This window comes from Lichenostomus cassidix, chromosome 2 (genome assembly GCF_008360975.1).
Source record: "Lichenostomus cassidix isolate B80296 chromosome 2, HeHo_3.0, whole genome shotgun sequence".
In the NCBI taxonomy this organism is placed as follows: domain Eukaryota; kingdom Metazoa; phylum Chordata; class Aves; order Passeriformes; family Meliphagidae; genus Lichenostomus; species Lichenostomus cassidix.
This window is the reverse complement of record NC_139482.1, coordinates 41,426,475-41,561,194: the sequence shown is the minus strand read 5'-3', so window position 1 is coordinate 41,561,194 and position 134,720 is coordinate 41,426,475. Positions and strand designations below refer to the sequence as shown.

Sequence of the window (134,720 nt, the reverse complement as noted above, 5' to 3'; positions counted from 1 at the left end):
TTTTTTTTTGGTTGAATGTTTGTGAGACACTGCTGCATGGGTGATGTGACACAAGCCAGGCCTTGAGTGGGCAGGAAAACCTTTGCTTTAAAACAAAAAGAGAGAGAGATTCTCCCGTATCAGCAAGACCAAGCAGCACTTTCTGAGTGCTTCCCCATGGAAGGCTTCCTTTAGGGCATGATCTCCCATCCTCCTGAAAAGCTGAATGCTGATGATCACAGGAACCGATTCCTGGGGAGCAAAGTCCCCCTCTCTCCCAGCCACTGTTACCAAAGTGACCTTCAGCGTTATTTTTTTCCTAACACCAATGGATAAAACAGCACAAAGCATTGGAGAGCCCCCAGTCCTTATTGTCACAAATGCTGGTCCCAGCCTGCTTTTGGCCCCCACTGTGGAAAAGGCAGGACACAAAACTCATACTGGGTGAAGTAACAGCAGTTAGGGAGAGAAGGGAAAGCCCAGCCCCACCTGGGAACACCCACTATGCTGCAGGCTTTCCAGCTTCTGGCTTTCACCCTTTGTGCTCCTGGCAGTCAGGCAGCAGAAGCAGGAGAAAAAGTGCCTGGCAAAATAGTCTACCAGGTTATGGGGTTTTTTTGTTATATTCTTATTGCTCAGATAAGCTAAAATGGTAAAATAAAATAGACATTATACTTGGTGAAGGGAATGTTGTCTTGGGAAGCAGCTTTGCTCTCACCACCCATGACTATTTCACCCCATTTTCCTTGTTGTTTCAAGTGTGATTTGGCCTGTCTTAAAGATAAAAGTCCAAAGCCTATGTTGGTTTGCAATAATCAGTCTCAAAGTCGGCAGTTTCTGTGTTCTGCCTCTGACATCCCCAAGTCCCTTCTCCACTCCAGCACCTTCCCAGCATCCCCTCACTCACCAGCAGCCCCAGGGTTATCTCAATTCAGAGCAGGCAGGTCTGCAGCAACCTCTCTCCTTTGCACCAAACCTTGTCTTCCCCTACCACCCAGAATGAATCCCCTTGCATGCTGCTCACTAGGGAGCATCAGTCCCTGTCCAAACCAGCTGTAGCACATGCTCCTCTTCCTCAGTCTGCAGGGGTTTTGGGGTGGTGAAAGCGCCCTGATAGCATGCCTGGCTCACTCAGTGACTCGGGGTGTGCGTGGACACGTGGGGCTGCAATGTGCAAGCAGGGGTCGGCACAAGGAGGGAGCACAGCGGAGCTGCGCCATCGGGCAGGGTCAGCCCACCCCTGCTCCCCCTCCTTCCCCGAGCACGGGCCTAAAAATAGACGTAATCAGGTTTCAAAAAGGAAAAGAAATGAAAAGGTCAAGTGTCATGACCTTAGACATGCTCTGAGGCTGCTTTTCTCCTCGTGCAGTTCGCCCTCGCTGGGCCCCCCGACGGCGTTTCCGGACCAGAAGCAGCCGGAGCGCTTGCCCTGGGCACGGCCATCAGCTGTGGCCTCTGCTCGGGGGTTCTTCCTTTTTATCCCTCCCCACCCGCCTTCCTGCCGCCTGCAACCGGCTCCTTCCTTGCCTGAGGAGAAGCACCAGTGGGCTCCCAGGGCTCCATCGCTGCCTCCTCGCTGCAGCTGCCTCCAGGGCCAAGCCCCTCCTCTGGGGCTCCTGCCATGGCCACACTGATTTTGGGGTGTTTGAGCCTCACTCTGTACCAGGTGGGTGCAGGGGAGCACCCAGAGTTTTCCTTCCTTGAGGCCACAAGCGTTGGCTTTCCATGGCTGGCCTGCATGGCTGCGCTGCTCTGTGTGCCATCTTGTTCCCATCATAACAGAAAAAAGCGGCACAATTCATGCTGGGAACTCGAGACCTGAAGCAGGGAAGGTGGAGGATATTGTGTCTTTGCAATTATGTTCTCATTTTTCCTAACTGGTGAGAAATCCTTCCATCCTCCTTTTCTTTTTCCCTGCTCAATTAACATCTGAAAATCTTTGGCAATTTTTTAGTGTGTGTGTTCTCAGTGCAGGTATGAGTCAGGACTCACACTTTGCCTTCTATTTCCTTTTGGTGCAGTGAGGAGCACACAGTCCACCCTCTGGGTCCAACAGAAGATCCACAAAGACCATCCTCTGCCTCTGCCAGCCCAAATTCTGCCCTGGCAGTCTGCATTTATGAATATTGCAGCAGTCACTATATTTCATCGTTCATCGGTGCGTATGGAGCTGGCATGGCAACAAAACCCTTCCCTGTGTTTTCCATTTGCAGATTTTCGTGTTTCTTATTTGGGGCATTTTACTCAATGGTATTATTTTTACTGCAGCAGGAAAATGTAACAGTGCAGTAAAACAAATCCTTGGATGCTTTCAGCTCAGAGCATCCCAGAGGCAGACAAAATCTGCACCATGTCCTGGCCTGCAGATACCGGAGCTGGGGAAGCACAAATGCTGCAAGCAAAGCTCCCAATACACATTTATTCTGCAGAGGGCAGAAGGGGCAGGATTTGGCTTTCTGAGGTTGCCATGCAGCTGCTCCTTCCTCTCCAGGGTTGGGAGCAAGAGGGCAAACAAATGACATGTTAAATAAACCTTGGCATTTCTGAGGTGTGAATGGTTATTCTAACTGCCTGAAATATTCAGCAATACAGCACTCTGTCTTTAGCATTTTGCTATCCACTCAGTTTGTCCTTGTCCCCTGCTTTCATCCTATAAAGCTCCCACCTCCATGTTCCCAGAGCTTCCTTCTGGCTTGCCTGTGCCTCAGCCCTCCTCCCGCACCCCGCATCCCTGAGATCCTTCCTTGTAAAGCACAGCGGAGGATTTCAAAGCCAGTTGTCTCTGTACCAGTCTACCCAGCCTTGCCCAAAATACCTGTGGCACACAGAGAAGTGGTGGCTGGCACACAAAAAACAAGTGTTTTCCAGGACCCACAAGTAGCTGTGTGCACACACTTTGCACAAGCTGTCCTGCCATCAGCTAATATCCTGGATGGATGTGTGGGGGTCTATAGCAGATACTTTTAAAAAAGCCCAAATATTAATACAAAAAAATCACTGTGAAAGGGTATATTCAGAATAATATTCCCTTTTCTTTAATTAGAATAAATATCTATTTAACAGGCATATTCTCTGCTTTAAAATGTTCATTACTTCTGCATTTTTCTGCTTCTGTAAGTCATAAATCTATCCTGGGCACGTGGCTTCCTCCATAATGATGTGTGGACAACCTGATGCATGTCATGGTATTTACTACTGGTTATTGGCTTCATTTGCAATACCAGGATCTGTCACCTGAGGTGGGATTTGCCTCATGATACTTAAAAACTTTAACACAGCAAATAAATCAGGGCGCTGCTTTAAAAAAAAAAATTAAAACAGAGCCGCTACAGGAGGAAGTTTCCTTGTCCCAGATGGGATCTCATGCCAACTGATGAAAATGTTTTCATAGGAGATTGGCTCAGCCTGGCCAGTGGTGCCAGATGGTACTTGAAGACATCAGGTGTTGAATGAGCCCTTGGCACTCCTGGATGAGCACAGGGAAGTTCACGGTCATTGGTGTCTTCAAATCCGTAAGGTGTTGCCGGCAGCAGGGACCCCTGCTCATAGTCCAAAAGGATGTGTGTGGGCCACCATCTCCAAAACATCCTACATGGCCCAGTGGAAGAAAGGTGAGGCAGTGTTGTGAGACTGCAGATTTCATGCACTCACACCCCTCTGACCTGCCTTTTGTAAAATGGGGTCCATTGATGATTTCTTCTATTCTTCATACTGGTCAATTCTTGCTACAACTGTAGATGCCAATGCACTTCTCCCTCACTCCCCCAGATCGACCTCTGGGACGTCAGAATTAAAAGCACTCAGTGCCAGACCACATGCAGCCCCAGAGAAGGATGTGGGAGCTCAGGGGCACCATTCCCACGAGGTTCACACAGGCTGTGCCTCAGCTGATGGGGACATCAGCCAAGACCCCTGTGGGCTCCTGGAACGCTCCAGGGACAGCCACGTCCCAAAGGATTTGACAACTGACTTTATGTACTTGGACACTGCATGTCCTGGCTTTGAACATCCTGGCACAACATCCCCATGCTGCTGGTGAACAGGGAATGCTATTTTGGGGATGGAAACCTTGCTCTTACCAAGCTGTGGGGGCTGTCACAGGCTCACTCTTCCCACTGGAGTTGTGAGGGGTTGTCCACCAAATTGCGTCCTGCCAGCCACATGACTGCTGAAACGTTTGGGGCTGTGTTAGTGCTGGAAATCACAGGATTACCTCGTGTTAGGTTAAAAAAAAAAAATCTGTGTATTTTTATTAGCACAGTTTGCAACTTCTCCTGAAAGTTGAAAAGTTTTCCCAGAAAATGACTTGCTTGTGCAAGTAAAACTTGCTCCTATATCCACCTAAGCTGAGCATCTTCAGCAGCTTGAACAGGGTCAATTACACACAGACAGGGTCTGTGGCCTGAGCTATGAACTGTCTTGGTGTACCCCGTAGCTCAGCCCAGAGTCTGTACCATGAGATTGTTCCACCTCCCCTTACTTATCCTATGAACAGAAATGTGTGCTGGAAGTGAAACCTTCCTGAGAAAAGCCTGGTTTAGAAAAGACTGAAAATACTGAGGGATAATCACACTGGCTAAAGGAGAATTGTGCTTACTCCAACACATTTCTTGTGAAAAACACTGATTCCTCATGACATTTTTGCATGAACTCCTAAAGCTCCACCAGCTTCCCAACGTGTGAGTTTTGTTTCAGCTGTCCTCGAGAAACTTCGTATGCCAGCAGCCAAGTGGTGATGCACAGAGAGTGGCTCTTGCAATGGCAGACAGAATTCAATTACTTAATGTGGCACAATCATGATTTTCAGGCTCCTGCTGCCTCACATCTCGAGTAGGAGGTGGGTCAGGACCCATCAGCCTGGGTGCAGCTTCTCTACTCTGTTTGCCCTTCTAGAGCAGAAAATGAAAAGCAAACCCCCAGGGCCAGAGGTTTATCCAAGGCTGTGTCTCCACAAAGAGCATTTGAATTCCTCCTGGCTTGTCAATCCTGCTGCTAATCCTATGACAGTACAGCCCTGGTTACCTGAAACCACAAGACAATGGAGGAACCTGTTCTTTTGAGATACAATTCCTCAAGACTTGGCACCTTTGCTAGAACTGGGAGCCAAAATAGGGTTATCATGCTTGTCGAAAAGACAAGGACACATTTGTGACAAATGATTGTCTCCAAGGTGTGTTCAATCCAGTAGGCAGACCTGACATATGTTAACAAAAGCTTTTTAATTACCCTTTGCGAAATACTGATGAATTATCAGGAGGAAACTCAGATGGGCAATTCTCAGCAGGTGAAGAGCAGCTCTGGAGGAGGGTGGCAGATAAGCCTTGCTGAGCCGTTAAAAGTCAACTGGGGTTAAAAAGTGAATACCACATAGCAGAGAGTAAAAGAATTATGACAGTGGGTCAGATCTGGTGTGTCTCCTCATCCCAAACCACCCTCTAGCAACAATGAGTAGCAGATGTTCAAGGAAAGATGAGAAACGGGGTAAAAGTGACATCCTTATATGTTCTCCTGGTTTTCAGCACACAGTGGTTTTGGCAAATCTCTAAGTCCCAGGGATAAATCATATATGAAATCTTTTATAATTCTTATTTCTGTGATGCATGACTCTGGGATTTTTGTCCTGAATCCACATGAGCTCATTCAGCCACTGAACTGGCTTTTCAGAAAGACAGCATTATCGCAATATCCTGATCTTCTCTGCGGCTTTCCACATGACTGCTGTGGAAGGGCAGCCTGCCGGGCTCTCTAAATCCAGCCAAGAAGCCTACCAGTTACAAGTCATCAACTCCAGTTTCCCAGTAGTTGAATTAATGGTTGCAGCTCTGACCATGGGGGAATGGTGTGTCTCCCTCTGAGGTGCAAGAACAAGGCTACAACAGCTTTGGGTTGTTCAGTCCTCTGGGGCTTCAGAGCCATTAAAGTCTGCCAGAACAGTTGCAGATTTCTGTGCAGCTTGGTGGAATATCCCAAAGGTTTTTTGTAGGAAGGAAATGTGTAAAAACACAGGGGAGAACATTTTGTCTGTGCAGGGGGCCCTACCCATGTTCGGGTGGGTGGGCTTTGAAAAAGACAGAGTGAAAAGGTAAAAGCATTATTTCTTTGCAAAATGCTCCATTTCAGCTCCAGACTTTGCACAGCAGAGGACAGGGTGGGGCTGTCAGTTGTAGCCTCAAGCAGCTCCCATCCCTGTGCCCATGGGGTCCTCTGGGGCACACCCCCAGGCATCAGCCACCTCAAGATGTTTGGAGAGGCAGAGGGGCTGTGGATCAGAAAGAGGACGTGGCCACTCCGAGGGGCAGTCCCAGGCTGTAACCCACACCGGAGACCGCCTGCTTCCATGGGCTGAGCTGGTGGTAGGAGAAAAAGGGAAAACTTTGGGCAGCCTAATCCAGCTTTAAAGTCCTCATTAATTCTCTCCTTCCTGAGGACACCTGAGCCGCAGGGCTGGTGTGTGGGGGCTGGCGGCTGCTGTCCCAGTTGGCTTGAGCAGCTGCAGCCATCTGCAGTACTTGTCTCCAGCTAGGTACAGTTTCTGCGGGGTGGATGCCCCTGGGTTGGATTTCTGCTCCTCAGGAGTCACCCCAGTTGTGGAGAGAGAGGGATGCAGCTTTCTGGACAAAAGGAGAGGGAATATGTTGCATAAATAACCCTGGTGCCAGGTGGGAAGTACTAAACCTCTCTGTCTCACCAGTAGCACTGCTTGTGAGGAGGGAAAAGTGGTTGCATGGAGCAGAGCTCTGCACTTACCCCAGTAGTCTGACCTGCTGGGAGCCAGGAAAGCCATGGATGCTATTGGAAACTCTGCAAAGGGCTGTCAGAGAGAAGGCAGGGAAGTCCTGTCCCGTGGGATGAAGAGGGCAGGTCCTGTTGTAAGCAGTACACAAGGAGATTTTATCCCCAGTTGCTGCCAACGATAAGGAAAATTGTCGTGTCTGTGGAAAGGTGAGATAAAGCAGTAACTTTCTACGAATTGTAGCTTTGCAGCTTTGCATCTTTACAGTGCCGTGATGGACACACTCAGATCCAACAGTAATATAAACTGACCTGAAAAAAATCAGACTGATGCAAAACCTAAAAAGGAGAAAAGATACAAGGACAACGCACTTCTCATCTTCCTGTCCTCTTGGGTTGTTAGACCCACTGAGGTTGAAGCACTTTCAAAATGCATAAACAAATCAAAGAACTAAAAATAACACCAAATTATTAACTCACTCAGATGTATATTCACAAGTGGTGCTTACTTTTAAAATAAAAGGATTGGATTTTTAAAATCCTTGCTATGTTATTTAAGTACACCATAGGCTGTGGTGAACATATCTATATGTTTCTTCAACCTTTCTTTCTATCCTGCACACTGATTTTTTTTTCTCCTTATCTTTGTTTTCTGCTCCTTGGAGAATGAAATCAGTCCAAGGGCCAGAGGAGCTTCCTGGTTCTTCTGCCCTCACTCAAAGCAGCTGGGCTGGTCTTCACCAGTGCATGACCATCCATCTAGGGGCTGCCATCAGCCCAAGGGGCAGAGGGTGAGATCCAGCCTGGAGGATGCTGGTGTAGGGCAAGGAAGGTGAGAAGGGCATGGGAGTGATTCTCACAAGCTACAGCTCAGATGCAGGATTGCTGAGTGCTCTCAGGGGAAACCCCAGGCCGAGTCTTCGGACACAGTCCCAGTAATGTTGGGATAATGTTTTCAAAGCTTACTTGGCATTCAGGAAGGTTGTGACTATGAATGGTCATGAAAAGCTCCACCATGCAGAGTTGTGGTCCTTATAAGGGCTGCTCTCTCTCACTTGAGAGAAAAGGCTTAATTCAAATCAGCTGTCCCCACTGGTATTAAAATTGTTATCACCATGCCTCTTTTGGTGCAATCATTGTCCTTTTAGAACTAAAACTGTGTTTTAAAGATTTAAACTGCAATTTGACCTCCATGGCTCAGCCAGATTCCTTGAAAATAAGGTTGGAACTTGCTTTTGATTTTCTTCTCACAGTCCTGGCCACAACTGGGCTTGAAAATATAAATACCAGTTAGCATTCAGACAAAAATGACTCTGAGGAAAAATGGTACCATTATTTGGAAGCCATAGTACAAACTGCTGGCTACCCTCCTTCAGAGCAATAAAACACAGATAGTTTCAGTGAAGAAGTAAAATTAGTGCCTGAGTTTCCCACCCCTGACTGCTATTCCAGACTGCAGTTTAATTCAGCTGTTTATGTGAAGATGCCCTATTGGGATAAGGCAGTGAATCTATCCAATGTTGCAGAGATGAATGCCTTTATTCTTCCTGAAATAAAAATGGTGTCACGGGATCTCTCATGCCTCCCCACAGACAGAAGCTTGATTTAAAATGCTGTCTGAGGGATCACATCACTAGAAGCACATATTACTTCCTAGCTCAGTGCTGGGGTGTTGACAGAAAGCAATAAAGTGTCCTCAGCCATGACATGCAGTGAGATGTTGTGTTCCCAAGTGCGGCTCAGCACCCAGGCACCTGCGCTGTGGCAAGGGACAATCAGGCTCTTCAGTCCCTGGACCATGATGGCAGATTTGCACCCCTTCACCTGGAGATATTTTCTTATCCGAATCGGTATAAGCATGGCTTTGTAAAGAGCTAATGAACTTGAAATATCCCCGCTGCAGCATTTACTCAGCTCAGCTCTTGACAGTGTAATTTATATTTCCCTGTCCACACTATTTTCAGACGTGGTTAGCACAAGTATTTCAAGTGTAAAGATCCTTGCTAAGCAGAAACTTCACCATAATTTATCTATTATTTGAACCATCCCTTGGAATGTGTTTGCTTAATGGTGCCAGCAACCTCCAGCTGACATCACTGGACATCCCGGACACCACCACACCCCTGAGGAGGGCAGGAACCTGGGCCACTGGAAAACAGCTGGCTGCTCCTGCTGTCAGCTGGGAAAGATACAACAGCAGGCACCACCACACCTTCACCCACCTGTGGACCATCAATCCAAGCCTTCTGACCCAGCAAGGAGCTACAAAATCCCCAGGGATTGTTTTTGCCATGGTCCCCACAGAGTTTCTCAATGTGTGGAGAGGAGAGAAGCGTTTTGTGGTTAGGGAGAACATAATAGTGGGAGTGTTCAGAGGAGCAAGGCTTCACTGGCTGGAGTGGGATTGCTCTGAAGACAACAGGTCTGTGCCCAGAGGTGGAGAACAGCCCACATGTGACACACTTGGAGAAGCACTGTGAGATGGAAAGCACTGCTGTTAGCAGTTTGTGACAGCCCAGCCTTTGGAAAACAGCCAGCCTGGGGGAATGGATTGTATTGCATTACCAGGTACCCTTGCAGGAGTGACATTTTTGCTGAAGTTGTTAAAACATTATTTTTGAGCCTGGCTTGATGGCCTGCCCCTCCCACTGCCCATTGTGTTTAGGAGAGGCAGGCAACAGGCAACTGGCAGGCAGGGCATCGTTTTAGCACACACTTGGCCATGAAGAAAAAAGTTGCTTTAGCCACAACATGGAAATCTTGACTATACTGAAGTCGCTATCAGGATTAGGGCTGTCTCACCACCACCAGCACACAACATGCTTGGCTTTCTTCCCTGAGGGCCCATGTCCTTTGGAATAAACCTCTTCTCTGCCCCTGTATTGATGCCCAAACACCTCGTGGGAATTTGCTGTGTTGAACACTGTCTTGGGGCTAATTTTTTGGCGTGGCACATCAGGGTCAGTTCTGATCTGTCATGGCTTGCTCAGGTCTCCTCCAGAGATGTTTTCAAGACAGTAAGTGAGCTGAATAGATAAATGGTCCTGGGGAAGAAAAGTGTTATTCAGTGATTTGCTGTCTTTACAACAAAGGCAAAAAGTAAATAAAATAAATAAATAGGAATAACTGTGAAACCATTGATATGAGAGGGAAGAAGCTGAGCTGATGGCTGATGGGGAGTGATGACTCCACGAGGATTTATCATGCAAAAGGGTTTAATGGCATGGCACCGGTTCCTCAGCAAAATCTGGAACTGCAGTTCAATTGCTACACAAATCCCTGTGCTGGTGGGCACAGGACTGCATCCCTGCTGATCATTCCTGCAAGCAGGGAAAACTGCTGGGCAACAACGTCCCAGGTTTGTCTGCAGCCAGGCTAAGGGACACCTTTTGTACCCCTGTGCAGCATTGCTTGGGCCACCAGAAGGAAAGGGCAAATTTTCCTCCAAGTCTGGTCTCAAGGACAGCTTCTGAGCCCAATTCCAGAAACAGCTCTGTGTGAAGCATGCTGGCAGAGGCTGAGGTGGCAGACTCCCCTCTTGCACTCCTACAACTGCTGCTGCTGCTGAAATACAACCCTAGTTTTAAATCAGCTGCAGTGAAACGGAAGGCTTTGAGAAAACAAACTCCTTCCAAACATATCCTTAACTTCATTTCCTCTGGTGGCCCTCCTTCTTTCTGGGGTAGGTTTCATGGGTCACTTTGTATTTTATGATCTTTTTCTTCTTCTTCTAATTTTAATTCTTGTCCCACCAGGGGTTGTTCTTTCAGAGGATCCCTGAATTCTCAGATAGCAATGAGAGCTAAGACAGGGACTTGCCTGTGTTCTCTCTGCTTTTTTTCTTTCCTCTTTTTTTGCTAGGTTTTAAGCTGAGCTCTTAACATATCCCATATTTTATTAATTTAGGAGGATTTTTTTACACCACATGAAAAGTAGATTGTCTGCCCAGTCTGTAATCATGCTAAAAAGATTAAAACCAATAATAAATGCAGTTTTTTCCTAAAATATTTTCCACCAAACACTACTTCTATTCAAATGCAGCCATTTGAGCACTATTTATTTATCTATCATGTTTCCAAACCCACAGTTGGATCATCCTTATCAACAGTCACTTCTTACAGAGACAGCAATGTTCAACACCCTAAACAGGGGTAGGGTTAAGATTCACTTGCCTTAGGAGTTCAGCTGGAGCAAAACTTGGCAGAACTGGCACAGTTTCTGGATCAGACCCAGAGGAGGAAGGTAAGGGATGGGCGGTGGGCTTTGTGTCTGGTTAACACAGGCATGCAGACCATTCCAGACATGATTAATGTGGTGTTTGTTACTCCAAGGCAGTGGATTAAATTATTTTTGCCAAAAAATCTGTTCTTAAATGCAGTACTCCCAGCCCACAGCAGCTCCACTGAAATGTCACTGGCTGGGATTGCAGTTGAGGCTGACAGATTTTCATCTCCTCTTCCATTTCTCTAGTTGGCAGAGAAAGGTTAGGTTTGCCTCATGAAAGCTAGCCCTGCAGCCCCTCTGGCTCCATCTTGGTAGGATTCCCTCAGGACAAAGCTGGTGGGTGGAGAAACCATGCTCCCTGATATTTGTAACAGGGACAGAAAAGTCCCAAAGCCTGTAGCCCCCTTTCCCCTCCTGCCCCCAGCACAGCCGCAGCAAGTCCAGACCTTCTCTCTGGCTTCCTCAGGCCTCTGCTGCTCCTCCATGTGTGTGTGATTTTTATTTTAAAAAAAAATCAAATTAACAAACAAACAAACCCCAAGAGTTTTCAAAGCCTTCCCAGGACTAGGAGTCATAGAACAATAGACTTACAGGAACACAGACTCATAGCACCATAGAATCACAGTATCATGGAACCACAGAATCATAGAATGGTTTGAGTTGGAAGGGACCTTTAAAGGTCATCTAGTTCCAAACCCCCTGCAATGGCCAGGGACCTCTTCAATTAGACCAGGTTGTTCAAAGCCCCATCCAACCCCGACCATGAATATTTCCAAGGATGGCGCTTCCATCGCCTCTCTGCGCCGCCTGTGCCAGCGTCTCACCACCCTCACTGTAAAAAACTTCCTTCTCACGCCCAATCCAAACCCACGCTCCTTCGGTTTAAACCCATCACCCGCTGCGTTACCGCGGCAGGAGCTGCTCAGAACTTGGCGCCGCTGTCCCCCGCCGTGCCCGGTGTCCCGCAGTCCCTGTCCCGGTGTCGCTGGGTGCCGCTGGGTGCCGCTGGGTGTCGCTGGGTGCCGCGGGGTGCCGCTGGGTGCCGCTCTCGCCCCGCCGAACCCGCCGTGCCCCGGTCGGGCGCTGCCGCCGCCGCTGCCGGGATCCCGGTGCCTCGGCCGCCCCTCCGCCGGCAGCCCCTCCGCCGCCGGACCCGCTGGGCCCCGCTGCCCCGGCACCGAGCGCCCAGGGCGCCGGCAGGGCGAGAGCGAGGGCCCGGCGGGAGCGGCGCTGCCCGGGAGCATCGGCGGGACCGCGCCGTGTGCTCGCTGTTCGCTCCTGCCTCCGGAACGAGCCCGAGCTCTCCGCCGCCGCCTTCCCGCTCCGTGGGGTCGCGATCTGCCGCCGCATGCCGGGGAAAGGGGCGCAGGGCTCTGCCCCAAGACCTGTGGCTGGGTCCCCTTTATCCCAGCGCTTCCCCATGGGAAATGCGGGCTGCGGCACGTGCCGGAGCTCCGGCAGGGCTGCGCACAATGCGAGGCTGGAGAGCCTCAGAGCAAGGCTTTACCGTAGCGCCCAGGCGCTTTAGCCCCGCTCTGCTCAGAGAGTCCGGCGCTCAAACAGCTCCGTGGATCTGGGCTTTAGAAGGCAAAAGATCAAGGGAAGTAGGCTAGCGCACGTTTTGGAGCTTTCCGTTTGACAGCTATGTTTTATGGCCTATTTTCGTAAAGTGAGTTCGGTTTGTCCCTCTGGTAACATAAGCTACCGTGTTTTTTCATGTTTTTATATTGCACAGAATGAACTTTTAGATGGAATACACTGAATTGTGAAGCATGAGGATAGTAGTCTAAATGAACATCTTTTGATTTTATTAGTGGGTGTTTATTTTTAAGCTGGCAAAGAGCAGATGGGCAACTATCAACAAGCACAGGATAGTGGCAAGAGCAGCTGGACAATGCATTAGCTCATCTCTATTTAAAAGTACCTAATTAGGACTTCAATATCAGAAGTCACTTAAAAATGGAAAACAGGTTCTGACAACAAACATAAAATGAATTTCCCTGTGTTCATCACTGGTGAAGTTCAGCAACCAGCTTTACTCATCGACTTTTCTGTCTATTTAGGGTATTTTTACTGACAGTTACCAAAGAAAAGAAGAAATGGGACATGGGAACAACTCAGTAAACACAGATTTCAGATGTAACATCTACTGAAAAATTCATTAAGTACCTACCTATCTGTTTGACCCCAGGTCCATTTATCCCAGAGCGAAAGGTCTGACAACCCAAGAGGGTGTGGGCTTTCAGAAAGGTCTTTCTTCTTGGTCCCCATGGTTTCCTCACAAAGGAAGTCCCCATCCTGCACATGCACTGTAGCAATGTCCCTGTGTGACTTTTATATCCATTGCAGATTGATGGACCTAGATATCCACTGACTTGTGGCCATTAAGCTCTGAGATACCTTTCTGTGTGGCTGCCAGCTATGCTCAGTCAGAGGAATTCCTCCTGGAAATGTGTACATTGAGAGAGTGTGGATTGTATGGGATTTTAGATGCTATAGGATTAACCTTTACTCAGTCTGTAGGCTGGGGAGGAGGATTTAAGTGATGTGCTGGAAAATGTCCCCTAGAGATACTAATCTTTCCCCTTCTTTCTTATTTCACTTTAAGCCTTCTTCAGGAAATTGCTTGTGGTTTAAAACTGAGATCTCTGATGTACCAGCAAATACATCTCCCAGGGACCTGAATCTGCATTTCACACACAAAAACCACTTTAGCCAGCTCAGGTGTCTGTCAAAGCACCAGTGTACAAACCAAGGCAAAGAAGAGATTCAGAGAAGGGAGAAACATGCTCCTGGAACCATGGCACATGAAAGAGCCCATCTTCGGGACTCAGCACGAGCTCTAAAACCAGGATAATGTATGACAGAAACAATTTGAACAGCCAAGGGAAAACAGTGATTTGCCTGAATAAAAAATTGTTGAAAGTTAGGTATGTCTTTTCTTGAGCAAGGTCTGCAAAGGTTGGGTATGATTTGTTATTGTTTGGGTGGCTTGAATTTCTAAAGGCTGGGTTTCCCATATAGTCCGAATAAAGCCTGAGTAGGAGTTCGGCCATTTATCGCCCTGGGAATATAAATCAGACCATGGACTATGCCCAAACTGCACCTTCTTGTAGGGTAATCATGAATGTGAACAAGGCTTACGTGCTTCAAAACTAAGCAGCCAGCACTTAGCATGGCAGGCCAAAGAGCATTTATTATCCCAAATCCTGCAGTGAGCTGTAACAGTTTCAGTTGTCTCCAAAACATATCATTAGGCCCTCTCATGATTTTTGGTAATCAGAGTCTTCCCAAATATCTCTGAGCATTTTCATTGCTTCGTAAATTTTCCCCAAATAGTTTAGACAAATTATTTTCAGCAGATGGCTTGTTATGAATAGCTTGTGAATTTTTCACTTTGACATCTGTACTGTGTTTGCTGGGTGGTTTAATCAGTTCCCGGGCTGAATGACTGAAATGTTTGCAAGGGAGAAAAAATGAGCACAGGATACTAAATAAGAAACAGTGCATTTCAAGGACAAACATGTTCAGCTGACTGTTTTCACAAACACTTTCAGAGATTTCCAGCAATTGCTGGCTACCCTGTGGATACTGGATGCTGCGATATATCTGTTCCTGCAAACCAAACTCATCTCGCACAGCCCAAAGGGTAATTGTGAACCTCTTCTCAATTTTGAGCAGCCATGTTATGTGGTCAGAACCCACCAGCAGAATTTTTGCTCCAAGTAGTTGTATTTTAACCACTGCCCAATCCTGAGTGTCTCAACCCTGATGTGGAGGCATTGTTAGGCAGAGCTGCATGTCCAAACTACGCTTATCTCCTTGCTTTGTCTTCTTCAAAATAACACTGGAAGATAAGGCACACTCCTTCTTTGATCACTAACCTCCAACTCTGAACATTGACCACAAAGGAGAAGTATCCATTGAACAGAAGTCCTAATGATCAGCACATGGTTACAGTTTCAAGGAATGGGAAAATTAAAACAAAAAGAAAACAAAACCAAAAACAAACAAAAAAAGCCAAACCAAAAACACCCCCAGAAAACCAAACAAAACCCCAAGCATGAGGGAGGCTGAAAAGGAGGGTGAAAAGAGGCCCGTACAAAAATATCAAGTATCTTCAAATGAGCAAGACCGTAAACATACATTTGCTGATGAGAATTAGCACACTCTAGCTTTGTAGTGTCCTCTCCAACCTAAAGATAGTTTAATCTATAAGCAAATTGCAGTAATGGGGAGAAAACCAGCAGGACAAAGGATCGTCTCTGTTGTAGGTTATATGGCATGTGGCATAAAGGGGTCCTAGCGCGGCCATCATGCAAATATTAAATAAAAATAGCTCTGGGAGGAGTGGCAGGAGGTTGTGAGACTGCAGCACCAGTGGCAAAGCCATCTGCAGCAGCGCAGGCTGCATCACGCTCCAGGCTCCAGCCGTGCCTTTTCTCACACCAGATGCTGCTGCGCCCACCACCTCGGCTCACCCCCGAGTCCCCGGCATGTCTGGCACGCTATGGCTGGCCTCAGGTTTCTTGAAAGGCTTGTGATTTTCTGCCCCGAGTTGCCATCCAAATGGTAAGTAATAAACACTTTAATAATTCATAACCAGTCAGTAATATCTTAAATAATTTAACAAACGATTTGTCATCTTTCCTTGTGATAGAAGATGCTGGCTGGAGAAAGGCTGAGCAAGGTTTCGTGTCCACCTCAGCCCTCCCCAGGAGTGAGCTTTGCCCCTGTCTGAGCTTAGCCAGGTGGGTGCAGCCTGCAGGAGAGCAACGGGAGCCTATCCCGACCTTGGGGAGGGTGAGCCCTGACCCGCTGGTCAGAGAAACAGGGGGAGCCACACACACAGCCTTCTCCTGTATTGGTTGGCTGTACTCAGAGCTGTATTTCTGGAGCTGCCTTCCTACCCGCTGCCCTTGCTTCTGAGACACTCAATTCCCATCTCATGTATCCCTGCTTTCTTCCAGTTAAGCATCCAGCTTCTCTGCACAACAGCACAGAAATCCCAGCTCCTGCTTTGTTGCCCAAGCTGTTAAAGGATCTCAGCAGGCCTAAGGCAGGCTGGAGAGTCAAACGGCCCTTCATTCCCACGCAGTTTAATCAGCAAGTCCCAACAAGGTGGATGTTATCTTCCAAAAGCATGGAGAAGACCTTGGAGCTATGCTTAGTTCAGAGAAGCACTTTGGAAGATAAAACCCCAAGAGAAAGAAGAGACAAAACACGCTTAAGTCAAAACCAGTAGTTTTACCTGTTTAGACTGTAGCACACACTGCAGCATAACCCTGGCATCAGGCTAAACAGAAGCAGCATCCAGTGAAGCCAGCCAAGCTCTCCAGGTGCTTGAAATTATACAAGTGCTTAAGATTGTAATTGAGGAAAGCACATAAGGAACACAAGTGTTGTCAGCCTGAGCATAATGAATATATAATAATTCATACAGAAGCACTCTTTTTATTATGTTTTCAAAGAAGTCTGTGCACTTATTTGCAGGCAGTTCCAATCCTATTGATGGATGGGATCCCCTGCACACAGGCTTTGTTGGAAAAGGTGTTGCATTGACTCCAGTGAAGTTACACTGGCAGAAGATGTGGTTCCCTGAAAATTAGCTGTTCCCCAAAAGCTAAAGCATTTGCTGTGTCTAAGGATGTATTTTCATTCAAGAATAGCATACCACTCCACTATCAAAAGCATTTAAGACAACCCCAACTTTGCAGCAAGCATCTAGCTAGAGCAAACAAGCAGCCAGCCCAGTGGAGCACTGGAGAGCACTGAGACAGAAGGCAAAAGGGGAGCAGGACAGAGCATCAAACGGCAGCACTGCCCAAAAACCACACCAGAAGGAAGTGTGGCCCTTTCCTGCCATCCATGAGGGTGTGAGCTCAGATATTTTGCAGGCCTTGCTCCCAGGAAATGGTTTAGCTGAAAAAAGTAGGGGAATCTCCAGTAGGACCCTTCTTACCCTGCAAACACGTCTGCAGCCAATTGGCAGGGCACAGTTTTAAAAGCAACAAAGCAGGGCTTAGAAGCTTTACCCATCCCTGAACAAGTGTAAACTTCTAAGCATTAAATCACTTTAAAAATTCCCTCTGGGAATTAGAAGTCACTTTTGTGACTCATGATGTGAAGCTGCTGTTTCTGAACTTTTTTTATGGTGACCCCAGGATAAGGGAGAGCAGAGAGAGACAAGCCTTTCCTTGCATGGGAGGATTCTTGTCTACTGTAGGGAGTTCCCTCACTTGGAAGATGATTTTGCCATGACCCAGCTGATCTGGGGATCCAAAGGCTCCTGGATAAAGACCCAGCCCAGCAGGAAACAGCTGTAGATGGCAGGCAGCAAGTCTGAACAGTCCTGGGGATTTCTTTGAACCAAAGGACATGGATTTTTTCATGTAATGCCTTTTCCATAATGAGTGACATGTAAATTATCTCTCATAGTGGGTAGTATGTGTGTCAGCACTGTCTTGGTGCTGTCATTTGCCAACAAAAAGAGCTTCTTTGGGAATTTCTAAATTATCTCACAAATATATGTCCTTACTGTGTCTGCTCACCCACAAACACTAATGCAGAGCTAATTAACTCCTTGGAAGTTCTCTCCTAGCTCTCAGTTCCTGCTGTCTTCTTCCAGCCCTGCTATTTCTTCTTTGGAGAATCCCAACATTGTGTGTCCCAAAAGTCACTCCCATTTGATGGTTGCAACAGTTTTTGACTTCTTTTTGAAGCAATCTTTCCTTGTACCTTACAGGTTTTCCCCCTCAATAACCCCAGAACCCTTTCTGAAAATATACAAGCCAACACAGTTGGTGGATGTCAGGAAAACTGTCAGTTACTCTATGGGCAGAAATCAGTCTCCTGGGAGATGCGATACATTATTCATCATCTCCCGAAGATCATCTAGAGGTCAGGTTATTTTGGCCTCAAGGTGGCTAAGACATGCACTCAGCTTTGTGAGCTGGCCACACTCCCTGTACCTGGAAGCCCGGGGCATTACGCAAGGCGCTTGCATCAGAAACCTGAAAAGCAGAGAGGGCTTCATAGCTTTGCAGATCACTGCTGGCAGGATCAGATAGCTCTTTACTGGCTTTTGGAGACACCCTCAGGTCTGCTGTGTCCTGAGAGAGTCAGCACTTCAGGCTTTGCAGAACAGTAAAAGCTTTTCTGTGTCGTTGGTGAGGAACTACAGCTTTAGCAGTTTTTCTCATAATTTTGGGATCTGCACAATCAGAGAATAAAAGTTCAAAACTTTACCCTAAAAGACAAAGATGCTTTGGGTTCAGAGCAGCTACCTGCCAGGGCCAGTGTGGCAGGATGCCCAAGGGCAATCAAGGCAGGTAGATGTTGCCTCAACCCTCAGCTCCTGCTGTCAGGCATCCTGAGAGGCTCAGATTCCTTGGGGTGCTCTGTGCTCTGGGAAATTTGTTTTGACAATCATGCAATCAATCATCCCCATGTCATGCCTTTGGTCAATATTCAAAGTATTTTTGGGAGATGTTTAATATTATGGGAAGTTTAAAACATTTCTGTCTTGAAAACAAAATATAATTACACAGTTAGGTGAAAGCTTTTAGGGTGATGTACATAGCTATATCAAGAAAAGATGTAAAATAAATTTTAAAAAATAGAGTCTTTCCATGACTGGGATTTTAAAAACAAACAAACGAAACAAAATCAAAAAAAAAAGTGAAAAGTGATAAATTCCAGCATTAGCAAGTAGAAATATTGTTTGCACCCCAGAATATACAAAGAATTCCCTCATGCCTCCAGAAAAAAAAACCAGTATTCCCTACCTGCTCTGATACTGCCTTTGTTTTCATTGTTGAAATAGCCACATCAGAAGGGCTTGAACTGGACTAGATTCTCATATCCAGGTTTGTGCCTCTCATTCAACTCTGCAATATACATGCAATTGAAGGACTAACAAGTACAAGCAGAAATGGAAACACATCAGGGAATTAACTGTAGTTCTTAAACACAAGGAACCCAGTATAGTGATTTTTTCAATTGTTTGAAAATGGAATGTACCACCATGGATTAATTATCAGCCAAACTGCAAAAGTTCTGCAATTTTAGTTGCAGTCATTAACTGTGACTGTCCTGTGTTGTTCCCCATAAGGATTATTTGGGGCTTTTCTGGGCTGCATTTTCCAGGCTGTGCAATGCTCACTGAGGTGCTGAGCATGGTGGCTTCTGCAGCAGCTCTCACTCTGCACATAGATCTTCACTTGTGGCTTTTATCATACTTGAAGGCTGCTTTGTACATCCACCAGCTTCAGCCAGGTCTGTGTTTGATCTGCTGATCGATGTTACACGTGAGATCTGCCTTTAAAAAAAAAAGAAAAAACAAGGCAGAAAGGAGAATCCGGGGAAGGACCAGATGGTCAGACTCAATTCAGTGCCTGGGAAAATTATGAAGCAAGTCCTGAGGGACTCTATGTCCACCTCATGAAGGGCAGGAGAGTGACTATGAATAGACAGCACAGGTTCTCCAAGGATAAAACATGCATGCCTGCCCTCCTGATGGAATATGTGCCCTGCTCTGCAGGGGTGAGGAGGGCAGTGGATGTCTCTTTCCTTGGCTTTAGCAAGGCTTTCACCATGGTCTCCCATAGCATCCTTGTAGCCAAAATAGCGTGGTATGGGCTGCATGGATGGACTAGAAACCAGGGTCTGGATAGTTAGGTTCTGGAGGGAGTGGTCACGGATTCAGAGTCCATCAGGCAGTCTATAAGTGAGTTTTGGGGCCAATACGGAGGCCAGAATTGGTTTACACCAATGTCACCCACAACCTGCACAATGGGACACCTCCTCAACAAGCTGAGAGACAATGTCCAAGCAGGAGGAGGTCAATACCCTGGAGAGCAGGGCTGCTGTTCAGGACCAGGACAAGACAGAGAAAAGGGGCAACAGGGACCTCATGAAGTTCAGGTGCAAAGTCCTGCACCTCATCTAGAATAACTCCCTGCATCAGTGGGGACCTACTGGGCACCTGAGCAGCAGCTCTGCAGAAAAGTACCTGAGAGTCCCTGTGAGCAATGGGCTGAATATGAGACAGCAGCTTGAAGGCTAATTCCAGACTGGGTTGGATCAGCAAGTGCATAACCAGCAGGTGAAGCGATCTTTTCCTTGTTTTCAGCAGCAGTGAAACTGTACCTGTGCTACTGTATCCAGTTTGGGCTTCCCAGTGCAAGAAAGTTATGAATATAATGAAGGAAGTTCAGCAGAGGGGCACTGATATGGTTAGAAGAATTGAGTGTGATGTGCAGAGAAATGCTAAGAGAATTGGGTAATTTAGCCTGAGAAGACTGGGAGGTCAAGAGGCAGCAGTCAGGAATTGCAGCAAGGATAATCGCACCTGGATGAAAGGAAAAACCTTGGTTGTCATGGGTGGATGGGACACGGGAGCAGGGACACAGAGAGGCTGGGGAACCTCTACCCCTGGAGATTTTCAAAACCACCTGGTAGCATTTTCTGTGCATGTGACCAATGCAACAGCCACTCTCACAGGGGCTACAAGAAATAAACATTTTTACCTGACTTATTTTTAAATGCCTAGCAGAAGAGTGACAAAAAGTACCACTTACTGAGTGAAAACTAGAACATCTTTTAGGAGCAGAGACACTGTGACTAGCCCATGAGCAGTGGGCTAGTGCCCTTACGGGCAGGAAGGTGAGTGCCTGGGGCTGTGGCAACACAGTCTCATCACCTTGGTATGGGACTCTATGAAATGATTGAGAAAGCTGCTGTGGCCACAGTTTAGTTGGAATTTGGCCTGGAGTGAAGTCAACAAGAAAGAAAAAAGCCTCTAACATCAAAGCTTTCCTTTCAGGGTCAATTTACACCCTCAAATTGTGTGTTGTCTGAGTCAATCTAACAGCTCACTGCCGAACAGGGAAGGTTTACTTACCTCCAAGGACCCCGACCTTCTCGTGCTCCAGTGCCCCATCCCACCACCTCCTCTGCTCCAGCACTCATCAGCCCCTGCTGTCAGCTGCCTGGGGTGTCCAAAGATGAGCAGCAAACAGTAGGAGCTGGAAGGAAGGAGCAGGACTTGCCCCTTTCTGATGTGTTGAGCTGTTAGATTGGCTCAGCCACCTCCTGTCACCTCCTGCCAAAGGGCTGGGTGGGAGGGAGAAGGAGCTGATGAAGCTGTCTTGCTGCAAAAGAAAATGCATCCGCTGGAAATACACAAGAACAAATTTCCCTAACCTAGTGCTGGCAAGGTCACTTGAACAGGCTTGGTGTGGAAGAGATTCCTTGGGATGTAGAGGCAGCAGACAGAGCAGTGGTTCTCTCCGAGTGCTCACCCTCTCATGCCACTGGCAATGGCAGGACAGGCACTCGCTGCCCTGCTCAGTCTCTGCACAGGGGATTGCAGGGTGCATTTACCACTCACAGAGGGCAGGTCACTGACTCCTATCCCCTCAAGTTCCCACGAGGCCAAAACAATTCCCAGGTGGATGTTTTTCCTTCATCTACCCAAGGCCAAGGAAGCAGGCTATCTAATGTTGCCTGGCATAGGGTCTGGTGAGGGGAGTTTACTGACTAACCACTTATTTTTACATAAAATAAGCTATCAACATGAATGGGTCAAATTATCTTTCTGCTTCATGCATCGCAGCCTAGAAGACTGTTCCCTACCACTGCTGTAAATCAATCAGTCAAAAGTTTCCTGGCTTGGTCTCCAAATCAGTTACCTTTGATTATTTCTAATTCCGCTGTATAGTCCATCGTGTCTTGAGGCCACGGGACAAAAGCCAGGAGTCCTACAGTGCAACTGCTCTCTTAATTCCTTGGGTGTCTTCCCTGCTGATACATAGCAGAGATTGGCAACTAATCTATATATAGTACAGCACTGCAGCCGAGACACAATGCCTGCATTCAGCGTGCATACATGATGATGTCAGCAATGGCTGTTTCATTGCATCATGGGAAGTGAAGGGAGAAAAGAATTGGAAGAAAAAAAAAATAAGAAAGGGGGCCCCTGGCCCCTCCACTTTACATAATTTCCTTCACCGCCAGATGGGAATGCATGGGAATGCTGGCCCTGCATCTCAGGAGCTCCCTCCCCAAAGCCTGGCATCGCCACATCTGTTTCCCTGATTTCCTACGCTTCTGATCTTCTTCACCTGCCCTGCACCCCACCACCTTGGGCGAGCTTCCTGAGATGCTGCTACCGCCATTTGATTTGGCTTCCTGAGGCCTGCTCCCTCCTTCCTTATTTTTACTTCTCCAGCTTGCAGTAGCATCCAAAGGCCTGTAGTTGTGAAACACCCTGGAAGGGTAGGATCTGCCTGCAGAGACCACACAAGCCCCTTGGCTGCTTTTATTTAAATAAAGGATCATCAGTACTGCCGGGCAGTGATTCACAAAAAGGGCTGTCAGGCTCAGCACAACTCCACTGCTCTGCAGCTAGCAAAGAGAAGATATACAAACTTCTCTTCCCAGCAGACATCCATCATCGTAAATGTACGTGGGTTTTATTTGAAAGGAGAGACAACACCCTCCCTGCTTTACTACAGCGAAAAAGGGGTAAGATCCTCAGAGCGACAGCATTCCCCTCTCTAAGACCTACAGCATCAGCCAAATCGACAGCTTTAAAACTTCCCTGAATGCCTGCCTACCCTGTAAAGTTCCCGCTCCCGCAACCAGGACCTGTGGTATCCTCCATTTTAAGAAAGCTTTCCTTTGTCTTATCCTCCAGCCTATTTTTAGCTGCTGTGGTGGAGGTATACTGGGAAGCCTTTACACCGGCAGGCGCAGGGCCCTTCTCTGCACAGCGAGGAGGCACGTGGAAAGGGACATTTAATAGCCTCCAAGGGACATGTGGCTCCTTAAGGCTCATTTTCTGGGAGGAGGCTCCCACGCAAAGCGTTTTAGCTGCCTTTTTTCCCAGCGGCATGCGACAGGGGCTTTGGGCTGCAACGTGAGTCATCGTCTGTTTTTGTAGGTTTACTTTTCCGAAGGACTGTAGGGATGCCATTGGGGTCTCATGTAGGAGAGGAGGCAGCTGCCTGCTCTCATTGCCAGGGAGAGCTGCTCAGGCCAAGAGCTTCTCCCTTCTTGGCTCCCTGGCGGAGCAGTGAGGAGGGGAAAAGCCTCTCCACAGGTCACTTCTTGTTCCCAGAGTCTTTGCAGAGAAGCCAAGAGGGGAGACTCCAGCCAAGATAGGAGACTCCAACCTCTTGCATGTCCCGTGAGTACACAACAGCCTCAACCTGTAACCTGAGCCTGGAGGAATGGCATGCTGCAAGGTAGCAGAAGCTTCCTCTGAGTCCACCTTACAGCTTTCCCTACAGGAAACACAATTATAACCACAATAAATACTTGCATGAACTAGAAAGTTTGATTAGCACCCTGCCTGGCTGCTTCTTGCTCGTTCACTCTTTTAAAGGAGCATGTTACCTTTGTACTGTCCCTGACCAGTGTTGGTTTCAACACATAAACCCCCTAAACATTTCAGGTCCAAATTTGCTCCAAGCATGGTTCCTGCTAAGGACAATGCAGAAATGGCACCACTTTTCTCTCTCAGCATTCAATTTATACCTTTGGAACTGACCTTTCTTGATCAGAGCAGCTGCAGGAGAGAGCAGCACCTGAATGTGGGTCAGCATTAATGCTGCATGTCACATGAAATCATCTGAGGGAACATGCCACTGGCTGAGGGCCATGGTTTGCCAGCGCTCAGGGAATTACACTGCATGACCCTTAGGGAGAAACGATCTGTCCAGACTCTCCAGGGAGTAATGATGAGGAGGCAGAAGGGGAGAGGCAGCACTTGGATGAAAACAGCCTGAAGATGTAGAAAATGTAAGTGAGCTCTGCTACCTTCCTAAGCGATGGGAGACACTATTGTCTCTCTGAGCACACTGCACAAGAACTTCCCGGCACAAGGTCAGCCACAGAAGTGCTGCAGCGTGTTAGGGGACACTCACACCTCCCAGTTTGGGGGCTGGTAATGAATAGCTGAGGGTGCCAGGCTTCCCAGCTCCCGCCGCCAGATCTGGAGGGGAACAGCTGCCTGCGCCCAGAGTTTACACAGCTGTGGGGAAGCATTAGCAGCTGACAAGCCGCTCTCCCTTAAGCGTCAGCATACACCACCTCTTGCTGTTTGAAGCACTCCCCCAGGCGAGTGAAAGGATCTTGAGGATGTGAAGAAGAGGGAAGGTGAGCAGAACTTTTGAGTTACAGCTCAGTTAACTGTGCAGAGGGGATGAATGCAGAGAGAAGTATTGGAGGAGAAACGGTGTCAGGAAATAGGGGGCTAATAACAAAGCTTTTGCAATTATTAGCCCATAATGTTGGCACCTGCTTTCTAGCTCCAGCTGCTCAGAGCTTGCATTTCTTGACCTGCAGAGCATGTTTAAAAGGTATGTCTATTTTGCCTAGCTTTTCCTGAAAGGGAAAAGTGATCTGATGGGACATTTTGTTGAAGGTGAGTTTGAGAACTTTTAAGACTAGTCCAGCGTCAATTTTCACACCCAGTGAGTGAAGTCACTTCTTGTGATTGAGACATGGATTTAGACGATTTTTAATGGTAGGCATCGCATTTGAAAGCTGTTTAGAACAGAATCAGGGTGAGAAGAACAGACATTTGCATCTTCTGGCCTTGAGCCCATCCTTGGGGGGCAATAGTTGAGCTGTCATCATCAAAGATTAAAGCCAACACAGGTACTTCGTCTAACAAGAAATCTGATTGAACAGATGGTGAATAGAGAGAGATTTGAGAAGTCTGGAAGAGGAAACTGGTTTTAGAGATGCAGTCATTGGGAGGTAAAGGTGCTAAAAGTCCTTGTGATGCTAAATGCCACTAAAGGGTTAGAAATGGATGATTTTCAGACAGAATTTCCGAAAAGAAGAAGGAATTAATCAGAATGCAAAGGGAAGAAAAGAAAAAAGAAAAAAGAAAAGAAAAGAAGTCATTTAGTTTCATCTCAGATGCATACTGTGCAGTAGGAAAGCTAGAGTAAGGCCTAAGCATAAAGGTGCTCTTGGAGACTGTATAATAGAAGTGGAAAACCCCAAAACTTTCTTTAGCACATTGAAAAATGACATCTTTGCATCACTTGCCTGCAGAGCTTAGTGCTGTATGGCAAGACAGTAGGTGTTTGCTTCTTTCTGAGAATAGACTAAACCTGGTAGTGTCTCTGGGGTTAAAAGTAATGCGACCTGATTGAGTGCAAGGTCTCTCCTTCCCAAAGCCAGCCCTTGAAGACTGTAGAGCTGCAAAGATGCCCACCAACAAGATCTATAGATTCCACTTGCACATGTGTATAGAGGAGGCTCTCTCTGTTCCTCTCTGGATCCCATCACACCCTAACAAGCACATCTTTAAACTCAAGGTGACCCTGATGCAGGAGAGATGGATGGGTGGAGGAGGGGGTGTCAAGAGCTTGAATTAATATGCTGAACAAGCCAGTTTCCAGTGATTTATACCATGAGGACAACACTTACTGCTTCTTTGCTCCCCAACCCTCCACCCTGCTCAAGATCCAGCATACCATACAGGAAGCTCAGCAACACATGCAGAAAGTTGAGCTTACTACTGTACTTACTAATGGATTCAATGACAGATATATGGTTGAGCGAGAGTCAGTGTGCAGGAGCAGGCATGGCAAATTTGGAATCTGAGGCAAATTTAGAAGTTTGTGCTTGCAAGAGGAAAAATGAGGGAAGGAGAAAAAAAACCAGCACAAATCAGAGCTAAAGTGGCTGAACTTAAGTGGCACAGTTGTCCATGGAGCACAGTTGTGGTGAAAACCAAAAAAAAAAAAAGATGGATATTCCTCTGAGTGTAATGAATAAGTCACTAACAGTGAGCTAAAAACCACCAACAAAACCCTCCTCTTTCATTTGTCTGGCACTATTTGACAAATGTGAAATCTCCAAAGGCTACTCCAGCATCAAGACCTTGCTAAAGACTTTCCTTGTGTGTAGACCTGTTGGGAGTGCTTCTTTTGTACATTGATTTACTTGAGCAGTGGAGGCAAAGATCCAATGTAATGGATGTAATGCTGTGTCTCTTGTCTCTTTGTTAACACATAAACAAGGATGGGGATTCTCAGGTGCACCAGGACAGGGAGAGTTTTAGATCTTGGTAATCCCTAGAAAAGACTGTGCAGAACTTGAAATGATGAACCACTGTCTTGGCTATTTATGTCTGCAGTATAGCAATATTGGTGTTGGAAATGTTTTCTTGGTCCTTACGTGCCAAACAGCAACAATGATAACAGGAGTTCAGACCTCTTTGTTTGTCATTACCTGTGCATGTTCAGGGACTTGCACCAGTTCCTCAGTGACTCCTGCTCACAAAACCTGCCGAGCTCTGAGCTTGCAACACTGCCTTGGTGCCCAGCACAGCAGGGAAAACTGTATCAGGCTGCTGGACCACTTCATGCAGGTGGTACAGGGGAGGGCTCCTTCTCTGAATGTTTGCCTCTAAAATTACAGTAAAATATCCCCAAACTCACAATTACTGTACCTGGTTCTATTTAACAAAGCTTTTAACCTCCAGACCCCTGGCTTTTCCAGCTGTATTGCTTTTGGCAGGAACACCATTCTGTTTGTCCTGTGGTGCTGCTGGAGGAAAGCAGATGCTTTTCTTCAAGAAAACGGAGCTTCCAAGTGCAAAGCACATCCCAACATTCTAAGCAGATGCTAGAGAATGACTCAGGTGCAGTCTTCTGCCTTAATGTCCTATTTGCCACTGAAATTTAAGGGAGAAAAGGAAAAAAAAAAAAGGTATTTTGAATGCATCCTTTAGCTGCAGTGGCTGGGCAGTTAGTCAAGGACAGACAAATGTTGCCAAATAGAGATTTTTCAGCTAGGTAGAAGCTGGCCATGATCTCCAGAGCTATTTCAATTCTTGTTAAGTGTCTGTGAAAGTCTGGCCAGTCATGCCCAGGTTTTAGCATTGTTAGAATGTTTTAATGGTTAATGTTTTAACACAGTTCTGATGTGAACATGACACAGTTATGATTTCAACACAGTTTAAAAGATGGGCTTGCCTTTAGTACAAACCACATCATTTCAAATTCAGACCAGCAACAGTGTATGAATGGAGGACAAAGGAAAGATGAGAGAAATGGGTTGAAAAAGACTGGAAAAAGGGGGATAAAATGCGAGCAACCTCAGCAGAGCGACACAAAGGAGAATGAGCAGAATGCAGAGAAATGTCTCAGACGCTCACGTAAGCAGGGAGATTTCATTTATTTGGCACAGAGGGACAATAGCCCCGCTAACCAGGATAGCTATTGTTCTTTTGTTTTTAAGAAGCAAAAAGGGAAAATGCAAAGCACTAGCTTCCCAGGGAAAAATCATAAAAATAAGTTCTCATCCTGCTGTCCAACAGGGAATGAGAAGCCTCCTGCACTTCACCTATCGCCCCCACGCTGTTATTCACTCACGTGTTTGTCGGCTTAGAAAACAAATGAAATATATTGAGGCCTCGGTCTGAGGAGAGCTGAGGGTGTTATTACAGCAGAACAAGTTAATTGAATCAAAAACCATCGAGCCAATGCACCAAGCAGAAAAATGCACAGTGCTATCTGCCGTGTAGTTGAGCACACAAGAGCTCCTGCAGCCAATGTTTCAGAAGGATTATAATACCAGTGTGCTCCCTTTAGCTTTATTTCAGCGTTTTTCATAGTGAAGACGGAAAGCCATCCATAACTGGAGGAAGCCTCAAAACATTGCATTCCTTCAGTGGTGATGGTGGAGGGAGAAGCAAAGGAGGACTTTGATTCAGCAGGACAGAGGTACTCCAATATGAGGGTGACAGCTGGAGAATAAGGACCCACTGTTCAGGGACAGTGAATTGCTTATAGCCTTTTACAAGCTCAGGGAGGGTGTAAGCTGTAAACAAGCTTCGGGAGCTTTGGCACAAACACAGTGGATCTTGTCAGGAAAAAAGACTTCCACAGGGCATAGGTAGCATCGCGAGCCCGTTAAGGACCATTTGAAGCATCGACGTGCAGAATTGCCCCCTTCAGCCAGTTTGCTGGAAAGCAAACAGCTGTCACTGAGGGAGGCAGGGGTGTCAGATATGCCTGGAGACATGCATCTGGGAATTTCTGCCCAATTAAAATACTTCTGAACACAAAAGATGACAGTTTCTATTGAAGGAGCTGGTGCAAAGTCTTATCTGGGAAACCCAAACAGATCAACCGTGCGCTTGTTGTTCGGGGAGTTCCCACTCTTCACAACTGACTTCATCAGGGAAAGGACAAGCTCTGCAGCCTCATAACTCTCTGCAGCAACCACAGGACAAATAAACAGAGCTGAGGCAAAGCTCAATGATTTTTTAACCTCTGATAGTCAAAGCTGTGGTGGATTTCTCCTGCATGCTCAAGATGTGAACATATGGATTTGTAATATAAAGACCACAGCCCAGGAGCCAAATCCTTTAGTGATACATAAGGCAGGTTCTCAGCAGAATATACTAGTGAGGGGCATAATAAATATTCCTGCTTGTTTACAACTTAATGCATGTGTGTTGCCCCATGGACTTCTTCAGCCATTCCCATTGATTGGTCTTGCATAAGGACGTTAGTGGTCCTGAGTTTCTCAGCTCTCTGAAGGGCTTTTGGCGAGATCCCCACAGCCATGGCTTGAGCTGTGTTTAGTACCTGCCAGCAGAAGACAAAAGACATTTTTAATAGACAATTAAAGTTAGTGTTATTTGTGTGTCTAAGGCTGAAATAGCATTAGTTATTTCTACATCTAAGGACTGAACAAAGGAGAAACATAACGGAATATATTTTAATAATCAGTTTTCCTGTTCTGTGGTGGTTCTGAAAATGTATTATCATTACTGAACAGTAATTTGTTTTGAGTTTCTTTTGCTTATTTACAGATGCTTTCATCCCCAAATCTGTATATTTTCCCATTTTTATCCATTTTCCTGGTTATTTTTAACTATCCAATGCCTAAGCCAGTTCCACGTTTAAAAACTTCTCAGCATTTCCAGTTTCCTTGTTAAGGGTGCAATGCCATGCGTCCTCTCTCGCTGCCACAAGCTCCACTAACCAAGAAGGTGGCCACTCGGTCGTGCTGCAGAGCCGAAACTTTCCACCCACACGTTGCTGGTGGCGGGGCGTTTCATTATCAACAAAATAATTGTTGGGAATTTTATTTAAGTGTGGTCTCGCAGCAGCGCAAACGGCATCCCCGCTAATTTTTGCTAACTTCATTGAAGGAGAGGAAGCGCCTGCCCCTGCCCAGCAGCAAACCCCCCCGGGCTCGCCCGCCCAGGCACGGCACACCCGGCGGCACCCGCAAGAGCGCGGAGAGGAGCCGCTCACCCCTAGACTGGGCGTCAGAAAACAATTGCTCGAGAGACTTAATGTTTAAAGCTTCATTAACGCCTCGATGCTTTCAAAGAACGGCCCCGAAGCCCCGCTCGCATCCCAAACCCAAAAAGGGCGCGAGGGTCTGGCGACCGCCCGAGCCGCGGCCGGGGCGCGTCAGACCCGCGGTGGGAGGGGGCTCCCCGGCGCTGCAACCGGCGGCATTAACAAATGGGGGGTGGGCGGAGGGGGCTGGATGCGGGCGGATGGGGGCAGGTCGGGCCGGAGGAGGGCGAATGTTTCCTGCCCGCCGCCGCCGCCCCCCGGCCGCCCCCCGCAGCCGGGCGGAAGTCAGCCCGCGCCGTCGGGGCTTAAAAGGCTCCCGCACGCCGCGCCGCCCCAGTGCCGGCGGCCGCAGCGGGGCCGGAGCCAGCGCCGCCGCCAGCCCCGCGCCCCCCCACCCCGGGGCCGCCCTCCGCACCCCGCCAGGCGGGGAAGGCGCCCGGCGCGATGGCTCTCCCCGGATCCCACGCCGCCTGGGACGGTGCTGCCGCATCAGTGAGTAATTCCTGCTAATTCACCCCCTGGGGCCGGTGGGCTCCGGCTCGGCAGATCGCGGGGGAGGCGGGCGTTTTGGTTTTCGCTGCTTTCACCCCCCCTCCCCCTCGCCTCTTCTTCAGGTTTTATATTATTTTTGTTTTCTCAATAAAACACCACGCGAAGAGGCGAGATGACAAAGGAAATGTGATCCTAGGCGCTGCAGGGGCTCAGAGCGAGCGAGAACCGGAGAGGAGGAGGAGGAGGGGGCGAGCGTAGCGCTCTCGGATAGCATTGCACAGCGGCTCCAATTTGTGCGAGCGAATATAATACACCCCCCATGAATAATTCAGGGCGGCCGGCGGGGACCTGCCGCTGCTCCTCTGCCCGGCCGCCGCAGCCTCTGCGAGCCGCGCCGAGCCCGCGGCACTGACCGGCCGGCAGCAGCCGCCCGAGCCGCCGGGTACCGCGTGTGGCGGGACTGCTGCGGGCTCGGCGCTGCCCTCCGCGGGAAGCCCCGCGGAAAGGAAGGCGTCCGGTGGGAGAGAGGCGAGAGAGGGGACTGTGCCCTTCTTGGCCGTCCTCGCAGCCCCTTAATTCTTCCCATCTCCTCCTTCTCCTCCGCGTCCCGCCAGCGTGAGTCTCTGCCGGTGGGGTGGGCACCAACGCCGCCCTCCATCCCCACCCCCCAGTCATGCGGTGGTGGAGCAGGCGTCGGCGGGGGAAGACTGGAGCCGGAGAAGTCTGCCTGGCCACTGTGTTTCAGTGCCTCTCTCTCTCCTAGAGCTGCTCTGGATTGCAAAAGTGGAGGGGGGAACTGAAACGAAATTTCCCCTTCCCCCCCGACAAGCACAGGTTTAAAGGAAAAGAGGAAAAAGCCCAACGCCCCAAGAAGAAAGAGCGAAACTTGAGTTAAGCCCCTGCTGCCCCCCACCCGCCCGGCCGAGAGGGACTTGCACTGCCGCCCCGACCCGGTTCTGCGGCCGTGGGAACCGGAGCCGAGCCCCGGCGGACAGAGTTCGGTTCCCGCTGGATGCGGCGGGGATCGGGCGGTCGGCGTCCATGCACTTTCCATTTAGGAAGAAGACAAGTTACCAAACCACGTTGTCAAACTGCTGACCCGAGGGGGAGATGAGAAGACTGTGTGAGGTATTGACCGATCCGGGAATCGATACAATTTGTCTAATGCAACGGGGGATCGGGGGTTAAGTACATGAGAGGGAAGAGAGGATCCATTTGCTGAGGGAGAACGGGACAGCTACACCTTGATACCAAAAATACTCCCCCCTCCCCGCAGCAGCCAGCCCGGCAGCAGCGAGGTACGAGGCGAGGACCCAGCTCCCTGCAGACCGCCGGATCGATGACACCGTATTTGCAAAACCGGCCCATCGATCCCACTTGGCAAAACGACTGATCGATGCCAGCTTGCTCGTAAGCTGCTTGCAGAACTACCTTCTCCCCACGCCTCTGTTTTTCCGCCCACGCTTTTTTTTTTTCTTTTTGTAAATTTTTTTTTTGAGGGAGGAGAGACACGTTTTTGCCCCCCATCGGGGAGTCAGGTCCGTCGCAAATGGCTTCGTTTCCCGAGTCCGACTTCCAAATCTGCCCGCTGTGCAAGGAGATGTGCGGCTCGCCGGCTCCCCTCTCGTCCAACTCCTCCACCTCCTCGTCCTCCTCGCAGACCTCCAGCTCCTCCGGGGGCGGCGGCGGCTCCTCCTGCGGGGGCCCGCCGCGGCGGCTCCACGTCCTGCCCTGCCTGCACGCCTTCTGCCGCCAGTGCCTGGAGGCGCAGCGGCACCCCGGCGCGGGGGACGCGCTCAAGCTGCGCTGCCCCATCTGCGACCAGAAGGTGGTGATCTCGGAGCCCTCGGGCATGGACGCGCTGCCCTCCTCCAACTTCCTCTTCAGCAACCTGCTGGATGTCGTCGTCGTGGCCGCCGCCGCCGACGAGCAGAAGAACGGCCGCGCCGCCGGGGCCGGCCCCGCCGCGGGCTCGGGCTCGGGCGCTGGCGGTAACAACCGGCACCACGGCCGCCCGCCGCCGGGGCCGCCACGCGCCGCCGGCTCCTCGCCCGCCGCCGCCGCCTCGGCCGCGCCCTCCTCGACGTCGTCCTCCTGCTCGGGCGGCGGCGGCGGCTCGGCGGCGCTCCTGCTGCGGCGGCCCCACAGCCGGCAGGGCGAGCCCCGCTGCAGCTCCTGCGACGAGGGCAACGCCGCCAGCTCCCGCTGCCTCGACTGCCAGGAGCACCTGTGCGACAACTGCGTGCGGGCGCACCAGCGCGTCCGCCTCACCAAGGACCACTTCATCGAGCGCTTCGCCGCCGGCCCCGCCGCCGCCGGCCCCGCCGCGCCGCTCGCCCTCAGCCCGCCCTACCCCTCCTCGCCGTACAACATCCTCTCTGTCTTCCCCGACCGGGCCAGCTACTGCCAGCACCACGACGACGAGGTGAGCCCGGTGCTCGGCGCGGGAGGGAGGGAAAGGCGGGATGGAGGGAAGGGGCGGCCGCGCTCCCGCCCCTGGCCGGCGCCAGAGGGCCCCTGCCCGCTCCGCTGGCTCCCGGGGGGCGGCGGGGACCGGCCGCGGCGCTCCCGCCGCCCGCGGAGGCGCTCGGCTCCAGCCGCCCCGCGGGGCGGGGGACAGGGACACGGGCAGGGCCGCCCCGCCAGCGGCCGGCGCGGGGCGCGGGAGCCGCTCGCACACCGGGAGGAGGAGGAGGAGGTGAGCCGGGGGGCCTCCGCGAGGTGAGGGACACGCTGTCCCCGGAGGCGGCCGGCGGAGTCGCGGGCTGCCCGTGTGCGGTTTGCAGCGGGGGCTTTGGGCTGCTGCGGGCGCTGCCCCTCAGAGGGAGCTCGTCGGGCGCGTACCGAGGGCTGGCGGGGCCGTGGAGATGCAAGAGAGAATCGTCTGCTGCCCCCTCCCCCCCAGCCTGCAGAGCACTAAAGCCGAGTTAAACTTGTTTGTGGAGTCTGCTTTGGACGCCCGTGTTCAGCGTGTAACCCACTGGAGAAAGAAAAACGAATAAGTAGGGAAGGATGCTAAATCTGTTAAGAAAAGGACACCTTTTTGACCATTTATTTATAAATAAACGGTAGTGAAAAAGTTAGGAGAGATATTCACGCTTGCATATCCCAGCTACATCTCCTGCTCTTGGTTAAAATTTTATCAGCTTCTGTGGTGGTAAACATCTACTGATGCAAAAACAGGAACTTGCTTTATGTGGTCTTAATTTAAAATGCTTTGGCTGTGCAAGTTTTGGTTCTGGCGAGGCTAATTATTATTTCATAGATCTTAAAAGAGGCGGTGACTTCTTCAAAATGTACTGAATGTGTCTTAAGTTTCATTGGGATCGTTTCTTGCTGTGATAGTTTGAAACTTGATTTTTCGTTTGAAGCTGGAAAATGTCGATCTGCTGACTTTCCCCTTTTGCTCTGGGGGTCAACACAGGAGGATTTTGCTGGAATTTTCCAGTAACGAGTGTTGGAGGTAGTTTCCTCCCATGATGAAATTGGACAGCACAAGAGGCTTCAGGGGAAAACCTGCCTGAGGACAGGGGTAGTGCAAAACTTTCTTGTGGGATGCTTGCTTAACTGATACATTAAGGCATTTAGCCTAGGGAAATGTGGTGATGCCTTTGTCTTCAGTTTTCAGATAGCAACATTAAAGGAGATAGAAAAGGTGTCTATAGCTGTGAAATAATTCTAGAAAAACCTGGCATTTGGTGTTTCTTCAAGTTGCTCGTGCTAGAGGACAGAATGAATGAATTCTGTGGAAAAAGAAAGACCTTAAAATGACATTTGGGGGACATGTAGGGTGCTTGAGGAACAATGGAACTTTTAACAAAAAAAACCCATCAGCCCAGAAACGTTTTGGCAACTGAGCTGTTTACAGCTTTTTGTGGTACCTCAGTATCTTCCTAAGAGTGGGCTTCTTAAAGCACATGTGTGATACTAAATGCTAGACTGAAACGAGGCACGATGTTCTTAAGACTAAAAAAAGCCAACTTTCTGCATTAATTTTGGAGCCTATCTTTGGTCTTGTGGTACAGGCTAGAAAGCTTCTAGTTTTTGTGTTCTCAGTAGGATAAAAGTTCTTTCTGAAGTGTGTAAAATGAAATAATTGAGGGCTTTTGGCCACAGCATAGAGTGTTCAGCTTCTATTGCGACGTATTCTCCATCAGTTAGTAAGAGTAGCTGGGGTAGGGGCTCCAAGGTATTTGGTGAATTTAAAAGCTTAAATTGCAAAGGGAAAAAAAGATATTCTAGCCTTGCTTAAAATGTACAGCTTTTCTAGAGCTAACTTCTGGAAAAGCTTAATATGTTTTATGTAACTAATTTTCCTTCGAACAGTATGCTTTGAAAAGAGTGCACGCCCTTAAGGATTGGGTTTGGGTGTTCCTGTGTCCTGTAGACCTAGAAAATGTCTTAAAACAAGTAAGCATTTTCAAGCCTTTGGCTCCTGTTGAGAAAGGCTTTTATTCTGCAAATTAATGATCTACTACTGTTCTTGATTAGTGTGTTTTGGTGACTCCTTAATGCAGGTGTGCCTGATCAGTATTTGCAAGTATTTATTATTCACTCAAGGGGAATTGTTTAGGAGAGACGGACTGTTGGGAATCGTTTATACTGTAAATTTTTCTCACTTTGGCTAAAAATACGGGTGAGGTGTTCAACTTTTTTCTGAGAAAGAGTGGCTGCAAAACTGTGAGGGTTATTGCTTGTTTAAGAATGCTATTTACAGCCTCATAAAAGGAACGATAATAGAAAGGCAGCCTTCCAGGAGAGTACTTAGTGCATCACTTAAGTACTTTGTTTGGCTAATAGTGTAAAAACAAACCTAAGTTGCAAGACAGGAATGGTGGCCTGAAAACTTAATATTAGTAGCTAGAAACTCTGCTCAATATGTGAGAAGAGCTACTTAGCAGGATGTTCCCTCAGATTAATTCATGCCGGTAAGATTTGGGTATAGTCAGATCTCATCTGTAAACTGCTGGTAGAGTAGTTCTCTTGCATGCAGAGATCCCCTTCCCCAGGATATATCCTCCTCATCCTCTTTGAGATGAGTTATAAAGAGTTTGACCCCATTCCCGAGGGTTTTCGGCACAAAAATTGCTGGCTCCTTTATTTTGTGCCTCCTTTCGTAGAACACAATACTCCTGTCCTAATATCGCTACTGATTTGTTACCTTTGGTCCTGTTCCACTCTGGTCTTTCCACACCTCCTTTTGGGAATCGCTGTCCATTCCTTATAATTTTTCTTCATTCCACCTCCATTTTGAGACTCCCTCGAGTGAGAAGGGAAGTAGCACCGTGGGTGGTTACTTACTGGGTGTTCCAAGTCTCAAAACAAGACTACACATACATGTTTGCCAGACAAGATTAGTGTAGTTGCTCATCCTTTTAATGCAAATAAATGCAGATTTTGGCTCTCAACTGAGATGTCTGGAGTAGTTTTTTTTGGTCAAGTTGGTTCTGGTCTCAGTTGAGCTGTTGTCTCCTGTTGTGCTATGAGTATGTAACAGTCTCTGAAATAGAGAATCTTGACTGTTACAGTAGTGGCAAACAGAGAGTGGAATCCCGAACACTGCTTTCAGGATGGCAGTGCCTGCAGATACTACAGGCATGAGAGTGATGCATGAGAGAAAATGAATAAAACTGTTGTGGGGTGGGGGGGAAATAGAAGCCAATTCTTTGTCATAGAGCTGCAGTTGGAACCCAGTCTGGTGGTTTGCCACTTGGAACATCACCCTCTGAGGTCAAATGCTATCATGGCAGCAGAGGAAATGCTTAATCTCAGGTGTTTCAAAGCATTCTATAGAGGTAACCAGGTTGCAACCCTGATAATTTTCTTTTGTCTGGCGATGTTTGTGTGGACAGTACTATTAATGATACAGTAGCAATTGGCTGTTATTATAAAAACTAAAAGAGGACTTGAAAGATATCTCACTTTGGTCTTACCCGTAATTAATCAAATATTATACCTGATATGTCAGTGTGTGCGTGATTGTTTCATTTGTGACTGAAAGAGCACCTCTGTCTTTCTTTTCTTGCAAGTATTAATAGGCTGCAAACTAAACCATGATCTTAAAAAAATGTTGGACCAACTGTAGGACTCTTGTATTGGTAAACTATCTGGATTCAACTGAGTTTGCAGAAAGTGGAAGATGCCACAAGTTGCATGTTAAATAATTGGAGTTTTGTTTATGCCAGAGCTCAGCTGCTGCATGCTTTAATATAATTTCATGATTAACGATGGTGGATGGTCAAAACACTTCAATGGCAGACTTCTGACACTTCTAGGGAAAGTGTGGAGTTGCCAAATTCAGTCAGCTTAATGGTGTTTGACCCTCGTGGTTCTCATATTGCTCTACATGTTCCATTTTAGAAGTGGTTTGTGGACTACCAAGACATACAAGGCAACCCTGTAGCACCACAGCTCTTTCCATTGCAAGAAAGACCTTAAAAATCCTTCCTCCCCTTGCTCTTAGCCACACTGTTCCTTCCTTTTCCTTGCATCAGTTCTGTCTTTGGTCAAGTTCTTAATTGATCAGATTAATTTGCAGACTCCTAAGGTTTTTTGCCATATCAGTGAGTTGCAATGGTTCATGGGGCTATTGGAGCATGTGGACAAGACTTGCTAAAGTTAGATTGCTGTATCGAAATCTGGGGTTGTATATAGTCCTGGATTTCTTCTCTTTTTAGATTACAAATAAAATGCATTCCTTCTTATTGTCTTACAGACTGTAAAAGATACATTTTTGGAAGGATTGTGCATGTGTAGGGGAAAGCATTCAAATGCATAGCTGTCAGCTGAACTGAAAGCTACTTGTCTGGTACCTTGGCTAAATTTAGTGATTGAATTTATGTCTAAGCTGCTCTAATGTAGGGTAAAGCTGTTGTTTCACAATAAGGGAGCAAGCTGTCTTAACATCTCATGGCTACTCAGAGAATAGGGGATCTCACTTCCTCCTCTGTTCTCACCAGGCTTGGCTGTGTGCACTCAGGAGACACTTCTGTGAGCCAATTTAACTCACTTAACATGACAGAAAACTTTTTCCCCTTCTTCTAGCATTGGTATAAATTTATTTTAATTGCAAGCTGAACTGGTATGAGGGGAAGGGAGGAATGGAGTGGTTAGACAGGAATGGTAGGTTAAACGTGGTTGCTTTTATGTAATGGTTTACCATACTGCCAAATGCTGAGTTTTGCTCCGTGGCGCTTCCAGTGCTATCCACACACATCTCGCCCAAGCAGTTGGCTGATGCAGAGGGAGTATGCCCATGTTCCCAGTTCCAGTTCTGCATCTCTTGCTCAAGGATTATTTATATGAAACTGCAGTGTGATGCAGGGTCTTGCTGTTCCTTCTTCTAATGATGAAGGTTTTGCCACCTAACAAAATTATTTAGAATTTTAGGGGTGCATCCTGAGGCAGTGGTCTTAAAATGCAATACTTTTTGTTGCTGGTGTTGTGACTGCTAGAGCTTCAACTTAAGAAGAAAATGTGCACATGAGCTAGAGAAATTCATACTTGCAGTGTGTGTAAGAAACTGCATATACTTTGTACTCATGCAGCCTTCATTTATCATACTTACTGGGTCTTTTCTGATATCAAATGCACATACAGGTACCCATCTGAAGACAGTGCTTCTGATTAAGTTGCTGACAGGTGTGTTTTCTTATTTATTTTTTCCTGATGAAGAAAGCAGGGATAGTGAGTTATTTTGTTCATATGTGATTTATGGAATGTGGATAAGGGGTTGGAATAATCTCTAATTTCACAATATGTTTTAACTTACAAATACTGTTCAGCTATCGGGTGCTAAACCTCTTGGATTACTCTGCCTTACGTTCCCTTTAGATGCCTCTTCCCCATCACATTTTTAGTTCCTAGCTCTTCCTTGCATGCAGAAGTCTTTTTATTTAACTCCTCTTTAGTAAGAGAATGAAAACTTTGGGTTTTAAACAGCTTTAATACCATACTGGACAGAATCCAAACCCCTCCTGCTTTGCTGTGACTGGTGTTGAAATCCACTCTACATTTTAGGGTAAATACAGCAAAGTTGTCAGGTTTTTCTTCTGGTGATAATATGATATTCTTACACTACTGGCTTAATTGAACATGACTTCAGACAGTTTCCAGTGAGTAAAAACTGGAAGAAGCAGAAATGCATTGGATGTTCAGGCAACTTCCATGGAGTTTCTTTACTTAGAGCATGTCTTTGAAAAACCAAGAGAATTGCTGTATGTGATGAATTAATGCTTGCAGGCTGGAGCATAGACCTCTGAGGTTATGGTGACTTTTCTTAAGAACATACAACTGGAGATGTGTGTACAATAAATAGGCATGAAACTACTCTACTGTACAACCATAATTTTTTTTAAACCGCTGTTTTGTTAAAACTGATGTCTTGAAGTGCATCTCATAAATGGGAAAAGGGTCTAGCTGAATTTCTGCTTCAATGTTGTGATGAAGTCTTGCATCATGCGTAGCAGTTTCTCCTTTCAGCTAAATCTTCAGAGCATGTAAACATGCTTGCTAGACCATGCTTCCTTAAAGGAAAACTAATTAGTTCCTCTGTTTTAATGTTGAGGAGGTATCATTCCTCTTTCAATACTGTCTTGACCCTGTCTCTTCCTAGTTTTCCTCCCATACTCCCTTCCTTCCTGCAAAGTTGTTGGTGTCTTTCCATCAGACAAAGAATCACGATGTGTTGAGAGCACAGATCTTAAGCTTCATGAACAATGCACTGAATGCAAGACTAATGTTACCACAGATAAGATTTCACAGAAGGGGTTTATTGTCTTCAGCTGTAATCCATTTTCAGTAGAGCAGTTACAAATATAATCTTGGATCATAATTATGTAGTACATAATTTTTACTAGTGCTTTAAACCTATCATTGGAAATCTTAATCAAAGTGTAGAAATACTGGTTTGGAATGGGACTGGCTATTGCTTGGCAATCCAAGTATTGGTTAATGTAATGAATGGATGTCCCTGATCCTAAAATATATTAGGCATTCTGAGTTTGTTTCAGCTGTTCTCCTCATGGGCTCAGCTGCAGCTCCTTCCATGGGTTGTTTTCTCATTTCCCTGCCTGTGCTTGAAGAAGGGATCTGTGGGTGGGAGGGGTTTGGTCCTACTGACAAATTAGGCTCGTGCACCCAAATCAAGTCTCAGAAATTGAATGAAAACCTGTTGGGGAATTGGAGCAATACTATCTGCCAACTTCTACCTTGAGTACAAAAACTCCTTTACTATGCAGTGTCACCTGGGACATTATTTTTTTCTCTTTGCCCTCCTATCTTAAAGAAGAGACATTGTATGGGGCTGAGACAGTAGTGCTTCTTTTCAAATGTTCTTTTGGCTCTAAGCTACTTGTTCCTTCCTCTGCTATCAATTCTCAACAAAATAAATTCTTTTCAGTTATAGAGTCCATAGCTGCTAATCTTTTTTAGCAACGAAAAATGTTGGCCAGCTTTGAATGCTCTAGCTGTATAGCATAGTATGAAAAGGAATAAAACCCAGTACCCATGGATGAGGCTCATGAATATATGTTCTGTGTTGTTCAGGCATCTTGGATATGTACGCAGTACTGAAACAATAATGAATTCATAGTTACATGTTCAGCTCTAAGAAATAAGAGCTCCATTCCTGTTATTTCACTTGAGTGTGTAACATGCATTTCTAAAACCCCAGATGGTGAACTTGTTGGATAGGATGATGACTAGTTAGCAGTTTTCCTTCATAATGTGCTTGAAATAGTTTTGAAGTGACTAAGACTTGAACTGGAAGCTTCAGATGCTTATTGTTTTCTGTTTCTGCATGCTTTGTGCTGTATGCCTCTGCACTGGTGCTGACTTGGAGAGAATGGCTTACTTCCAGAAGCAGGGAGGTGACTTGAGGCAAGCTCCAAACTTGTTGGGCTGGCAATGGGTGCGAGTCACTTTTCAGAGTGGTATACTTTAAATTCTGGGGACTGTGAGGTATGCTTTGAATGCTACAGAGAAAATTATTTCTACTGAAGAAACAAATTTGAAACGTCTCTAACTCATTTCTGAAGTAGACAAATTAATCCAAAGGCTACTGCTGTCACCTCAGCAGCTGTTTTATTCCTGTTTGTTACTATAGTATAATCTCTCCTAAGATCACACAAGCAATCGCTGCTCTCATACCCCTGCTTTCCAGGGAAGTGAGAATAGCAAATGCTTGCCCTTGAAGCCCAGTGTTGTGGGGGGAGAAGAGTTCTTTAATAAGCTAAAGGTAATAGCTAAACTTGTGTTGCATCACTTTCCCTCCAATGTTGATTGGTCTCCATGCATAACCAAAATATTTAAAGGTATTCTGTCAAGTTTGCTAGACCTTATTTTTTTCTGTTGTTTGCTTGTATTACATGCCCACCGCATGCCTTTTGTGGATAGCCAATGTTATAAACTACCATCTACTGTAAATATTTCCTTTTGCTAGGTAAGGTATTCTGAATGTGCAGAACTACCAAATGCTGTGCTTGGCTGGCTTAAAAGGCTGGCAGGGACCTGAAATTCAGCAATCAAAACTTCAGTGGGATTCTCAGATGATAGTGTGGGAACTTGTTGCTGTATCTTCCTCATGTCCCATGTTGTCTTGGGCTTTGTGGATTCTGTTTGTGTGTCTAGGTATTTGCTGTCCAGAGTGGCTGGCATATGCTAAAAACCTAATTTTATACAGCCTTTTGTTCAGCTGCTGTTGGTTAACAAAAGGCAAACTATTATTTAGGGTAAAATGTCAGCTATCAACCTTCAAATCCTCTCCTTTTCCCTCCCCCTTCACCTCAGTGGTTCTTTTTACTCAGCTGTTCACACTGTCAGACAGTGAAGTGTACAAAATAAAAACCCTTAGCCTTAAATATAGTGTGCAAGCAAAGCTTGAAATCTGTCTGCATTATGGATGCCCTTAAGCTTTGTAATCCAAGCGAGGGCTGCATCAGGGCTGGAGAAATGCTGCTGTCTTGTCTGGGTTGGTAGTGTGCTCTGTGACTCACCAGTCAGTACTGCTTGCCTGACGAGGTTACAATTGCTTATCTTCTATAATCTCGAATAATGCCATGTCAGGTGGTGGAGGCTGCAAGAGTGAACAATCGGGTAGCTCCTGGGTCTTGCTGCTGCTGTCTTGCTGTGCTTTGGAAGGCTACTATATAGTTCCAGGATGTTTTAGTAAGTGCCTGGATGTGTGAGGTCGAGTGGGTCTGTTTGAGGAAGAACTTTCTTACAGAATGGAAAGGAGAAGGAGCATCACACCTCCCAGCCTTCTTTTTTTCCCTTTAAAAGCAATGCTGGTAAAGGGTTAAATTCCAGCCCCCTGCAGCACACCCCGCCCCCACCGCTATATATGGTGTGCCCAAAGGCACTGGAGATTTAATACATTGAAGTTGGAGCGTGAAGGGGGTCTGCAGCCTGCTAGACAAAGTCACTCAAATTTCAAGAATACTTAATCCATACAAGGATGTTACTTGAGAAAGGCATGGCTTCTCTGTTAAGAAACCGGTTGCCAAATGAGCCGGCTGAGTGTCCTAAACACAGCTTTTGTGGCTAGATGAGCAAATTGGAAAGCAGATTTTTCTTTAATTGATGACTGATTGATCAGCAAGCCAGCTAAAGTTGTTGTGAGAACCAAACAGTCTCCCTTCAGAGAAGTGGTTATTTGTAGAGGAAAATGAAAATAGTTGTTTCTCCCACTGAAGTGCTTGCAAGTCGTGGACACTATTGTGCAGATAATGATACAAGAGAATTTGGCTGAACTGACTGAACATTAGACTGAAATAGTGGCAAATAATTTTCCGTCTAGTTACTAGTTACAGTAGAAGCAGCTACAGTGTTGCAGTGGTGTCCCAACAGGATGTATATTGTGTCAATTTCTGTTAAAGGCTTTTAAATGGATGGGCAAATATTTTTGGGAAAAAAGGAGGGGAGGGACAGATTATGAAAAAAAAGGACAGTGTTATTATAATAAAAAAATTGGTACTGGAAGGATCAGGCAGTGGTCTGGAGTGGTTCTATCATGAAAGAAATAACAATCTAGAAACAATAACAAAACATTAGGGAATTGGAAAGGATGAAGTACAAAAGAATTCCTAGAACACTGAGGTCCCAGTCTCTCTAGTGCTGTTCTTGTATGTACTAAAGTGGTAATGGGCGTAAGATTTAATACTCCTTGCTTCTTCCCCTCTTTCAGGTAATACAGTAGTCACTGAGGGGGTGGATGTAATAATCCCTGCCTCCCCCAATATCATGAGAGCATTGATAAGATTAGAATTAAGAATTGGATTAGAGTTATAAATGGTGGCTGTTGACAGTGTCCCAAAAGGTAGCAACATGTCCAGCATGTGAAGGTGCTGTCTGCTTTCTCCATCCTAGACAACATGTATTTTAATTGACAGTATTTCATGGTAGCTCTTGCTCTCTTCTAGCATTACTTATTTTTTCAAGGGCTCTGAGCCTCTTGCTAGATAACTCATGTATGGCCCTTGAGCCATGCTGCAGTGACAGGAAGCTCCCTTACTTGAATTACCCTGTGTGGTGCATGGTGGGTTGGTTCATAGGGAGGTCCCTAGCAGACAGTCTCTGCAGGCTGGGCTGGGAAGAAGCAAGGCTGAAGGGTCTTGAGCTGACTTTTCCTGCACAGCTGGCAATTTGCTGGAGGACTGTGAACTCAAAACCTCCAGCCACTGCTGAGAGGTGCTTTTTCCATTTGTGTGCACTTCCCAATGCATACAAATTGGATAAACTTCATAACTTTTAGAGAATTGTGACTTGTCAAAATAAACATGACTTTATCTTCATGTTATGGCCTTTCTGGCAAAGGTGGTGCTATTGCATCTTTGCATCTTGTCAAAAGTAGTGCAATACATACCTCTGAATCTGAACTGTTCCACAGTAGCAGCTGTGTCAAGTCAGCTTAACTTCTGTCTCTTACCAAAAACAAGTGGAAAACTTCTAAGGCAATGTTCCCCTGAACCTGAAGGGATACATGTGGGCCCCTCATTCCAGGTGGCTTATTCTTCAAATAATATTTCCATGGAGCAGTTGTATGCCTGGATTGCCTATGTTGTTAGGTATTGTTATGTGGTTAGTGCATATCGGTACGTTGTTGTTACAATTGAAAATTCTTTATGATTTAGGAAGCTAGATCTTCCGAAGAACTACTCGAGAGATTTTGCTGGAAGTTCTGAAGCACTGCAGTTATAATTAATACAATGTGTACATTTCACTTTCCCTTGGCTTGGATATAGGTAAGGTCAGCGTGTCTTTGCGAGGACTGGAGTAGTTGGATTCTGTGGCTGGCCACTTGAGCTTCTAGTGGCATACTCGGGCTTGGCTTAGATCCAGAGGCTCTTCTTTCACTGGAACGCTTCCTTGTCAGTCCTTTCGTTACTTTTCCTATGCCTCTGAGCCAGTGAAGGAAGTTCAAGTAGTACATGATTACTGATAGTCTTTACTAGTGCTCCCATCTTGGTCTCTTGGCAACCATGCCAAAAAACCTTGTACACTGAGAGAACAACTAGGAGAACCGTAATTTAAAAGTGCAGGTGTTAACATGGGCTTACTTTAACAAATGGCAACAAAAAAAAATTTGAGCCATTTTTTGAATTAATAGTTTCATTTTCATATCTCAGTCCTTAGATGCAAGCAATTAACTTATATTTTTCTTCAGAGAGTGCCATAATTTTTATAGTTGTAGAAGTAATTTAAAGTATTAAACTAATTATAGCTTTATTTAAATTGGTTTCCAGCTCGCTTGTCTAGCTGCAGAAACTTTGTGTGGAGCAGTTACTCAGCTGCCTCATTGGCAACCAGTTTCTTAGAATGAAGTCATGCCTTTCAATTAACATCCTTGTAAATACAATTCACAGCATTCTGTATATGATATCACTTCTGACAGCTGTTTTTAATGCCAGCTTATGCCATTCAGCGGAGAACATGGGCTGCTAAGGAGCTTGAGCTGATAAAACTAGTCAGTGGTGTGGACTGAAGATGTATTGAAGGTCCTTTTCTCTTGTCCAAACCTGTTCATCTCATTTCGTTTCCCAGCTTTGCCTTAAACTTTGAGAGCAAGTTGAATAGCATGGATGCATTGAATGAATTTTTGGTGAAAGCCATAGTTGTGCATTTCATTATAATGCATTTTTCTGTCAAAGCATCTCACTTTTAAATTGTCGTGGGTTTTGGTAGTGCAAGTCACTGTGTAAACATGGAACAAGTGTTCATTCCTCTCAGCTCTTCAGTAATATGCTTTTTTTTTTTTTTGCTATTCATTTGTCTTCATTATATATTGTCAAGTGTATATATGTAAACATCATTTTTATATAGTATTTATGAAGGTTTGGCTAGCATAGTAAGACCAACTTATTTTCTCCTAAATGAAAGATGAATCTTGACAGTTAATCAATCTAGGAATAATGTATTGAACCAGTACCCTGTCAGAACTGCTGTTTTGTCTTCACCAGTGTTCAATACAGCTGTTTCAGAAAAAAAAAATAGGAAAGCTGTTTAGTATGTATTTTAGAGTGGCTGGTCTACAGGGTGTCCTTCCACTTTAATTTTAACATGATCATGGGGAAGCCTTGAAGGCGTCCTGTCTTACATTATATTAATATTAGTTTTCTACCATAAGCGACAGAAAAAATCATGGTCTCAACTGAAAGTACCATACAACATGTGAAATTCAATATCATCTTGTCTACAGGAGAACACAGTATTTTCATCAATGTGTTTATTGTTTGAATTTTAAATTCACTTTAACACCAATCCAGGGAGGAAACATAAAAGGAAACACTTTTCACAAGCTAGAGGATAGACTGGATAGAGGAAGTGTTGCACATCAAAACAAAGATCAAAATTAAAAAATAGAATGCTGATACCTCCCAGCTGAGATCCCCGTGTGCTATCCAAATGTGCTATCAGCAAGTGAGAGACTCACTGACGTGGAATGCTGTCTTGGAAATCTTGTTTGTTTTATTCAGGTATTTCTCAGCATATGAGAACACAGTGTCAACCTTATTGCAGAATTCAGGTATATTTGTATATGGCTTACCTTGGGATGGAAATCAGACAAGCTACTCAGGATAAGGAGTATATCCTCATTATAACTCTATCCTAATTGTCAGTTATTCGCAGTTTATTCCTCCCTTTGAGAAAAATTATCTCATTGTATGTTGTGACATATTATTTTACTCCAAAGCTTTCTGGTATAAATTTTTTGTAAGGTGTGTGTAAAGAAATAGTTGACACGTGCGTTAGTGGATGGATTCTGATTTTGGATACAGATGGGCAATTTTCCATTTGGCTCCTGTGGCAGAGATGCTTTGACAGGCAGCTATGTAGTCCCTTGCTGGAGGAGGGGGCTAATAAGGGGAAATAATCCAAGGTGAACTGACATGGCTCTAAATCTACTGACTTGTTTTGGATGCACATATTCTAATAAAGTAGCACAAGTTTTTTGAGCAGCATGATGTGAAATGATATAAAATACTATACTTATTAATCCAAGAAAGGGAACTCCTCTTCAGAAACCCCTGTCTAAACCAGGAAAATTGCTGCTAGTCATTCACTAGGAACAAATGGCTGTTGCTGGAAGTTACTTTCCTAGATCAGTAAGAGTCAGAATATCGTGGTGTGTGGGTTGTTTTTCCCCATTTCATGTATCTGTTTTTCTCCAAGCAGGGGAGACATTCCTGCCAAATATGTATGCCATGGCTCTCTTTCTGCTACAACTAGGTGGAAATGCTTTCAGAATGAAAGATCTTTGTAAATCAAAGTTTAAACAAACAAAAAGAAACAAAACCAGCCAAAACAAATTCTCAAAACAGCTAGCTCTCATGTGGTCAAAGAAGCCACTTCTTGGAGTTAGCTGACTTGTTTCATGTTTGATCCCATATGGAGTTACGGAGGGAAACCATTCCTCGAGTGCTTTTGTTAAATAAAGCTGTTGCCATGAATTAAGCAACACTGCCCTGGAATGTTTCTGATCATGGTCTTGCAGAGCTTGTGACCTTTGCACTGAACATGTGAACTGAAACTTCATCTTCCAGTGTTCAATAACCATGTTAAAAATTCAGAGGTGAGGCAGTCTTGGGATTTCCTTAGGCTAGCTTAAATGCCAAGTGAAATTTAAGCACCGATTTATACAGTTGCTCTTCCCCCTTTTTTTTAATTGTGGTAAGGCTAAGCTACAATTTATATTGTAAAGCTGACAATTCTTTATCAATTAAAAAGCCCTCCATGATTACATAGTGCCTTACAATGCTTTCATTCACTGGACCCTGCTAAAGCACTAAACTATTGCCACCTTTTTGTCTAGATGCATTCAATTACTCTTATTTAAATGTTTGTAGTAGTATACTACTACTGCTTCTTAAGGCAATTGCTTTGACCAGCCGCTGGTTGTAATGCCCGAAGAGGATATTCAGTTTAAACTGGGCTGAAAGCGGGAGAAAAGCAGTTTAAAAACTGTGCCTCTTGCAGTCCATCACTTCGATGCAACTGGACTTCCTCCCCAAACAGAATGCCATAAACAATTAGTCTTTTTCCTGTTTATGAGATAGAAACACTGCCACCTCTTGGTTACTCACTGTCCTGGCCTTTCTGAATAATCTTGTTTCTTGTGATGTTTCCTAGTGCAGTGTTTCTGAATAATTAGGTGGTGGTGTAGTGAAAGCTTTAATATAACATATTGTAGACTTGAGATTTTGTTTAGTGATCCCAATAATTGTGGCTTCTACCCTAGAACAAAAGAAAGATGGAGTATTACTTGGTCAAGTGACTTTCAACTCTGACCCATTGCAGTATACACCCCTTAAAAATATACTTGGTTAAGATGGACTTCTGCCCTCACTAGATTAGCTGACAACACAGTTTGGCAACAGTGCTGGCATCTGAAAGTAATGTCTGGAACAAAAGGGATTCAGCCTTTATGCCATTAAAAGGGATTGACAAAGTATCTTCTACTGATCTTTCTTTATTTGATTTTGGTCAAAACTATGTCGATCAAATGCTGAATTCTGCAGCTGAGCGGAAAAAAGCCATGTTAGGTTCTGACCATGTTTCCAATACCAGTTTTAGTGAAGCTGGCTTGAGGAAGAGTTTAAAATACTGCAGCTTCAGGATTACCTATATTGTGGGGCGTTGTAATAGTTAGCCCTTAATTACAGAACACTTCCCAGTTAGGAGGGAAGTTATGCTTCTACCCAAAAGCCTTTTCTTGCTGTAAGCAGCTTTGTGTTTTCCATAAACATCCAGGTTTTTTTGGCTGTGTATTTGGTTGTGCAGTGAACTTAATTCTTGAGAATACATGGAGAAGGATGACTTCTTCAGCCCACGAAGTGAGCCTTGAGGACCACCCCTAATGCTGGCTTTTACTCTAACGAGCCAGTCCAATGAGTGCTGGGAAGCATTCCTACTCAAACCTGCCCATATGAGAGAGAAGGCCTTCCTGCCACTTCTCAGAGAACTTTTCCCATAGAAAATTCTGGTGCAAAGCACTGATGTGCATATCCCAAAGGGCAGTAATACCACTTAGTACAATCCCCACCTCGAGCAGCAAGTTTTAGTGGAATGTAGAAACTTGAGAGAGCGACAAGGTACTTACAGAAAATGAGAGGACTTCAGCGGTTGAGTGGGATTGTTGGGATGCTAACAACAACCCGATGCCTTATATTAGCAACTGGAATTAATTTCTTGATGTGTAACTTAAGCTCCATAATGGTGCTAGAGGATCTGGGTTTCCAGCATCTGTTCATAAGTTGCAGCTTAAAATCCTTTCCCAAAGGTGGTCTTCTTCCTACACCCCCTACCCCAGCCCCTTCAGGCGTGGGAGGTCGTGGTGGGGAAGCAGCTTTGCGCTGCTGTATCCCTGTGTTATGCACGTCTCAGAAACTAGGCAGGTGTAAATCCAATTTCCTGTGAATGGACTTTTAAATATAACTTCTGAGATGGTGATTTGGAGTCTCTTGTGGGAGAGACTTTGTAGAGAAGAACCTGAGTTACTGGCCTGAGAAACAGAGTAAAGAAGAGTGCTGGCTTCCTCCTCAGTAGGAGAGGAGTGGGGGTCTGGGGTGCCAGTCAGTGCTCCAGTGGCTCTTATTTCGTATAAATAAATTCCTTATTAAAAAGCCATACAAACAAAAAAAAAAAAAAAAAGGGCACTGATTGTTGTACTACTGCAGTACAAACTCTTAGAAAATAAGCTGCAGGGCTTTAAAGACCTTCTGTAGCCATAGCAAATAAGGCTTCAGTGTGCAGGCTATATACTTCCTTCTTGCAGATTTTTAGTGAGGTGATAGAAAATATCTATACAAGCTTTAAGCCTTCTTGTCTGGCTTCATGAAGGTTTAGAACTGCTGAAATTTCATTCTTGGATTTAAATGAGAAGTAATTTGATCATCTAGAAATTACTAAAATATTTCTGATTAGCAGAAAAACCCCTCCGTGTTTTGTTTAGTTTTGATGGCATACAGATTAAAGGTGTATTGTGCTGGTGGTGTGGCGTTAATGAAAATACTATTTAGTGCCTATTTTTCAGCATCCTTATTAGTGCAGTCAGTTGCACTGTATAAGCAGTAGCGACAAATTTTTAAAATTGAGGCTTGCTGGAGAGAGGAAGGATTGGCAAATGTGATGTATCTGAAAATTACTGGATAACAGTAATTTTCAGAAATGTTTCTGTAGTAGCAGATTCATTAGGATAAAATGTTAACTGAATAGTTTTGGCTAATTTGTGATAAAAGTCAACAGATAATGGAAATTTCAGAATTGCTTGCGGCTATTTTGATGGCTAAGTATTTTAAATGGAAGAACAAAAACCTACCTTAAGGATTTTTTTCAGCCTTTTTGACAAAGCTTAAGAGTTTTTAACATCTCAAAACATGTTTGACCTCCCCACCCTTAAGCCATTTTGACACTCTTTACCATTGCATTTCAACAGGAAAGAAAGATCCTTTTTATAGCCAAATGGCTTCCTCCTTCTCTTCTCCCTCTTTTCCCCTCCATCCCCCACCCCAGAGAGCCTTTCTAGTGCTCAGGCTTCAGCTGCTGCCTGGATACTGACTACATCTGTCTTGTTTAGATGGTCCTAAGAAAAAACAGCACTGAATGTGACCGGAGGGCCAACAACAAGATATGTTTCTTTTCAAATTTGAAAGGAAGCCCTGCACTTGCTTCTGCCTGTTTCTCTAAACTGTTTTTAAATCAATCATGGCTGGTGCTGGTAAATGCCTTCTTTCCCCTCCCTCCCTGAAATGGTCAAAATCTAAAACATTTGAAAAAAGTCGAACGAGTTAAATATAGTGGTGTTCACAAGCCTGTTTCCCCTCGTACAGCTTCCAGTTTGAAGAAATAAACTCTTTATGGGCTCTTGCTTTGAGACAGCCATTGGGAAAAGTTTCAAAGAGGATAGTGTGACTCTGGGTGGAATTTGGAGGTTTGCAAGTCCATAAACGGCAGACTGGGCTTTTGTGCTTGCGTTAAAAACCGATTTTGTGCCTAAGCAGTGCTTGATGTTTTGTGGGGGTTGTGGTGGAAAAGATGGTGACTGTCAATGAAAGAGTAATTACGTGGGGCATATGGAGGACCGAGTAGTTCCTGTTTTGGGGGGGAATCTTCTGATATTTTTGAAGTGCAGGATTAAGTCTGGAACAACGACAATCTCTGCCAGTCAAGAATGGAGTTAGAAAAATGTGGGGTGGTGGTTCTGTTTTTTTAAAGGTTCATCAGCTGGGTGGAGGGAAGCCGTGCAACACGATCCTGTTCATAAAATTCAGCCATAGCTGAAATGGATTTGCCCTTGTGACAATATCTTGTCGCACACAAAATAGGAGGAGACTGTATTAATGCATGAGAACACGTTGATGTTTTTCCATCACAAGCCTGCTTGGCTGGAGGTGCTAACTTTTGGTTAGTTGTGCCTTTACCACCCCACATGCTGGAAAGTGCATCTTTTAATGAACTGCAGAGAGCAGAGGAGAAACAAATAGCAGAAGGAATTGCTCTTTTAAGAGTTCCCATTATTCCTTTATTTAATAATGGTTGCTACTATTTTTATTGGTTTAAGAACTTATTAGCCATTTCATTTTTAATAGGCTTATACTGCAGTGAATAGTTCTGTGTATGAGCTCTATTGTTTTGTTAGCTGTGGTGTTTGTAGAGTCATGAAATAAGGACAAAATAAGTATGTAGGAGATGCTACTCTAAATAGTTGGCATGTTACTGGTGTGACTTGGGTGTCCAAAAACTCTGTCCTTTAAATTTTGTGGAAATGTTGCTAGATTGAGCCTTTGTGTTACATTTCAGCATTTCCGCTGTAGTAACAGTGCTTGAACTTTGGAATCCACTTTCCTGGCTTTTGTGTGGGGAGGCAGAGCAAAATGGATGTTTGCACTGAACTCAGCACGTGCGCTGAGCTTCAGATAACAATTATTTGGCTTTTTAACATCCTTGTATTTGGCATGTTGAGCCAGCCACACAGGGTTGTCCTGTGTATTCACACACAAGGAGCAGGTCAGCTCGCTGGAGCTTTTAATTTCCATTAACCTCGTGTTGCTGCAGACTGACTCGTGGTTCTGTCAGAGATGTTTATAACCTTACCCAGCTCTGAGGTGGCTTCAGCTTGTGTTCTGGAACAAAGATTCTGAAGTTTGGTTCTTAGATGCATTGTAAGGACAGTGTCTCCTTAATACATGCTGCAGGATTTGTTGTAGAATGGGTAGCTTACTCCTAAAACAAAAGGGGAGTACTTCTAAAATGTGTTTCCCTGTGAAAAGCTGGATTAAATAGGAAAACAGATTTGCAAAAAGAGAATTTAATAACTCTGACTCAATTTCTTCCAGACTTGAAGGGGGTAGATTTCAATTTAATTCACTGATTTAATAAAAATTAGTGGCCTGACATCTGGCTCTCAGCAGACCTGAGAGAGGTCACAAACTGGAATGGGCTGTGCCTGCTTGGCTGTGCCTAAGCTGGTGGGGTTAACGGTGCTGGCACAAGCTGACATGTACACCAGCTAGATTCTCTCTTTAGCCAAGAGAGCTGTGGAGCCCTCTGAGTCCAAACACTCTTGTCAGTAAAGCTGTAGCTTTGTCTTCAGACTGCTCTTGAGAAGTGTGGAGTTCCCTGTCCCAAAGACCTCCCTATTTTGAAATTCATTTTACTGTCTGTCTCTTTCCCCTGCAGAAAAATGAGGGGCTGGGGGATAGGATAGGGAGGGGGATTAATGCATTGATGATCAGCCCTTGCTTTAATTTTCAGTTTGCTAAAAGCTGAGGAATTTTGAGTTTCTGTCATGTCATGCTGTGAGGATTGGTCTCACAGCCAAAACCCTGCACTTGGCCCATAGGTAACTGTGTGCAGCCCTGTTCCTCTGGCGTGGGGTGGGAGGAGAAATACTCACTGCACACAGGACTAGTGTACAGCTGGGGGGCAACACTGCGGGCATCAACAATTCTCTGTGCCAGAAAGCACTAATACGAATCTGCCGATTTTTATACCTCATCATTGGAAGTTTGGCCTCTCCAGCCTGGGCTGAATGCCTCCAGCTGCTCAAAATGGAGGCTGTTTGCTGATACAAAGGCAATCGGCGATGCTGCTGCTGCCGGAGGGCGTTCCCTCCCCAGCACTCCGCTCCTTCAGGCGCTGGTTCTGCGGTGGCCCCAGCGAGCGAAGGGCAATGCTGCTGCTGCTGCTGTGCTGGGGAGGAGGGGCACGCCGGCTCCTCTCCTCTCTGCCCAGCTCTTCCCACCACTGGCTTCTACATCAGCCTTTACACCTGTAGTAGTACTTCTGTCACTTTCCCAACATCATTACTGTGTTAGGGAACTAGGCTGACTGATGAGCAACTTCATCCCTGTGGACTATGGACAAGTTTTTGGGGTAGTCTTCAGATCAGTTCTCCGGTGGCATTACAAGGTGCTGATGCTTGTGTGTCTAAACTGGGAGGATGCTTGAAAGAGTGGTGGTTTTGGAAGAGGTGGGTTTGCTTGGCTCAGCCTTGAAGCCTTTGTGAAACCTCTGCTGTGTATTTGTGAACACAAGTCTGAGGTTGTGCTGGGTACTGCATCATGGAATAGATAAATGCTTTATGTAAGTTTAGAATCTTCTTGGAAGTAGAGCTGACTTCCCCTGAGAGCAACCACAGTGCAGCCCTGGGGACTTGTAATACTGCCTAAACTAGAGGAGAGAAATTGTGTGGGATTGGGATAATTACCTGAAAGTTGGAATCTTTCCAGTCATTTGGGATTGAGCAGCTTCTGTTTGATACCAGGCTATAAACAGCTATCTCTTTCAGTAAACCTTGAACCACATGAACCTTCAAGTCCAAAGTATTGCGTGCAGTGAATTTGCTCTTTTCTTTCCTTCAGCACATTAAACTGTGCCACTAACAGAAGAGCAACCTTTATCAGAAGACACCAGTCTGGTGCATGAGTTGAACACAAAGTCAGTGTGAAATCTGTAATAGAGGTTTTTTGCCTTGTTCCTCAGTTTAGCAAAGCATTCTGCAAATACCATCTTAGAGTGGAGCTCTTTACACACTGACTTGTTAAGTTGTAATCCTTTATCTTTCAGATTTCCTGCTTGTGTCTGGCACCACAACTTTTCACCTGTCTTCTAATTCAGCACTTGGGGTTTATTTGAATATGGCTTAAATGAACAAATATAACTTCGGGTAAAGGGAAGAATATTAATGTACAGTGTAACTGGGGCTTCTGTTCACTGTAAGCGTCTTTTGACCTGCTTATTAGTGGGGGCATTGTTCTGGTAAGCCATTCCAGGACCCATCCTGCCAGTCTTCTGCACAGGATTAATCATTTCCTCTTGACCTCTTGCTCTCTTTTCCTAACATGTTGCATTGATCAGAATCCTTAACTCGCAAGTTTGCTCCTGTTTTTTAAAGAACGGGAGGAAAAGGAGGGGGGAAGGAATGCAAAGAAATTAGATATAATGTCTGCTGTTAACATTCTTAGTAAGCTTTATTCCTTTTTCCTGCTTGACTCCTCCCTTCTCCCAAGAAAAGAAATCCCTTCCTGGTATGTATTAGCTCCAGATCTCAAGCATCTTGAGTGTCTCTGTTTCACTGGAATTACTTTTTTTGAGCATGCAACTTCCTGCAAGATCAGCTCTCCTTAGAAAGGTCACATTTAAATCTTTACCTAGCTGAGGCTTTCAGCTACTGATCTACCGGATTAGAACACTTTATTAATCTTTATCTGCAGTATTTCCATTATAAGTAAAGCAGCATCAAGAGTACTGCATGTGACTCTTAATTTCTCTCTAGTTCTTTTTTAATGCCAGCAGCAGGGAAAGGTATTTATGGGATCATATGGGGTACCTCCTAGCAGAGAAAGCTCCGTGTTTGTCTTTACTGACAACATCTTTGTTATGCCTTTAAGGGAGCTGTTGACTTTAAGGTACAAGGGTCTGCTGCCAGCCAGTCCCAGATTATATCAGTAACAGAAAGGAGGACTTGTTCTGTTCAAATCACCCACGGGTCCCTGTATTCCCCTGCTACCTGTTGCTGGCAGCTGAACCAGACTTCCCAGGAGTAGACCTCTCTAGACTCCAGATTGTACTTCTGTGTGACCTAATTGTTCGAGCCTACTGTGTCCAAGTGTGGTCTGGTTTTGAGAAGGCTGCTGCGGCTTATGCTTCCTCTTCTAAGGTGTTAACAGCAGCTCCAAGGGAGAGAGTTAAGCTGAAGAAAGGCAATTGGATAAAAGCAGAGGTCTGTTGCCTGTTCTCATAGAACCTTTTTTCTGTGAGGTTGTAGGTCAGAGCTTGTCTTCCACTCTTGGCCCTTGCTTAAGGCTTCATCTCCAGGAAATAAAGCATTTAACCTGCCTTGTATCTCTGAACAGTGGTGCCGGCTGATTAGCTGCTCTAGGTGCAGTGGCCTTGCTCACATTAGAGGAATAGCTAGATATCTGTACCCATTCCCAGGAGTACTTTGTGCTGTTCTGGGCTACCTGCGGATTCATCTTTGTACCCCAGTTGAGGCTCAGAATGACTCCAAAGGGCACTGAGGCATGTGACTGACAATGCACAGATTACTGAATAGCAGAAATGACAAAGCTGGAAGTAGATCACGAGCTGGAAGGTAAAACTGGGTATAGTTGTCCTATCAAAAGCAAACAGATTGGAAGCTCTGTCTATCTAGCGATAAATTCATAGTCCTGTGGAGTGAGAGATCTGACTTAGAAAGCCCATCCACTCAGCCCATGGAGTCTGACTGTGAGACACAATAGCTCTTTGTTCCTGAAGCTGTGCGAATTACTAGCTTTTGTTAACTGCTAGTTTTGGAGGAATCTCCAAATTCCATTTTGTTTCCTGCCCTGAGGAAGGGTTGTGGGATGGTCCTTCTAGTAAGAAAACTATGATGGCTAGTAATGTCTTCTTACTTCCCAGAGCTGCATGTTAGGACCAAGCAAAAAGATCACATTGCAAAGCAGCAACATTTTGTTGCTTTATGTGCATCACAAATAAATTGGGGGCAAGAATTCTAAGATAGTACAGGATGCCTCCTAGTAGAGAACGCCCCATGTTTGTCTTTACTGGCATCATATTTGTTATGTTTTTAGGCAAGGCCTTTCACCAGAACACCTGCAGAGGTGGAAGTGGGCCGGTTTGCTTGGTAATAGACAAAGCAAAACGAATCACCTGCACTGAAGGAGGGATCAGGCTGATGGCTCTGGCACTATGCATGGGAGGGCTGGGGCTTGGTGGAGGGAGCCTTACATCTTTCCTGATTCTCCTCAGGAGATCCTATGGGGTGGGGGTTCTTTCAGCCGTGCCCAGGACCTTGCACTGAGTAGTTGTTTGTAGCTGCTCGTGGCCACCACGCCCGAACATGTAGGGTATTGTCCCTGGCTGCTGCTGCTGGCTGTTGAGCTCCCCCAGCATCTGCATCTAGTGATAAGGGACACAGTAGCAAAGATGAGGAGGAATGTGCAGTCGCAGAAGGGGGCCTCTTATTTGCCCTGGGTCCAGCTCCAAAGGTCTGTCTTCCTTTTCCCCAAGCTTCCTTGTAGAAGGCTACAAGGTCCCTTACTGCCATTGGTTGATATCAAATGGGCCCCTTCAGTTGGGGTGTGGAAGGGGGTAGTTGCGTAACACTTTTTTCATGTGTTATCTTGATGGGCTGTCTTGGCAGTTATTAGCTCGTTCAATCAGAAAAAGAGTCTATTGACTTGTTTCTAAAACTGCTGTGTGGGCATACATTCAGTTGTTTTCACCATTGAGACTACGTGTTAGGAAAAAAAATCAAAAAACATCGCAATGGTGATTTCTTGTGAATGGTTTCAAGATACAAGATGTCTTTCCACTGTAAACTTGAGGTCCTGGCTCTAGTCCATTTACACAGATGAGAACTGGGATCTATTGAAAAATGTTTGTTTGTTTGTTTTTCTAGGGTAAGCGGAGAAAATACGTTTCAGTTTCACATGGGAGTCTGAATAGGGCTGAGGCAAGATCAGGGCCAGTCACACCTGTGAGATTCCCATCTTTTTCCACTCCCATGCCATCTTCTGGTGAAGAACACATGACTACCTGTAGTGCTAATCCAGCATTTGGCTGCTTGTTCTGGTCCAGAGAGTACACTTGAAGCCCTGAAGACCTAGGGCACTGTCAAGTCTCATTTCTAGCTCAAACAATAGACAGCACTATCTTTTCAGGAAAGAAGGTATCCAAGTGGTTGGATTTCATAAGTTTTTGTGGCAGAAGCTGTGTCAGTGCAGTATCACAATTCCAGAAATAGCCTTATTATATAGTCTGAAACTAGTGTAATTTGGTAACTGACCTGTTCGTATGAGAACTACTTTTTAAAACCAGAATGTGAGGAATATCTGTTTCTAGCAAGGCCTTTTTAAAGCTTTGTTCATCTTTACTTAGAGGGTGATGAGGCACTGGAACAGGTTGCCCAGAGAAGCTGTGGATGCCCCATCCCTGCCAGTGTTCAAGGCCAGGTTGGATGGGGCCCTGAGCAACCTGGTCTAGTGGAAGCTGTCTCTGCTCAAGGCAGGGGGGCTGGAACAAAATTATCTTTTAAGGTCCCTTCCAAGCCAAACCATTCTCTGATTGCATGGTCTTATATTCTTGGAACCATAGAAGGTGGTACAGCAACAACCATGAGAGCTAACTGAAGTAGCTTGCAGACCTGATGCAAGCTGTGGTCTTCTCTTTTGGAGGAAAATTTTGCGGTGGTAGAACCTCTCCTCTGTCTAGGAAGCAGTGGGCACATGCAGGCTGCATGATGTAAAGGTAATGCTTCCATGGTGTCTCAGCAGTGAATTTGTGTTAGTGTTGGTAAATCAGAACACTAACCAAGAAAAAAAAAAGAGTTCTATTTTTCTCAGAATGGTCTTAATGAGAAATACGTGTTTTCTGTAATAGAAGGCTTCTGGTTACTTCTTTTTCTCCTTCAGTGCTACCTGAATTGGGTGCAGAAAGGATTAAGATCAGTGCTATTTGTATGTATTGATTTGCCAAGTAGATGAAGTTTGAAGTTGCTTTCTCTAAGCGATTACCAGTGTGGTCTTTTAGTGTTCTATTGGAAGTATCTGCCATTAAAGCAGATTTAATCATTCTTTCACTTGTTCAAGCATTAGAGTGTTATGCTCTTTGAAGAGAGAAGTCTAACGAAGTGCTTAGCTCTGTATGTAACAGTCCATATGTTCTGAACGTGCTGTGTTTGTCTTGTCTGTGTGATCACAAACCTTTCTTAGAAAGAAAGTATGTGGGAAGAGAGGTGATTCCGTTCATCCTTACTCACTAAGGTACGTGTTAAAAGTGGGGTGCTTTTCACCTTGCTGGTGAAATAGTGTTCGCATATAAAAGAACCCTGACCAACACATCACAGTGGTTTACAGCACAGGGAGGGATTTGACTGAAGTTGTTAGCGCCAAATTGCAGTTCTCTGAAAATATTCCTCATCCCCCTTCCTCATCAGAGGTGGATATACAACTCAGTCCATGCCTAAAGTCGCTGCTGTAATTTAGTTTCTCACATGAAGAGCTGGTAGTGAGTAATCCTGGGACACTAACATAGGAATGGGAGGGCAGCTCTCGGTGTTCTATTTGGTAAACTTAATGCTGTTGTCACAAAGGAAAACAACAGCTTAAAATTGTATTGCCCTTGCCATAGAGCGTGGGTTGTGTGAGCATTTTAGACTAAAGAAATTGCTTGAAGTTGCTTAAATACGCGTAGAAATGTCTTAAATCCACAGAGAAATACCTTAACAGCTGACTGCACGCAAACTGGTTTTCCCTGTGTGTGCGTGTGCTCAGCTGCTAATGGAGGCTCAAACATGCTCTTCAAATGTCCCTTGGTTTCGTCGGAAGCCCCTTTGATACCTGTGCTGCCCTTTGCCAAGCAGCAATAAAACCAAACCCTTTCTAGGAACTTGGAAACAGCAGACCAGAGCTCTGCACGTACAGTGCCAACATTCAGCTGAGCAGTTTGTAAGGACCAGTGAGAAACTATTAGCAGAGGGCAGTAGCAGATGAAGTTTAAGATCAGGGGAACTACAGAAAGACAGCAGAGGCAGTTCCTTACTTCGTCTGTCTTCACTACCTCAGTAAAAAAGTTGATGGGGATACAGGTAGACTCAAAGCATTGTTCTGAGTCCTTCAACTGAAGAAGGAGCAAATATCTCAGATGTATGGTTTTTGAAAATACAGAACCAAGTAATCTGCTTTAAAGTGTCATTTCTGAAAACTCATTCTAGGAAAGAAATATTCTAGCATTCTCTGCAGTGAATTCATTATGTTCTTAAATTCTGCTTGCTCGCACTGCTATATGATTAGAAGATACTGGAATGATTCAAATGCTGGAGTGTCTTTTCCTTAAAGCTTGATAATTTAATATTCATTATGTGCACTTAGAGATTCCCAGTGCAAATTTGGTTTAGAGAGATTAAAGTTAGTTTAATCTTTGCCTGCAAGACCTTCAGCTCCTCCTTCCCACCCACCCCTTTCAAGGATAATATTCCACTGTGCCAGATTGCCCATATTGCCACCAGAAAATTGCTTGGACCGCTTCTTACAAAATCAAAGGTCAACTCCATGCCTTGGTGGCAGCTGGGAAACTAATGATTTAATGCTGCTTTGACCTTTGGCTTCCTAGTCCGTTTGAGTCTGACCCAATGTTTTAATTTTCCAATACTGCTGGGCAGTTGGCTTTTGTCTGTTTCCAGATGTAACTTGCATATTGAGGCCTGTTACTGAAGTGAGAACAAAACAACAAAACATCTCAGCCTACACGGGGAAGGAAAAATAACAGCACCTACTTCTTATGCTACAAAACACAGCTGTCTGACACTGATGCTTCCACAACTAACAAGGTCAGGTTTAGAATAACAAAATGTGAATATTTGTCCCAACATTCACATCTAAAGTAGGTTAACAGCAGTCTTAGTGAAATGCTGCTTTTTAACATGTCTGTAAAATGTAACAGAGTAGAAGCAGTAGCTCTTTCCCCTCTGTTTTTCCCTAAATATCTTTTTTTTTTAACTGAAATAAAAGTCAGTGTTTGTTCTGATACTGGTAAATATAGAAAAAAATAACAAGTTGGTTGTTGAAAATGCACATGCTTGCCGTGGGTAAGGGAATTGGAAGACGTGTTAAGTGAGATGGAAACGAGTGTTAACATCCCCCTTTGTTATTGGGAAGTTCCTTCCCCCTCCTCAAAAAAAAAAAAAACAAAAATCCAAAACAGCGCTGCTCGAGAGGATTTTGTCATGCATTTTTGCGTATACACAAGGTGAATATTGCACGAGGTTTTTTGCAATACTGGTCATTTTGCGACCACTGCCAGTGCAGTTTGCATTTGCTGTTAATGGTGTGATAATGGTGGGGAAAGCACCCTGAGGTGACTCCTTTTCTTAATGAAAAGACTGCTGATTGTTTGAGAAGCTTCCCCCTTGAGTACTGATGCCTATGGAAGCTCCCCGTTGAGTACTGATGCATATGGAGGTTCCTCTTTGCCTGAAAGTGCAAATCTCGTTTTGCCTGGTCTGTGTGCCCATCACAAGCACCGATTGGACTCATTCCTTGCCTTAACTACACCGCAGCTCTCAAAGGTCAGCTCATACCCAGGCCTGTGTGTGAGAGGTTAGTTTTGCAGAGCAGATGGGCTCCTAAAACTTTTATGGTTTCCAGTCAAATCACCTCAAGCTGTAATCTCATTAAATCTTAAGTGAATCAGTGGGTCTGGTTATTACATGAAAGCAGTGTTACAGGAAGTGATGTTCCTGATGCAGTAGGTCTGTCTTGGCAGTAAGCTACCAGAGGTCCTTGCCTGTGTGTGGCTCTTAAAGCTGCTCCCTTACTTTGATAGCAAAGGTGGTATGTGGGGCGCAGCAAGTTAACCTTTTGGTAGAGGACAAAGGCAGAAACGCAGCTTTTCCTGAAGCCATAATTGTGTTAGCTTAGGGAGTTTAAATTCTCCCTTGCACTCTTGACCACACACACCCATTGCACTGTCCCAGTGTTCATTTATGTCTTAAAATAAATTAACTATAAGTAAGTTAGGAAACCAGCACGGTGCTTAGTGCTGTGCACAGTTGCTGAGAGATTTGCATGACAGCACTGTCCAAAAGCCTAACCACCTTCGTTTTTAATTCGGCATAACTGTCTCTAGAGAAAACAGTATGTAAAAGAATCTTCTCGGGGAAGGCAGGTAGCTTAATGGAAACTCATTTGACCAGGCAGAGTTGACTCTAGTTTAATTGTCCTTGGAAATCTGGTTAAGCATGTTTTCTTCTTCTGCCTGGACTGCAGAAAGGCTCTTTCCTCTTTAGAGAGAATAAACCTAATCTATGACCTCCTCAGACTTGCTTCTTGGTAAACAGGGGACACGTAGGACTAGTTTGGCAATACATAAAAAATTAATGACCACAGCATAACACGCAAGACTTGTGTACACAAGAGCGTTCATAAAAACACAACCTGCTGATTGTGCAGAGATAATAAAATTTCTTCTGCCTTACCATGCCCACTTCCTCCTTCAGGATACGTGTGTGGTGTATGAGACCATACCATGTGTTAACCCAGCCTTTTCGCTCATTTATGTACCTAAATGCATCCAGCTCTTGCTGATCCGTTTCAGAAGTGGCTTGTTTCTAATTTAGGTGTTTATGGTGCACTTTAACTGTAAGAATGTCCTCTTCCTTAGAATTGTATATAACAAGACAGTGCAGATAGGGGTGTTTTGTTGTTTTGTACTAAGACTAATGTGTATTTTTCTCTTCAAGAATTGGGCAAGGGTTTAATCTTCTTAGCCATCCCTTCCCTTTTCTTTCTTCCTTTGGTAAAGTGAATCACATTCAAATCTTCCCCTCTAGTTCAGCCTGGATAGCTTTTCTTCCCTTCACTGATGATTGAGCAAGCCTTCTGTATTTACATTTATCCTGATTTAAAGCTTAAACAAGGCTACAGTTAAAGTTTAGGATAAGGCTAACTTGCCTGCACATTGTAGAAGCAATCTGAAGCTTGTGAATGTGAAACGGTGGATGCTGCTGTTGAAAAGGCTGGTGCTTTCACTGAGGGATTCAAAGTATTTAAGCATTTTAAAAATTCAGAATGCTTTTAAATTCTTTAAAAGGTCCTTGAAATATATTGCTGAACCATGACAGGGTGGCACAAACTACTAAAGTTTGGTTAGACCAAAGCCATAATGCTGTACAGCAGAATCGTTATGGTATTTATAGGAATGCTACACTGTATACTTGCCCCATGGGTGCACCATGGAATGGATTAAAATAGTGCCTATCAATCATAACTCAAACCTTGACTGGGATAGAAGATTGTCCTTGTTCTCCCAAAACCAAAACTGCTCCTCAATAATGACATCCATGGCACAATGACAAAGTGTTGTTATTAGTGTTATTATCTGTAAGCACCTCAAGTCTGTCCTGCAGTTAGGAGGAGTAGTAATTGTGCTGTCAGTTCCCACTTAAAAGAATATTCATCCTGGAAAGCTTATCTCTTTCCACCTTTCCCAAATTCAGAAGAAAAGCAATCTGAAGTCCTATCCATGAGGAAAAAAGGCTCTTAGAGTAGGACACTTGCTTCTGCTCTGTTGTCAGAGAGGCAAACAGAGAGATACATGAAGACACACTTAAGATGAGTTCTGGTGGACAATTCATATTTTCATATATAAAATTTTCCTCATTTTATGTTAATGACTTGTAAACAAAAAGTTTCTCTTGTTGGTGTTCTATCATGGTGATGGATGAAAACATTATTCTGTGCAAGCACTCTGACTTCCTGGAACAGCTCTTCTTATTCTTAGATGTCTTTCCTTTATGATTTACAGTACCTTTTTTGGCTACAGAGTAACTACAGAGCTGTGTAATTATATGATAGATGGACAAGAATTTACTCATTCACTCACGAGGGATTAAAGAGTAACCTGCAGTAGTGTTTGTTATATGATTATTGAAATGCCCTGTGGCTGTTAAGACAGCTAGGACTTCCAAAACAAACATTAAATACTAGAGTTCAGTTGGAAGTAATAGTGCACTAGCATCCATAGGATAACACTTTTGTGAGGAGTCTTTCATAAAATGTGATTTCTGTAATCCTCCTTAAAATTAAGAGGAATTGCAACAAGCGTATTAATCTGACAAATGCAGTCAGACATTCTACCGTGAGCCAGCGAAGTTTTGCTCCTCGAGGACAACATTGTTTCTCTGAATGAGATACTCTAGTGTGTGTGCCAAGCCCTATGCTTGGAGAAGATAATGATTATTTTTGACATGGATGGTACAATTTGTTGGTGTTAGCTAAGGAAGCCTATAATAATACACTTTCAGAAGCTACTGCCTGGATTTGGAGCAAACCAATTTTGTCTTTTCTTTTAATGCCATCCAAATTTGGTTTTGCTTAATTAAGATTCCTCATTTATGAGGAATCCCAAATGAAACCTCAACATGTTGTAATTTTTCTCCCTGCTCTGAAACATGTGCACTTAAGCCAGTAAAAATTTTACACTTGCATATTTTTGGTGTGTGAAAGTTTAAGGGGATGATGGTATAGGGGTGGAACTTGAATGCTTTTTGAAGGCACCTTCCAAATGTTCATGTTGGCTGTTTTGGTAAAGAAAGAAGTTCCCTCAAAGCCCTGATTCTATAAGGACTTGATACGTGGGTATATAGTTTTTGTAAAAGTAGTGTTTGGGACAGAGTAAGGCAGGAGGAGGAGGGAAGGCAAAGAACAGAGTGGTCCAATTCAGTGCTGCCTTTGTGCTTTGCACAAAAGCTGTTCCACATAAGCAGTAACTAAAAACATTGCAGTATAAAACACTTGGAATGGGTTTATATGTCAGTTTTCCCAGACAACCATCTTGCCTGTATTTGCTAATAAAAGGCTGTAGTTGGTCATACTCACTTTGACCTGAGTTTGATGTGCATATGGCACTGGTAGTAACTGGACTTGTTTAATAGCAATGGATTGTTTCACAATTAAAGAAGAAAAAATTTAACAGTTCCTGCTGTGGGGGTTCAGTACCATGGCTGTTCCTGTTACAGCTTTCCTCTGAAGACAGAGATTCAAGGCAGAAGTGGGAGGACCAGCAGGACTGTGCTGTTCCCATTAGATATTGGGGCTGCAACACTACCCAGTGCCTAATGCTGGGATGGGGTGGAGAGAAGGAGAGGAGAAAAGGATTTTGCACTCACTTCCTACCCCCTTCCCAGTCTGCTTCACACACTTGGCCAACTGGACAATTTACCACTGAGAAAACGTAGGGAGGAGGAATTCCTTCATGTAGTGTATCCCAGGCGATTGGTTTGTGCCCTAGTGGGTAGATTTCTTTTATTGTTATGTGCTTTTACTCCACATAGAAACAGAACCATGGCAATCATATGGAAGTTTAAACTAAGTTTAAACCTGATAGAGGTATTTAATGTTTTGCATATGTAAGAATCTAATTCTCATTGTAAGCAGCCTGATCTTACTTCAGTAATTGCTATGCTATCTCTGTAGGAATATTCGCTTCCATAATACTGGGAGCAGGAGAGGAGGGACAGTGTCTTGTGCAAGTTATGTGGACTGATTTTGCTTTCCGGGCTCTTACTCAAACTGAGATTACCAGAGCCTAGTAGAGGTGGTGTTAAATATCAGAATTGCTTTGCTTAGCTAAATGTGTGCTAACAATCTTCTTTGTTAAAAGGGCTTTGAGATTTGTTAGTCTACAAGTTGATGCATTTTTCTTTCATCCTAACACAAATACTCCTGTTAAAAAAGTATAAGGGGAAGCTTTCTTTTAATTATGTAGAGATGATGTTATTAGAATTATTTTAAGCGAATAATCAGTACAGAGAGACACCAACCCCCTCCCCTAAATAATGTATGCACTTGAAGATTAGAAATTAAACATGTTGAGCTGCTGCCTACTGCTGGTTTTATGTTCATGTTACTTCCATGTAAAATTTATCTAAATTTATACCTTTTTGAGCACTGTTCTCTACTAATTGTTTTGATTCTGGATTCTTGTGGTTTTCCCCTGTGATTGTCAGTAAGGCCACATAAGCAAGGGGGACCAAGAAGGCAATGAAGCTGCAAAGTGGGCTCAGAATTCATGCATGCTTAGTTTTCTAGTACTTAGTTTTTCAGTGTTCTTTAGTTTCTACAGTTTGACATAGGGGTTGTTCATGTGGTGCTTCAACTGTGGAGTTTTCAAATATATGCTTTCGTTCTTTTTTATTATTGTAGCAAATGAGTAATAGATGATGTAATTGAGGCATTACACGGTATGAAAGAATAAGTCCAAACTCATGTTCTGAAGAAATACTTTTCTGAACCAAGATTTCTAGTACTGCTTAAAAAACAAACAAACAAAAAGCCAAGAGGAAAAAACCAGCACACACTTCGCCCCCTGGCCCAAACCTCACATAAAATAAAATTTAAAAACCCAAAACTTATCACAAAGTTAAAATAGATAAAGCAGCAGTCCATCTGGATAAATGTGTTGTTTCTCCTCATACTCAGTTTTTCCCTAGCAGTTGAACATTATGAAATCAAAATGTCTAGCCTGATAGGCTTTCTGACCTGACAGAGAAGCCCTCTAACAATATTTACAGGAATCTGTTGCATCCAAGTGAATTTTGTGAGGTAGTGGTGGAGTGACTACAGACTAGCTGTATAAGAAAATCAATCCTCCTCAAGACCTGTTTGTGTTGGGGTCAGGGAAGTCTCTCTGTCAAACTGCACACAGCCCATCTGCTTAAGGTGTTTTTTTTCTATTGGTTTTTCATCCTCATGAAGACTAACTGCCGTTGAGTAAGATCTGGGAACTTTAGGGTTGTTTGTTTCTCTTTCCGCTCTCTTCTCGCATCAAATCAAAAAACAATATGGTTTGTCTCCAGTATATTAAGAGACAAAAACTTTATTATTTGTTTGCAAGACATATAATGACATCTTTGCTGTCAGATTTCCATGTGAAGGTCAACAGTTGCCCAGGACCTGAACGGAGGTAATGTTCTCTGCAGTGGTGTAGGAACAGTACGGGGTTGAGGAATATGGGTTTTGAGAGGTGATATCTGTACTGATGATAGTCACAGAGATGGCACAGGAGCCTTGAGTGTACTCTGACTCTTAGTCTAACCCTTTCTGTGTATAGGGGAAAAAATTCAAAAGCTCTTGTGCTGAGCCGTGCAGGAAAGGGGAGAACTTATGTTCCATAAGGAGTTTGTAGAGATGTTAAAGTTTGGTTTTCACTAAAATACGAAACATCTGGTGCAATAGCAAAGAAGTTGTCAACCTGTTGCTGTTTACAGCATCACTGAAATCATGGTCAAGCTTTGGTTCAGAACTTCAGGACACTGGTTTTCAGAGAGCTGAAGAATTTTGCTGAGTCTCAGTGGAGGATTTGCAGGGACTCACAGCAGCGCCTCGGACAGATGAGCTTCACAGTGGAGCTGTGTCCTGACCCACTCTGTCTGCTTCCACAGCAGGCTATTAGCTTGCATGCTTGAACTGTTGAATATTTAGATCCACCCACTGTCCCCTGTGCCAAGACCACCCTGCTGCTACTCATGTCATGCAGATTTGGCACAGAAGCTGCATTTAAACAGCTAATGAGTTGCATGTTGAAGCACAGGCTGGTCTCCCCTATTGAAATCCATGAAAGAGCTGTGACTTATCTTGAGCAGAGTAATCTACTAGCTACTGATACCATTGCATCTTTCCCTAGTCTGGCTACATTACCTGCTTTGGTGTTGAAACAGATGCTGTGACTTTTTTAGGAACAAAATGTAGCGAGTTTGTTTGTTTGTTTTTTACCCCAAACAGCTTATTTAAAAGAAAATTGCTGAATGTAGACTTGCCATTATGTAGTAGTTAAACAATAGTCCACTGTGGCATAATTATAGCTGCACCACCTCAGTATTAAGATTAAAAGAGTATTAAGCCTGGCTTGTCCCTATTTAGGAAGAATTGGACCAATGAGTTAAGTTGGAAGCGAAATGCCCTTTCCAGTCCATCAGTAACTGGAATCTCTGAGGTGGTGCATTAGATCAGCTGACTGAGTTACCCTGCACCCAATAGCTTTTAGAAAGTTAGCTGATGAGATGGGCAAAGTCCAGGTGACTGGTGTGGTGTTCCCTCCATCATCTTAGTGGATCAATGGGGGTGTAGTGCATCTAGCAGAGGTGCTGCTGAGAGAAGTGCTTGGGATGCTGCAGTTCCATGTTAATGCCTAGAAGCAGAAGCTACAGTCTTCACACGAAGTTTTATTTGTAAGATTTTACCTTATAACACTGAGGATGCAATTTCATAGTATGCTGGGGCCAGCAGATCCTTGAAACAGCTCTGTCAAAGGTGTGACTTCCTGTCTCCCGGCCCGGTTGGCAGCCTGTTGTCACACCATTCCAGTGATCATGTGGCCTTCAAAGTGAAGTGGAAATTGATTGTCACTCCTACCCCAAATCCATTTAAATTTGCAAATGCTGGTTTTGTTGGCAAAGACAACTTAAATGGTCTCTGCTGAGCTCCCAGCTGACTGTTAATACCTACTGGGTGTTCTAGAAGTGATTAATGTGGCTGTTTGTCTTTCAAAAAACTTTGCTTTTAACCTGGATGATTTGACTGACTCAATGCTGTCACCACTCTAAAATATGTAGCTGTTTTTACTGGCTTCATGGCATCACAGCAGGATTGAAGAAGGCAAACATTAGGAGTTTTAAGACTATAGTAGTCTGTTTGATTTACCAGCCTGTTTAACTCAACTCCAGTTAGATGCTGTTCTTCCAGTTAGAACTTGAGACGAATGCTATCAATGAGAAGATTTACACTGATTTCCAGCTGTGAGGTTGGCAAAGTACCAGATAGTTGTCATCAAATGTCTCTATGCGCTTAATTATGGATGCTTCCCCCTTCCATGTGCTCTTCCTACTGATCTTCTGATCCCAGGCTTAGCTGACAAAAATAGTTAATCAGAAATGAATTTTATGCTTTTTGTAAAGACACCCAAATCATTTCACCGAGTCTGGGGCAGCAATAAAGGGAGGGAGATAGGAGCAAGGCAGGGGGAGGTTTAGGGAGTCCTCAGAGCAGTTGTCAGTTTAACTGTGGAGTGAAATGACAGCCTTGAGCTGTGTGTGGTTTCACATTTGAGGTTTTATTTGTGAGCTTTCTTCCCCTTCACGTGCTGGGCCAAGAGATACCTGTGTGGCTGAAAAACAATGAACAGAACCCACTGGAGCATCTGAGGAAGGAAGGGTATTAACACTTGTGCTGGGAAAGAAGCGTGTGGAATTACAGGTTTTATTTCCTATAAACAGACTTGCATGAGCTAAGTCATCTGTTAGCTGGGCTTTTATTATTCCAGGTGGGGTAAGGAAATCAAAGTGAATTTAACAGAAGGGTTGAATGATCCTCCCTTGATGAATTTCTAAATTTCTAAATGGATCAAAACCCACCTCTGTTCATCCAATTGGCAGAGGAAGATAATAGTGAGGTAGTTTCATTATTGCCACTTGGTACAGCTATCTGTGCATGCTGCATGCCCTGTGTGGGACAGGGCTGTAAAACTTCCAAGTGCCCATGCTTTTGTAGAAATTCTGTTATTAGAATATTGAGTTAAATTCCAGAAGTAGCTGTCTAGTCTGCTGTGGAGACCTTCTGGAGTTGGTGTGTAATTTCCCATTACCACTGGATGCAATGAGGAAGATTGGTGTTAAGCCAGTCTCTTCTACACCAGAGCATCGAGTTAAAATACAAGTTCTAAGAGCAATTTGATCACTAACTGGTACCAAGAAAGATGAGGTTTTTGGTATCTCTGAATGCCAGATGTTTAAGGTATACTCAGAAATTGCCTGTAGTTCTGATGCGTATCATGTGACTTGCTCATGTCTTCAGTCTTTAATTACTAAATACTCAAATTTCAGAGTAAGGTTCCTAAAATACTACTTTCATCTTGGTGTGAAGCAAGTTAATTGTCATGGATTGCCATCGAAGTGGAGACGAAGGACCAGCTTCCTACAGAGTAAAAGTATTACCTATTTTTGCTTAAACCTGCAACCATTATCCATATCAAACTCTTCACTGCTCAGGATGGCTAGTTCATTTGTATACTGTTTCAAAAAAAAAAAACAAAAACCAAAAAAACCCAACTTCAGCATGCAGGGAAGCAGTTTTTTCTCCAGGGAGGGAGGGAAGTTGGACCAAAATTCATTGGAAAATTGCTTTATACTAAATTCTGTCATCTAAGCCTTACACACAGCCTAACAAAGCCACCGGTGTTTCAGTTACTGTCAAGGGAACTTGATGGTAAAACACCTTTAGTAATGGAAAACTTTAAACTGACTATTGTAAGTATGATTTAAAAAAAAAAAAAAAAATCATAAAATCAGCCTAAGTTAACTTACAAATGCCATACTGAAACTTTTCCAAAAGTAAAACCAAGAGGCTACTGTTTTGTCTGTAGACTTTTTTTATTGTTGGTTAAGATTACTGGGTAGCTTGTTAGAGCATCAGACTTGCATTTTAAAAATATTGTGGCCTTATGTATTGCTGCCTTGTACAAATTCTTAACGCTGTAAGCTTAAATAAAATCCTTGCAAGATACTGAAATGTCGTGACAGAAAACAAATTTTTAACGTGGCTAGATTCCCCATGCCTCGTTGTCCATTTGCGTGCACGTATGCTCAGAAATGTGTTCTGAAAATGAGAGAAATGAAGTGTTTGCAAGCTGGGAGGAGAAGGGCACTGTGAGTATTGCTGAAAGGACATTTATTTAAACACAGTGTAAGGATAAGCCTCCTCAGATGCTGTTTCTGCTGAATTCTCCTCTGTCACGGTGCCTACTACATTCCATTGCTTTTGTCTGGGCTTGGTATTTGGGAAATTTTGGTGAGGGCTGGAAGGTGGGGGGGCACGCTGGAAGCTGGTCAGCAGTAAGGAGAGAAGGGCTGGTGTGGGAATTGTGGAGTGGGGTCAGGGTTTAACTTTAGTGGCCATTCATCAGATGATGATTGATTGCTGTGCAGTCCCGGGGGACGTTTAACAACATCTCCGCCCATCCCCCTACCCCCTTTGAAAGCAGATGGACCAAAAAATGGGGAGAGCGACACCCAGGAATTCCTGCTGTTGTAAAATGTTTTTACGGTGCACTGTACAGCCTTTCCTGAAGCAATCACATTTATGGCCTTGCTGTTGTATTTCTTGGGCTGCTGTGGCTGTAAAAGATGAATAGCCCTGTAACATGGTTCACTGATTCTGTTTAAATTGAAGTAGGCTCCCTTTATTGTTTTGTGTCTAAAATTGTATGCCACCAATTCAGGAAATATTTCCTGTTTGGGAAATAATCAACCCATAGCTGATTTATTTTAAAATAAATCACTTTTAACTATCTCTAAAACTAGTCTCCTCTTCCTTCAGATTTCGCTCTTCATGGTGGAAATTCTAAAATACTAATTAGTGTAGTGGAACAGTTAAAAAAAATAGAAATTAAAGCCCCTAAACTTCCTTATTAATCTTTTTCCTCTTATTGGATATAGGGTGTTGTAAAGGCACCAGGTTTCATCTTTAAAAATGATACTTTTACTTAATTACTTAATGATTGCTACAGAAAGAAACAATTCATTAAATGCAATTTACACAGATTATAAATCTCTTTGAAAGGCGAAATGTCTCTGCTGAAAGGAGAAATGTCTCTGCTTTCATACTTCTTTCCTTGCTGTCCATCAGAACATTTGTGTGGTTTGGAAAAACCAGCAGTATTTGAAGGTGTTTGCTTATAAACCAGTTTTTCCTATGTTTGGGTAAAGAGGGAAATTAACAGGACAATAGTTAATTTGCAGCTTGATGGATCTTTTGACTGTATAATCCCTGCCTCTTCAGATAGGGAAAGAAAATTTTTAGGACTTTCCTATAGATACTGTTTTGATTTTTTGTTTTGGTGGGTTTTTGGGGATTTTTTTGGGGTGGTGTGGAATTTCTTTTTAAACTGAGTGTAAGCTGATGTCCACAAAAGAAGAGTTAGTACTACTCTTCCTTCCCTCTTACTACTTCTGCCCATCCACTCTTGGAGACCAGTCTCGGTATTTGTCCTCTAATGAGCAGAGAAGGAGCAGTACCATGCTACAGTAACACTGGACTGAAATGCGGTGTGCCTTTCTCAGGTTGCTGAAACTGGAAGAAGGGGGGGCAGCACTTTAGGTACACTGTGTGTGCATCAGTTCTGAACTGAGAACACAGATGTGTATTGTCCTACACCCATTCTCAGTATAACTTTGGGGTTTTTTTTCAGGGAGTTGCTTGTTTGGGGGTTGGGGGGAAAAGGGAGATCTGGCTCCCCCCACCCCTCCTATTTAGAAACAGGCATAGAAACTTAATCTGGCCGTACATGACCTTTGTGGCCATGACCTAGGGATGTGAGCAGGCTTGAGCTTAACAATAAACTCCTGGCTGTGGCTGCAAGCACAGGCAAGTTGGATGCTGTGCCCAAGCCCCATCAGCCCAGCTGGCACAGCCCCCCTCACTGCCGTGCCCTGCACAGCCAGGGACTTCCCAGCTTTATTCTCTGGGAGTGTGGCCCCTTTGCTGGGTAGAGCTGATGTACAGCCTGCTGGGTGCTCCTGACGAGTGTGTGTGAGTCTGACTACAGCAGGAGAACTGCCCTTGTACCCCTGCCAAATCTGGGGGCTCTGCTGTAGTCTTTGTGTCCAGAAAGAAGTTTCTGGGGAGTTGCTGGTTCATCTTCTGGTGGCTAGCCCCTCTCCCCACTGAGAGCACTGGGGATTGTGCATTTGTGTTTTTCTCCTCTGTGTATTTAAGGTACCAGTGTAATGATGGAGATCAGACCAGCACTATCTACTTCTTTTTGCCCAAGCCTGCTATCTCTTTTGCTCTGGGTTTTAAATCAAGGCTGTTTTTACCTTTTTTGTTTTGTTTTGTTTATTTGTTTGCTTGACTAAGAAACAGATGAGGATCAATGGCTCTGTAGTATTTACCCAGGACCTTCCCCTGCCATGTCCTGTGTAATCTGCCTATTTTCAAAATGAGAATATGGCTCTTGTCACTCTCCATTCTAAATTCAGAAGTGATGTTTCCCACCACATTTTGGTGGGTGGCAAGAGGCAACTGAAAAGTTCAGGCTTGGTTTTTCTTTGGCTCGAACAGCTGGGGGACTATTTTTATGCGGTGGATGCTGTTACCTTGCAGCAGGAGTGGACCAAGCTTTTGCCTCTGGTATTGACGGTTGTGGAGGCCTAGTAACAGATTTAACTTGCTTCTGGTCTTCTGTTCATATGGTCACCATTTTCCTTTCAGCTGCTCTGTTTGACTGAGGCCCCAAATCCCTGCTCTATGTTTTTAAAGTGTATCAGATTCATATGACTTAACTTGATACCTTGTCTTGGTTTTCATTCTTTCTCAACTTCTCAGTTGTTTAAGTGGAGTTATTCAGCAACATGTAATAAACATTCCCTGTAATTTTAACTGAAAAATTACAGAACTGCATGTGCAAGTGAACACTGTATACAGATTTAGGCAACCACAGTGTAAGGATACGGAATCCTCTAGTTGAGGAAGATGATGTGTTTGAACAATGCATTTCAGAGCTAAGACAGTTTTTTACTTGGAAATCTGGGAATCTGAGACACTGCTTGAGGATTTAGCATTTGAACAGAAGCAAAACATAAGTCTGTACCAGTTCCCTACAGCAAAACTTAATTTCAAAAAAAAGGGCAGGTTTTAGTAAAATCTGACATGTGTGCACAAGCACACACATACCCCTTTGAGAAATTAATCCATGTACCACTTCAGCTGTTGTGCTTCTAGGAGCTTAAAATGTCACTTTATGCAGCCCAGGCAATCCAAGGGAATCACCTGTCCTGTCCAGTCCTTCCCCTTGCTTTTGAGGGAGAAGGGAAAGGGGGATGCTATGCACCATATCACGAGCTGTTAGCTGGAGTCGGGAGTGGCTGGATGACAGCTGGGAGAAGACAGGCATATCAAACACTTGTCCAATCTTTGTTCTGCTCCTGCTCCTTTCTGTGAGGTAGGCTTCAAATATGTGGTGATGGAAAAGTTGTTCATGGTATGAAACCTCATGCCATTGGACTCTTCCATGGTAACACAGCTTTTCAATCATTGCACTCTAGGAAAAATAGTGCACGTAGTTAAGGGCAAGACTTGAATACGGAACTTTCTTCTGTTGGGGTGTTGTGTTCCTTCATTTGCGTCTTTGGAAACAAAAACTGAGACAGCTGATTTTTGCTCCCCTCTAAGAAAACACGCATCCGTGGGCATTGCTATTTTTGTGTGCTACTTCCCTCTACTGGATGGAATGGGAGCAGCGACAGCTGATGAATGGATTCAGCTTTGTAGGGTAACGTCTTGGTGTAAGATTGATTTGAATATAGGGTTTGTAAGTGCTTTGTGAACAGTACTGGGATTTAGTGGTTACCCACAGGTCACTACAGCATTCAAACGTTCTGATGGGCACAATAAAGTTCCAGTCTTGTTTTCCAGCTCAAGCTTCTTGAAGCATCACTAGTGTGGAAAACACTGTCATAGCAAAGGTTTTTTGCTTTGTTGTTGGAAGTGGCAGGGGGGAGTTTTGCCTAATACTGTTGCAACCCAGAACGTAAGGAATTGGCTTATTTTGAAAAGAGAGGATGGTTTTCGGCATGCTTGGTTTGTTTTCCCCCTGTGAGCAGTGGGTGTGCTAATGCCACAGTTCTCCAGTGTGTTGATTATTGAATGACCCACTTAAGAGAATGCGGTGTTTGTATTTGCAGGAAAAGTCTTCACCTGAAACTTGCCGTGGATGCCATCTCCAATCTCTAAGTGTTGGCAGATGGCTTCCGCTCTTAAGAGGAGCTGATGTGGACACTCTTCCTAGTATTGTATTGCAAAGAAAACAATGACACTTCCATCTAACTGTTAGGGCATGATTTGGACTTTACTGGGAAGGATAGCTCTTCCTCTGTGGAGAAACTATTGTGAAGTCTTTGCCTATTGCTACTGCCTCCAACCATCTCCTTTATGGCTGAGCTTTTGGATTTTTTTTTTTTTTTCAACCTGGCTCTGTTTTCCATTTAATTCTTCATTACACAGTGACAAAGATTTTTTTTGTTTTTTTTTTCCTTCTAGGTACTGCATTTCTACTGTGATACCTGTTCTGTCCCCATATGTCGGGAATGTACCATGGGACGACATGTGGGTCACAGCTTTATCTACCTCCAAGATGCCCTGCAGGATTCCAGGACTCTCACCATTCAGCTCCTGGCAGATGCTCAGCAAGGACGACAGGCTATTCAAGTAAGATACTCCCAACTTGAGTACTTTATTTCCCCCTCCTCCTTCTACCCCCCGCCCCGCACAGCTTGTCTGTTACAGGGCAAGGTGTCAAGGCAAAAAGCTCTCTGCTTCTGCTGTCAGTCTTCTCACCCCTTCTGTTTTCTCAGATCTCTGACAGAAGTGGCAGTGGAGCTGAAAATAAAGTGCTGTTATATGAGTTTTGCATTCTTGCAGCATAATCCTGTCATGTAAATCACAATATATATGAAGCTCTGTACAAACTCACTTGAGTGTGAAGCATTTTGAAGAAAGATCAGATCTTGTACAGCAGTGCCAAACCTGGCTTTGTTTTTGCACCTGAGACTTTCTTTGAGCATCTTCCTGCCTGTATAGCATCAGGCACTCTACCTACCTTTGACTCTTGTTATGTCTGCAGTGTTGCCACCAAATACAAAACACTAATCAGCTACTGGATTAGTGTGAAATTTCTTAACCTGCATGTGCAGAGGATCTAGAGCCTATCTCCATGTGAGGACTGCTCTGCACACACAGATGCATACTCTGCCCATTACTGTGTTCTACCTGAGCTGTGTTTTATAGTGCAAATATAAATACCTGGCAAGGGCTGGAAAGAAGGTAGCACAGTGCTTCAAACTAGAGAAGGAATTTTCATAGGGAATTTAGACTGCAGTGGCATGTAGATACATACTGTTGCTGAGCAATACCTGGTGGTAAGTTTTGTTTTATATGGTAGTTTTGTCTATAGGGAGACTTTGGATGGGGAGAGCATAGTGGGAAGCTTAACTGCACAAATGCTGCCATTTAGTTTTGTTAGCATTGTGTTCTGAATTTGAGTTGGGTATTACAAAATTCAACACTGTGTTCTTTAACTACTAAGATTTTTTTTTTTGGTAATCATTTGTAGAATGTCATGGATTGGGAGTAAATTTACTTTCTGAATTGGGTGAGCTTTCTTGGCACATTCAGGGTGCAAACAATAATTAAAATAACCCAAAGCTCATTGTCCTTTCTCTGTTGCTTGTTTCTAGTAAATGAGGGAATTAAGCTTGTTATGTGAGACAAGAGCAACTAATTAGTCTCTCATTAAGTCTTTGCACCAGTGGAATGATAGTAGTTTGTGTTGGTATAAATAGTAGAGTATTTGACATCTTCCTTTAGCTTGTGATACTAACTTGTTACATCAGAACAGTAAACACCAAGTTTTTGGAGCTGAGTGGCTAACTTTAAACTACGTTCAGATAGCGTCCTGCAAAACAGAACATCTTCCAAGATTTGTTTTAAACTGGGTTATAAAGCTCTTTCAGCAGTATCCATACTAAAATATTTCACACATCCCCAAAATAAGCAAGAAGGAAGGAATTATACTAGTTTAAAGACCATCACTGGTGCAGTGTTCCAAATTTCTCCAGGCTGTCCTAGACAAGGGCTAGTCTGTTAGTAATTAAATTACTGCTTTTGACCTCCAGGGCTCTTAATCATCTAACTGGTACAGCTAAATAATTTAAGGACTGTTTTTTGGAGTAGAAACTAGCAGGAGATCATGGAGCACCACACTGCTACTGTTGCATAAATGCTTTTGTGCCTCATTTTCTTCCCACTGAGTTTACTTTGCTCATTCCTCCCCTATTTTTTTTTGGCTTTTATGCTGAAAGCTCCTGCCATTGTGGTGAAGCTGATTGTTACTTGATGGTGCAGGTAAAAGTTGTGTGGTGCTGCCTGTGCTCATGTAACCTGAACAAGCAGCTATACTGAACTTAGCTTGTGCAGCTTTGCCCTGGTCTGGCTGCAGCCCACCCAGGTTAAGAGTCTGTCTTGAAAGAATTAACTGAGCAGCTCATGTAAAGATCTTTGAAATGAGCCATGTTTTCAAGAACTGAGTTGTTTCATTAGTTTAGTGGGGTTTTTAACCTGGACCACTGCATGGAAGAAGGGTAGTGAGCAAGCAGATCAGTGATAAAGTTGACAGGGTGGAAAGCTGTGTGTACATGTGCAGGAATGGGAATATTGTTCAGCTCAAGCCAGCTACTCCTGAAGCAACATCAGTAGCAGCTAGAAGAGCATCTGGTGCTGTTAAAAGCAGAGGTGCCCAATACAACTCCATTCATGGAGCAGAGATTTCCTTGTTCTTGGGACAATATGGCTGTGAAGCTATATATTTATCCTAGGGAGGAGACAGCTTGTCAGCATGAATTTAAAACAAATTCTAAAATAAGTAGACTCTAAACTAGAAGAAATTGGCTTGAGTGGTTTTCTTAAAAGTATGGAAATAGTCAACAGAGAATTAAATGCCAGTAGAAGCTGTAATATGAGGAACAGAAGACTAGGGCTCTAAGAGGCTTGAAAAGTAATACATTGTAGTAACACTTCTTAGTGGGACTGATTCATGCTGCTGTACTAGAAACTCTTAATAGGCTCTGAAAGTGATAGCTCCCCTGACAGGAGATGTTGAGAATGGATGAGGAGGGGTAGTTGGGAGTAAATGAGAAAAGGTGGAATTTGAAGGGCATTGTAGGAGAGAGGAAATCAAGCCATGAGTCAACTGGCTGGAGAGTATCTGGTTAACCAAAGCTGAAGGCTTTTAGGAAGAAATGTTTATTTAAGCTCTTCCTGTGGCTTTGGAGGAAAGATTGTTTTTCAGACTTAAAGAAAATGCTATGAGTTGGTATACATTTCAACCTCTTGATCCACTGAAGCCTGATGTAGTCTGTCACTCCAGAAGAGTCCAAACCTCACTTTTCCAGGAAGTTGCAAGTTCTCTGAAAGAAATAGCAAGCCCAAGAGCAAGAGGCTTGCTTTTTTTTCTCAGTGAAATTTCTGCAGCAATGGAAAGTTCTTCCTGCTTCGTTGTGCTACAGTGGTTCTGGCCTGCACTCTAAGCCTGTCTCCAACATGAGAACTTGTGCCTGTGTGGTGAGCTGATCCAGCTGAAAGGGCCTCCTTTCTGTGGGTTTGGTTTTTGGCTGCGTCAGCTGCCTGGCTGGTTCACTGCAGTGCTACAAGGACTGTTGATGGTGCCAGGGAATGAAGCAGAAATATCCAACTCCGTTGCTGGTAGGACCTCTTTCTTATTTCAGTGGAAAGCTATACTCCTAGCTGGGATACTTTTCCAGCCTTTTCAGAGACTCTGATTCACAGGGTGATACGAAAGCCAAAGCTGACACTGGATTGATGGTGTGGGAGGAATCAGGACTGCTGCCTTTCTATATGGGGAGCGTGTCCTGCTGCCTTGTTTTACCTCATGAAAGTGCACACTTAGCTGTCTTCTTTCAGAATTTTTTCCAAGGACTAGGTCACAAACTGAACGTAAATCTGCTACGATGAAAGATTGATGGCTTCTTCAAAATGTCATGTTCTTAAAATACATCTATACATGTGTAACTGTATATATATATGTATATATATATATATATGTATGCATGTAATTTAATGCACTTGCATAACAGTAAAGCACTGAGCGCTCGTGTCCATTTAGGGTCAATTTCCAGGTGGACATGTTAAAATACATTTTAACTTCATCTCAGATGTCTGAAAAAGTGGGTTTTTTTGGAAAACAAAGTAATTCTTTCATAGATGAACCTATAATTGGTTTTGCTGGGGTGTTTTTACCATGCAAGCTTCTCACTGCCCAGTGAGACTAGTCATGAGCAGAGCATAGCGGGAGCTGCTCTCTTATCTACCGTCATGAAAGACTTAGGAGCTTCCCTCCCAAATTTTTGGGGGAGGTGGTATGAAATAGGTTAACACCTTTGTGGGGGGTGAGGGGGTACTGTAAGAAACTCAGCTGGCCAGAAGAGGAAGCTGATCTGTTGCCTTGAGCCTCTGTCCTTCAGTGGGAGCTTCCCTGTGGGTTGCCATATGGATCTGTGCTGCTGGGAGGTCGATACCTGAGAAGGATGGCACTGCTGTGCTGCAAGGGATCGTTTTGGGGTTGTCACATTGAGTTAGGTCAGGCAGCCTCGTGCATGGCTTTGAAGTCAGGCTTGCAGGTTTGAGAATCTGAAATGAAGCTTTGTCGTCAAAATGGAGTCAATTGTGCTTTTCTAAAGCTGGGATTTATATCAAGAGACTGAATTTCTTTGTGCTTGTAGTTATCGCTTTGTGCGGTATTTCAGTGAGCTCCTTAGTGGAGCATATGAGCAGATGGTTATTGGGGAAGATGGATTTGACATGTGTCATTGTCCAAACTACTGTTCTGCCTGAAACTGTAGGCAAAAAGTCTGTTCTTGCAGTACAAACCAAAATAATTGTTTAGTTGTATCTGGCATGAGTTAATCTGGCCTCTAGCCCTCCCTCCATCAAAGCTTCTTTTAGAAGAAAGTTCTTCACAAAGATAATTTTAAGTGAGAATGTTTTAGTGTCTTACTAGAATAAAACCTTTAAATTTGTCTAGCTACTGGGATTTGTGCTATGGCTGCACGAGTATTACTGCAAGTTCACTGCTGAATTTGTTAATCCTAGTACCTTTCGCTGCAGCTATGTTGGATCTTCCAGTTAATTTTTCTAGTGTAAGAACATTAGGAAGTTTTTATCCAGTTCTTGATGCTGGAGAAAGCCAACTGTTATGTCCTGGTTGGTTTATCCTGTTTTGAAACAGTGATAAGTAAAGTTCAGTGAAACAAGCCCACTCTGTCTTTTTCTGACCTTAAGGAACTGAAACAAACCACTTATGACTGGAACACCTTCCATTTGGTATTTTGAGACATATCAAAAAGTTTTCTTAAGGAATTTTTTAAAATTTAATGTGCTTTTAAAAGCCAGAGAGGAGTTTATCAGAGAAGAAGCATCTCAGCTGGTTTCTCCCCTCTACATAGGGTTAACTTAGTCTGAAATTCCTTAAGTGGTTAAAGTGTAAAGCCTCCATACTGAGGTAGGAAAGTGTGTATTTAATATTCTTTATTCAATACCTGTGGTCCATTCACCCCTGAAATACTGAAGAATTCCTCAGTAGAACCACAATTTGCGTTAGGTTTAAATTTGCTCTTCCAGAGGTTTTCAGTTTTCACCTTCATTGGAAAACTTGAGATTGGGAAACTTAAATATCAGAATTAAGGCCTGAAAAATTATACCTTCCTCCCATCTTTTGATGGATGGATGGCATAAAAAAATCCTAGGGACCTTTTCAAATATATTCAGGCAAGCCCGCATTGGTGAGTTGCAGTGGTTACCATAAGCATCCTTTATGTATCTCATGGTGCTGTCACAGTGGTGTGTTGTGCTGCAGTTTGTTAAATTGGATAAATTCCTGGACTAAATCAATGTAATCTAACATCATGGCTCACCATCTGGATTAACAGGCTCTGCTGTTTCAGAGACCTGAGTTAGCCTCTTCAAATAACTGTGTGCTGTGTGGACATACTGATTTAATTTGAGTGTCAGACAGCGGAAACCATGCAGGGAGGGCATCAGCACCTTTGTAGTAACTCTTCAGAACACAAGCTTTGTAACAGTTTTTCTTTCTTCTGGAGCATTGTATGCTTATGATCTTTTTTTTTTTTGTTTAAAAAAGCAGCACTAGTGAAAACTTGGGAGTCTAGAACATTAAATATTCCATAGGAATATTTAAGTAAACATGAAATGATAGAATTTTTTTTGTAGCTTTTGTAACAGCTCTAGGTCCTACTGTTCAACAGAAGAGAGGAAATACAAAAAATTACTGAGAGCTGCCATTCTAAAAAATGGCAAGTCCTGATTTGGGCACCTCTGTAGTCAGCACAGATATCCATGAACATAGCCAAGTTCTATAATGCTACTTTGCTATTTCTGGCGCTTGCAGTTGGTTTCTTCATAGGTTTGTGTTGCACCATCAGTTGCTGTAGCCACTGTAGCAAGGTCATCGCTAGTTTTTCACTCAGGTGGTTGAATGTTGATAAAGGACAGCTCACAGAGGTGTCCACCTAAAGGGAGCTTGCAAAGGACACCCAGGTTCCAACACAGCTTCACCTTTTACTCAAAACTGAAACATTGGTAGCAATAGCTAGTGATGGATGTCTGCATTGCTTTTCTTCGTGCAAACACATTGAGTGCCTCACAGGAAGCTCTGTGTGCAAAGTTTCCTAGTGTTGTGGCCCTCTGGAGTTTATCACCTGCACAAGGACTGTTGCTACTTAAATTTTACTCTGAGGAATTGGAAGTACCAGTTTCAATCCAGAAATTTACAAGATACACTGCAAAGTCCTTTACTTGTTTTTAACAAACACAAGGCACTGGTGACATCTGTAATAGAATGGGAAGTGGTATTGGCCATCTTTGGACCCCTGAGAAGCCACAAGTGGAGAGGTACAGCTGCAAATAGGTGATATTCTGTATTGGCCAACAGCAGGAAACCAAACAGTTGTTCTCCATCTCAGATTAAGTAACCCAGCACAATTCTTGGCTAAACTCAGGCCTTGCCTTCTGTCTTCCAAGTGTGTGAACTGGTTGACCATCTAATTCACTAGCACTGGAAAAATTATCACATACCATGAGGAGAGAGCATCATAAAAGTTGTTTTTCTTTACAAGTATTTTTTGTTAAAAAGATTGTGTGGTGTCTGACCAGAACAAGAAATGCTGCTGCTTAACATGTTTCCTAAAAAGCTGATGTCTCTGAGACAAGTTCTGCACAGGAAATGCCACCAGAACAGCAGGAGTGAATTTCGTAGCAGAACCCTGACATCTTACAGTAATCAAAGTGAACAAGGGGTTTCCATGTGAAGAAGGCTCCCAAATGTTGTACTTAATACACTTGGCTTTTGCTTCAGGTATAGAACTTGCCTATTGCTGTTCCCCTCATCATACCTCATGTTTGATGCAGGTCAGCTTTGCTAGGCTGCTCTAGCTTATTTGGGCAGAGGGCAGGATCCTCTGAATTTCACCAAAACTTCACCAATATCCTGGATGATAGAGTCTTAGCATTTTGGGCATCCCTCATTGATCTGAGCTGTTAATACTTGGGAAGTGAAAATAAATCCATACGATGACATGAGTAGTTGGTAGATAACCTTGTGCTGTTGTTGCTTGCCCTACCAAACTGGTTGCTGCAGCTGAAAGATGACAGCATCCACAGGGAATTGCTACCTCCCCTGCCATGATGGAGTTCCTGAAAGGTGGACTCTGGTTTTAGTGGGGGTTAATGAGGGAAGTTGGGATTGCTCTTATCTCTAAGGAATAATAAGTGAGGCATATACGTAGATCATGGTTCTAAATGGTTCCTGCCATACAAAAAGCAAAAAATAAGTAAATCAAGACTTTATGTTTTCACAGACATCATTGTTAAAATTGGAATGTGAATGGATAGTTTCCCTAACACTTCTCAAGGAGATACCACTTCCTCTTTGCAAGAGAAGGAAGGTGTTTTCTTGTACTTCATGGGAATCCCGGTCTGTTTAGGAAGAAATGCATACTTTTTCCCTGCAGTAGGGGCAGGTTCTGTACTTAAAAGGCAAAGAACAGGTGATAGAGGCACAGCATTCTTACATGTGGCCTTTTCCAGCTTGGTCTGAGGCCTTGCTGGCTTTTACGAAGCCTTAATCCATGGCCAGCTGGGACTTCAAGTCTGCTTTGCTAAATGTTGTAATGAGATTGTCACTTTTTGCTGAATTTGTCTGCCAGAAACTTTGCGAAGAGGGCAGGTCAGGTCAGCCTCTAGTGTGACTGGGATATATAGGCTGTCTGTGAGTTTGAAGACATTCCGTTAAAACTGTAGTGAAGGTGACTGGGAGTTCATGAAGGAGGAAGAGCTGAAAGACCTGTTCCTCTTCCTGAACCCTGGGCTGCAGGCTGGCTGTCAAGTAGCACTCCGATTTTCTCCTGACAGTTTGCAGGAGAAGTTTTTGGAGTAAATATAGAAATGTTGTGTTGTCTGATTTGTCAGGGCTGTCTTCATCTTGTCTCCAGAGAGCAATCACCCAGCCAAGTTAGTCTTCCTTTTTATTTTAGAAAAGGATCTCCTGTGTGACCTGCAAGAATAAGAATAAGTCTAATTCAGACTAGTTGTCTTAAAATAACTACCTGGAATGAAAATGTCCAAATAATGCTATATTTAAGTATTTATGTTTTAGTATTCCAGTTGTAGATGTAAACTAGATGCTGTTGAACTGAGAATTTAAAAATGCTAACAACTATTGGATGAAAGATGACAAAGTACTGTCTGACTTTCTAGGTAATGCTGGGTCACATTGGGCAATTCACAGATTGTTGCATTGGGTGGTTCTTCGATTGGTACATCCTCATATGTAGAGTTAAACTGAGTGTATCTTCCACAAGGCTCTGAATGTACAGTAAAGCCTTTAAATTACTTTATCGCTCACATTAATGAGATTGCATTTCTGAAGAAAAAGTGTTTCCTAATGTTCAGAGGGAGCTTTTGTTTCAGTCTGTGCCCTTTGCCTCTGGTCCTGTCACAGGGCACCACTGGGAAGAGCCTGGCTTTTCCCTCTCAGTGCCTTTACTTAAAGTATTTGTGTACATTTGTAAGAACCCCCCTCTTTTTTAGACTGAATACCTTCACATGCCATCATTTTGTTCTAGAATTTTGTACCTAATAAGGTAGTGTCTTTAAGGTTGACAAGCTCATCTGCTGGTTCACTGTATAACAAAGGTGTTGAAAAAATTGTTAAACATTGCTATTGAATCTTGTCCCTTGAGAACCCTGATCCTTCAGATTTGCCTGCTCTTTGATTATATGCCCCTTTCTGTAATACTTTGTGAAACTGGGAGTAGTTCGGAGGATTTTTTTCCTTTCCTCAAAGGATTTTTTTAATGAAACTATTTGCAGAAGACTGCTACAGAACATTTTTAAAATACTAACATTGCAAGGTTATATTAGAAATAATTGACTTTCTACCCAAGGTGTGAATAAATATATGACTGCTTTTTACTGATAACCATAAGTTCTTTGGTTTTTCTTTTTAAATTAAATAACTGTATACTCTGTTGTGAGTATTTCTGTGCAGTTCAGATGCATAGACAACAAAGTCTGTTCTCTACAGTGCCATTTCTTACTAGAAGCAGACCCATCACACACTAGTCTGAGCCATTTTGAGGGAGTAGAAAAACTGGGTTCTCTACATTTAAGAAAACATGAGTATGAATTTCTGTGCAAGTCTCTTGTTCACTATACTAGCTGCTTGCTGGAATTGCACAGGGAATTTAGTGCAGTGGTGTTTATGAAAGGTACAATGAAGGTGTAAACACCATGTATGAAGGTGTAAACTCCATGTAATACATGTATTCAAACAATCATGTCAGTTTTTAGGCTCCAATGTATGAAATGGGTGAAGGCCTGGTAAGAAACTAAGAGTTGTCACTTAATTCCTTCACCTTAAGGCACAGTGAAATGTAAGCGGCAGTCCTCTGATGCATTTTTAATTGGTTTGATTGAGCCTTAAATGTGCTTGTCTTTTTTTGTCCCCAGCTGAGTATTGAACAGGCCCAGGCTGTGGCAGAGCAAGTTGAGATGAAAGCAAAGGTGGTGCAGTCTGAAGTCAAAGTAGTGACCACTAGACACAAGAAGGCCTTGGAAGAGCGGGAGTGTGAGCTGCTCTGGAAGGTAAATGCCCTTACATTTGTGGTTTGTACTGCTGACTGTGCTTTTCAAACTAACTACTACACGGCCAGTTTCTGATATCCACGGAAAACTGCAGGTTTCCTTAGTTGGAGCTGCCAGTGGGGTTTTTGTCGGGGCTGCTGCATCCTTAGAGCAGCACAGCCCCATATGCGGGCTGGGCACACCCCCTGCTGGCCCAGCAGCTGCCCCAAGAGGAGATCCCCTCCAAACAATGTCTTCAAAACACCTTTAATGTGCTGCTCTAGAATTAGGTATATAAGATAATCAGTTTTCCAATCCATTCCTCATAAAGGTCAGAGCAAAGCTGTATATCCTGTCCTTTTTTTTTTTTTTTTTTTTAGCAAGACTACTAGAAATTCTGTGAGACCAACTTCAATTGTCCCCATCCCTAAAAACCTTTACTCTCAATCAAGGTAGCATCCTCCCTCTAATTATTTCTTTAAAACTAGTATAAGAAAAGAGTACTCTCCAGCAAGAGTATCTGCACAATCCTGAACTCAGGGGAGTAAGAGCTGCCCCTAAGCTGCTTTTATCCCTTGGTGCTGTACAAATGCTCTTTGTTGGAATGTCTGCACTGAGAGCAAGTTCTCTTCAAGTTATAAGACATTCATTTAAGAAGGAAACTTGATGGTGGTGGTGGTAAATGATTCTGGCAAGATAAGGTGAATGTATCAAGCTCTTCTGTCAAGCATGCTACTAAATAATTTTGGATACCAGAGCTGAGTCTAAGGATTAAGCTGAGACCTAAGATTAATTTGTCTTGAATATCTATTGGAAGAGGCATCTCTAATTTTTTTTACAGTTCGGTAAAACCTGTGTGCCTCAACTTATAGCATGTTTGTACATATGTTATCTAGTCAGTGTCTAGCCAAGGAGTCTTCAGACATTGAGTCTTCCTTCATTAAAATGCATTCCGGGTATTGTTCTGCAGCCAGGCAGGTATTCAGACATCAGGAAATGTACTTTTGCAACAATAAAGCAGAGACATGTTACATTAGTTTAACAAAGCAGGTGTCCTTGCCAGATGGTCCGAAGAGGTTTTTCACAAGTAAAGATAGACACAGGCTTTTCTAGATGAGTTATAAAACAACCATTTTTGCACCAACTTCAGTCCCTAAAGCAGGGACTGGCAACAACCTTCTGTGTCATTTGAAGTGATGTTTACAAAGCACGAGCTCAGCATGACTGCCAGTATTTACAAGAAAATATTAAAATAATTGGACCCTAAAAATCCCCAGAGACAGATGTCTGGTATTATCCAGTCACATGAAAGCAGTTCTGGCAGGCAGGGGAATGACAGGAGCCTATGTGCATTAGCTGATGCTGACTCCCAGCTTGGGCTCTGTGTGACAGCAACCCACCTTCTAAAATTGGTCTCAGTTCTGATTAGTGAACCTCACTCTCTGCTTTTCTTGAGAGCCTGCAATAACCTCTGCACTCCCTGGGGGCTAAATGAGATGTGCCTTTGGATGATCTGTCAAGTACCTTGCAACTAGAAAACAGAATGGCGTTTGAGGAAGCAAATAATTACCAGTAAGCAAGTGATTTTCACTTTCAGATGTCACTCTGCAGCAGATCTGCAGAGTAAGAATGTATGGTTTTGCCTGGAGGGTAGGAGAGACTAATAATTATAAATTTGGATAAATAATTAGTTTTCCTCATTTCTTCTTGTCTGCATCGTGGCTTTTAGAGGTCTTTCCACAGCTGTGTGTCAACATGCTATAAGAACTGTCCAACTGGCTTTTATGTAGAAGGGAGACTGAAGGAAATCTGTGCTGTCTTGTGTCTTTCCTGATGTAAGTGTGCTTTTGTCTCCCCCCGTTTCCCACAAGGTGGAAAAGATTCGCCAAGTCAAGGCTAAGTCACTCTACTTGCAAGTTGAAAAGTTACGTCAGAACCTAAACAAGCTGGATAACACCATTAGTGCTGTTCAGCAGGTCCTGGAGGAGGGTCGTACCATGGATATTCTCCTGGCTCGGGACCGCATGCTGGCTCAGGTGCAGGAGCTGAAGAACGTGAGAGGCCTTCTCCAGCCACAGGAAGACGACAGGATCATGTTCACCCCCCCTGACCAGGCATTGTACATGGCCATTAAATCAATGGGCTTTGTCAGCAGCGGGGCTTTTGCTCCCCTGACCAAAGCCACAGGTGAAGGTCTCAAGCGTGCGCTGCAGGGCAAGGTGGCTTCTTTCACCGTGATCGGCTATGACCACGATGGGGAGCCTCGCCTTTCGGGGGGTGACATGATCTCTGCAGTGGTCCTGGGCCCAGATGGAAACATTTTCGGGGCAGATGTCAGTGATCAGCAGAACGGGACCTACCTGGTAAGCTACCGTCCCCAGCTGGAGGGAGAGCACCTGGTGTCGGTGATGATGTGCAACCAGCACATCGAGAACAGCCCCTTCAAAGTGGTGGTGAAGTCTGGGCGCAGCTACATCGGCATCGGGCTGCCGGGGCTGTCCTTCGGCAGCGAGGGAGACAGCGACGGCAAGCTGTGCCGCCCCTGGGGGGTCAGCATCGACAAAGAAGGCTACATCATCGTCGCCGACCGCAGTAACAACCGCATCCAGGTGTTCAAGCCGTGCGGCACCTTCCATCACAAGTTTGGCACGCTGGGCTCCCGGCCAGGCCAGTTCGATCGCCCCGCCGGCGTGGCCTGTGACATTTCGCGTAGGATCATCGTGGCTGACAAGGACAATCATCGCATCCAGATCTTCACGTTCGAGGGGCAGTTCATTCTGAAGTTTGGGGAGAAAGGAACAAAGAACGGGCAATTCAATTACCCGTGGGATGTGGCCGTCAACGCGGAGGGCAAGATCCTGGTCTCCGACACGAGGAACCATCGCGTTCAGCTGTTCGGGCCCGACGGCGTGTTCCTTAACAAGTATGGCTTCGAAGGGGCACTCTGGAAGCACTTTGATTCCCCCAGAGGTGTGACATTCAATCACGAGGGCCACCTGGTAGTGACGGACTTCAACAACCATCGCCTCCTGGTCATCCATCCAGATTGCCAGTCAGCACGCTTCCTGGGCTCCGAGGGCACCGGCAACGGGCAGTTCCTGCGGCCGCAGGGCGTGGCGGTGGATCAGGAAGGGCGCATCATCGTGGCCGACTCCAGGAACCACCGGGTGCAGATATTCGAGTCCAATGGTAGCTTTTTATGCAAGTTTGGCACTCAGGGAAGCGGCTTTGGTCAGATGGACCGTCCTTCAGGTATAGCTGTCACCCCTGATGGCATGATTGTTGTGGTCGACTTCGGAAACAATCGAATTCTCGTCTTCTAATCTGTGTTTGAATTAGGAAGAAACTGTCTCAGGGAAATTCTTCTAAGAGAAAAACGAAAAAATACAACGTTAATTCAAACCTACCTCATCTTTAATTTTTTTACAGATGAATGTACTTACCTTTTCTGCAGGGAGTGAGCCTGTAAAATTGAATTCTATCTACCTCATTGTCCTCCCTTCCCTCCCCGGTTTCTCGCCCCTTCCCCATCCCCACATACTCATAGTTCAGAACGTTTTACCTCTTCCCCCCGATGGGGTTTCATGCACAAACAAGTGTTGCTGTGCACATTAGGTGGTTTGTGTGGTGAGTTCTGTTAGACTAAGCCAAGAAAGGCGCTATGTAACTTTTTAAATTGAGAAAATGGTAGTAGATGTTTGTAGACAATTTGTGTTCTTGACCATTCTGCAGTTCTGTGGGTGGGGACATGGGAGGGGGGGACATTTGTTGTTTGTTTTTTTTTCTTTTAATTGCTGCTGCAGCAGAGAACTTTTTCCTGTTCTCCTTTTTATACCTCAGTGTGTTTGATTTACTGGTGAGCACAGCATCTTGTTCCCAGACAACTTTGAACGTTTTGTGAAAGTGAGTGGGATTCACTCGCCAGGAAGAGCGAGTTTGCATCTTTTTGGCATTTCTGTATATTTTTTTACTAAAACACAATAATTTAACAGCACAAAGTGAAGCTGATGAAAATGCACAAAAATTCTTTAAGTTTAAACCAAATTGTTCATTTTAGTGGCTTAGTGCAGTCATTGTAAAGTTTAGATAAAAAAGCAAGGCTTCCCTTAATGTATCCCGTCATTGAGAATTTCTCTTGACCCCTTTTCACCTGAAAGCTAAATTAGTGTGAAGAAAGTTACTGTTTCTTTTTGTCAGTGCCCCTAATCTGGGTAACAGAAGAGGTTACAAGGAGCCCTGAAACAGGGAAGATCAAACCCTTTTCATTTACTTTGTTGTGAAATGGTGAGCATTTTTTGTTCCCCCCCGCTTCCCGAGAGACTTTAAGGGAATAATGTTTGAATTTGTTAGGACATAAGTGGTACCTTTTTCCAAAAGTAAGAAATAAGCACAGCTTTGGAGATTCAGGGTGTGTTTGGAGAAGTCAACAGGTTGTTTTGCTTTGGTTTGTTTTGGTTTTTTTGTTTAGAAAGGATTGCAATAACTCCATCAGTGATGAAAACGGTGGGTTTTTTCATCTTCTGGCTTCCCCAAAAAGCTGGACTGAAGATTTTGGAAATGTCTGCTGTAGCTTTTAGGGTGGGTGGGGTGAGCCTGTAGCTCCCTGCTGCAAGATCTCTGGCTGCACATCCGAGTTAAGAGTTACCAGTACCACCTAAAGGCAAACTGCATCAAGGTGAAACTTTGCTGCTTTTTTCCCAGGGCAGTACCAAAGAATTCTGTGTAAAATAAATATATATGATCCTTAAAAGCTTGGAGGCAGGGGAAAGTTTGCCCTTTAGGGGATATAAAAACAGGTGTTCTGAGAAGCAGAAACTCTTGGGGAGAATAGAGATCTCTTTAGCAAAATGTGACTTTGAGTCCCTGGAAGGATTTGGTTTTGTTCCTCAACTTCTTGCATTCTGGTTTAGCTGTTCATGCAGATGTGGTCTCTCCAGACCTGTAGCTTCACCCTCTGGTGTTGGCAAACAAGAATTGTTTAAAATGGGGAGCAGAGGGCTCTTGTGTCTCTCTCCAATGGAAAAACTCATGTGTCAGTACTCTTAGACTTGGAAATGCCATGGGATTTACCTTACTGTTTGCAAGAGAAGATCTCTGAAATTTAAATGTGGTTGTTGTCAAAAAGTCTGAAGAGCCTTAACCATCCTCCAAGGAAAGGGTTCGTCTCTCTGCCAGCCACCATGCACAAAAGTGACCCGAGGCTGAAAGGCTCTTTACAAGTTCGTGAGAAATCACAAGGTGCACTTTCCTTCTTGCTGCTTTCCCCCTCCAAGAAGTGTTAACTTTCTGGGTATTTGTGGAAATACTGATGATGTGTGCAGACAGAGAAAGTTGTGACTTTAGAGGAGGCTTAAACTGAAGGACCAGAAAGAGACAAGAAAGATTTGTGAGATGGCAAAACCTCTTTCAAAAGAAGGGTGAGGAGAAACACCTAAATTAAATGGGATAAAACAACTGTGCTGCCTTTCAGCCAAAGCCTCAAGGAAGCAAACTCTTCAAAGCAGTGTGTTTCACTTAGGCTTAATCTTAGGATGGCATGGTTTAAAAACAGTCTTGAAAGGATAATCTTTTATACAGATGTCTGTCATTAAATTTCTGTGGCCACGCAAAATGTGTAAGAGAAAGAGCTAGTTTACCTTCAAGTTCTGCAAGTTCTGCCTGTGTACACACCTCCTTTCTTGGGGGTGGCCTACAGCTGTGACAGATGTCCATGGTTGTCTTGTATTATTCAGCCCAAGAATTATTTGCAACTTGGGCTGTGAAAACCAATAGCCTGCAAGATCTAGATACCAAAGAAAACTGGTTTAAAAAGCTTTAATGTTTAGTCTGCAGTGTCCTTGCATTTATCCTGTCGTGTCTTAATGAAAATGCCAGGTCTCTTAATACTTTGACCAGAGTGGCTGACAGTGTTGAAGTGTCCTAGAAATGCTCTTGTGCTTTAATGCTTGTGGGGTTTGCCCTTTTCTGGGGCTAGAAGGGAGTTGTTTTTCCAGGCATTAAAAAAAAAAAAAAGGTTAAGTGTGCAGTCAGGATTGTGTTGAACTGGAGGAACCTTTTTGCCCCCCCAGCTTGCACCGTGTGGAAGGTGACAGACACTGAAGTTGCCCTTTGCTGTTTTGAATGGAGCCATTGCACAACCCCCCAGCCCAGCTCAGGAAGAGGAATGATTTGAACTCTTTCAAAGTTGCTATCTATTTAACTCAGTGGGATTTGCTTGCAATCCGAACCTTGAGTGTTTGACCTTGTGTTGGGGAGCTTTTTCGTTTTAAAAACACTACTATTTAGCTACCCAAAAGAATTCCTTATCTTTGTGGTAGATAGTGCTAAGCACACTTGGTCTCATTGAAAAGTGGTAGTATAGCTTATAAAATGGAGTGTTTTATATGCAATGAAAAAAAGTAGTGCTAATATACAATGCCAACATCAGATGCCCCATAGGGGCTTATTAAAAAAGTAATATACTTTATTGAGATTCAAACTTTGCTCTGCTTTTCCATGCATGTTCTCAGGTTAATGCCCCAGTATCATAACATACGAGCACCCAGAGAGGAAAAGCAAGGCTTGGAAGCTGGATTGCAAACCAAACAAGCATTCAGAGTAACCTTCTTAACTAGGGGAAATGGCCTGGAGAAGGGTAAAGTGAGTGTGTGCCTCTTCATTTGGGAACAGCAAATGTTGGTGACAGAGCTGTCTACTAGAACTCCCAAAGGATTTTCTCTATGCCAGGTTAAACCAGTGGCTCTCTGTAAACCTTTTGCTTGACAAAATATTATCAGCAATCAGTGTGGGTGGTTTGGGTGTTCAGCATATGAAGCAATCTTGTCCTTTCTCAGAATTATTTAAGCAGGAACTTTAGTAGCAAACTGAAGTAGATTCAGTACTTGATAATGCAGGTCCTTCAAATAACTCACTCCTTTTTATTTAGTACCTTTTAAACATGGCTTATTTAAGGAAGCCCATAAACCTTAAACTTTTAAAGAAAGCAAGGGAAGGAAGATAACACCTGAGAACTAATGCATGTTAGGGCCAGACCATCATCAGCTTTAGAGAAAGAGCAAGTGGCTTGGATGTGGCATTCCCTTGGAACTGCAGGAAAGTGGGCCCAGTCTGTTATGTTACAGTTAAACCAAAATTAATTTATGAAAAGAGCAGGTTTATAGGCTCATCTTGCCATAACTTTGATCATAAGATTTCTTTGTTCATTTCTAGTTTTAAAAAATATTGTGCCAAAGTTTTGTTTATTTTTTAAAGGAGTGTAAGCCAAATGGTGCCAAAAGGTAATAGGGTATTTAAAAGTAGAGATATTTAGACAAACAGTTTGGAACTGTATAAAAAAGGAACACTGGTACTTGCGTTAGACAAATATTGTACCTTTGGTCTTTGAGTCCTTGGGAGTTTGAAACCCAGTTTGCTGTGGTACAAAATGCACAACTAGAGATGCCACTATCTTTTGCTAGAAGTTCTACCTCACTTTGCAGAAGTAAATCATCTACCTCAATTTAGCATCAGACAGGTTTGGGAAATAGTTGAGAATCTGCCTGGGGGGAGGATTCATCCTGCCTGTTGGAAGAGCGTTTTAATTGAAACGGAGATAGTAAGTGTGTACTATGTGGTGACTGCTTACTTTTGTTTGCTTTTGGTTTTGCTGCCTGCCTATGGAGATATTAAGCTGCCCTTGCTAGAGAATCTGTAAATAAAACCAAATTTTCAGGCAAACTGGACTGAGACCCGAAATGCTTTCAAGCTTGTTCTGGTTTCACTATGAGGTATGGAAGTGTAAACTTTTGTTCAGTATTATGACACTACTGGCCGACATGACAGACTTCATGTTCATTTGCAGTGTTCTTCTATCCATAAGACCTTTAGGTCTTCTCTCTACAAGAGAAAAACTTTTATGCATGCCTACCAATGTGTCCTGTTTGGGAAGACTGGTGTTATGATTGCTGTAAACACAATGCTATACCAAATGCTTGAAGGGAATAAGGTCCTGTTTTGTTTTTTGTTTTATTGACTTGGTGATTGTATTAGTAGCTTGCTTGACTCAATGGGATTTTTTCCACCATGACAAAGCAATCAAGTTCCTATTCCTGGAGGGCGGTTTCGCTTCAGATATACTCAGGAGAGGCAGTTTAAAACCAGTGTCTTGGGGTTTTAGGCAAGTTTAGTAGTGATGTGCAACATACCCCGTTTTACCTGTAGAGTAAAGTTGCAGAAGCACATTTTCAGACTACTCTGTTGGGGGGGGAAAAAAAATCCCTTTTCCTCCCCAGTTCATATTAAGGGGTGTTAGAAGTGGGTACAGGAGACCCCTAATAACAATAGGCTGTGTTGGGTTTGGTAAATGTTATGGTAGGAAATGTACATTGATGTCTCTAAGTGATCTTACGGGTTAACAAGCCAGACTGGCATCTTTTTCCATCATTGTTCAACCAATAATGGTTCTAAAAATGCTTTGTGTACCTGCATGGTCTTAGACCTTCTATTAATGATTGTATCAACTTACAAACTCAGGTAGATAATTTTTTAAGCTCTTTTCATAGAGCCTTACTGACTGAATGTTACGTGTCTGTGTACTGATGTAGTTAAGTAACTTCGTTTTGAACTACCAGATTAGTTTAAAAAAAAAAAAAGTCCTTTTATAGGTTTGTAGAGTACTTTTCAGACAATGTAGTAGTTTTTCCTTCAGAGGGAGAGATGTCTGTTTCTGGGTTTTGTTTTTAGTTGGTTTCTTTTTTTTTTTTTCCCTAAAATGACTGAGAGGTTTTAAACTAGTTTGTAAGGTTTGCTTAGTCACCTGAGTTGGTGGGGGTTTCTTACGTCTGTGACTCTTGTTTGTACTGTGCATTACCTGTCATGCTCTGCTCGCTTCGTGCACAGGTCCTTGGAGGAGTTGAGGGTATTGAACACATGCCTGTGATTTGACTCAAATAGAAATTGCAAGCCTTGAACAATGTCAAACATGTTGGGTTTTTTTTTTTTTCCTCCCCCCTCCCTCGTTTAATTGGCTGTAGATGTACGCCCATCTTACAAAATTTTCACTACTGATTTGTAAGTAGCATTGCCTTGGCGCAGGTTTGCATCAGGATCCAGGCTGATCTTGTCATTCTTGGGATGTTGGGCATCATGAGTAGATTTGGTTTTTGAGTTTTCTCTTCTGTTGTTTCTTTTCTACTTTAGTGACTAATCATGCTGCTCTCCTAATAACAATAAAATATCTCAAGAGGACAGACAGTGCTCTGCATTTAATGAGCTGCTCAGAGCTTTTGTATCTAATTGAAAATGAGACAGGCTGTGACAAGAATTGCCATGCTCCAAAAAAGGCATCACATTTCTACTTGGACAAAAAATGATACCATTTTTATTTGTCAGATGTTGAATACTGCAGAGAAGAAAGCATGACAGGTTATGTGCAAACTTTTACGTAGAATAAGTGAACAAAATGTTAGAACCCTTGTGTTAATGGAGGCTTCTGAATGTATCTTTGTGGTCCATAGGGAAGGCTGAAGGATGTAGCAAGGAGACGATGTATCAGCTACTGGCAGCCTTAAAACAAAGTCAGCGTCTCTCTGGACTTTAAAATGTTCCTATGCAGTTTATTTTATTGTTGTTTAATCAAATAAATGTGAGGTTTTTTTCATGGCAAATCTGTGTGTGTGTGTGTGTTTCTGTATTATGCAAAGTCTTCTCTTCTGTCAGGATAGGCAAAAAAGAAAAAAACTTTGCCTGAGTTTGAGCTTGGCTGTCTCCAGGTAATGACAGCTGAAAATTTTAAGCAGAGGCATCTACTCTGAATGGAGAGAGGAGGAGAAATGTTAAAGTGAGTTTACCAAAAAAGCCCCAGACCCCAAAAAGTGTTGATGCAGTGTTAAAAACTCTTAGTTGTCTGCACTATTAGAAAAAATCCTCATTGTCATGACTGAAGGAAAGAGTTGTGAACTCACTGCCTCAAACTCCATGCTTTTCCCCCAGTATTTTGCCAGAAATTTTCTGGTTTAACTTTTTGAGGTCCATTTCTAGGTTTCCATTCCTTCACCTTGGCAACTGAAAGAATGCTTCTTCTGCATGACAGTGTAAAGCAAAGCCACCTGAACTGTTGAGATTCTGATGAGAAAGAGAACAGCAGTGGCTATGGTCATGGTGCAGGAACAGTGCTGAGATAGTTAAAAGGCTTATGGGGTGTGGTGGGGGAAAAGGGATATTCTCCTGCTGTGGGAATATGAGCCAGTGCAGGGGTGAGATCCTGGAGGTAAGGGGAGGGTGGGGGGAGAGAGACAGGCAGCCTTCCTTCAAGAAGTGGCCCAAACCAAACTAATAAGCATTATTGAGTTTACTAACTTAACCCACAGCTGAGCCAGAGCTGCTCATCTTCCCACTGCTTCTACCACAGGACAGCTCGCAGTTCTACTTGTCCTTCACTTCTTTCCCACCAGAGACTAAAAGCAATTGAGGGAAGGGGGACTGGAGGGAGAAGCCAGGTACTTAGCTGCTGCTTCCCTTGATGTGTTTTGATATTTATTTTTTCCTTTCTGTTAAACTATGAAAGCTGAAAGTCTTCATCACCACTCCATCCCTCTGTGGGAGGCAGTGCCACGGGCAGGGGGGAAACTGCAGAGCTGCTGTGGGGGCTGAGCTGCCCTGGGGCAGAGGAGCAGGGAGAGCTGGGGCTGAAGGCTGCAGCTCACATGCAAATGCAGCTGCGATAAGATGTGCCTTATCTGGGAAACAACTGCATCCTTCACCGAGCCCGGACAGGGCCAGAGCATCTTTTGCATGTGAATGCCCTGCATTCCTGGGGGGCTGGGGAAGGGCGGGGAAGAATCTTCTCTATTCAGGGCCCCGGGACCACACAGGGAGCATCTTGAACCTTTCTGTATTGAATCAGTCAATCTACTTTGACCTAAAGGATGTATCAGCTCCTCTTCTTCCTTCTTTCAGAAAAGTGATCTCTACTTACTTTTTCCTGATAGTTTTTATATTCCTAGTGTTTCTAAACGGTTTGCCCCTACCCGAGGACAAGGATGCACTGCACCTCCCCCAGTGCAGTGTTGAAAAGTTGCTGAAAAAGGCAGCTACTGGATTGTTATTGTGAAAGGCTTGAAAAGCAGCACAGGTAGTTACCTGTAATGAGGGACAGTAGCAGGTCTCACACTTGCTGCTGTACTGGTTCCTGCTGGAGACACACCTGTGCTCATTCCACAACCTGCACATTGTTTAACACTCTTGCTGTTCTGTTTCTGTCAGCTGGGGCTTGTTTTTTCAAGATCATGGATACAAACCCAGGACTGTCCTGCTGCTTTCCTCTCCTGGACACATCTGCATTACCTCACACATTACTGAGAGCAGAAGTTGCAGGCTCTGCATCCCAGGTGCTATGTGGAAAACTAACCTTCTTGGTGGTGGCTGGAGGCAAAGTACAATGCCAGCAGCACATGGAGATAAGGTGTTAGCTCAGCTCTACCCTGGAGATTATCAGGTCAGAGGCTCAGCTGAAATGGCACAAAACAGCCCTGGAGGGACTATGAGAAGTGCTGGGTCCATGCTGGGCTCCAATTATCTCATGCCTGCATTAAGTCCCAAGGCAGGATGGCTCCTCACCTCCTGTGCTCACAGTAAGTAACCAGAGGGTCCTTGAGTATGTTGCCCTCCTGGTTTGAGTAAAAGGCAGAAATGTTTTTTTTGAAAGAGAGAGGTATTCCTCGACAGTGGAAACTATATTAAAAAACCACCACAACCCAAAAAAAAAAAAACCCCAAACCCACAAACAAGCAAAAAGCCAACCAAAAAAAACCCCTTTTTCTTATAGCCAGGCACACACTTCCACTGTAGCTGCACCATTACACATTTCTGTTGGGCAAAGGAAAAGCAGGATGAGGAGGAAAAAAAAAAAACCCAAACCAAAGAAAACGCCAACAGAAACAGGTCCCCTCTTCTTTAAGGAAGAAAATGGCTTATATATGTCTAAAGAGCAACCAACACAACAGCTCAACTACCTCACAGTTCAGGTAAATTGTTCTCTCCACTCAGTTCTCTCTCCTCTATTATCTTCAAAAAGAGCTGAATTACACAATTTCAATAACCAAGTTTTTTTGCCAATAAACTGCCACTGCCATTCAAAGCAGATACCAACCTCCCATCACGAAATAACCTTTACAACCCAGTCTTTTGGTTTACATCTTTTATTAAAAATTTACATGAACACACTCCAGCAATTGGGGTATCCAGGTGTCCTAGGTTAAAAAAATATACAAAATCCCAAGCCCTCATGATCAGGGCAGCAGCAGGTTACAGCACAACCTCACTTCCTTTGAACAGTGGTGAAAGCTGGCATCTGAATGGGCTGGATTGAGTGGACTGGCTGGAAAACTGGCTTTTTCCGCATGTCAGAGAGTGTTTTCACAGAAGGGAGCAGCTGGTTCCTCTTGATGATCTGCAGTGCCAGCTGTGTGTTACCTACAAGAAAACTTTCAATTACAAAACCCAAAATACCATTTCATGACACAGGAATTGCTGTTCAGGGACAGAGCTGAGACAGCCCTGGGCCCAGGCCAGGTACACCACCAGTCTTTCCTCTCCAGTGAAATGCTGACATGGACAGGAAAAGCAGTAGACGACACTAAATTTGAAAAAAATTAGTTTTGATTGAATCCACCTATTCTTAGCTGACGACATCAAGCTTTTACCTCAGAGCTGGAATATGCCAAAGCACCTTCTAATTTCCCAAAGGGCACCTCTCTTCTCTCTCCCAGCTGCATAGTGAGGCTCTAGATCTCACACAAAATGCCCTCACACTGTGACACTGCAGACCGTAATGCAAAGGCTGAGGGGATAAAATGTTTTTAAAATAAGAAATCTGATTTTCAGCTGTATGTATGGCCCATTAAATAGCCACCAATATAACTGGAAAACTTAATCTTTGTTAAAAATTAAACTTGTAAAATTACAGGAGAAAAGACACTGAATTCTGAGGAAAATTTCTCCCTCATACTTTTCTTTCACTAAAGTTTTTATTTCAGAAGGGATGCACCATTTTATTGTCATTTATAGAACAAAAAATATCTATAGGCTCTTTCAGTTATATACTTAGAAGGAGGTGAGGGATGTAAATCCCACTTTCTACTCTCTTCTGCTCTGTACATCTTTGTTGCAAAAAAAAAGGTTTCAAAATTCCAATTTAGAGACATCTTCATTAGAAAAGCTTTGCAAAAGTCTCAAGTCCAAATGCAAATGCTCAAATCTTCTGCCTGCCTGCAATGCAACATAACTGAAGGGGAACAAAACAGGCACACAGAACATTTCACAATACTTTGATATTAAGCATCAAGGGGCACAGGTCTGCAACCATGCCAGCTTCAACCAGCAGCTGCACCAGTCTGCTCACACTGCAGAATTCAAGTGCAACCTTTCCAGTTTCCCATAATGTAGAGCTTTTCCCCTATACAAATGCAGTGAAGAACCTTCAAAAGGAAGCTTTTTGCAAAAGAGTTATCAGTCTTACAAGCTTTGCTGCCACACTTGCTACACAGGCCTTGACATGGCTTCTTTGGGAAACTTGGATTGTGGTTGCCTTTTAATGGAGAAAGCCTTTCTTTATAGTATAAAACCTCATCAAGGGTTTTACTGAGCCTATCCAAGACTGCTGACTTCTGCACAAAGTATAGAAAACTTCAGTTCAGGAAATGAATGTTTAGGAAGTCTTGAGTGTGTAAGAACAGGATGGCAATAAACTGTGGAAGTGGAGGTGCACATACATGGATCCACAGCAGTGTTAAAAGGAGGCAGGGCCTAAAGGTAATCATTCAAAATACTGGCACAAGTCTCCATATTATAGAGTAGGAACAATGACTACTGCCCTCCTCCCTTTGTATCCCAAATTTAGGTTGACAGCACATTTCCCAACTTACCATTCTGTAATTCAAGATACACAGCCAGCAGGATGGCCTCCGGAGGGATCTCTTTGGGGTGGATCAGTGAAGCAGCCTTATAGAAAAAGAAGAGGGTGGGGACAAAAAGTGCTTAAGAAGATCCAGCACAAAGAAAGTGCCCCTTGACAAGATAGCTACCACCATCTTAGGTAACAAAACTAAATAACAATTCATTAACTGAGATCAGATTTTTTCAAACCCATCAGGTTTAAGCATGCAAGGAGAGACTGCAAGATTATCTACATAGCAAGATTTTTTCACACTAATTAGCAGGACCATCTGCTGTGTGCTTATGTTCATATGGATCTGCAATCTTGGGCCAGCCTAGTGTGGTTTCCTGGTGAGCTGACAGGTGAAGAAGGTAACCTCCACTGTTCCAAAGTTGAGAATACAAAGTTAATAAGGATCGTCCATTAGCTTTCCATATACGACCATTTTTTAGTAATGAAGTCAATGAATTTATTGTAGATGCAGAGCTCCACTATATTTTACATCCATAGATGGCCTTGTACTCCTTTGGGCTTTACACAGGTGCTACAGAGCCTAAGTACAGACACCTGCCCCATCATAAGCAGTCTCTGGAGGAAAAAGAGCCAGACAACTGCCTTAAGTAGCTGAGAGCCTCACAGGATTTGAATCTGTTCCCATACACAACTACTGTGAAGTAATTTGGAAGGTGCTGTTTCAGTTCGTAGCTCAACAATGCATCCAGGTAGTCTTCCTGACAGACAGGAATGACTGCAAAAAGAGAAACATCATGACTGAAAGAGATGGGTCCCAGCCATCAGAAAGACCAAGTGATGTGACACAGGCTAAGTGGAGACAGCATTTCTAAAGCATTACTTGAGAATTCTTGGGACAAGAGGCAGACAAGGAACATACCTCCAGCAGAATTGCAGTTTGCTCTCACAGCCCTAAAGATAATAGTTCTGATGGTGAGTTATTTATTGACTAGGGAGAAAACTTCACTGAAATATAACAATTACTACTAGACCATTAAAAAGACCACAAAAAAATCCCAAACAAATGAGCAAACTTGGAGAAAGTGAAAAGGCTTCCTAGTCATCTTCCACTATTCTGATATGACCTAAGGAAAAAAACGAATGCTGCCTATAGTGGTACTGTTTTACACAAGTAAGAAATTTGGAATCTTCATTTCATGTTTCTAATAGAGACTGGTTCATAAAGACAGAAGAAAGTCACCATCTGAGCAGAGCCTGCAAATAAACCTGGGCTGTGAAATTGTCACAATTTGCAGTGATCTAAATGGCCCTTTGAAGGAAGTACAATTGTCCCTAAAGCTGCCTTGAGATTTGTTTTTCATACCTGATGAAGACACTTTCGAGCTTTGTCATATTCACTCCTCAAGCAGTAAGCACTTCCAAGGTTAAATAACATCATTGTTCGTGCAGATGTGACCGAACTGGGGTAACACTGTGGAGTCTGCTTGCCAGCTGCAGTTAAAAAAAAAAAAATTTTTTTCTTACACTTTTATTCCAACTGGCCAAGTAAGTTCTTGTACTCTGCTGAATGCAGTGGCTGGTACTTACAAGATTCCATTGCCTCATTCTCCCCTTTGTCAGACCCTGCAAAATAAAATAAAACCACAAAACACATCATGTTCTGTGACCTTTTTAAAAGCTTATTACAAAAATAATACAGGTAAAAATTTTATGCTTTCTTCACAGTCTGACATTAAAGAGGGAAAACAGATCAGTTTGCTCAAGAGTTTACATCATTTAAGATTTTCTATCTTCAATGCTGTGCTTTTAGATTTGCAGATGAGTACAGTGAAGTTTAAACTGCAGACATGATACTGGAATCACTATACAGATGGGTTCTGAAGTACTTTTCTCTTACAGAATACACACTCCCAACAAAAAGACTAAGATACAGATTAACTAAATTCTCCCCACTCCTCTCTCTCACTAAAGTAGACTGCAGTGGTACATCCAAGCTTGGTTTAAAGACCAAAAAGCTGGAAGAGATGGTATGAAACCCAAACTTAACCATAATAGCACATTTAACAAAAGCAGCTTTCAAAAGTTTCCTTCAAACAAGTCAGAATGTACAGTCCTATTTATGCTACAGAAATAACCACCTAATAGGAATGACAAACAGGGAAGAGACACCAAACACAAAGGAGGAACTGAAGCCAGGAAAATAAAAACAAAACCAGAAACAATGCACTCCCCCACCATGCAATGACCTACAGGTCTTGCAACAAAATGTCTTAATCATCATTGTATTTGTGTCTAGAAAGTTACAGCAGGAAGGCAGCTGAAAGCATAACCAGTTGTAATGAAGTGTGGATGCATTAACCTTGATCCTGCTCATTTGAAGAGATCCCAAGGGAAACATCAGTGACATTCTCGGGGTTCAAGTGAGTGATGGCATCAGATATTCTGTCTAGAGAGATGAGAGCTTCTGCTGCATACAAATGTCCGAGAAACCTACAATAGCAAAGAGTTAGGGTACAAATGTCAGCACAGCAATCCCCACAGTTCATTACATGAGACAAATGCAGTATTTAATCTAAGCACATGGGAACTATTACTGGAAACACTTGCATCGAAGTTAACTTGCTCATAAGGTATTGTCATAATACCCAGTTCTACCATTTACTGCTTTTAGGCACCAGAGTTATAAAAAAAAAAAATAAAATCTGCACCTGAATAATGACAATTCATCCACGCACAGGAGTTACCATTCCACAGCAGAAGTACCTTGGTGTGGCTTTATTTCAGAGATTTAAAAAAACCCACCCTGGAATATGGATATACCTACAACTTAAAGTGTTATGTGACTTTACATACAATAAAAATAAAGCACCCATTTTCCTTGGACCAAGATATATACCTCTCTGTCTTTACAAAAAACCTATAATTTAGCATTTCCTTCATTACATGACAGTAACACAAAATTATGTTACCTTGCAAACTCCTCAAAAATCTTGCTAATGCAATGACTGTGCAAAAAGATGAGCTCCTGCAGTAGTGTGAAGAACAGGAGCCAAAGAATTTAATTGGCATGGATCAGTTTAGAGCATGGTGCCAGCATATAAAAATAAGCATGAGTTACCTTGCCTTCCACAAGTACATTACCAGTTTTGAAAAATATTACTGCTGTAAATACCTCTGCTATATTTTATCCTGTGCATTAAATGCACAAAGTCAGAAGGATGGGTGCTAAAGTTGCCTTTTTTGAATTTGTAGAGCTGTATGGAAACTGATGGGTAGAAAAAGAATGCGCTTTGAATATCCTTCAAAAAATACAGTGCCAAATGAGAGGTGAATAGGAGAACCTATAGAAACAGCAGTAGAAGGTGAAGTGACAGAAGCACACACAAGATCTGCTACCCTGAGTGACTGTAGTTCCATAAGTGACCTTTCAGTAGCATGGGTTTGGGCTGATGTTGCCTACCCACAGCTGCACATCCCTGTCCCTTGTGCTGTGCCAACACGAGCCCGTGCGACCCCACAGTGAATCACAGCAGACCTGATGGTCCTGCTGCTGCATGGGACCCAGAGCTGGAGAAACAGCAACAAAAGCAGCAACAGATTCCAAAATACATGGAATTTGTACACAAAGGAGGGAATTCACGTTCCTGCATGCCAATGGACATTTAGTGTGGGCTTCAACAAGAACAGGAGCAGGCCAAGCAATTCCTTGCATCAGATACATAATTGGCAAGCAACTACAGACATTGGAAGCTTCAATTCAGAACTCTCCAGCAAAAAAACAGGGCTGAGAAAGGAGAAATGACCCCATCAGACTTACTTAAGAGACCCTGACAGCTTTGGTTGCTGCAGAAGTTTATCTGCATGATTCAATGCCATAAGGTTATCCCCCAAAGCCAGGGCCACATAAGCGCTACACGCAAGGATCGAGCACCTGGAAGGAAACAGACAAAAAAAAAGGGGAGGGGGAGAAAGCCAATATGTTAAATGCAGAATTCTGAGATTTCAAATGCAGCTGTTAAATTTTCTTTTTTAGTGCTGAAGAAATAAACTTTCAATAATGACTTCCCATCTAACGATGAAGTAAAAGAGTTAGTGTTCATTAGTTATGGGCTCAATTGTTCTACTAGTATAAACCAAGGATCGCCATGGTGTGCTCAGTAAGATTTTTGCCATTTTCATTATAAATAACAGACTGAAAAAAGATGGACTTTACCATGTGTCATTTTTCTCATGGACAGTTTCCCTTTCTCACACTCTTGTTATTGGTCTTGCTTTGGATTCTCATTTGTACTCCTCTGCCCTCACCTTCTGTTGTAGAGAAGAGTAGCAGATTTCTAGATTTCTATAAGACACAATCTACAGACTAGCTATCAATTAAGCTGTAACATATTTCACTCTTCTATTGTACAATGTCTGCACACAGGGAGACAAACACTGGCGAATTTGGCATTTTCAGTTTCGTGTTCAATTGAGAGCTGTAACCCGGTGCCAAGACTCTGATTGATATATGGCATTGTGTTGCCATCACAGACTTGCTTATCTTTCCAAAAGCAGAAAATCTCTGGCAGTTCACGTAATGAAATCTGAACTACTCACACTTTCCATCTTCAAACAATAACCCCACGTCAGGATGCCATCATTAGACCAAGCTTCACACTTTGTAATAACTGCCCCCCACCCCAAACACCGTTCTTGGGGATATTTTCCACTTGGTAAAACATCATTCAGTGCAGGCTGCCTTGTCCTCAGGGCACAAGCCTCTGCCCATGACACCCTGCTGCGAGCGGGACTCTGTTCTTCTCCAGGGAGGACAAGTGGATGCTCTCAGTGGGGTCTCACGTTGGGAGCGATGGGAGGAGAGCCGTCGGCTCTCCCGCTGGTCGGCAGGCTATTATTGCGCCAACCTTCTGGCAACTGTCAAGCCCACTTTCGGTCCAGCAGTAAGTCATGTAATTCATGGCAGGACCTGGGGTGCCTTTATTCCCCTTTCCCAGGAGGCATGCTCCTTAATTATGCACAAGCAGGATAAGAAACTTCTCCAGTGTTTCCTCCTACCCCCCACTTCCTCTCCACCGTGCCCAGATGTCACATCAAATCTGAACACATACAAAAGCTTGAGAGAGGGAGAGGAAAGCTTCCCCAGCTCAAGTCCCAAACCTAAAATATTTCTGAAAGGTTGTGAGTGGGGAGGGGGATGGAATGGGGAAACAAAATCTCTGTAATAACAGCCTGCTTCTAACTAACCTCTTTTAGTCTCTGCCTCAAGGAAGTACAGCTTTTAAATCAGCAGAGATACTGAGTGTCACCAGCAAAATACCCTTAGACACAAGTCAGGGCCTGCCGAGTTGGTTGCTACTGCCCTTTACACCGATGTGTCTTACATTTCCCACAAATGTTTTAAAGTCTATTTTTATTTCTGCAAGTGTGAATTCAAACAAGACACACTCCAATCCCACAACAGGCTGAAACCTACTCCTCTGCTCTAAGGACCAGTCAGTGTTTGGGCCATGTAAGAACTGGCAAGATCCTTCAGCAACAGCCATCTAAAGAGGAAAATATTCAGGTTTCCTCCCCTGCAGTAGTGTTCTTGCAGTTGGATCCATTGTTGAGTCGGCTGAACCAAACGCTCAGGAGAGCTGACAGCCAACCGGAGCAGAAGAATTGCACCACAAGGGAAAAGACAAACTAGTTTTTCACCCCGGTCAGGATTCTGACAAAACTCCACAGGTCGCCTTTGAGCACGGCAGACTTCCAGCATCACCGAGCCTCCACATGCCCTAAATAAAACTGCCTTTGCACTAGGAAAAAGAAAAATGTTTTTTTAAACTACCAGATTATGTCAAACAGCCTCTTGTGTAGGTCTAGGCAACAAGATTTGTCAGCCCACACAGACTGCAAGTTTATGGAACCCAAACTCCACATCTGACTTGCCTTATTTCTCAGGGAAATGGCAAGCCAGAGCAAATCCAGTTCTTCAAAACTTAGTATGAAGGCACCAAAATGTAATGCACTTCTAAAGGCACTTCTAAACCATTAAGAAAGCATCACTAACCTGAAATAATTTCAAATACCTAAGCCTGCCAGTGGATACAAACTATCTACTTTTTATGTTTCAACACAGGAAAACAATACAAAATACTAAGAAATACAGAATGCAGACTCTGCTTACTCCACAGGGAAATTCAGCACCAGCAAAGGGGAGACGGGGAAGAACTACACAGTCTAAGAGTGAGGAAGAAAATAGTGAAATAGCTATGGGTGATAATCATTGTAAGCTTCCAGTGTTGTGACAGGGCCAAACAGACCACTGCAACCTTTAAATGGATAACTGAGGCAAAACAGGTAAGTGTGGAGAAAATGTGTGATCAAATTATTTCTTTATCTCTATCTGCTTTGAGGGGGAAAATTAAGGTTCTCACACACAGACCTTTAATCTAGGGAGAAAGATTACAACAAGGTGTGTTGCTGTCCATCTCACCTTTTACAAAAAAATCCACAAAATTTTCCAAATGTAGCACTGTGGTCTACTAGAACTTCATTACTCTTGATGTATCCTCACAGCATTCCATTGTTCTGCTGTATGGAACATAGCACAGGCTGAGAGCAGAGCAGAGGAATTGGCTTCTCCAAGCATGAGAAGCAGCAAGAATTGTTTAGAAGAAACTCAGATGAAAATTCTGGAATTTCTACTTCCAATGCATAAATTCTTAGCAATGATTGGTGTCCTCAGACTTCTGCTTGTTGCTTTTATAACCTTGCATTTGAATTACTGCTTATTATGAGAATAGTTCACTCAACCAATTCGTGCACAAGCACCAAGCGATATATAGGACATGTAAACATTTTCTAGATAATATTTTTAGCTTTTAAGAACTGTTCAGGGGCAAAGGTAGGTCAGGCATTTTGAACTCTTACAAGGATAGGCAATGGTACAAAACCATCCAAAAGAAGCATTCATGGTCCTTTTTCAGTTCTAGAAGCATTAGAGGTTTTTCAATCCAGTGACTTAACAGGGAAAAACTGAGTTGAAAACACATCTATTTCTTAGGACAATCCTTGACAACATCCAGAATTATTCTTTTTCTTAATTTTCCCCAACTCAACAAGAATTTCAATTTTCTCACTTAGCTCCTTAGTGAGTAAGACTACAGGAACACACTATTTACAATATAAATATACAAGACTACTATTTGAGTGCAATGTATTTAGCTTTTCACAACTGTCTTCAGAAGCTTAGACACTGTTTCAGCAGAATCACATTCTAGGAATGTGTAGTCCTCTAGATTAAACCAAAGCAAGGAGTGGAAAAAAAAATTTTAAAAGACCCCAAAAAACAAAACCCAATGCTTTTCTTTATATAAAGTTCCTTAATAGAAGCAGTTCACTTCTTGCTGAACTGATAAGTTTTTCCTGACATGTTGTCAGATTTCATCAGCAGATGACAACAGCTGATTGTGAAAGAAAAGACTACGTATTAAAAAGAAAAAAAAAAATCACAAAGTGACACCGTGTAATTTTGACATGTGGCAGCCACATTTTCAACAGGCAGGAGGAGGAAAAAAAACCACAAAACCCACAAGCAACCCACATCACTGTTTTTAATCCAGCGCGTTCTACTTCGAGTAGCGCACTCTTGTACCTCTTCAGAATAAATAATCGACGTCGCCTCACAGATTCCTCCTAAAGTGCTTTTAAACGAGTACAAGAAGATTTGCTACATGTAGTGGAGCAAAGGAAAGGTTAAGCTGGTCATTATAAAACATAGGTTACGTGGTGCTAGGCTGAAATAGAGTGTTTACCTAAGAGTTCAAGTGGGAAATTACTGTATGCTTTGTCCATAATGGAAACTTAAAACAGATTTCTTTTTTCTAAACAGGTGCAGGCTTTAAAGTAAGAGATTTTGAACAGGCTGGAAACCGCCTGAAATAATTAACATTGCCAGTAAATGGTAATCTTGTTGGGGAAAAGTAAAGAGGCTGCAGATAACACAATACTTATTTACACACATGTGAGTTATTCTATCTGGAGAACACTCAGACTCCTGAACAAGTAGTTTAAGGACCTTTGAGAACACATAAGAAACCTACAGTGAAATATTACCTTTGTTCTTCCATGGTGAGGAAGTCAAATGCCCGGACAGAGGCATTTTTGCTTTCTATTTTATGCAAACTATGGATTTATTCCTGCTGAAAGGAAGACCGTTCTCGTTGGTAAAAGCAGTTAGGCTGCTTTCCACTTCCATTTTTTTTCCCATCCAACAAGCATATAATGTGGGGACTGAATTCCAAATTAGCTTTATCATAGCTTTAAAGGGAAAAGGTACATACAGTAATTTCCATCCCCTTCCACCATTGTCAGGCTTTTAGCTTTGTCACTTACAGGACTTGGTATTTTCAGCTTTGCCCAATATACAATGCCGAACTTACAATAGTAGGACTAAAGAGACTGATCTACCTAAACTGAAATTCTGGATGGTTTCTATTTGCTCAGATTCAAAGCCCAGAAGAAAGGAAGCACACACATTTGAAAAAAAACATTACGCTAACAGCTACAATTCAACATTGCAAGTGCCTACAAAAAAATCTAAGAATCACAATTAAGGAGGAGGCTTATTAAGTGGTGAATATTTTATATTATTTACTTGCCTTAAATTCTCTAATTCCTGTTTCTTCAAAGGAGAAGAAGGAGGAGCTGCAATGAATTTATCCCCTTCATGACTTTTATTGCTAGAATAAAAACAGTGTGTTATTATAATCAGTAATTTAAACATTCTCAGTGTATTTATTCACTCCATTTTATCCATTTAAAAGGATATAAAAATTCTGCATCCTAAAATAGAGGGAACTGAACTTATTCAGAGACTGAGGCACATGCTTTTATCCTAACTGTTCTATTTGAGAAGGAAGAAGTGGGACACTTGCTGGAAAGGACTTGACTGACAGACCAAACAACCCACACCATTCTTCACAGCCTTGAGCTATTTTTGAAGTTCAATGTAGGATAAGCATTTTTAACTGGCAGGACACAGAATTTGCTGCATTTGTAACTTCTCTTCTTTTAGGCTGTAAAAAAAGCAGTAAACTAGCTTTCTCTCTAGACATCTTAAAAACTAGTTACATAAACATTCTAGAAAGATAACCCCCAAAGTGCTACAGCTTCCTTTAGACTTCTAGCTACCCCTTTATTATAAAATCTCTTTTATTTTTCCCAAGTAAAATTATAATTTCCTAAAATTACACCTTGTTTTTTGGGGGGGAGCATTTGGGGAGCATTTATTCTATTTAAGAAGTATGAAACTTCATCCTCCAATAAGCTGAAAGAACCTCCTTCTGGAATGAGAATTGAGGAGATAGCTAATGGCTGTATCTTGGCAGAGAGATACAACAAGGTCTAGAAAAAGATTTAAATGAAACTTCAGAATTGAAACTGAGTCTGTCCACTTAACAAGGACTTTTTAATTTACAAGTTTCATATCTGTCTATTACAAATAGGTAAGATAACTCCAACTTAGACATCCAAAACATATAGCAAAAAACTCCAAGGAAATCCATACTCAATACTGCTATAGAGTATACACTTCATGCCTTTTCAAAAATTAGATTAAAAAAATACCCTTAGCCACTAAAAGTATTTGCTGTTTTCTTGTGAATAAGAGAAGAATCTGCCTAAGAGTCAGCTTGCTCAATTAGTGGGATTTGCTTTAAAACCATCCTGTTCAATTAGTGTGATTTTCTTCAAATGCCTTGTATGTTTTACTGTTCCCTCACAGAGGTTCCCTTGTCAGAAAGGACAAATCCTTAGAGAACCTTTCAGAATGTGGCACACAAATTCAAGAACAGCCTCCTTTGTTGGGATATTTTGAAACTGGCAATGACTACTGGGAGATATGAGGGAGTCCTTTCTTTAGGTTTTTTTTAGCTGAAGAAGCATCTGGTTTTGAAAGCAGAAGGTAGCAAAGAATCTTCCCATACAGGGCATGTTTTCCTTTTCTCACTCCAAAAATAAACAAAAACTACCCCAACACAAAACAGAAAAGGAGGGTCTTGTCTGAGTAAGGGCAACCATTTTGTTTTCATCACTGCCTCTTAGTGAGGCCCAAAGGCTTAAAAATTGAAGTCCCATTTAAACCAGAGAAGCTTCATCTCAATGGGCTGCATATATACTTGCCACAGAAGTTAGATCACAACCTCCAACCTCAATAAAGAAAAAAGGAAAAAACCCCAAAACAAACAACCAAGCAAAAAAACCCCCACAACCACTCCTTGTCCCCTCCGACTTTTATAAATCATTTGGTCACTTGACAAGATAGATTGTAATTGGAAAAACAGGATTACAGAGAACAGCTTTCAAATACTGTTGTAAAGTAACAGCCACTGACCCCCAGCCATAGTCTATCTCCAGGCAACCTCAGAATATATGAGGATGCACCTTGTGCCTACACAACGCAGTATGTGTGCAGTAAATCCTGCCTTGTGACAAATGGATCTTATCTTCTTAACATTTATCTGTACTCAGGTCTGACAAAACCAGTGTGTTTTTTCATTACTCTAAGTAGTTCAAGTTCTACCACAGACACTTTTCCCAGATGAGTTATTGTAACATTTCCCTTCAAAGTGGTCTTTAATGAAAGTGCAGACTATGATCAAAAGTTACTCTTCAAAAGGAAGTCCAGAATGTATGAGGTGATGCAATAAATTAAACCACCTTCCTTTAACACACACTGTCTACAAATTACTTTTTCTGAAACTTTAACAACAAAAAAAAGCTTTAAACTCTTTTCTGCAAAATATGGTTTATTAAGCAACAGCTCCATGCTGCTTTCCTACTTACTTTCTAAATCTAGTTTCCCATTTTAAAACAAAACACAACAAAGCATACTAGGGCTGATGAATGTCAAATCTGATCATGGGGAAACGTTTACAACTGAGTTACCAGACATTCATATATATATTGAATCAAGTACACGGCGCACGTGCGCTCACACACAGAATCACCATAACATGTGAAACTTCACTTACAATTAGAGAAATACCAATATGCACAGCAGGAGGGTGTGGGAAAACATAACATTTGCAGCACAGAAAGAAAAGATGGCCAAGGGAAATAATAATTTCACTGTCCAATTTAATAAAAGTTGTTGGGAACAGTAGGAATCAACTCAGTATTTTATTCTTAAATTACAACAACAAGCAGCTAAACAATTTCCTTGAACAGACCAACACTATCAAGAGAATTTACAAATATGTTCTATTTTTCTGCTGGCCAAACAGGGTAAGTAGCAGACAGATTGACAGCCCAGAGTTACACTGGACAAAAAGAAAGGTTTATATTAAATTCTGTTTACCTGCATGCTTCACTGCTTTCACTGTTTTCTGTATTTCCCCCCAGCTGATTACTAGTTTTAGATCCATTTTCCTGCTTTGGCTCCTGTTGATCTTCTGGCAGAAGCAGCAAGGCATTTCTTAGACAAATCGCTGCAAACTCCATGCTGGCTACAGGTATTGCTGAAGACTGCCCATCACTTAAAGAGACACAGAAGTTGACCTGTGAGTAGCAATCCTACTATATTAAACAATAAAAGCAAAGCTCCAGAAATATCTGAATGCAGAGAAAACTTCACACTAAAATGTTACATGGTGTTTTAATACAACAAATTTAATTTATGAGGATGTATATATATTGTTATTTTTACACCACAATGCCCAAAAAGATTCAACCACATAATTTCTTGATTTCACTTCCTGAAGTCTTATTGCAGAGTAATTAAATTTTTCCTGCATCTTTCTAAAGTGGATTACTGAAAAAACAAATTTTTAAATGAGAAAAAGAGAACAGATTTAGCTATCTGAAAATATAAATTTCAGATTAAAAAAATTTAAGTTTTAATGCTCATCTTAGTTACAATCAACACACAGTTAAGCCCTCTGCTGGCCATCAAAGAAGAGGCACAAAATTATGCTTAAGATGCACCAAGCATTTTAGCATGCCTCTCTTTTCACTAAATGAATGAACAGCTATTTAAGAACAGTTTCAAAACCTCTGAGAAACAGATATGTACCCTCAACAAAGCTATAAAACCAAAATAAATAAGCCATGGAAAACATACTTACTTATAAACAACATTCTGTATGGACTGGGATGCTAGGACTATCTTACGGTGGTAGCCTTGACCTACTATAGATTGCACAATTCCCTTTTTGCTGGGAAGACCTTTAGTCTCTTGTTCTGATGTCTAAAAGGAAAAAGGTAAAAAAGAGCTTAAATATCAAGGCTATTGAATGAGAGCTTGACAGAATAAGTGAAAGCTGAAAGAAGACCTTGAACCCTGCTAAAATGTAAGAATAATGGGTACAGTTTTAAATCTAAAGTACAATGAAGGATCAGGCACCTTCTATTGTCTTTGTGCTGCAGAGGGGTTTTACTGCACACAGTGTAAGCACAGATTAGTTCTGACAGCTTGTCTGATAGCCTACTGACCTAGTTTCTCCTCTGTTTTGAAAGCAAAAGAACAATGAACCAAGTCATATTAAAAGAACTGACAGGATATCTAAAAAGAAATAATTTGATCTGCCAAATAACATTCAGACTTGGCACTGTAATGCTTGCCATCTTCTCTCCCCGCTTACACAGCACTCACGCTCTTTGGAAAAGCTGCTCTCAAACTGTTCCATGGAGAGCACAAAGCTGAACAACAACATATGCAAAGATACATTAAATTAACTTGTTTAATGAATTGTTCAGTACGCATACACATTCTGGGGGTCAAATGAACTTAAGGTACCCTAATTGTCAGTCCCAAGAATTATCTCCGCACCATATTTACCGGGGTTTGTTTGGCAGTTTTACCATGAGCCATCTTAACTTCATTAGTAAATTAAGTGAGTGATAAAGAGTTGCAGCTGTAAGAAAAATTTATCCTAAATCTGGACTTTAAATAGCTATTGCTTTTCAGAAAATTTATCAGAATCTATCGTGAAAATACTGACATAGTAGCATTTACTGCCGAATAAAAAATACATACACTGAGTTTGGCTATGAAGCACATATTTCAGAAAAGGTGTTTGAAATGCAGGTACTTAAAAGGGAATCTTCTTCCATCTATATTTCATAAAATAAAGTACTAAAGTGGGTGAAAATCAGCTTCAGTGAAATTGGTTTTCTGATTGGTGCTCAGAGCATAAATATGAATCCATACTTAGAGAAAAAGGAATATTATTGCAAATTGAGTTACAAGGTCAAATGTAACACACTACCGACTTTAGGGCCTCACTTGTCATGTTGCAAATCTAATAATTTAAAGACACTTCCTCTCTGCCTTTAATATTAACAGCATCCAAAGTTAATTTTTTTCCTCCAAGATTACAAATTTAAGGAAGAACATGAATTCAAGCTCTCTGGTACACCACAGAACATCATAACTGTAGCAGGAAGAAAGCCTCAGGAGCCTGGCATAATCTGTTACTTTGGCGAGTCTGCAGTAAATAGGGAAGTGCCCCATAAGGATCTGTATTTCCCTTTTCCAGACTGCTAAACACTGTTCTTGTAAATTGAATCCTAGTTTTGTGGGTTTTTGCCACAAAACCTAATCTAATCCACTCTCTTACACTCAGCTTTTCACTAGAGATGATCAGATTTATCCACTTTATCTATGTGTGACTCGTACTCAGTAGCATAGATACAGAAAATTGCAAAATCAGTATGAAGAAAGCTGTTCTTCCTGCATTTGCTATGCTTTATAAAACTCAGAAAACCTGACAAGTAGCACAAACACAATCATGGACAGTCCAGTTTTGACCCAACACTCTTGAATCTTCAGTGCTCTACCTTTGAAATGGGTATACAAGCAAACCTCTGCTATAAAGCTATAAGAAGTGAGTATCTAAGTCTTCTGAAATAGAGATACCAAAATAATGAGTACTATTCAAGTTCCCATGGGAAAATTTATGAATTTTGAATTTGGAAGGACTTGGATTGTGTTCAGTAAATAAATGGACAGAGGCCACCCAGAGAGGAAAACCAGAGAGAATTCAGGGGTGGCGGTAAAATAGAGTGAATATAGCTATTTGTTCAATTCATCCCACATATCCTGTGTAAGGAGTGAAACAGGCATACTGTGGAAATAACCACATAGGATCATGCAATTACAGATTACATCATCACTCCCCCACACTTACAGGGTGAATTACAGTTTTACAAGGAATCAAGTACAGTATATCTTAATTTCATAGATACACTATTTAGGTGCAGTTCTTTCTTCTAAGAGCAAATGCTCCTGTCCTCAGCCCTCTGAATTTTATCATATGGGTTTATCCTAAACATATATGATGGATCAACAGGTTGAAAAGAAGACACCTCAGAGGGCCTGCAATATGCCTGCCATTAGCAGGTTTCCACCAACTTTGCCAGGAGGAGAAGGTGAAGACTTAGCACTTAGAGATTCAGTTCCCCAGCAGCTGTGATCACAACAGCTTCAGGATGGAGAAGGCTGATGTCTGCTTCCTCAGCCTCTGTCACTTTCAGGCTACCAACACTACAGATTCTCACCCCTCTCAATCTCTAGTGGCAAATGAGTGAGGAAACAATGAAACCTTAGATGAGCTTTGGCTGCATGAAGAGAAAAAGGTCACATGCTGTTGCAGCTTCAGATTAAACACAAAAATACATGCACACAAAAATAATTAATCGGGACTTACACAGAGGTGTTACAACATCAGGCCTTTAAAATACATAGCTTAACTCTAGGTATTAATTCTACCTTTCTGTAACCACATGCCATTCTTTAAAAGAATTTTCCAAAGCTACTTACCCCTTTATTGGCAGCAATGCAGCATTCTGCTATTCTCAGCCACAGACGAGGGTTTGAATGATAAACCTGGACTGCCTCAATCAGGCATTCAAAGGCAGCTAAGGGCCTCCCAATGTGCAAGAGCTGAATTCCACAGTTATAGAGCAACTCATATCGTTTGTTAGTCAGTAGTGTACACATGGGTCTCCCTGAAAATTTTTTACCTGCAGAAAAGGATTATAACATACTGGATGTGCAGCTCAGGAGAGCAGAAAATTCTAAGAGAAAGAGGAAAGCCACAGGAAACACCCCAAAGCTACCAAATCCCCCCCTTTCATTACTGAAATCCTCTAGCCTCCCTTCTTTTCACATCAAAACTGATTTTGAAGACAAATTAATTGTATTCTTAATAAAGAAGTATATTAAATGCTAACCTCATATGTTCCTTATCACACAAGCTAAGTGTTACATAATAATAATGAATCCCAGATTTGTGAGAGTACACATCTACACACATTCCAGAGAATACAAATTCCAGAAGAAAACCACTTTGGGTTAACAAACATAAAACGTTTTCTGTCTTCACATTAATACCTAAGACTGCATTTAGGTCCAGAGGAGAAATAGGAAAAACAATAAAATTCCTGATAGTAAGTAGATTTTAAAGAAAATAAGAAATGAAAACAATTATAACTTCATCATGAAATGATGAAGACTGACTGATGAGGCCCTCTACAGTCAGATGGGAGAGGTCTCATATTCACCAGTCCTGGTCCTGCTATCTGGGACAACACAGCAGGGCATAAACAATCCAGGAGATTCCTGGAATGTGTTTATGATAACTTCTTTCTCCAAGTGTTGAAGAGCCAGTGAGGAGAGGTGCTATGCTGGACCTCATTCTCAACAAGGAGGGCCTGGTTGGGACTGTGAAATAGTGGAGTTAAAGATCCTCAGGACAGCAAAAAGTATGCACAGCAAGCTCACTACACAGGATTTCAGGAGAGCAGACTTTGGCTTCTTCAGGGGTCTGATTGGTAGAATACCATGAGATAAAACCCTGAAGGACAGAGGGACCCAAGAAAGCTGGTTAATATTCAAGGATCAGCTCTTCCAACCTCAGGAGCTATGCATCCCATCAAAGAAGTCAGGCAAAAATGCCAGGAGGCCTCCTGAACAAAGAGCTCCTGGACAAACACAAACACAAAAAGAAAGCCCAGAAAGGGTGGAAGCAAGGACCGGTAATGTGGGAAAAATACAGAGAAACTGAGCAACCAGGGATCAGGTTGGAAAGCTAAAGCCCTGACAGGATTAAATCTGGCCAGAAACATCAAGGGCAACAACAAAAACTTCTATAGGTATGTTGGAGATAAAAGGAAGACTACAGAAAGTGGGACCCCCTCCATAGGGAAAGAGGGGACCTGGTTACCCAGAATATGGAGAAGGCATCCTTCATGCCCTGATGAATCTGCACAGTGTCAGCATGGCTATAAATAACCTATGCAAAATAGGTCACAAAAATTTTATTTTGTCATACCTCCCTAACTCATAGACTAAGTCTATAAACGAGAGAGAAGCAGTTGTCCCAGCACCATGGTACATCAAGAAAAACAAAAAAATAAAGAACATATTTAATAATCATCATGTATTTCTGGTAACAGCAACTATATTCTTACATCAGGTTATCACCAAAATTGTCACCCTTCTCACAAAGGTGGTCCTCTACAAAGAGATGGAAGGGGAATTTTGCTGATAATTACTCAAACTTTCTGTCCTCTTATTTCCCTGATTTGCCCACCCCTTTTCCACCATCTGTTTTAATCTCTTGCTTACCTGGATCCGAGCTGCCTGTTCCCAGCTGTGCACATGCATTATCATTTTCTTGCAAGGCTTTTTTAAAGTAAAAAATTCCTAAATTGTGCTTTCCCATTGCAAAGTGGATGCAGCCAAGATTGTTCCAGAACATACACTTTAAGCATTCACCTGAGAGAACAACAGAAGACCATTTTCAGAAAATGAAACTTGTTGCTAAGCCCATGAAATGCTCCAACTACTCATGGGCCAGCATATTACAGCAGTCTATTAAAAATATTTTTCAGTGAGACGTTCATGGATAATGGTGTTATGTCCTGTATCACACACACACATATATATATGCCAACCTAACCATACAAGCAGGAAATGCACTCTTCTTTCTAAATATATGATGTTCAGGTAACACTGTTAGAGGTTCTTTCTAAATAACAAAGGACAAAAAAATTAAACTTTTCACTTATCTTCTGGTGCCTAAAGTCTTACAGTGCTACCACTGATAATAGAGAAAAAAGAAAAAAACCCACAACCAACCTCTCCCTAAAAACCCACATAACCAGACCTTTAGCAAATTAAGCAGACATTATTTTAGTTGTAGCCTAGTAAAAACTACTAAGTGAATGTTATACTGTGCAAAAAAACTAATGCAAAAAAGTTATGTGACTTTAAAGTTTTCAAAAAAATTTTAAATAATAAAGAGAACTTCAAGCATAAAATTCCAGAAAAATCTCAATTCTAGATCTAATAAGTTGCTTTTTGTTTAGTTTCTTGATTTAGAGACTCAATTATGAGCCTTGCAAATATTACACTTACACTTCCACAAATTCATTTTAATGGACAATCACAGCCTTGTGAAGAATTCTCAATGAAAAATGACACAGTGTTATGTGAAAGAGCACACAAGAAAGATGAAACACATCCAGCATATAAACCCATGATTTTCAGGGCTGACTGTTAAGTAATCATTAATGTCCTTAAAATTAATATCAACAAGTAGTCCTATTATACTAGACATTGAAGTACCTGCAGGATGAAGGATTTTTATTTTACCTGTTTTCATGAAGCCTGGATGTTCAGCAATGTTTGCACTGTTCAAAAGTTTGACAGCTTTACGGTAATTACCTCTCAAATATTCAAAATTGCTCTTAAGAAAAAGAGAAGGAGCTGACTGTGAAGGAGAAAACAATAGTTAAATACCTCTTGGTTGATGATTTCTACTGCTAGTGTTAAATCACAAACAGCTTGCCTCTGCTGCATTTTTTTTTTTTTAATAAATGAGCTTAGGCCACAATACTTTCAGTAAGTAGCATTTCTTTGTTGAGCACATGATTAACAATCACCTCTGAACTACAAAACTATGGATACTCTTTGTGTCTGCTCTCAAGCCCAGTATTGTTCTAGAGAAATCTGGCATGGCAATGGCTAAGTGCAGAAGATCTCCAACCTGTCTTCTAGTACATTCCTCCCTACACTTCCCTCCCTGCAAAGTTCCTCCTGGGCTGTAATCTTCCTGGTCTGACAATGGACACCTCATGATCCAGAAGGATTTCTGTTTAACTAACAGCCATTGAGATGGGCAACAAAAAAAGGAAGTGCTCTCCTCCTACTCCCTGCTCCTCAGTTAATGTAGAATTTATCTGGGATGGCAGATGCAATTCTGAGTTGATATCTCACATTTCTTATGTGAAAAATGAAACTGCTTGCCAGCTAGATATCAGCCTCCCAAAAAGCCAATAAAAAGAAAAAAAACAACCCCAAAGATGCCTGTGTATCCCAGAATAAATCTTTTATAAACTGGATTAAAGCAACAATTACATCAAAGTTTGTAATACACATTACATCTATAGTAAATTAAAACTTGTTTCCTTTCAATTATAAAGAATGCTGAACTCATTTATTTCATAGTGTTTCATTGTTATTTTGGCACCACAAAGTGCAATTTTTAGCAACTGAAAACAACACAAATAAGAAAATTCTACATTAATTAAATTTGCAAAGAGATTATAAACCAAACTCACTACATAAAGCATTACTTCAGACATCCATCCTCAACAAGACCTTTTTTTGTAAAGGACATTAGCAAATTCAGTTTTAAAACAGAGAACGCATCTAGATTTGAAAAACAATAGTCTTAAGAATACTTACATTCCCAGCTGTATTCATAACAGACTTGATCTCCCTTTTGCATGCTTTTAATGACTTCATCTGGATATAGGCTCTCACCTTATACTGTTAAAAAGTTAAATTTGTTAAATAATATACAATAATTTCTGCAGGTTTGCAAGATGAACTGTATCTAGATATCTACTGCAGAATATTTTATGTACATCTTTAAAATAGGCAGTAAAAAGCTGTTCAAAAGGTCTTCATTAAAAAGAAATTCCATTCAGACTTTAAACACCACATTTATAAGGTTTGTATTTACTATAAGCAGATAAACATTTTGTTCAATGGTTAACAGTTGCTCTACATTCAAACACAGATATGTGCACTTAAAATGAAAAACTAATTAAAATAATCTAACATCTTAATCCCAGACATTTACCTACTAAACTGAAAACACCAGTTAAGTGAATGTTTATAAAGAGGCACTCTGATTCTTCATATATTTTTCAACAGACCAGTACAGTGAAGTAAAACTTCAGCTGATTTAGATTGCTGAAGGTTGAACAGACCAATTCAGTGCAGTAAAGTGCCATGCAAAGAAATTATTATAACATGCAGGGACTGAGTGGGCAGGTGTGTTAGGTCAGTTTTTCTTGTACATGGATCAAAGGAAGACTTAGAAAAATTCATGGTTTTGTTTCAAGAAGCAGAAAGAGACTATCAAAATTTGGGCTGATCTAGTTTTGAAGGAGATGGCACTCAGCTTTAAAAAAACCTTGAAGTAATGTTCTTGTATATAAATAACATGCAGACCCTTACCTGATGTATCTTAGATTTAGCGACTTCTATTAAAGCTCCACTTTCAGTTTTTTGATTTGAGGAATCTTTACCGGTATTATTGCCTGACTGTCGAACAAAAAAAGGAAGTGTTATTGTTAGTCATCTTTTAAATTCAGTTGACATATTCAACTCACATGAAGAAAAAAAAGTATTTAATAGTATTTCACAGCATTTAATATCAAAATATACACATCCCACCAGAAACTAACTTGAGTTTAGCAGTCAAAATCCACAAACCACATCAGCCTATGAAGAGCTGAATTCTATATTAACATTAATATATTAACATAAATGTATTAACATTAGTGTTACACTATGTTACACTATGTTGCTCTGGAGTTAAGAAGAACTCTTTTACCCAGAAGGATGACATGCACATTCTAGAGTATCTCTTTAGTATTTCCTTCAGTAGAATTACTAGATATTTAAAGATAGAATATTTTATCTTAAGTGTGACATTCCATCAAGAGGAAAAGACTGAAATGCCCTCTCTTCAATTCCAAGCCGCTACTGATTCTACTGATTTTTCCAAAAGGCACATGAAAGATTTCATTTGAAAGTATGCCTCATATTTTCAGATACTATGTAAAAAAGATACTTAATTTCCCATCCTATGCTACACAATTGCAATTTCTCGGACACTGACTTCCCTTTCAAACTTTGATTACCACTGTATGAGACCCTAAAACAAACAATATTTGACCCTGAAGACAACTGTCTTTCCAATGCAAGTCTCTGACTGAAGAAAGACATCTTAACTCCCTGCAGTAAGAGAAAAGGGTGAAAGACAGGGAATAAACAGCTGATGTACACAATTAACTCAGTTACTAACATATTTAATTTAAGCTGCTGTCTAAAGTTGCAGGTGATCTAACATAGTTTTATAATTCAAAAGTATTTTAGAAGACTAATTTTGGATTGAGCTAAAGCATACTTCTGGTAAAGATTTAGTGGCATATGTATGATTGCAAGCTTACCTCATTTTTTCCATTCTTGCTGTTATTGTTGCCCTGTGAAATCATTTTTTCCAGAACAGCAAGCAGATGCAAGGCTTTCTCAGCTTGGTAAGTTAACAGGTACAAGTCTACAAGCAAGAAGCACACAGCCTGGGCAAACTTCTCTTCTGAAAAAAGCAAAGACAAAAAAAATTAGTTTACAGCTCTAATACCAATCCCTCCAAACATGACTGGGAAAAAAAATTACTATAAAGCGCATATATGCACCATTATGAGAAAAATTAATATATTACATAAGAAAAAATAATGTGGCCACCTACAACCCACAACTAAGTACATACTATGGAAAGAAAGTTCATTCATTCAAATGGCATCAGCATAAAAGCACAGACTAAAGACAGCTTAACGTGTATTTCATGTTCATAGGTTTTGAGAACTGATCTAAGCAGATCAGCAAAGATGCAGCATCTAAACAGACTGAGCCATATGCAGATCTAGAACCCCATAGAACTCAAAAAGATTCTGTACAAATACATCTCTGCTTGGCTGACTTCACAGAATAAATCCCAATTATGCATACTGAAAACTGGGAGGAATAGAAGGAGAAACACGGTAGCATTTGCTTAATTTACTGAGACACACACATGTGCATCTTTCAGCCTTCTCACTTGTAAAATTTAACAAGGATTATGAAGTTATTTCATACAAGTATGGCAATTCCACTACACAAGGTATCATAGCTCATAACAGCTGCAGACTTTATATTCATGTATGAGCATGTACATTTATGTATTACCAAATGCTGGTATTTAAAAATGCAGTGCCCTTAAAAATAGACACCCACCCATGAAGTGGCATGATGATTCAAAACATTAGATTTTAATTAATTTCATTAGCTTGCATATATTATTTACATAAATACCTTCTCAAGTTGAAAAAATCCATTTCAGTTTCATTGCACTTGATTGCTAAAGGTCTGAAGTACCTTCCCCCCAAATTTGTTTGTTGTCCTTGATATAAGTAAAATACATTCTTCATTCCAAACCCTGACTAGTTTCTTAGAATCACATGAGACAAATTACAAATCACTTGTCTGATAGTGAAAAAGACTGAATTGTCTTTCTGTAGTTCTTGCATGAAGAAGACTTCTTTCTGCCTACATACCAAAAGGCTCTATGAACTGGTAGAGCTTCTCCCCAACTGATATAGCTTCAGTATACTGACGCAGATGGTACAGGATAACAGCTTGATTGTAGTACAGCATACTGTTCTCAACATCATCCAAACCATCCATTTCTTCAACAACAGAGTGAACCTGAAAAAACCCCACTTGTTTCATTAAACTTTCAGTACCCAGGATTTTAAAGTATCAGGTATTAAAAAAAAAATTTAAAAAATCCAAAACTATTAATTTCTCGAAAGGTAGATTATAACTTACTGACCTAATAAACTTCATTGTTGTTGCACACAAACACAGCAAAAACCATACAATGAAACAGAAAGCTGTCAATTGAGTAGTAAAGCAACATTTTCACTTTTTTGTTATTTCACAAACTATTCCAGGTTAAGAAACTCTCTACTAAAAGTACATAGCAGGTCTTTCTACAGTTATAATCTCAGATCAATTTCAACAATAAGTAAAAACACAACTGCAAAAGCTGTCCTACAAGATTAAACTGACTCAGATGTTTAAAAGTAATAATACTTCCTTATGCTTTTAGAAAATCTAAGAGACAAGGGGCAGAAGTTTTACTCCTACTGCCTTGAAAGATCCCACCACCATTAATAATACTCAAAATCAAGTACCATGTCAATATGGTTGCATTACCTGGTTTTTCAGCTGGTTAAGGGTTTGTCTCAAGTTGTCTGTTGTAGTCTGGTTACTTTTACAGAACTCTGCAACAGCGGTATTCAAAGTTATTTTGTAGTCATCTTTGTTTATGTCTTGAAGGGTATTTAGGTGTTGCAAACAAGCATCATAGTTTCCAGCCTGGAAATTGCACACATACCAGAAAAACATGCATTAGAAGATACAGTCTTTCCTTCATCAACACAAGTGAAGTGAATTAAATGTCTATAAAAACACACTTCATTATTTATGCAGATTAACATGGATAAGAAGTAAGTCAATGTTGAAGCCATATCCAAACTTCAAATATAATTTGATGGAGTAAGGACAAATTAAGTAGTTGATTACTATAAACAGATGTTTCCACAAAAAGTGTTATTCTCATTTCTCTTATCATATTTTTATTTCCTCAGTTTTCATAATCTTTCCCCATTTCATGAATACTGAGTAGCTGCAGGTGCTTACACAAGTTCCAGCCCAACATTTTATGTTCATTCTTCACTTCATCTGGATATACAGTGATTTACAACTTCATCTATGGAAGTTAGCTCAAGAGAGGTTGGAAAAAGAGTGTCACTTTTCCCGTATAGGTGTAAATACCATTTTTACAAACTTAAGCTATTGGATGAAGTATTTAATCACCTAGGCATGCCTAAACAGAAACTAGGAGCCAAGCACGATGTTCAACTGATCTGTGATTTAACAGAAAAATCTTTCTTTGACCTCAGGAATGAACAAGGACTTCAGAGTCACGCACCTCCACCTCCTCTCTGTTTTGGGCATTTCTGTGTTGGTACAGGAGGAATTTAGTGGCATCAAGGAATGAAAGAGAAGTCCTGACTCTTCCAACTACATTAAGCCTAGATGATGCTTCACTTTCAACTGCTCAGTTCCTACACAGGAATAATCACATTCACCTCTTCCATACGAGAGTTACTTTCAGTCTGGTCAGACAGACAAGCAGATGCATTTCCATCTCTGTCAATGGTTCACAGCCAAAAGCTAAGCTCTTGAGTACTACAACCACACTCCACTTACTCCTCCTTTTTAAGTGCTGTTCCATGGAGCTTCTCCTGGGCTCCCAAGTAACTTCCTCTTAAAGGAAGAATACAGCAGAGAAGGGCTCTGGGTCCTCCTGCTCTTCCCAAGAAAGTTGCCATTCTGCAGCCACTTGCTATGGAACCATTCCAGTTCCTTCAGCCTCCCATGAACACACAGTTATACAACTTAGATGTAGCACGACATTGACACATTGTCACAACTCTAAGCACCAACAGCCTGGATTGCCTAGTGATCATGTGCACAAACACAGGCTCTCGCAACTCAACTGCTGGCATGCTCTTTAGTTGAGACAGTTCATCTCCCAGTGATTCTCTTTCCTGTGCTCACACTTGGAGCTTCTCTTCAACAGCAGCTCTCAGATCACAGCTACAGAGCTTCTAATCATGGCTGGACTACAAACCTTGAATTTTGAAATGCTCATCTTATTTTGTAAAGTTTTTCATCAGCTAACAGTACTTCATGTCACTCTACTAGAATATAATACCCAACTTTATTGGAATTCTATCCAGTCTGGAACTGGACATGCAATATGATAAGGCAGTCCACAATGGAGCTGCTCAATTTGGAGCTACTCAATAGTAAGAAAATTGGCAAACAAGGCACCAAATTAGTTCTGCTCACATCTGTTGCCACCTCATTTCATAAATTCAGGGAGTTCTTAAAGCAAGAAAAAACATGATGAGACAAACCAGATACACTTGACCAGTATAAATGTAAAGATGAAGTCATTAGCAGATCAAAAGCATTTTAGGCATTTAGATGTGTGGGCAAGGTGGAAAACAAATGACTCTCATGTGTCTTCAGCTCTTGGGATCATTTGCCAATGATAAAAATGTTATTGAAGAAAAAAATAATTGAGCTAGACAGCATTCAAGAAGACATCAATGAATAACATCGGCTGCAGTCAGCATAAGGACCAACTACAGGCACTCCATGTAACAACATGAGTGAAACATAGAAGTACTGAGTGAAGCACTGAAGCAACAATCTCAAAAGACAGCACTTAAATTCTTCCCTGATCTATTTCACAAATTTAAAACTGAATTTAAAGCAAGGCATTTTGGAGACACACAATTGGAAATACAGCAATTGAAAGGAAAAGTAATTATACTTCCTGTCACACTACCTAAGATTAGGAGACAATACAAAGAAGGAAATAAACTGAAAGAGCTGGTACCTGAACATCAACACACAAAAAAACAGTCTTCCAAGAAAACCAAAGCAAGTAGTAAATACTGCCTGTAGGTGCTATGCATTCAGAAATATGTTTTAATGTAAAATGACAGAGTATTATACAACTTCTTGGGAAAGAATATAGCATGATGCTAAAACACAAAAGGGTTTGTTTTGCTGCTGTTTTTTAAATACACATTGTTTCTTTAAATACTAACACAACATTGTTAGCCTGATGCGATTAATTCTTCAGAGAGATCATGTATTTCCAATGCTGATGCAGAATAGCAGCCTGCTTCTTCCAATTAACTCATCATATAGCTTTTAAGGTTACTAAGTTTTGAGAATCAAGATTAAAAGTGCTCTTGTTCAAGCATCCTATTCAGCCTTCTCACATCACAGCAGACAGAAAATGCATGTGCTGTCTTTATAACACAACTAACGCTACTTTTGATACAATGTTCTCTTAATGCATTTGCAACTGTATTAATAAAACAGGAAAAACAATTACATAAGTCCATTTAGCAGTAATGAGGTAACTTAGTAGTCTCAGAGTTAGACTTTGTCTTACCTGAAAAGCTTGCAACGCACTGCTTGACAATTCCTTTTCCTGATCAGTAATCCCAGAAGTACCTGCTCCTTCATGTTTTTCAGTACCTTGATCTGTAAAGGGGACAGAAGATTAGAACAAAGTTTGCAGGTGTGATGACAGCTGTGCAGCCTAAAAACTTTGTTTCTTCCAGTTCTCAAGGTCCTCCTGCCAATACAAGTAATTTTCCAGATAACTGTAGCAGTGTCCCTACTACACTATCTATATCCCAAGTTACACACACCTACCACAACACCCCAAGTTATTTTGTACTCCTAGTGAATTCCTCTCCATAAAGTGTAAATTACAGCGCTCAACAGATAACCAAAGTCCTGCAAGTTAACTGAAAACCCATACATTTTAGATTTCTCCTTAAAGCTGCAACCATACACTAGGATTCTCATGTGGTCAAAAGTCAGCAGTGAAGGCAATGCATCACAAAATACGTACCACAGTGGGTTAGATGAAAACCCACACAAAATCCTGTACACTGCTTCCTAAAGAGCAAGCCTGGGATACTCTAGGGTCTAACAAAAAACAGAGGTAAACATTGGAACTTCCACACAGCTCTCTACTTTGGAAGAGTATCTCCCTAAATAAGAGACTGCAATTGAACCATCATTGTTAATAATCATTGACAGACCTGATATACTTTTTAAAAAAACTCTCTATACTTTTATACTCTCCAATATACTTCATCAAATGCTGTCTGGTGATAATATTGCAAGGCACAAGCAAATGTTGTCTGTTCACTTTTTCAGCCTCACTCCAAATCTTACAGATCTTCCTTTGAATCACCTCTCTTCCAACGTGAGCAGGAGCAGTTTATTCCGTATCTTCCTCACATTTTTTTCCCCAGAATCTTCTTCACTTCTACTATACCATTTTCCACATTATGACAAGAACAACATGTGGCAACTATGATGGTGGCCCCTTTATGCATTTATATAGCAATGGAATAAAGTTTTAATTGCCTTCAATTTTTTACATAGAATTCCTAATGATTTACGTTTCAGTCACTATTGAGCATATTTTTCAGAAAGAAGTCTACCAAATTCTTTTGTCATCATATAATTAAGAATTCAGTGAAGCTGCATTAAAAAGCACAGTACAGACATTCCATGTCAAAGAAGCTGGGAAAAAAAACACTAAGCCCTTCCTTGAGCTGAACACTAACTACTAAGGAAAAACAGAACAACCACACAACCACCACACTGGCAGAGTATTTCTAGGAGCATTAATTAATGTGCAAGAACATACAAAAGTAATTTCATGGTTTTGAAAAAAAAACTTTATAAACCAGCAATGGTTTCCACTTCTGCAGAAATTATTTCTTGAATTTCACAGTGGAAGATGTGCTCTAACATAGTTTTTTCCATCTTAATAGGCTACGTAGGCTTTGTAAACTCAATGTTTCCTCTTCCCTACAATTCAGAGATATAATGCAAACTCTGCTAATTTTGTTTTCACTTCGAACAAATGAAAGCAATTAGCTGTGAGCTCCTTCGCAAAATCCATCCCTCATCATCACCAATATATCTGGCTCTTCTGCTAGTGACCATGAAAATTTACAATTATAGGACAAACAGTAAGGGGCAACAAAAGTAAGGGGCAGCCAAACCTCACAAAATTCATCAATAACTATCCACAATAAGAACAAAACAGACTTTAAATTATTAAATTTGTGCCTGTTGTGGGAAATAGTGATATTCCTTCCACTGCCCCCTGCAATAACACATTTGAGCAACAACTGTAAAAATTTGGTTGTAACTTTCACCCTGCCTTAAGATGACAACAAAGCAGAGATTTTAAAATCTCAGCAAATCTTACACCAGCAAGAGTAACCCACTGTCATTTAGACAAAATTCAGGGTTCAGCAATTTCAATACCCTGGAGGGACGGACCCGCAGGGGCCAACACCTGCGATGAAATCTGACTGCATAAGGCATTGATCAACACCACTTGCACTGCCTTCTCTCTGAAAGGGAAAGGCAAAGGAGAAATTTAAACCACAAAAAAGCTCAGAACATTTCTGATGTGCCAAAGGCTTTCCACAGCAAAAGAGGAAAGAACAGGAAGCACCTCTGCTTCAACCTAAATATAGCACAGATCTGATTTCAGCTCCAAACCTTGTGATTATACAGATGAAACAAAAGCTCTCACCCTTCAAGGATCTCTAGAATAGCAGCAAATAAGCAAATGCATCTTCCCTCAAATTTTAACAGTAACAGCGGCATTATCTGCTTTACTTGCTCAGCATGCCTGTCAGATGGTGCTGGTAAAAGCAACCACAGTGCAGTCTTGAGACTAAAGCTTTTGATGCTGATAACACTCAGTCTGATCAAGAGGTTCCTCACGTATAGGTTTACCTAGCAGAGAGCCATCAACTACCACATGCATTACTGATTACTGCCTTTGTATGCAGGTTCATAAAGCCAGCATCTCAAAGGAAGTCTGAATCTTGAAGTAAAATATCTTCAGTGAAGTGGCAGATAAACCAAGAGACACTTGTCTAAGGTCTACAATAAAAACTCTGCTTACATAGCTTGCTTGATGTAATTCCTATTGAAAAATCAGGACAGGTCTTCAAATTTCACTGTCTCTCTAAGCTTGTTGGTACATTAAAAAGAACAAACAAACCCACAACATAAAATTAAACTGGGGACTACTTTAAGCAAAACCAGAGCTGTCCCTGTAATCCGATCAACTGCACCTACTACCACTCAGTAAACAAAGCAGGTTTGTGAAATCTGAACTGCAAGCTTATCAAGAAAATAAAACTGAAGTCTAGCTGATGTAGTTCACAGCACAGCTCTTTCCTTTTTTCCTTTGAAAAAAGCACAACAAACCACAGTGGCTACTCTCTACCCTTTTCATCCAAATACACCTGAAACTTATTAAAGACCTAAAGGTCACTCCAGTCTAATACTGTCATTCTTATTTAGACTGCAATTTACTGCTTCAGCTGATCTTTGTTATCAAGAGATCCCTCCAAGAGGAATCACCTGAAAGCTGGCTGGCACAAGATACTGAACAGAACCCACCAATTCAACTCAGGTAGGGGGGAAAGAAGTACTCCTAATCTCTTGACTGCAAATGGTTATCCCAGTGCTTGCAAATGAAACTGTTACTTCCATGTTTACTGTAGCATTTGAAAGTGACACGTGTAGGCGGGAAAATTGTTCCCTGACAAAAGATGCAGCATGCCACTTGCTCACTGGGGCCCCTGTGTCCTTTGGCATTCTTGCAAAAGCACATGGTTTGGGTAACACATGGCACACCAGTCACCTCCAACATGCTTCCATCTGTACAGCAGCCACAATTATGAGCTGAAATATCCAGAGCAGTACAGATTCTCTATTTCACAAGTGAGAGGACTTGATTTATCTCTGTAATTTGTATTTAAATACGACCTCTTTATTTAATTTTTCATTTGCCCAACCTTCATGAGTACAATAGGCTCATGATGAAGGACAAAAGGTGCAACCTGGAAAAGGGTGTAAAAATCAACTGCTCAGATTTTGATCTGGAGGAAGCTGATGCACTGACTTGGAAGTTACAGAATCAAGCCAGGAATTTTCTTCCTAGCTATAGACCCTGGGGCAGAGCAGCAGAAACACTGTGTCAGAGAGGCTGGTTTGCTTTGTACAAGTAAGCAGCTGCTCCTGCTGGAGAAGTTAGATCATGGTGGACAGCAGAACTTCAGGAAAACTCCTCTCTGTGACAGGAGAACAAGGAAAAGTGTGAGACTGCCACCTGACAAGGAAGATTGCTCTCCTCATGGGCTTGCTGCCACAATTTCATAAAAGCAAAAAGATGTTGCATCTCCCACATACACATACCTGAAGACACCTGAGAGTGACTGCAATCATTATCCTCCTCATACCTGCTCTCCGTTTCTTCCAAGGACTGCTGTTCCTGAGCTCTCTTGCTCTTACGCCCTGCAAATTACATCTTGCATGAACTGTGCTGTTGAACACCAGAGCATCTCTGGAAATATGTTTTACTTCCAAATTCTACAGGCAGAGGAATAATCTCTTTCTTGAAAGGGAAGGAATCTATCATGTGACTCTTGTTCCAAAAGAACTTTGAACGGTATGAAACCCAGCCAGTGTCCAGCCACTACAAGACAACAGTTTGTGGCACCAATTTTTTTTTTTTTTTTTTTTTTTTTTGTGTGAAGCCCTTCACTACCAGTACAGGTATAATAAGCTTCTTTAGTGCAGTGCAATAAAAAGCAAACACTTCTGGAAAGTTAACTGTAGCTCGCTGCTATGAACAAATACAGCATGTAGAATATCCTTCCATAGCTCACATCTTTGATTCATTTGGCACATACTTTATGAAAGTAAAACTGAAAAGTTTCTTCAACACTTCAAAGAACATCAACAAAAAATATTAAAAACTTAATACCAATTTTTTTCTTGCAGTTTAGCAGTCACAGTTCTTATAAATAAAAACATGATAGTTTAGTAAGTATCACTCAGTACAGTATACTTATTCTCCCTGTATTTTTTTTCAGATACTGAGGCATTTCAGATTTAGCATACAGAGAAAAAAATGCTTAAGATTATTTTGAATAATGTTCCCACCAAGTACAGTCAACTAGAAAAAAAAGCAAAGAACAGAGGTGACCAGAGACAGGACCTAAGGAAATGGCAGGGGAAGTTTAGGTTGGATATAAGAAGAAGGTTCTTCACCCTGAGGGTGGTTGAGCACTGGAATAGGGTCCCCAGACGGCACCAAGCCTGACAGAATTCAGGAAGTGTTGGGACAATGCCCACAGGCACATGGTCAGGAACTGGAATTTGATATTCTACACTTCCATTAAGTAGAATTATACAATTCTTTGAGTAAGGCTTTCCTCCACACCACCCTCTTCTCTGTCCCCCATGAGCTGCCATCTCATGACCTTTCCTGCAATGAAGACCTCTTACATGATGGGCAGTTGTACGGGAGGTGGACAAGCAGTATACATGCAGTATATATGTAGCTTATCAGTGCTACACAGCAACTGTATTTGAGATTTATTCTGTCTGTTTACCAGAAAACGGCTCATTTTCTAGTCTTGGTGATTTCTCCCTGCAATGCCTTTTCACGCCCGAGTTCAATAGGGACCCACTTATCCCCTGAAACCAAAGCAGCATCCCTGAGGGAATCAGGCTGAGCTCCAGCCATGAAGCAGAGCCACCGAGATTTACAGCCTCCCTCGTATCTTCTGCGCGCCCCAGTCTAACAAATCAACCAGAAGCTCGACTTGTTGCGGGGTCACGAAGCTCTGGCAGACACCCCCCGGCCTCCCGGCCAGTTCGGCCACAGGGCCCTCCGCTCCGAGCCCTTCTCGGCCAGGACGGGCAGCAGCTGAGCGCCGCCTGCCGAGGGCACGGAGGGTCCGTGCGCACCCGGCCCGGCCGGTGACCCGGCAGGTGTCACAGGGTCCCTCGCAGCGCCCCGCGCCCGCCGGACAGCGCGGCACTACTTCCCCGGCGGAAGGACACGGCACACGACCGGCCAGGCGGCGGTTTCTCCCGGCGCTCGCCGCCCGCTCTGCCGCGTCCCTCCGCGCCGGGCGGCGCAGGCCCGAGGCGGGCACGGCGGGGCCGCGGCCGCTCCCCCCGCACTCACCCGTAGCCTTGTCCGCCGCCATCTCCGCCTCAGCCGCGGCTCCGTGCAGCCCGAGCGCGCCGGTAGTCGCCGAGAGTCCCCCAAGCGCTGCGCCCCAGGCGCTCCCGACAGCCGCTGCCGCCCCCCGGCCGCTGCCCCCCGGCACTACTTTGCCGCCGCTGCTCCCTGCGCGCGCCGGGCCCGCCCCGCCGGTTGCACCGCCCGCCCCGATTCGCCCCGATTCGCCCGCCGCTTCCGGGTTCCCGGCGCGCCCGCGACGTCGGGTCGTTGCCGGGGCAGCGCGGATGTGACGTCAGGACGCCGCGTGGGGAGGGGAGCGAGGCGGGCGCCATGTTGGCGGTGAGGGCTGCGGTTGCGGTGCTGCTCGCTCCTTCCCGCTCCTCCCGCTGCTGGAGCTCACTGGCAGCTGCCGGCCGCTGTCTCCAACGGCTTGTGTCCTTCCTGCCCGCTTCAGACGTGCCGGCCCTCCTCAGTGTGTGCAAATATCTAAAGGTGGCGTGCTAAGAGGATGGAGCCAGGCTCTGCTCAGTGGTGCCAGCCAGTAGGACAAGAGGCAACGGGCAGAAACTCATCCATGGGAAGTTTCACCTGGACGTGAGGATGAACTTCTTTACTGTGCTGGTGGGCAAGCAGTGGAACAGGTTGCCCAGAGAGGGTGTGGAGTCTCCCTCACTGGGGATATTCCAGAGCCCCTGGATGCAATCCTGTGCAATGTCTCTAGGATGGCCCTGCTTGAGCAGGAGCTTGGGCCGCTGTCCCACTGTGGTCCCTTCCAACCTGACCCATTCTGTGATCCCTCGGGAGCAATAGCGGTGACCTGGAGCCTTCCCTTCAATATATTTTCTGTGTGGATTATCAGGCAGACTATCTAAAGTGTTGTTAAGGTGCTTCTTGCCATACTGAGGAATGGTGAAAGTGCCTGGTGCAGGTTCGGTGCCTGCATCCTGCATTCCTTCCTAAGTGGCTGTTTGGGCACTGGATACCCAAAGCCTGGGTGGGGGACAAAACCCTCGTCAGACTGAAGACCCCAATTAGCCTGTGTTATGGCTGTCATTATATTTCTCATTAACAGGCATGGAGTAAATCACACTGGCAGAGTCACAAATATTAAAGATTTTCAAATGTTTGAGTCCTGTTCCAGGCCCCTCAATTCAAGAAGGACATTGAGGTGCTGGAGTGGGTCCAGAGAAGGGCAGCAAAGCTGGTGAAGGGTCTAGAGGATAAGTCTGATGAGGAGCAGCTGAGGGAGCCAGGGTTGTTTAGCCTAGAGAAAAGGAGGCTCAGGGTGACCTTATTACTCTCTACAACTGCCTGAAAGGAGGGTGTAGTAAAGTGGAGGTCAGTCTCTTCTCCCAGGCAACCAGTGACAGGACAAGAGGACACAGCCTTAAGCTGTGCCAGGGGAGGCTGGACATCAGGAGGAGTTTCTTCATGGAAAGAGCAATTAAACATTGGAATGGATTGCCCAGGGAAGTGAAGGAGTCACTGTCCCTGGAGGTGTTTAAGGAAAGACTGGATGTGGCACTCAGTGCCATGGTCTGGTTGACAGGGTGATGTTCAGTCATAGGCTGGATTCAATGATCTCAGGGGGCTGATGGATTCTGTGATTGCTTTGGATATGCTATACATAGTATTTAAGCATTCACCTTTGCTAAGATGTATCTTGGCATATTCAGCAGTCACTTCTTGTGGCTTTTGGCTATGGTCTCTGTGGATGAGTGCAGAGAAGCCAGACAGGGGCTTCTCTTTTGAGCCCTCATGGTTATATATACAAGGGGAGGTGGGATGAGGTTAGAAGGCATTCCAGAGCTGTCCCATCTCCGGCACCAAAAGGCTCCCTGTGTCTCCATCCCATGGAGTCAAGCTCCAGAGACACAGGTACCCTTAATTGCCATCATCATCATGCACTTGTTCTGTGTCACTGTGAGGTTCCTGTCAGACTCTGCTTCCACAGTTTTGTTACCTGTTGATATGGGAACACTTTTTTGTACTATTTCTCCAGATGTGGTTCTCCAAGATTTCCCTCTCCCCCCACTCCTTCCTCATTTATTCCTGTTAAACATCACCTTGTTTTTCTACTTGTGGCAGCAAGTGTAGACACACTCAGTTCTGATTAAGAGATTTTACCCTGTAAGGTTTTCACCTCGTTGCCAGCAGACAACACTTGTCAAGATAGCCCAGAGTGTCTCACCTAAGGCATTCCTCTTGCACATTAGAGAAAGGTTTGAGGAGGAAATTTGTCCTTGGGAAGTTGATAGCAAAATGGATTTAGTGGAAGCAGGATTTCTTAGCAATCTTTTCGCAGTGGCTTCCAGTGACTGTGCTCTCCTTAACTCTGCTGTTGGGCACCTGAGAGAGGCCAGGCTTGTAGGTAAGGAAAGGTTTAATGCAGGGATACAGCTGGGAAGAAAGAAACACACTTTAACACATACCAGCTCTGAACACCTTTAAATCACAGCTTTTAATAAGCCAAGCCCTGTAACATGAAGGATTCTGAAAAGGTTATTTTAGGAATTTGAAGAGCAGGATGATTCTATTTTGTAAGTTCTGAATATTCCAAAATATGTTCAATAACTTGCTATTATCACCGCTTCTCCAAATCATCTTAATTCTGATCTTCAGACTTTCTTTTAGACGTGTATGTATGAAAGAATCATGCAATCTTTATTCTAAAATATCTTATTCCAAGTCTCTGAATTTGTTGTATCTTCTTTTATAAGAAATACCTGTTGGACAAGACCTGTTTGCATTTTAGAATATCTGCAAGTAAAGTTGTAATAGCAAGTCCTCCTAATGTGTATATATTTAAGAGTGTAATTATTTATATATGTTGCCATCTATTTATTTCTATATGCATATATATGTAAAACCTATGCTGTTTTGGTAAGAAATAAAACCTATAAAGGGAAGAGCGCTGTGCTACAAGTGTAACTGCATATTCTCTCTGGTTTTATCAAAACAAGAACATCACAAAAAATCCACCCTGACTGACATAGCCAGAATGCCTGATGTGGATGTACATGCTCCTCTCTCCCACGCTTGGTCCAGTGTTTATTGCCAGTTCCTGAGCAGGATCCTGCTTGTTCCAGAGCACGTCACATCAGAATGGGCACCATGGTCAATTTGCCATTCCCTACTGTAGCTTTTATTTAGTGATCATGTCAAAACCTATTTAGCTTCAAGTGTGGCAGCCCTGGTATCCAGCTGCTCCTCTTCCACATCATGACATCTAGAGGACAGTAGTAAGAGACAGCTTTATCCATCCTTTATCCAGGACTTGTTTATCTCAGGGGTACTTACAGTAGGCTTTGATATAACTTCCAGCATAATTTTGCCATGTTTGTGGCTTGTAGTTCCAAAAGAATTTCTCTTTTTCCATTTCTAGGGAACAAACAAAGCCATTTTTGTTAGCTGGCCTTCTTTTTCAGTATGGTTGATTTTAAAAAGGAACTTAACACAAATAAAATTTCTTATCAATGCTCAATTGATTATGTGTGTGGAGGTTACTGAAGGAAAGGAAAAGACACCTGCCCTTTATTACAATTCAAGCACACAGTCATGCAGTCAAAAATGTTAACATTTTTCCTTCAAAAATATTGTGGTAGCATCACTACTTTCCTCTAAGGACAGAGGAGCAGGTTTCCTGCATAATTGTTTCTTATATTATACAATTGTTTCTGTATTACACAAGTTTCTTGTATGATTTGCATTCTTCTTGTCATCTCTGGTCTCAGGGAGGCAGGCACGCCATCTGCTGTGAAAGCTACAGAATAAAATCAAATACCATTTGAGACAATATAAAAAGTGTGTGGAAAAAACCACTCCTACTCCTAAAATATTACCTCTCCTGGAACTCTGGGTTTTCAGGAAAGAAATGACCACAATTCAGGCTTTTAAACTAAATCTCATTCTGAAGAAGATAAATGAGGTACAGAGATGGGCAGATTTTTCTACGTTTCTTTTGCCCATTCCTAGGCAAAAAAGGAAGCAGCCGAAAGAAGTCAACTGTAATTTGTAATTTGCAAGGAGAGTGGGGGAAGTTTCATGAAGAGTAAACCTTACCTGCTTTCAGACACAGAGTAGTCCCAGCATCTCATTTCTGCCTTGTGCAGTACCTTCCTTTAGCAGACTAGATTAAGTAAAAGTAGGCCAGGGTTTTCTCTCTGCTTCTGGCCTCATAAAGCAAACTTTTCAAGGCTTTTTTTAAAGTTCTTGAAGACTCAAAACCAGCAATACAGCAGTCTCCTAGCCAGCCTTGCAGCAGTAATGAGATATAGATAACCTCTCCCATGATCATACCAGCAAGACCTGGCTAGCAGAGGAGAAAATCAGGATTTGTGACATCCCCAATCACTGCCAGACTATGGAAGAGAGCTCCAGAGGGAACTGTGAAAGTTACCATTCTTTTTCCAGATTCTACAGCATGGAAATCTCAGCACCACTTTGTTTGCCTAGCATATTCCAAAAGAGAAATTATTTAATGTAAGAAATACTTTGTGTTATTAAGAGAGCTTCCTCTCCTTTGCCACTCTAGTTTGAAAGCTTTTACCCCCTAGGTGGCACTGTACAATAAAGCAAGGCATGTTTAAATACCATTTTCCACCTACAACTTATAAAATGATCATTAAGAGTGAGTCATTAAGGTTGGAAAAGACCTTCAAGATCAACCTGTGGCTGAACACCACCATGTCAACACTCCATGTCACCATGGAATGACAGGCCATTCCAATGCTTGACAACCCTTTCTGTGAAAAAAATTCTTCCTGATGTCCAACCTGAGTCTCCTCTGGCACAGCTTGAGGTCATTTCGTCTTGCCCTGTCACTGGCTGCCTGGGAGAAGATGCCAACCCTCACCTGGTGACAGCCTCCTTTCAGGCAGTTGTAGAGGGTGATAAGGTCACCCCTGATCCTCCTCCAGGCTGAACAACCCCAGCTCTTTCAGGTGCTCCTCAAAGGGTTTGTGCTCCAGGCCCTTCACCAGCACCATTGCCCCTTCTCTGCACTCCCTCCAGGCCCTCAATGTCTTTCCAGCAACGAGGAGCTCAGAACTGAACAAAGGATTTGAGGTGCGACCTCACCAGTGCTGAGCACAAGGGGACAATCACTGCCCTGACCCTGCTGGCCACGCTATTTCTTTCACAGGCCAGGATGCCATAGGCCTTCTTGGCCACCTGGGAACATTGCTGGCTCGTGTTCAGCCAGCTGTCAACCAGCACCCCCTGGTCCTTTTCTACTGGGCTGGTGGAGTTCTTGTTTACAATGTAAACTAGCCCAAATATGTTGAATGTACCTATTAGTCTCAGCTTGGTAATCCTCTTTTTCTGAATTCATCTCTCAAAGTCAATAAAACATACCACTGTGAATCTCATTTAAATATAATATTTTTGCTTTCAGAGTGCTATGGAATATATTTTCCTAGAAAATTGTGGTGCATCACATGATTTTGTTCTGTCTGTGCGCAGTAAAAAAACAGCAGAGGCTCTGCTTACTTTGGCAAGTTGTTTGGAGCAGCAGCAGCGGATTGACAGCTGTAAACTGCAGGGGCTGATGTTCCTCACATCTCCAGTATATTCTCACACAGAAGTCATTTTGCATCGAGTTGGAACTGGCCCAGTACTACACATCATCATCACCTGTTTTGAAACTCCCTGAAATAAAGCTCTCTCAGAAAACTTCCTTGACCACAGGACCTCTAAGAAGCACCAAGTTCCCCCTTCACCTGTCTCACGTAGATATGTTGCACACCAGTCTCCACTATCTACATAAAAACTTCACAGGCAGAAGGAAGCCCTCTAACTTTTCTCACTCCTGCAGTTTTTGAGTGACGCTGTTTTACTTGTTTCATATCCTGCTCTTCACTCTGATCCTGGAAAATGGATTACTTGGTGGCATAGGGGAGGAGCAATAGCCTTTGCCCTTCAGGCACTGCAGCAGTGCCAGGAAAACACCTTGAGTAGGGCCTTCTTACCCCTTGCTTTCACATACAAAAAAGAGAGACACAATAGTTTTCTGACAGTGTTTACCACAGTGACAGCTTTGTTCACAGTCAAATAGAGATGCGGAGCCTTGGAGACAAGCTTGGACAGACAGGACCTCATCAATACTGGGATGTGGAAAGAGAACAAGTGAGTGCAAAACTTCTGAGAGCAAGGGGAAGCACTGAGAAACATAGGGAACTGTGGAGCATATGGGATATAGAGGAATGATGCTACAACATCCTCAAAAAATTTCTGTAATTCCCTTTTGAGAAGAGGTGCTCTGCTTTTCCTCATTTCACAGTATTTGGCAGATAACTCCTTCATGCCATGATGTACCTCATCTTCCCTCATTCAAGAGCTGCTCTGATTTTGCTTGTACATAGTATTGTTATGTGTTGTCCTCTATTTGGCTCTTATAATAGCATCATTATCTTTTTCTGTTAATGGGTTTAAGTCCATTCAAATGAAGAGAGCATTCAAATTGTGCCACATACGGCTTTCCTAGGATAAGAAACAAAATATGGTGTTATATAATCTTCTTTATATAATTTTTCTCTTCTGGTGTCATCCAGAAGAACTCTGCACAATTACAATTTCTGTGGCAAACAAAGAGGTTGTGGGAGGAGAACTATCCACACACCACCATTCATTTTGGGCTGTTCACCTTCCTGTAGAGAAGACTAGCCCAAAGGTCACAGAACTTTGGTTTCCACTTCAACTCTCAAATTGACAGAAGCACCCTTATTTCAACAAAAGTACACCAAGGCCAAATCCATAACTTGTAGAGGGGCAAAATTTCCAGTGTCACACAGTTAGGAGTAAAAGGTCTCTAAAACCTTTTATGATTACATCAGTGCCTTTTAGTGCAAGCAGGAATTGATTTATTCATAACTGGAGGATGTCTGCATGACATATGTGTTTATGTCCAATGTGTCAAGCACTACTTTATGCCCTTCCTCATTGCAGAGCTTTGACCCTTTCTAAGATGCAGAGCTAGAAAGCAAATGTACCTGTGTTGAATCAAAGACTTTGATAAAACATTGGTTCTTTCAGCCCAGCCTTAAGAATTCTTCCTGTGCTGGCCCAAGCTGATACACACACTTTGTAGGAAAATCTAATACTGGATGTCTTTGGTTTGCAACAACTAGGAGGCTGGAGCCTATGAGGAAATTACATTATGTCTCCAGGCACTGAAAAAGTAAATTCTTACTAATTACTTCTTTATAATAGTTATTATTCTCAGCATTTATCCAGACATTCAGAATTAGACTATTTCTCTCTTGAGAAGTATACAGCATTTTTTTCCACTAAAGATATATTTTGCTGATAAAAGCCTATATGAGATGTTGCAAATACCAAAAAATGTGTTCAGTGCAATTTTTCTACCTTCCCAGTGTGCAGTAGAATTTTTGTGTATGTTCCCATTATTCTTCTTATTTTAAGTCCTCACAAGCATTTATGAAGATTTAAAGTATTTTTTTCTCCAAAACTTTTTGGAACTTACAAACATAAGACTGTCATACAGCTGGTTGGAAGATTTTAAGTCTATTGTGATGAGGCTGGTTTTTTAAAGACAGGAGAAGGGTTTACATATTATTTGCCCAAAATTGTAGGCCTCTGTAAAACTTGCATCTAAATGCCTTCATACTGCACATCTGCAGATCATACGAAGATACCCAAGTGTTTTACTTTGTTGTGAAAAGTCTGGAAACAGGAAATACCCTGTTGGCAGCTACCATTGTTCTCTGTGTGACTCTGTGATGTTCTGACTCAGAGAGTCTCCCGTTCAAGTCAAAACCTCAGGTTTTAATGATACATGATTAAATAAAAAGGGTTTTAAAATTAAATTTTTACTTGCTCTGTTATATACCAGGGGTAAAATACTGCATGTGATCCTGGGTGAATTCAGGACAAAAATCCCTATCCATGTGCTTTCTTTACTCATAACGATTAGTGTAGAATTTATTTTATCTCAATAGTTCATGTTGACTCTTGAAGTTCCAAATATATTTGACTGCAG

General features: G+C 42.9%; 2 protein-coding genes across 7 annotated transcripts; one reads left to right on the top strand and one right to left on the bottom strand.

Moving 5' to 3' along the window:
• The first annotated feature begins 29,636 nt into the window (after nucleotides 1-29,636).
• On the top strand, nucleotides 29,637-91,686 carry TRIM71 (tripartite motif containing 71). Of its 5 annotated transcripts, none has more exons than XM_085051188.1 (5): nucleotides 29,637-29,777; nucleotides 30,612-32,202; nucleotides 72,368-72,535; nucleotides 81,929-82,063; nucleotides 83,914-86,920. In XM_085051188.1, exons 2-5 carry the CDS (start codon nucleotides 31,327-31,329, stop codon nucleotides 85,363-85,365), a joined length of 2,631 nt encoding a protein of 876 aa, XP_084907314.1. In that variant the 5' UTR covers nucleotides 29,637-29,777; nucleotides 30,612-31,326; the 3' UTR covers nucleotides 85,366-86,920. The 5 variants fall into 5 exon arrangements, 4 of the variants coding, with proteins under 4 accessions (XP_084907314.1, XP_084907316.1, XP_084907317.1 ...); XM_085051190.1 differs by having other exon boundaries at nucleotides 30,607-32,202; XR_014849816.1 differs by lacking the exon at nucleotides 29,637-29,777 and adding an exon at nucleotides 91,537-91,686 and having other exon boundaries at nucleotides 29,797-32,202; nucleotides 83,914-90,026.
• A 2,516-nt stretch (nucleotides 91,687-94,202) lies between these two features.
• Nucleotides 94,203-126,945, bottom strand: CNOT10 (CCR4-NOT transcription complex subunit 10). 2 transcript variants are annotated; one of them, XM_085051183.1, is made up of 20 exons: nucleotides 126,722-126,945; nucleotides 124,939-125,037; nucleotides 121,079-121,170; nucleotides 118,252-118,413; nucleotides 117,588-117,738; nucleotides 116,445-116,590; nucleotides 115,447-115,533; nucleotides 114,667-114,750; nucleotides 113,572-113,689; nucleotides 112,543-112,692; nucleotides 110,734-110,936; nucleotides 108,038-108,159; nucleotides 107,272-107,448; nucleotides 104,573-104,653; nucleotides 99,745-99,858; nucleotides 98,287-98,417; nucleotides 97,515-97,550; nucleotides 97,291-97,418; nucleotides 95,944-96,019; nucleotides 94,203-94,492 (listed from the first exon to the last, which is right to left on the bottom strand). In XM_085051183.1, the coding sequence occupies exons 1-20, from the start codon at nucleotides 126,741-126,743 to the stop codon at nucleotides 94,338-94,340; spliced, it is 2,334 nt and encodes a 777-aa protein (XP_084907309.1). In that variant the 5' UTR covers nucleotides 126,744-126,945; the 3' UTR covers nucleotides 94,203-94,337. The 2 variants fall into 2 exon arrangements, with proteins under 2 accessions (XP_084907309.1, XP_084907310.1); XM_085051184.1 differs by lacking the exon at nucleotides 124,939-125,037.
• Nucleotides 126,946-134,720: the final 7,775 nt, after the last annotated feature.

What these genes read in the sequence shown, in the direction of transcription:
- TRIM71 (XM_085051188.1), top strand. Translation starts at nt 31,327, where the DNA reads ATGGCTTCGTTTCCCGAGTCCGACTTCCAAATCTGCCCGCTGTGCAAG. An exon ending in AAGGACGACAGGCTATTCAA is followed by an intron (nt 72,536 to 81,928) that starts GTAAGATACTCC and finishes TTTTGTCCCCAG; the next exon opens with CTGAGTATTGAACAGGCCCA. An exon ending in AGTGTGAGCTGCTCTGGAAG is followed by an intron (nt 82,064 to 83,913) that starts GTAAATGCCCTT and finishes GTTTCCCACAAG; the next exon opens with GTGGAAAAGATTCGCCAAGT.
- CNOT10 (XM_085051183.1), bottom strand. Translation starts at nt 126,743, where the DNA reads ATGGCGGCGGACAAGGCTACGG. An exon ending in GTGCGTTGCAAGCTTTTCAG is followed by an intron (nt 118,414 to 121,078) that starts GTAAGACAAAGT and finishes TGCAATTTCCAG; the next exon opens with GCTGGAAACTATGATGCTTG. An exon ending in TTATGAATACAGCTGGGAAT is followed by an intron (nt 113,690 to 114,666) that starts GTAAGTATTCTT and finishes TCTCCTTCACAG; the next exon opens with TCAGCTCCTTCTCTTTTTCT.